The sequence below is a fragment of the Carassius auratus genome, unplaced genomic scaffold (assembly GCF_003368295.1).
Source record: "Carassius auratus strain Wakin unplaced genomic scaffold, ASM336829v1 scaf_tig00001155, whole genome shotgun sequence".
NCBI lineage: Eukaryota > Metazoa > Chordata > Actinopteri > Cypriniformes > Cyprinidae > Carassius > Carassius auratus.
Window position 1 is genome coordinate 350,603 of NW_020523344.1, and position 144,179 is coordinate 494,781.

The following is a 144,179-nucleotide window of genomic DNA, read 5'->3' on the forward strand; positions in this document are numbered from 1 at the left end:
AGTAAGTGAACTTAAAAGTAAACATCTGAGATCGCACAATAAGGTAGAAATTGAGTGTGTTCCTCATTTTTGTAATGCCTTGTTTATAGCTGATTTAATTTCACTGCGTGTTCCAGTGTCTCAAAAGCTATCTCAGTCACTGTTTGCTGAACGGAGCTAAACTGTTAGTGTTCTAAAGGGATATAAATCGGTGAATAAAGAATCGTTTTGAGCGTGTTCCTCAATCTATTTATCAGAGCCTCCGTATTCATATTTCATATAGTTTGATTGCCAGTGCGTGTTCCACTGCCGAATCAAATTTGATATTTGACTCCCCTAAGTTAACGTTAAACATTAGAGAACAATGTTTGCCCGTTTGTATCCGTTCACAAAGTGAATGCAATCTCGCGTAACACTGCGTGTGCCCGAGAGTTATTTGAATGGGAGTGTTTTAAAAGCTTGATCAAGTAAATTTTAACTGTGTACCAACAGCGAAGGAAAACTTTTGTGTTTGTGTCCAGTGAAACTGGCACCGAGATTCAGATCGCCATCACTGTGTTGTTCCCTTAACTACAGCGGGAAGCTGCTATTTGAATTAAGATAAATTTAACTCTATACGAACTGACCCTTACGAAAATTAACCATGGTTTTACTACAAATAAAACCAAAAAACCATGGTTACTGTAGTTAAACCATGGTAACTACAAATTAACCATGGTTTTGCTATATTAACCATAGTTTAACCATGGTATTTGTAGTAAATCTGTGGTTTTACAAATGGCAGTCAATACGCCAAAAAACCATGGGTTACTACAGTTTTACTATAATAAAACCATGGTTATTTTTCGTAAGGGGAGAGTTTAAGTGCCACATCGCAAAACCAACTGAAGGCAGTGTTGTTATTTGTACAGTGTTGAAAGGAGTTACATGACATGAATTTCATGTAACATGCTTAACTGTATTTGCAACAATGCAACGATTCATGTGCTAACGCTAATCCTCTAGAATGTGTTTTGGTTGCCATAGTGACGACCGTGATCCAGAAGCCTTAACGTACTTCCGGAGCAACTCTGAACTGTGCACGCGCAGCGCACTAGTGTAAACAAACTCCACAGTGTTGCTAAGCTAACAAAACCGTTGCATTTACATTGAAGTCTATGCTAAAAGCCACTAGTCTCAAAGATTAGCCGTTAGCATCACAATCCACTGGATGAATAGTGTGTGTTTGGGCGACGCTGACCAACGCTGACGCTGAGTGTGTGTTTAAATCGACGCTGTGATTTAACCCTTTAAACATCTTTAACACTAGTTAATCTTTTTCTCCTTTATTGCTCTCTTTTCTCACTATACCACTTATTTTCATTTTACTAGAAAGGGAAATACTAACTCACAATTATTAACTGTGACAAAATTGAAATTTAATTGAAACATTAGGAGACATTGTTATCCCTCACTACGAGTTCAAATAAATTAGAAAGACAACTCTCTTTCACTTAAAGTTTATTTTGTTTGATTAGTTGGGCAGCAACTAACACAACACTCTCCTTGTAGTTGAGATAACCGCTACTGAGACTTACCATCTCCGTCCTCACTCTCCTTTACTTTCCTCTTCTGTTTTTACATTTGTAGGACATGTAAGAACCATCAATCAATTCTAAGTGAATTAAATACACAATCGTGCCAAAGACGACGAATCATCCTTATGAATTTTGATTGTAATCAAACCTCTCCCTTGTTCTTCCTAACCTCTCTACATTTGAAACCACAATCCAAGTTTTAGCATCTCATCCAACGTTGAGATCAATTTAATAGAGATACGTGTTGAGCAACTGTCGCCTTCGCAGACTCCCTGGTGAGCGGTCCAACTGTAAGCTGTACGGTGTCAATCCTGTCAGACTAAGAATCGAGATATCAGAATTATTATTGTATTCTTTTGTCCAAAACAAGAGATTTAATAATATTGTTTAACTTCTTGATAACATTTAATTGGGAAAAATTAATTTTCCTCATTTGAAAAACATACATTTTTGCTTGTCATTGAATTTGTTTTTCACCTCTGTCTTTCTTTTCATCTTCCTCATTAGAGTGACAAAGTCTTCGCATCTCTAGTCTACTTAGACACCCTGAGACCAACACAGTCATCACCAGATTTCACTAGTGGTTCACAATCACTGATACAACACTTAGTTGTCCCACAACACATAGGTTTTTACTCCACACAGATCTGTGTCAGTCTCTCTTCTCCCCAGCGTGCCAACATGCCGCAGACTGCAGACCCCATTGCCCATGGGGAAGATGTGAACATTTGGCTGAGAGGCATGACAGACAGCCTCGCTCCAAAGATATTTGAACTGTAATTATTTTTCATAATAATCCTAATCCTGAGAAGATTCCTGACACAAGATTCAAGCCAGAACAACAACCACGAGGAGCTAGTCAAGATCACGAGCTCACTAAGCTATGCCTTCACAACCCAGCTGAAACTGAGCGACAAGCACATCACCCACCTTCAAGAGGAGCTGACGCGTGCTCAACGTCGCATAGACAAGCTGGAAGTGAAAGTTCAAGATCAACTCAAAGCACCCAGCGAGAGGGAGCAGGAAACAACGGAACAAGTTATGAAGCTCCTAGCAGCCCTGGCAGCAGCTCAGCTTGACCAGCAACATACAACGGCTGCTCAGAAAGACCTGGTAAACAGACTCCAGTATGCCGAACAGCTACTAGAGAAAACCAAGATAGACATCAGAAACAAGAATTCTGAAATCCGTGCTTTGAAAGACCACCTTGAAATGTACAGAACTGAAACGGACAATCTGACCCAACAACTAGACGATACCAACAATGAGCTCTACATGGTCAGAAAAGAACTCCAATATGCGTACAAGCACAAACAAGAGCCAAGAAAAGAGAAACATCTCTTAGCCTCATCACTGCTGAGCAGAGCAGAGTCCCACGTCCAAGAACTGGCATATGACGAAAGGAGCGAAGGGCCACAACCCAAAACCTCACCTGCCTTTGCCACACAACCCTTTCCTGCCAACGAAAGAAAACCTCCCGTCCAAGGCCTTGGAGCTGCACACGGGATGACCATCAAAGACCTCAACAAGCTGTCTGAAAACATCAGCAAGTTCAATCCGAACTCCACAGAGGGCCACGACATCCAAGCTTATCTGCGAGATATCGAATTTCATCTGGAAGTGAGACCTCATGTGACTGACAGAGACTGGTTATACCTCCTTAGAGCCACGTCTAGTCCCGAGGTACGAAACTTTCTAGATCGACAGCCCAGTCAAATCAAGTCAAACTACCAGCGACTTCGTGAGGTCCTGATTAAAGAGTTTACAGACCCAGAGTCTGAACATGGACTGTTAACTGCCTTGGAAACCAAACAAGGTCGTCAAGAGGCTCCACAAGCTTACTACAACCGACTCCGACAAGCCTACTTTGGTGCACACAAAAACCCTGACCTTGAAGAGGATGTGAACTTCAAAACCCTCTTCCTAAGAAATCTGCACCCGGGAGTCAGTCACCATCTAGGTGTCATGGCCGGTCCGAACTCCATGACCATCCAATAGTTGAGTGACCTTACACAAAAGGCCTATAACAAACAGAAGATGGCCTCAAAGAAAGGTAACAGAACCTCCACACTTTTGAACTCTGTCAACAAAGTCTCAAGCCTTGCACTGGACGACACCCAGTGGCATCACAACACTAGAGTCTTCCATCAAGAGCACGGAGAACGTGACGCCCATATCCACGACCGCTTTCAGCCCAACTGCTGGAAAAATCCATGGGACCAGCCACGCTTCTCAAGAAACCAAAAGGATAAGAACATCTGGAAACCTAACCAGACATCCAAAGGTAATCACCTGACTCATCCAAGAGCAACTCGTGTGGGTAAGCGACAACAAAACCCACCTCAGCACCATTCAGACACGCACAGTGCTGAGCATGCACAAGAACATTACAGCTTACCATCAGAAGACATGGAACAAGTCATGAAACGACTCAGAGAGTTCTTTCAAGACAATTTACATGCATATGACCACAAAGCTGAGTCATGCTCGCTGTGACCAGCGACAGAACGGAAGGCCGGTGATCACCCGGTGCACCACATCAGAGATCACAAGCACCTGTTCAACAACAACCCAGAACGAACAAGTCTTTCATGGCCAACTGTTGATGTAAAAGGACATCACCTCAGTCACTAACAAACTGTCAAATTAACTCCAACTCCAAGAACCACATTCCCTGTCTGTGCAACAGCAACCACCAGAGCACAGAAGGTCAGAAAGTCTGCTACAGCCAGAAGGCACAAGAAGAAGAATGACACATAGGAGACAAAGTTTTGCAACCCAGCTTCACACAGCCATGCCAAACTGCCTCCGACTGTGTGCTAAAGAACTTCCTGCCTTGCTGGACTGACCCCCATTAGACCATGGACATCTACTGATAACACATTCAACAAACATATTCTTCCCACAGGTAAAATATCCAACTTTTAGTGTAACAAAGTTACAAATACCCACCATGAAGAGATGTGCAGCCATCCTCACAATAGGTAGAACACCTGACACTAAGTTAAGGTTCACGACACACTAGCTGTACCTGACATCCTAGCTCAATAGTAGTTGTAACCCATGCTAGGAAAACCAACAGCAGCTTTGTTTTGTTTTGTTCTTCTTTTACCTATCCTTCTCCTTCCCCTGTTTCATGATTAGATGAAACGCCTAGACACGCTGCAAGGGTCGAAGGTCTGATATTAGGATTGACTCGCAACACCTAATATCTGCCAGCCACTCTAAAACTGAATGGAAGCCAGAGAGCTCCATGCATGATAGGTCAATTCATTTAATTGAAAATTAAATTACTAGAAAACTAACGGTAAACGTGTAAAGTAAGACAACCTAGAAGAACCAAACAAAGTTAACCACAAATTTGATTGATGAATCAAAATTAAAAAAAAACAATTTCCAAGATGATCTAAACTATCCTCAATGTGCTAAACTACATTGACTAATTGAACTTAACCACGTGTACCTAAATAACCTGATGCCTGCACCAGTACAGTAACTGTCATGAAGGTGTTGTCTTGCTGTTTGCTGTGTTTGTCTGCTTCTTCTGCCTTTGTTTCTCCAGCGATCGACGATGTCTTCACCTAAACACCTCGCCAATCGAAAGGGGGATATGTAAAAGAAATGAGTTGAACCAGACAAATTAAAGAGTCTATCAAAGCTGAGTGTTGAAACACGAGCCAAATTCCTCAGGAAGTCATAAAACATTCTGTGCCACAAGTCCCAAGCAAGATGAGCAACCAACTTGTTAACACAACAGCTTTCAACATTAACACCACTAGAACAATTATTGACAATTTTAATTCGCAGAAGAGATTGTCAAATGTGTTGTTCGTAATTGAATTGCAACGCTGGACATCACATGGAAACCCATGGGTTAAACACTTCCATTGACTTCCCCCCCACCTAGCAGAACCAGACTGAAATTCCTAAGGTGGAAGGGCTTTGTTCTCCACAGAAGTCTTTGCCATGAGAATGGCAAAGAAACTGTTTTTGTACATATATATTGACCAGAATGAACTCAAAAAGACTTATAAATTAATCAGTCCATCGCATCACTCCATATTCATTTCTGTGTAACCCACACATTTGACTATCATGTTATAATCACTTATTGTGTATGTTTTTTTTTTTAAGAACTATGGCATAGCTTAACGATTCATAATTGTGTTTGGTATGTGTGTGATCGAATCTCCTTGCTTGAAATAGCCCTGACAATCATTTATTTGTCACATGTATCATATTTGTGTTAAAGGAATCATGTCCAAAATTATACCCTGCAAGAGCAGGAAAATTCGGACCACATGCTTGGTAAGATAAACAAATGATTTATGATACCCCGAGCCAAGACAATATCTGATTGGTCAAGACAACATTTGAGGTGTGGCCAACAGCCCAATTTAAATACTTAGGACACCATAAAATCTTTGCTTTTAGTCTCTAGCTATGCTGCTGCTATTAGCCATGTCTGCTTTTACTTCTAGCCTTGCTTGTGCTATCAGTCATCCCTGCTCTTAGCTTTTAGTCTCTAGCTATGCTGCTGCTATTAGCCATGTCTGCTTTTAGCTCTAGCCTTGCTTGTGCTATCAGCCATGTCTGCTTTTAGCTCTAGCCTTGCTTGTGCTATCAGTCATGCCTGCTCTTAGCTTTTAGCTTGTAGCTTTGCTACCTAGCTTTAGCTTCTCTAGCCATGCTGTTTAGTCATCACTGTTTGAGCGCGGTTCCAGCGTGCTTCGGCCTGCAAGCCTGCTGCTAGTTAGCCACGATGAGAAGGAACACAACCTTGTCTCGTCAAACTTGAACTTCCAGCCAATCAACGACCTCGGGATAGCCCTTTCACCAAGACTCCTTTTTCACAGGAGACGCAAGTAACTTTACCTCCAGACTCTGACCTTTACTGGTGTATCTAATATAATTTTAACCTCACTGAGGAACGTAATGCGAAGGCTAATTACGTGATTGATGTTTGTTCATGTCTATGCAATTTAACGTATTGCTGTAAACTTGGGATTCCATATTTCCATTCTCTTAAACTCATCTTTCCTTAACTTTCGATCTTCCTGCAACTTGTATGAATGTGTGAGTGCATGCATTTATGTGTTAGATTAGTTTATATGTTTTAGATTTATCTAATAAAGCCTTATTCATATTGAAAAGAGAAGTATCTTGTGTTTTGTGCTTACAAGTTAATGTTTTAAACTGCCGATCTTGTTACCGTGCTAATTGATAGTGTTTCACTATAGTTTGGATATTAGTATCCAGCGCAGATTTGATGTTAAACGGCTCGTTCACTGAATCGCAGGGCGTCTCAGTGACCAGCCGTGAAACAGTGATTCTGTTCAAATTCCCTTTAAAATCTTAAATGATTCCCTTTGAGCTAAATTGACCTGTTTCCGTTACAGCCGTAATTTAGATATATTTTTGAGATGGAAAAATGCAGTTTTACAAATGCTAGAAACGTGGCTTTCTAAGGAAAGATTGCGATCAAATAGCACACCTAGGTTCCTAACGGATGACGAAGAATTGACAGAGCAACTATCAAGTCTTAGACAGTGTTCTAGGTTATTACAAGCATAGTTCTTAGGTCATATAATTAACACCTATGTTTTTTCAGAATTTAGCAGTAAGAAATTACTCGTCATCCAGTTTTTTATATCGACTATGCATTCCATTAGTTTTTCAAATTGATGTGTTTCACCTGGGCCGTGAAGAAATATAGAGTGGCGTATCATCAGCATGTTATTGTGTTATTCTGTGGGCACCATTAGACATCCAGCCATTGAGTGATGACAATCTGCTATGCATCTCATCACCACGGTAAGCATGGAGGGGACCAGAGCATATTACAGTATCTGATACCTCTATCTCTAATAGTATCGATTTTAGAAGTAAAGTAGTTCATAAAGTCATTACTGCTGTGGTGTTGGGAAATATCAACACTTGTTGAGGCTTTATCTTTCGTTAATTTAGCCACTGAATTGAATAATACCTGGGGTTATGTTTGTTTTCTTCTAAAAGAGAAGAAAAGTAATCGAATCTAGCAGTTTTTAATGCTTTTCTGTAGGATATGTTACTTTCCCGCCAAGCAATACGAAATACCTCTAGTTTTGTTTTCCTCCAGCTGCGCTCCATTTTTCGGACCATTTTTAACCTTCCTTAAGCATGAAGGAGCAACTGTATTTAAAATGCTAGAAAAGAGAGAGTCCATAGTTTCTTTTACTTTATCAAGTTGTTCTGAGGTTTTGGATATGCTAAGGAATTTGGATACATCAGGAAGATAACTTAAAAAGCAGTCTTTTGTGGTAGAAGTGATGGTTCTTCCATACTTGTAACAAGAAGTACAATTTCCAATATTGGCTATATGAAGTTTGCACAAAACTAAAAAATGATCTGAGATATCATCACTTGGCTGCGTAATTTCAACACTATCAACATCAATTCCATGTAACAGTATTAAATCTAGAGTATGATTTCGACAATGAGTAGGTCCTGAAACGTGTTGTCTAACCCCAATAGAGTTCAGAATGTCTATAAATGCTGATCCCAATGCATCTTTTTCATTATCAACATGGATATTAAAATCACCAACTATTAAAACTTTATCTACAGCTAGAACTAACTCGGATGTAAAATCACCAAACTCTTTAATAAAGTCTGCATGGTGCCCTGGTGGCCTGTATACAGTAGCCAGTACAAACATAACAGGAGATTTATCATTAACATTTGTTTCTCTGGATAATTTTATATAAAGCACCATTACTTCAAACGAGTTATACTTGAAGCCTGCCCTCTGAGAAATCCTGAAAACATTGTTATAAATTGAAGCAACACCTCCCCCTTTGCCTTTTAGACGCAGCTCATGTTTAGAACAGTAATCTTAGGGGGTGGACTCATTTTAAATAATGTAATCATCAGGTTTTAGCCAGGTTTCTGTCAAACAGAGCACATCTATATTATGATCAGTGATCATATTATTTACAAAAAGTGTTTTTGTAGAAAGGGATCTGATATTCAATAAGCCAAGCTTTATCATTTGTTTATCCATATTGCATCTGTTTTTTATTTGTTGAACCTCAATTAAATTGCTCATCTTAAGTTGGTTTGGATGTTTTTTGTATTTTCTAGTTCAGGGAACAGACACGGTCTCTGAAAGAGACTCTATGTCCTGAGAATTAACTGACCTCTGTGACGGGAGGCAGCTAGCAGACGGTCGGTTTAGCCAGTCTGTCTGCTTCCTGACCTGGGCCCCAGTTAGTCAAGTATAAACACTAAGACTATTTGCCATATTTCTAGAGAGAAGAGTGGCGCCACCCCAGGAGGGATGAAGACCATCTCTTTTCAACAGGTCAAGTCTGCCCCAAAAGCTCGTCCAATTCTCTATAAAACCTATGTTATTCTGTGGGTACCACTTAGACATCCAGCCATTGAGTGATGACAATCTGCTATGCATCTCATCACCACGGTAAGCAGGGAGGGGACCAGAGCATATTACAGTGTCTGACATCGTGCTTGCAAGTTCACACACCTCTTTAATGTTATTTTTAGTGATCTCCGACTGGCGAAGTCGAACATCATTTGCGCCGGCATGAATAACAATCTTACTGTATTTACGTCTAGCATTAGCCAGCACTTTTAAATTTGCCAAGATGTCAGGTGCTCTGGCTCCCGGTAAACATTTGACTATGGTGGCTGGTGTCTCTATATTCATGTTCCGTACAATAGAATCACCAATAACTAGAGCACTTTCATCAGGTTTCTCAGTGGGTACATCACTGAGTGGGGAGAATCTGTTTAATGTTTTAATTGGTATAGAAGAGCGGATTTTTGACCCACGACTACGCTGCCTCACTGTCACCCAGTTGCCCTGTTGCAGGGGCTCTGTTGCTGGAACCAAACAATGTACAGGAATCCCTGAGCTAGACGCATCCAAAGCTGTATCTAGAGCCCTAACATTCTTACTGTCCTCAATTAAATGTAGCACCCTGCAAAATTTACATATTGTTTATTGTGTTCTGTTAACAGAACTGGGCCAGTTCAATTGTTCTTGGTGTGTAATATTTTTTTATTTGTTTGTTTGTTACAAGTATTTGATATTAATTCATATTTGTTATTGAGTTATACAATTGTAAGGGGTTGAAATATCCTCTGTTGTGATTAACCTTTGAACCCTCTGTCATTTTATTTTGCATTGGGTGGCTAGGTGTCAGTTTGTTTATTATCCAATCAGTGCCATCCAGAGAGCAGTTTGGCAACCTACCGGATTTTGGAGGGGGCGGGACTAAGGAATCCGGGAGAGACGGAAAGAGCTATGAGCTAATTGCAAGTTCTGCACGATTGATTACTGTTAATCAAAGTTAAGAGCCAAGGGATTTATTTATTTATTTATTGTCATTGTGTTACCCTGTTAAAACGGGAGAGTGAGCTTTGTTTTGGAGCTGGTAAAATCGGCCACAGAGACTCTACTGAAGAGCTAACGCCATAGCCATGTGCGAACTGTTACTGCAAAGCCATGTGCGTCGGATGCGGCCATACATGCTGCTGTAAGAGATGTGCTCATGATTCGCGCTGATTCCGGAGGTGTCTTGTGTTTGCACACGGACGAGACGGAGGTTCAGGACAGCTTCATTGCGTATCTTACCACGGGACAGAACGGTTTGGTAATCTTGCTGTTTTACCAAGGAACTGTGAGTAAAGACTATATCCTTTGGAAATATTTCACCCGAGCTCCAACAAGCGCGCCATCGTTGTGGTACCACAAAACTGAGCCTTATAAGTAGAGAAAAAAAACCCCGGGGTAATGTTCAGTTATTTTATTTGATAATAAGGACCTGTTGAAAGGGATATTCACATGTTTCTGAAAATTTATATAAATACATTTTGAGTTGAACATTCAATCTTTGTGGTCTGATATTTAATTGTGTTCGATTGGTGTGATTATTTTATTTTTTTTATTTATTTGGCAAATAAGGGTTATAGTGTTTAAGTGCATGTGCATGGGAGTTTTATGCTCACAAGAAAAAAAACAAAAGCAAATGCAGTATAGCTATATTTAAGCTAACCAGGCCTCTCTACACTCTAGCCAGAGTCAAATACCCAAAGGTTTTATTTTCTGTGTATACATTCTGATTTTATATTCTAGTAATCCCTCATCAATTCATTTCCCCATGCACATGATAAATCCTTAAAAAGTGAAATTAAGGAGGAGGGATACACGTGGGGGCTCGTCCGGGATGTTGTTTACTGTTGTTTTGTTTTTGTGAGCATGTTCTAAGAGAAAAAGGAAAGTCTGTGTTAAATGAGGTAGCTTAAAAGCCCTATAGCCACTTGTGTTAAAGAGATTTTTTTTCTAAGAGTTTTTATTTTTTATTTTATGATGTGTATGTAAAGCTAATATAACATGGAGTCAGAACAGATTATCAAATGGTGTGAAGACAAAGGTATTGATGCAAGGAAAGCATTTGTGCTTAGTAAGGTTTCTCTTGGTGTTACTGATGAGACTGTGTATAAGGTACTGGATGAGGCCAAAGTTTTTGGTCCCTGTAAAATAAGAGGACGGTGTATAGAACACGTCAGTAAAAGCCAGTTAGTTTTAGTCGAAACTATGAACGATATGACTAAGACTGACATACCTGAACAGTTACTAGCTGGAGATGAGTTTGGACCTTGGATAGTGAATGTTACAGAAACCCAGAGTGTTCATGTAACTAGTGAAAGAGACTTCCAGTCCAAATTGCTGTCATTTTTAGCAAATGAAGGGAAGACACTAGCTGATGTCTCATGCTTACTAACCTCTGCTTCTGCTCCACCCACCGCTCCAGACCTGAACCCAAAGCTGGTGAATGCAATCTCCTCACTAGTTGAAAAATGTCAAGCCACGCCTGTGGATGGACCGGGCTATCGCAAGCTACGCATGTTCTCAGGTATGAAACCCACTCCGCATGGAGAAGAGGAGTATGATGCTTGGGCGGAACAGACCACCCACATGTTAGATGAGTGGCAGTGTTCTGATGTTGTTAAGAGACAGAGAGTAGCTGAGAGTCTTAAAGGGCCAGCAGCCGATATTGTCAGAGGTTTGAGAGTCACTAATCCTCAGGCCACTGCCAATGACTACCTTAAAGCTCTTGAAACAGCTTTTGGAACCACAGACAGTGCAGCTGATCTCATGGTGAGGTTTCGTAATACATTCCAGCAAGATGGTGAGAAATTATCAGCCTACTTACTCAGATTAGACAAGCTATTGCATGAAGTCCATCGTAAAGGCGGAATTGAAGTGATTGACCTGAACCGAGCACGCATTGATCAAGTTGCTAGAGGCTCTCTGCCTCATGACCTCGTAGCCCTTCGCATAAGACTGACTTACAAACTCAAGCCTCCTCCCAGCTTTACTGAATTGCTTCGGGATGTAAGAGAAGAAGAGGAGATGATCCTTGAAAGACCGAATGTACAGAAAGTTACATCTTTAGCTATTAGTAAGCGCGCAGAGTGTGCTTCAGCCTCAGTTGTACCTGTTTTGCCAGAGCCTGCGCCAGTCCTGCAAGATACTGCAATAGAGAGTCTAAGGAAAGAATTTCAAGGTCTCAAGACTGATGTTGCACGCCTCCTTTCTGCCTCTGTGACTGCATCGGCAAGTGTGGCACAGCAGGTAGACCAGAACCCTAGCCAAAAAGCTACTGGAAACTCATATGCACGTGTGAAGGAGAGAGCTCCCAAACCTCAGTTTCGTGCTGATGTCTTCTGCTACAGATGTGGTGAAGATGGTCATTTCCAGCGGGAGTGTCCAAACCCAGAAAATCTCAGAAAAGTGAACAAGCGTCTCTTGAAATTAAAACAGCCGATGGGAAACTTTCCAGGGGCTCAGTAGAGGAACGGCCTGACGCTCCGGAGAAGATAAGTTCCACAAAGTGTCACACGCTACCAGAAAAGCAGGCTAACCTGCCAGAGGGTTTAGTTGGACCTAGCTCTATTGTCTCAGTACAAATTGAGGGCATTTACGCCAAAGCTTTACTTGATAGCGGGTCCCAAGTTACCTTACTGTATCGCTCCTTTTATGACAAGTATCTGAAGCACCTGCCTTTGACCCCTATTGAGTGCCTGGAGATTTGGGGCCTCAGTGCAAAGGAGTATCCATATAATGGTTACATGTGCTTGAAGCTTGAGTTTACTGGAGATGTAGTTGGAGTAGCTGAGACCATAGAAACACTTGTGCTTGTGTGTCCAGATCCGGTCATGACAGGGGATGTTTCCATTGTGGTTGGCACAAACACCTCTATAGTTCGAAGACTGTTCCATGCATGCAAAACACATGGAGGAGACAATTTTCTTAACACCCTGTCTGTTCATCCAGTAATAAAAGAAGCTTATGAGAAGTTTCGGGAAACTCCTGACGACACATCTGAGACAAAAAGAGGAACAATCTGGTTCACACGAGACAAGCCTTTCACTCTGCCACCTGGCTGTGTTGCCAAGGTCGTTGGTATTCCAAAGTTTCCTGGAGGTCTCTCTAGCCAAGCTGTTCTTATAGACCATCCAGAGGAGGATTGTTTTCCTGAAGAGCTTCTAGTCATGCCTGTTGTTGAAAAGTCCACTGCTGTCCAATGTCGTCGCATCACAGTCACCATGAGAAATGTGTCCAGTCATACTGTGACATCGAAACGGGGAATTCCTATTGCTCATCTATTTCCTGTAGATGTAATAAATACAGTCCTTGAAAAGGAGGGCTCTAAGCTGCCAATACCTCAATTGTCCCCATCCTCTTTCAACTTTTGTGACTCCCTTGTGCCTCCTGAGTGGAAGGAGCGACTGTGTCAAAAGATGATGGAGAGAAAAGAGGTTTTCTCCTGCAGTGAGTTTGATGTGGGTTGTGCAAAGAGTACACAACACAGCATTCGTGTGACAGATGATAGACCTTTCAGAGAACGTTCTAGACGGTTACCACCAGGTGATTTGGAGGATGTGAGGAAGCATCTAAATGATCTCAAAGAGGCAGGAATCATTTCTGACTCTAGAAGCCCCTATGCTTCTCCAATAGTTGTGGTCCGCAAGAAAAATGGCACCATTCGTATGTGTGTGGACTATAGGACGTTAAACAGGAGAACGATTACGGACCAGTATACAGTCCCTCGTGTGGAAGATGCTTTGTCCTGCCTAGGTGGTAGCCAGTGGTTTAGTGTGCTTGACCTCAGAAGTGGCTATTATCAGATCCCTTTAGCTGCTGCTGATAAAGAAAAGACAGCCTTCATTTGCCCAGCAGGGTTTTATCAGTTTGAGCGAATGCCACAGGGGATTTGTGGGGCCCCGGCCACATTTCAACGAATTATGGAAAGGACTGTAGGTGATATGAACCTACTGGAAGTGCTGGTTTATCTGGATGACGTGATCGTTTTTGGGAGAACGTTAGAGGAACATGAGCAGCGCCTTCTTAAAGTCCTTGACAGATTGAAGGAAGAAGGATTAAAGATATCATTGGATAAATGTCAGTTCTGCTGCTCTTCTGTTATCTACCTTGGCCACATTGTGTCTAGAAATGGCATTGCTACAGACCCGGCAAAGATTGAGGCTGTGAAATCATGGCCACGCCCAGAAAATATCACTGCTCTTCGTTCCTTCCTTGGTTTCTGTGGGTATTACAGACGTTTTGTAAAAGATTTCTCCCGAGTCTGTTATCCGCTCAACCAGTTGCTTCAGGGTTGTATTGTGGCTGGAAAGAGAGGGAAAGGGGCAGATAAAAATAAAGACATCAAAGAGCATAGGAAAGCACAAGTAGTCACAGCCACAAAAGATTGGTACCATCCTTCTGAGACTTTTGGGGCTAGGTGGGACAAGGACTGTGAGAAGGCTTTTGAGGCTTTGAAGAGAAGTCTTACAGAGGCACCTGTGCTGGCAATCGCCAACCCAAAACTGCCATATGTACTGCATGTTGATGCAAGCAGAGAAGGATTGGGAGGTGTCCTCTATCAGGATCAGGGAGAAGGTTTGCGCCCAGTTGCTTTTGTCAGCAGAAGCCTCTGTCCACTAGAAAAGAACTATCCCACGCATAAGCTTGAGTTCCTGGCTTTGAAATGGGCTGTTGTCAACAAGTTGCATGATTATCTCTATGGAGTCAAATTTGAGGTTCATACTGATAACAATCCATTAACGTATGTCTTAACTACAGCTAAATTGGACGCTACAGGGCATCGATGGTTGGCAGAATTGTCAACATATGATTTTAGTCTGAAGTATCGGCCTGGAAAACAGAACGTGGATGCGGATGCATTGTCACGCCGTCCTCATGCAATTCTCAATGCTTCTCATGAGGAGAAGGAGACACTGCTTGCCACCACAGTCAAAGCTGTCTGTCACATGTCCAAAGTCAGAGTACCTCACTGTCGCCAGTGCAGAGCTGTAGATATCATTGGCTTATCAAAAGATGCAGTGCCCAGAGCTTATTGCAACTTGTCATTTCTGAATACTCAGCAGTTGCCCAAATTGAGCGCAGCAGAAATCTCAAATTCACAGCAGAAAGACCCGTGCATTGGAGAAGTGTGGCGTGCTATAATTCAGAGAAGTGCCAATCATGCCAACAAAGAGAAACATCCTGATGTGTCTCTGTTGTTAAAAGAGTGGGAGAAGCTAATTGTCAGAGACTCTGTGTTGTATAGAACGAGCCATCCACCAAACAAACCAGCTCGACGGCAGCTGTTGCTCCCACAAGAGTTCAGAACAACTGTGCTTCAGTCGTTGCATGACAAATCAGGCCATTTGGGGTTTGACAAGACATACGGCTTGATACGAGAGAGGTTTTACTGGCCCCGCATGAAAGTTCAGATTGAAAGCTACTGTAAGAGCTGTCCAAGGTGTATTCAGAGAAAGACGCTGCCTAAGAGAGTTGCTGAGTTGTCACATCTTAACAGTGATGGACCGATGGATCTTGTCTGTATGGATTTTCTGACGATTGAGCCTGACTCCAGAAATATCTGTAATGTGCTCGTAGTTACAGATCATCACACGAGATATGCTCAAGCTTTTGCAACTAGGGATCAAAAGGCATCGACTGTCGCTAAGGTTCTATGGGAACAGTACTTTGTCCACTATGGTTTGCCAAGAAGGGTGCACTCAGATCAAGGCAGGGATTTCGAAAGTCGCCTTATCCATGAACTGTTGAGCATGCTTGGCATAAAAAAATCCAGAACCACTCCCTACCACCCTCAGGGTGATCCACAGCCTGAGCGTTTTAACAGAACTCTTCTTGACATGCTTGGAACTTTGGAAACACAAGACAAATGTAAATGGAGTAAACACCTCAGCCATCTTGTACATGCGTACAATTGTACAGTGAATGAGTCAACCGGCTATTCTCCATATTTTCTAATGTTTGGACGGGAAGCCAGGCTGCCAGTAGACGTGACATTCGGCGTCTCAAGTGATGGCACCTCCACAAAATCCTACTTGAGGTATGTCAAAAACATGAAACGTGAGCTCCAGGCTGCCTATCAGTTGGCTGGGAGTATGGCAGAGAAGAAAAATGAAGGAAACAAGAAACGCTATGATCAGAGAGTTCGTTTCTGTACATTAGATTCCGGGGACAGGGTCTTGATCCGAAACCTTGGTTTACAAGGAAAGCACAAGCTTGCTGATCGGTGGAAAGATACTCCTTACATTGTGGAGAGTCAACTGTCTGGCTTACCCGTGTTCAAACTGAAGCCAGAAAGTGGACATGGCGCTGAAAAGATACTGCACCGCAATCACATTCTGCCGATAGGAAAGGAAGTGCAGCTGCAGCCTGAGATCAACAAGGAGCCCTCAAAACGAAGGAGAGCAAGCAGACGGCTCAAAGAAAAGAGAAAAGAGAACTACGATTCTCCTTGCTTACCAGCACCTGAACAGGATGATAAGATGGAGGCAACATCTGACTCTGAAGATGATGAGATGGGTGTATGGCATGGTTATGTACCACGAGAGTTGCCAGGATCAGAATCTCAAAACATTGATCATGGTGAGCCTTTCGATCTGGATTTGGATCTGGCTGTTTTGACAAGTAACCCAGAAATAGATGAGACAGCTGAAGAACCTGCTGCAGTGGAGGAGGATGACCATTTGGTACAAAATGTGACTGAAGAAATAGTGAATCGAGAAAGAGACACTGAAATACAGACATCAGACGAAATAGCTGAGAGACTAGACAGTGTAACAGAAAGCTCTGACAAGACAACTCGACCTCAAAGACTAAAGAAAGCTCCAATCAGACTAACTTATGACTTGCTAGGGAACCCAACATCAGTGGCAGTTGGTACACATAGTGCTACCGTAGTTGAGATTAATGACAAGAAAGAGGTCCCATCTCCTATTAAGAGATACAAAAGTTTTCTTTACAAGTGGATAGGTTAAAGGGACTGTTAATAATATGCCTGACACAATCTAGAGAGAGAAAAAAAAAAAAAAAAAAATTGTTTTTTTTGTACCAGATATAGGGTGTTAGACATGTCATGAGGGCATGAACATTTTTTTTGTGGGGGGAGAATGTAGCACCCTGCAAAATTTACATATTGTTTATTGTGTTCTGTTAACAGAACTGGGCCAGTTCAATTGTTCTTGGTGTGTAATATTTTTTTATTTGTTTGTTTGTTACAAGTATTTGATATTAATTCATATTTGTTATTGAGTTATACAATTGTAAGGGGTTGAAATATCCTCTGTTGTGATTAACCTTTGAACCCTCTGTCATCTTATTTTGCATTGGGTGGCTAGGTGTCAGTTTGTTTATTATCCAATCAGTGCCATCCAGAGAGCAGTTTGGCAACCTACCGGATTTTGGAGGGGGCGGGACTAAGGAATCCGGGAGAGACGGAAAGAGCTATGAGCTAATTGCAAGTTCTGCACGATTGATTACTGTTAATCAAAGTTAAGAGCCAAGGGATTTATTTATTTATTTATTGTCATTGTGTTACCCTGTTAAAACGGGAGAGTGAGCTTTGTTTTGGAGCTGGTAAAATCGGCCACAGAGACTCTACTGAAGAGCTAACGCCATAGCCATGTGCGAACTGTTACTGCAAAGCCATGTGCGTCGGATGCGGCCATACATGCTGCTGTAAGAGATGTGCTCATGATTCGCGCTGATTCCGGAGGTGTCTTGTGTTTGCACACGGACGAGACGGAGGTTCAGGACAGCTTCATTGCGTATCTTACCACGGGACAGAACGGTTTGGTAATCTTGCTGTTTTACCAAGGAACTGTGAGTAAAGACTATATCCTTTGGAAATATTTCACCCGAGCTCCAACAAGCGCGCCATCGTTGTGGTACCACAAAACTGAGCCTTATAAGAAGAGAAAAAAAACCCCGGGGTAATGTTCAGTTATTTTATTTGATAATAAGGACCTGTTGAAAGGGAAATTCACATGTTTCTGAAAATTTATATAAATACATTTTGAGTTGAACATTCAATCTTTGTGGTCTGATATTTAATTGTGTTCGATTGGTGTGATTATTTTATTTTTATTTATTTATTTGGCAAATAAGGGTTATAGTGTTTAAGTGCATGTGCATGGGAGTTTTATGCTCACAAGAAAAAAAACAAAAGCAAATGCAGTATAGCTATATTTAAGCTAACCAGGCCTCTCTACACTCTAGCCAGAGTCAAATACCCAAAGGTTTTATTTTCTGTGTATACATTCTGATTTTATATTCTAGTAATCCCTCATCAATTCATTTCCCCATGCACATGATAAATCCTTAAAAAGTGAAATTAAGGAGGAGGGTTACATAAAGTTTGGATGCGTGTCTCTAATTCTGATATCTTCTCTGTCAGCCTAACTATTTCCATGCATTTATCACATGTGAATCCCTCATCTGCGACAGAGATAGATAAACTGTACATGTGGCAAGAGGTGCAAATAACAAAAGCAAGAAAAGCCATTACTCACCGTGCTTGATGAAATATTCTTACTGCGGTTGTTTGATGAAAAACTGGAGCGAGAGAGAGGAGAGGAGAAAAGAAAAGAAATGAAAACGCTAATGACAAGCTAACGAGTGCTAACACTTTGCAGGTGTACTGCACTCACGGATATAAAATAAAAGTGAACGATCAAAATTAATCTGATAAGATTGATCGATAATTTCAGAAATATGGTGTGAATTAAGTTATATTTTATCACTCTAAAAACAGATATTTGAAAACAGAGAGTGATAGTAAGATAAAGATTCTAGAGAAAAAAAGTTAATAAAAACAGCTACACGGAGCCCTAAGCACGGGATTATGGGAAATGCAGTTGGAAATGGAAATACAATATGAGCCCGCCAGGGCGGAGCCAGGGGAGCTGGAGCCCACCAGGACAGAGCAGAGGACCACCACAGCCAAGCAGACGAGACAGAAGCCCACCAGGGCAGAGCAGAGGATCACCACAGCCGAGCAGACGAGACAGAAGCCCACCAGGGTGGAGCAGAGGACCACCACAGTGGAGTCGATTGCAGAGGAGAGCAAGTTTGGTTAGGTGGTACTGGAACAGATAACATAAACAGATTAATGTTGGCCTCTGTGGCCTTGATAAGGCAGGTAGAAAGTTCACACATGGCGTCCATAGCCTTGACTGGAATAAGCGAGAATTCATAGATGGCCTACATAGCCATGACAGGACAGAACGAGAGTTCATAGACGGCCTCCATGGCCGTGATGGGACAGGCGTGGAGTTCATGGATAGTTCATGGATGGCCTCCGTAGCGTGACAAGACAGACATTAAGTTGTTGGGTGGCCTCCGTGGCCATGACAGGACAGGCAATGAGTGGGTGGACGGACTCCATGGCCATGACAGGACAGGACAAGAGTTCATGGATGGATACTACTGACAACTCTGAAGGTTCTGCAGCAGTTGCCGCCTCTTTTGGAGGTTCCACAGTGGTAACAGTCTCCTTCCCAGCAACACAACAGGCTGAGAGAACATTGCTGGGTGCAACAGACAGGATGTGACGAGGCTCTGGAAATACAGCTGAGACTTGACAAGGCTCTGGAAGTTCATCTGAGACGTGATGAGGCTCTGGATGATTTGTTGTGGTATGATGAAGCTCTGGTAGATCTGTTGAGACGGAATGAAGTTCTGGAAGATCGATAGTGATTTGACTGGGCTCATGAAGATTGACAGTGACTTGACCTTGTTCACAAAGATCAGCGGTGACTTGATATGACTCATGAAGTTTAAAGGGGGGGTGAAATGCTATTTCATGCATACTGAGTTTTTTACACTGTTAAAGAGTTGGATTCCCATGCTAAACATGGACAAAGTTTCAAAAATTAAGTTGTACGTTTGAAGGAAAGAGTTATAAACTCCTTCTGGTTTGTCACAAGTTTCGGAAAGTTTTTTTCGAGTATGGGTCTGTGTGACGTTAGATGGAGTGGAATTTCCTTATATGGGTCCTAAGGGCACTTCTCCCGGAAGAGCATGCGCGCGGCCGTAGATTAGAACAGAGACATTCACTGATCAGAGCAAGAGAGCGAAATGTCACAAAAGAAGTGTGTTTTTGGTTGCCAGGGCAAAACAACCCTGCACAGATTACCAAAAAAAAACTGCATTAAGGGACCAGTGGATGGAGTTTATTTTTACAGAGCATCAACGGAGTTGTGCAAGTGTTTTTGTTTGTTCCCTGCATTTCGAAGATGCTTGTTTTACAAACAAGGCCCAGTTTGACGCCAGATTTGCATATCGATTATTTCTTAAGGATGATGTAGTCCCGACGAAAAAAAAGTGGACATAAAGTGCACTTAGTCATTTTCCAAAACCGCTAAGCAAATATATACAGTTTCAATACATACTACATAGAGACGTCCTGCTGTAGTCGTTGCTGCTGCTGCTCTTGTTCAATTTCAGCCTCGGGATCTGATTCTGGATCATAAATATACGGCTGAATCTGACTGTTAGCCATGGTTTGTTTAGGATGATGTTTTTTTCCTCACGGTAATGTCACAATTTCAACGCAAAAGCTTACTCGCACACGTGATTCTTTAGGTCTGCCCATACGTCACATCTCCAGCCGCTCGTGTTTTTCTGGGAAAAAACGGTACAGACTATCTTTATCTTATAAATATAATAAAACTAAAGACTTTTTGGAGTTATGAAGGATGCAGTACTACTCTATAGGTACTCAAGATTAACAGGATATTGAGTGAAAACTAGCATTTCACCCCCCCGTTTAACTTGACTCATGGGGGTTAATGGTGACTTGACCTGACTCTGGACAGTCAGTGGTCACTTCACTGGATCTTGAATCTGGAAGATCAATTGGGACCTGACTTGACTCTAAAAGATCAACGGGGACCTGACTTGACTCTGGAAGATCAATGGGGACCTGACTTGAACCTTGGAAGATCAACGGGGGACTAACTTGATTCTGGAAGATCAACTGTGGCTGTCATCTTGTGCAGTGGGGCTGGGTTGATGTCCATCTTGTGCAGTGACGCTGGGCTGGCGGCCATCTTGTGCAGTGGCCCTGGGCTGGCGGACATCTTGTGCAGTGGTGCTGGGCTGGCGGCCAACTTGTAAAGTGGCGCTGGGCTGGTACACATTTTGTGAAGATACTTTGGGGCTTTAGATTCCTCTGCCTCTCCCACAGTGAAGGGAACCACATAACAAGAGAGCATAGTCCATTATGTCTCTTAAACTACAGATTTCTACAAATTTCCCCTCAGGCACCCATGATTTTGTTGGTTCATTAAGTCCAAAACGGAACAAGTCCTAAAGCAAAACTTCATCATGAAATGGTACTTGATAAGACACGTCACAGAACCGATGAACATATTCCTCAACAGATATGCCTCCTTGACGAAGATGTTATAGCTGGTCTACTGGGTCCATGGTTTTGGTGGGTAGCTGAAACACTGACATAGGGGTGGGAACAGATATCTCGGTAGCGCGAGGATACCGGACTGCTGGATCCTGATATGGCAAAGAGTTCTGTTACATGGAGTCGGAGACGGTCGGATCCATATGCAGTAGTTTATTAAAGAGAATGGCAGGCAGAATTCAGGTAACAGTGTCAGGTGTGTCCAAGATCAGACACGGAACAAAAACAGGGAAAACGCTCGGAAATGCCAGACACAACTAAACAAGACTTTGCACTTATCAAGAGTCCAAATACAGTTTATATAGGGGAGTGGTAATCCCCTAAGCACAGAATTATGGGAAATGGAGTTAGAAATGGAAATACAATATGCCAGATTCCTGAGTGGAGTGCCCTCTATTGGAGTTCATGGGCATTCCAGCTGATGATCGTGACAAAATGACACTCGCTTGCATTGATTGATATATTTTTTAGTGAGCTAATGTTTAAAAATGCTAATTTGATGGCAGTCTATTTGTGTCTTTACATCAATCTTAGTTTGATGCATAATAGGCCGCATTAGATGAGTTTGCCCTTCGTCTTGAAAAGGCTTTAGACTTTCTATCACGTGATAAAACTGAAATAGAGATAGCTACAGGCACACTGGGTTTCCTGCTTGTTCTGTAAACATTTGTGAATGTTCCTGATGTTATAGCGGGGCCTGACACATATCACTAAGAGCTGCTATCAGTTGTCTTTGGTTAACCTACCTCACAGGAGAAGGGCCCACAGGCTTTGGTGGTTGGGGGGCCTGCCATTTTTCTAAAAATATATATCTGCGGGCTTGCAGCAAATGAGTGGTAGAGTTTAGTCCCAGCATGCACCAATTCCTCCATTTTTCTATGAGAAGCACAGAAGTGGAGATGCTGGAGAGAGGGATAATGTGTCCGGTGAGTGGAGCTGTGTCTCTGGTGTTTCCGGTGACTGTCATATGTTGTCCTGGCTTCCCCTGCTGTTTTCCAGAAAGTCGTCCTTGGGTGCTGAGTCTTGTAGCTGTTTTCATACATCACAGTCTGTCTGTGAGGAGCTCTGTGGGCAGGGCTCAGCTGGGATAGTGTCCATCAGCAGTGCTTGTTGTGGCTGCATGGTGTTATCAGTGTAGCATATCAGACCCAAACCTGACAAATTAAACAGTCGATCAGGACTGTGGTTGAAACATGAGCTGAATTCCTCAGAAAGGCAACACGAGGTTGTAAATCATTCTTAGTGCCACAAGTCCGAACCAAGACAACCAACCAACCAACCAACTCTTTCACAGAACAGCTTTCAACATTAACACCACTAGAAAAATTATTGACAATTTCAATTTGGAGAAGAGATTGTCAAATTTTGGGCAAGTAATCACGATGCAACGCCTGCCAGCCCATGTAAACCCATGAGAGTAATAAACAAGATCCTTGGATTGACTCCCCCCCCCCCCCACCTAGCAGAATCAGACTGAAATTCATAAGGGAGTCTCTTAACCTCTGGTCCCCACAGAACATCTTTCGTCAGAAAATGGCTCAGGAACTTTCTTTTCTAGATATAGAAATAGATTTAGTATGTATGTGTTTGAATCTGTTTGCTTGAAATGTTTCTGACCATCAGTTATTTGTCAAATGTATCATTTTCTTGTTATAGGAATCATGTCTAAAATTATACCCTGCAAGAGCTGGAAAATTCGGACCACGTGCTTGATAAGATAACATATGATTTATGATACCCCAAGCAAAGACGATATCTAATTGGTCAAGACAACATTTGAGGTGTGGCCAAAAGGCCAGTTTAAATACTCAGGACACCATCAAACCCTGCTTTTAGCTTTTAGCTTTGCTTCTTAGCTTTTGCTATTAGTCATGCCTGCTTTTAGCTTGTAGATTTGCTTTTAGTCATGCTTTATTCATCACTGTTAGCTTTCTTTGAGCGCGGTTCCAGCATGCTTCGGCCTGCACGCCTGCTGCTACTTAGCCACGATGAGAAGAAACACCACCTAGTCTCGTCAAACTTTACTTCTGTTCTTTTACTTTAGTTTATTTTCTTTTTGTTTGAGAGTTTCGTGTTCAGAGTTAAGTTTTGTAATGGCGTATCTCCTAGTCTGACCTCAAGTGCCCATTTAACCACACAACTCCGCATCGTAAGCCAACGCCCAACCAGGGGCTTCCCAAGATGTCACTTCAGCTACTATAGAACTTCCAGCCAATCAGCAACATTGGGAAACCCTCTTTCAATGACAACAAAGGGAACCCCCTTTACACGCAAGTAACTCCTCCAGACATTTGTACTGGTGTATCTAATATAATTTTGATGTCATTGTGTCATGCACAGCCATGATTGATGGCTGTGCATGTAATTAAACATGTTACGTTCCTATTCTGGACTCATACGCTTGTCTATAAATAGTATGCTTTATTAATAATGTGTTCACTAAGTTTGATCTTTTAAAAACATTGGTTTAATGCTTTACGCCACATTAAGCATTTTTCACGTCAAGCATTTTAGAATGTCCCTAATTTCGGCATTTAATCAAGTAATAATTTAAGTATATCATAATTTTTATTTTTTTTGGCTTGCCGAAAAATGGCACTCCATATTTTATTGTGGCAGCCCAAAGAGGCACAAAATCACTTTCACTTTTTTTTTTTTTTATGTTTTCTTATGTTCTCTTATCAAGGCTTATGCAATTAGTCGACAGAAGAGATGGATGGCTGTGCATGAGTGTTTAGTGTAATACTTGATTATATTGAATTATTACTTGCTGGTAGGAAGGAATTTTTTGTTTTCTGCCTATTTTTATATTGTATATTCGTTGGAGTTTGTATTTTTGATTGCACTTACTGGCAATTATAATAATTGCCCTCAGCTATGAAGGAGCCTGTGTTATTTGCATTGTACCCTTCTTGCATTTAAGTATAAACTGTAGTTTCGTTTTGAGCAATTGTCCTGCTATAGGCTATTGGCTGTGATAATTAGAAGGTGGCTACAGCTGTTTTCACTTTAGTGTCTTAGACTGCAAATTTATCTGATGTCTGTGCACTGACGTGGAAGCATCAATGGAAGCGTTCAGCTCTCCTTGTGTGAAGACCAATGAGTGTAAAGACCTGCAACTTTACCAAACAACGAACTTAAGTACTATTTTTATCTTCCCTTTACACACTCTCATTTTCTGTCCTCTCTTCTCCACTTCTATGATGTGTTTCTTGCCGCTGTTGCCTCTCGCTTGCTTAGTTGGGAACAGTTCATATCCAGCGATATTGTTGACTTGATTGCACAGACATAATGTAAACTGAACTGAGCTGGATGACATCACTGATTCAATGATGAATTGCTTTAACTGAAAATGTTATATTATTGACACACTATAAAATTTAAAATGTAAAGTGCTTTGACGCAATCTGTATTGTTAAAAAAAAACTATATAAATAAAGGTGACTTGACTTAACTTTCCTAAACATTTCAGTTGTCTTTCGACAACGCAGTCTTGCTAATCTGCATCCTTTCTCTACATCCTGTTATACACCTCTTTATTTCTCTGTGTGACTCTGGAATTGTCAGTCAGCTGTAAACAAAGCAGACTTTTTTTTTTGCTTTTTCTTTACAATCCACACTCAGCATCTTGACTGAAACCTTGATTCGTCCACAAGACTCAGCAACCCCAGCTTCTCTGTCTTAATTTCTCTTTCTCTCACACATGTGGTTTTATTAACAAAGTTCGGGAGAAGCACGATAAGATAATCATCCAATTTGGCACAGATGCATCTCGTTTAGCTAATCATCTTAAATAGCACACAAGCTTATATATATCCAGTCTTCCTACCTCCTGTCCTTTTTCGGCATCCCTCCTCCACCCCAACTCCTCACTTCTAATCTATTTATCCCAAATTGGGGATAGGGGGAGTTATTTGGGTTCGGGCTATGCTCCGGGCCTGGACCCCTCCCCCAGGACAGCACGCCAAAATATGCCTACTATTCGTCTTCAGATTAGATGTAAGGGTGAACTCGTAAACCCCCATCATGTTGGCCGGGGTGGGGGTACTGGTCTGCTCATTTCTTACAATTGGAAACACTCAATCCATTCTCACCTATGCAATTACAACTCATTTAAATCTCATGCAATCACTGTAACAGCTCCTATAACACTCCAGGTTGTTATAATTTACCGCCCTCCTGGGCAGATTTTATCTACCTTCTTAGTGGAGCTGGATGGGCTGCTGTCCTCATTCCCAAAGGTTGGCAGTCAAATTTTAGTCTTTGGCGACTTCAGCATTCATATGGACAAGTCTTACGCTAAAGACTTCTGTTTTCCTCTTCTTGGTTTGTTTTATCTCAAGCAACTTCCCACTACAAGCACGCACAAATCAGGCAACCAATTTTATTTATACTTGCAATTGTATTGCTGACAAAAATTTTATAAAACCCCTACATATCTCCTTCCATTTCTCCATTACATTTAAATTCCATTTTGCTACCTGTGTGCCACCAACCCCTATACTGATTACTTTTAGAGTAAACCTATGCTCCCTTTCCCCCTCCAGCCTTTCCTCCTTAGTAGCCTACTCTCTTCCCTCACCTACCCATTTGTCATCTCTGGATGTGAATGCAGCAATTGACACTTTATGCTCTACTTTAACCTTATCTGCACAAGCTGCCCCCTCTAACTCCTGGTTATCTGATGTTCTTCGTGAGAATCAGACCAAATTCAGGGCAGCAGAGAGAAAATGGTGCAAATCAAAAGATCCATCAGACCTGAGTATGTATCAGTCTTTGCTTCCGTCTTTCTCTGCTGAAGTCCATACCGCAAAATCTTCATACTTTCGCAACAAGCTCAACAGTGCTTAAGACATAGGTAATCATGGGCAATTATGGGCAATCATGACCTAATGGATACAGAGTCTGACTTGTAACCTGAAGGTCAAGGGTTTGAGTCTCCAGTGAGGGGAGTGAATAACCAGCACTCTCTTCACCATCAATACCATGACTGAGGTAAGACCCTTGAGCAACGCACCGAACACACAACTTCTCTCAGGGAGCCACAGCATTGGCTGCCCACTGCTCCTGGTGTGTTTTCACGATGTGTGTGTTTATGTTTGTTCACTACTCACTGCTGTGTGTGTGTGTGTACTTGGATGGGTAAAATGCAGAGCTCAAATTCCAAGTATGGGACCCCATACTTGGCCACACATCACGCCCCTCATCTCTTCAAAACATTCAATTCTCTCCTCTGTCCCCCACCACCACTTCTATAATAGCTATGGATTTCACCACTTCACAGAAAAAAAACAGAACAATCAGTAGTCAATTCTCAGCCCCACACACAAAGGACTTCAAAACATCCACACCAACTGCTAAAACTCTCCTTCACTGAGACATAAGTATCAAAACTTCTCCTTTCCAGCCATCCTACAACATGCCCTCTAGACCCAATCCCTCACACCGTTTTTCCTACAATTTTACCAGCACTCACACACATGATCAACACATCTCACCTCACAAGCTCCTTCCCCATTGCATTTAAGCTGGCTCAGGTAACCCTACTGCAAAAAAAACCCACATTAAACACTTCACTTACAGATAGCTACAAATCTGTCTCTCTCCTTCCATTCATAGCAAAAACCATCGTAAGAGTTGTTTTCAACCAGGTATTATTGTTTCTTTCACAGAACAACAAACTGGACGGTAACCAGTAAGGTTTCAAGAGTGGCCATTCAACTGAGACTGTCAGTCACGGAAGCCCTGCAGATTGCAAAAGCTGATTCCAAATCATCAGTTCTTATTCTGCTGGATTTATCTGCTGCTTTTGACACTGTCGATCATCAGATCCTCCTGTCTGCCCTCTCATCACAGGACATCACAGGGGTTCCACTTCACTGGTTTTAATTCTATCCCACTGGTAGGTCTTTCAGGGTGGCCTGGGGAGGGGAGGTGTCCAAAGCACATCAACTGGTCACTGGGGTTCCTCAGGGATCAGTTCTTGGAACCCTCTTCTTCTCCATAAACACAACATGACTGGGTCCCATCCTACAGGCACATGACTTCTCTTTCCATTGCTATGATGATGACAAACAGCTTTATCTTTCATTTCAACCAGATTATCAAATTGTAGCTACACGGACCTCAGGCTGCCTGGCCAACATCTCGGCATGGATGAAAAAATATAACCTACAGCTCAACCTGGCAAAGACTGCGCTTCTTGTCTTCCCTGCCATTCCAAGTCAGCATAATTTCACCCTCCAGCTAGGTTTTTATACAATTACCCCATCAACTTGGTGTAACCTTTGATGACCAGCTAACCTTCAAAGACCACACTGAAAAGACTACTCGATCTTACAGGTTTGCATTGCACAACTTCAGAAAGATCAGGCTTTTTCCACCAAGCACTATCAAACCTAATGATACAGTGGTACAGCTGGTCTTCAACGAACCCAAAAAAGCAAATGTTACATCTCTCTTTATCTCCTTGCACTGGCTACTAGTAGTGGCTTGCATCAAGTTTAAGACACTGATGCTTGCATATAGAACAGCACCCGCCTACTTCCACTCACTACTACGAGTCTATATCCCATCCAGAAGTCTGAGATCCCCTAGTGAGCAACACCTCATGGCACCATCACAGAGAGGCTCAAAATCACTTTCCAGAACATTCTTGTTCACCATTCCTGGCTGGTGGAATGATACTTCCCTTGTACTTTCCTTGTACATACATAATAAATATATTGTACAGGCAAATGAGTGGAAACACAAGGTACTTACCTGAAGTCTATGTACATGGTAACAATAGTACCATCAATTATTCAATAAGTAGCGGTTGGTTAGTCCAGATTAAGGAATGGCTGGCTTCACCCTTTGAGTTGTTGCCGGAGACACCGGAATGTCACCGATATTTTCAATGCCTTGTCACTCGTCGCAGCCTTGTTCTAAATAGCAGCTGGTTGATACCCATTGTAGGATTGTACGAGGAGTGACATGGTCTGCGCATCTGCGCGCCTCGTTCCCGAAGTCCTGGCGGAAGTAACTACAGCAACCTTTGGCCGCTCATGCGGCTGACATCTTGACTCTACCAACCAAATGTGCATTGATAAATGCAAGGTCGTTAATGAACAAAACTTTCATCCCTAAGGACTTCTTCATCACACAAGCTGTAGATGTACTATTTTAACAGAAAAATGGATTGCTGTGGGTGAGTCAGATGCTTTTACAGACCTCTTACCTCCTGACTGTACTTTTTTAAATTACCCAAGGACCACTGGACGTGGAGGAGGAATAGCGACTGTCTTAAAGAGCAGCTTACATTGTAAGCTTTTGGCACCATCTCTTTTCTCATCATTTGAATTGAGCTTGTTTGTTTTAGGCCGTTTGGATCCCGTACTGTGTGCGGTGATATATCGCCCGCCGAAATATAACAAACATTTTATAAAAAGTTCTCTGACTTCTTGGTCAGTATTATGACAGACTATTACAGAGTTTAAATTTTTGGTGATTTTAATGTACATTTTTGTTGTCCCTCCAAACCACTTACAAAGGAGTTTTTTTAGATATGATTGATACTTTTAACTTTTTTCAACATGTCGGTGGACCCACTCAGGAACAGGGACACACGTTAGATCTTGTTATCCTATGGTCTGCCCATTTTGAATATTCAGACACAGGATGCTATATTTTAAAATCGGTTTTATTTGATTTTAACTTGTCATGTCTTAAATCTAAATCAAAAACCCCTGCACGCCGACTTTTCTTGTCTTTTTCAAAAATCGTCTCAGCTAGATACTGGTCTCGTAGAAGACACAGAGAAATTAACTTCTTCCTTTCTCTCCACATGTGCTAGCATTCTTGACATTGTTTCTCCTTTGGATGGTTCAATGACCCTACTCGTGAAGCAAGGAGAGATTGCAGGAGAGCAGAGCGTCGGTGGAAGAAAGACAAGCTTCATGTCGTTTATGAAATTTTAAAGGAAAGCTGGAGAAGGTATCAAAAAATAGTAAAAGCAGAAAAAAATAGAAATCTAAAAGAAAAAAATGATCCAAAATTTAAATAAACCACGTGTCCTCTTTAAAAGTATTGATTCAATTTTAAATTCACCCCAATCCTCTTGTTTAGATTCTTCTGAAGTCTGTGAGAATTTTTTTACACTATTTTTAAGACAAGATTGCCTCCAGTAGAGCTCATATTTCCCCACCTGTATCTGACCCATCTGAAATGCTGACCTGTTTAACAGTGTTTGAGCCTGCGTCACTCTCTTGCCTCAGTCAATTACTTCTGCAGCTTAATCCTTCAGTATGTCCTACGGACTTTTGATAGTGATAAATAATGTAGCAATAGATGGAAAACAATCTGACAAGCCGATGTCAAAATAGAACTTATTCTTATATTAACACAACTACAGCAGCGACAAGTGTTGGGCTGAATATATTTAGCAGCTCCTACCAGTTAAAGATAAAGTACTTAATGTATTATTATTTTTATACCATTATTAATTAACTTACTTTAATACATATATATATATATATATATATATATATATATATATATATATATATATATATATATATATATATAATGTATCTCACTCCAGCCAGGCAACCAATATTGGCAACCCTGATATAACATTTTACTCAGCTAATTTTAAAGTTTTTGTCTTCTGTGTAAAAATAACTTTCCTGAGTGTTTATTTTGTAATAAAACATTTCTGTTTCATAAAATTGGTACCGGCAACAGTTTAACATTATTAACTTGAGCCAATCTTTGCTATTATATTCTAATATCATAATGCCTCTGTTAACTAGTTATAGATTAAGAGTTGTTGTTAGATGGCTTGCTGCGGTGTATAATAATTTGTGTTGTTAAAATAACGTTCTGTAAATGCATTGTCTGCTGGTTTATTTAGCTACTTTTCAGTACACCACATTAGTGGAAGTCGTTGTTTAGAGAGTTTGACTCCTAACCCTAGGGTTGTGGGTTCGAATCTTGCACCAGCAATACCACAACTTAGATGCCCTGGAGCAAAGCACCAAACCCCCAACTGCGCCACGGGCACTGCAGCATAAATGGCTGCCCACTGCTCTGGGTGTGTGTGCACTTTGGATGGGTTAAATGCAGAGCATGAATTCTGAGTATGGGTCACCATACTCGGCTGAATGTCTGGTCACTTTCACTTTTTAAATATGCCACTCGGTACTGGCTTTGAATGTTAAAGTGCAAATTAACACCTGACCACTCTTGTGGGTTTACTACTGTTGCAATTAAAAATCGTAGAAGGATAAATCATTAGTATGATGTAAGCAACATAGCTACAAAAAAAAAAAAAAAAATTGACAATTTCTGTGTTAGATTTATAGTGTGTGAATAATCAAGCAATGACAATAATCAGTAATTGCCAAGGGGCCCCACACAAGCTCGGGCTGGTCCTGTCTCCTGGTGAAATGACCTGACCAAGTCAATCCAAGCAGCTGGATCCTAAACCATATTCAAGAATAGTCTAAAAACATCTCTTCCATTTTTATTTGACCCTCTAACTGTAGCACTCTTCGTTCTAATGTTATTAAACAAAATTTAAATATTTGTTTCAGAAAACAAATATACTAAGATATTCATTTTGTGCAAATTCAATGCCATGAATTTCTGCTCTGATTTAAAACCTTAAGGCATTAATTTGTGGAAGTGAAGACTTTTAAAGACCTTTTAACACCCACATATACCCTTTTCAATTCTCAGTCACTTATAAACCACTATGAACATTTGGATTAAAATAAATACATATAAAAAAAGCTTCAAAAGTCTTTTTTTCAAGGCTTTTAGCATCCTGTAATCATCATTAGCCCCCTTTAATAAAAGCTGAATGCTAATCCATAATTTTAACATTTCAGGAAGTCACTCCGCAAAAATAAGCATTTGATCTCTTTATACGTTATGCTTGTTAGGAGAGTAAAACATGTCACCTGTTCAATCTAGAACACTGCATATTTGTATGCAGCTCATACATAGCCAAATCTACAAATAATAATGGGTTGCACTTTATTTTAGACTCTATGCACTCACAGAGCACTTATCCAACAAAGAAATTAGTAATATAAGGGAACTGCATGGGTTAAAGTTAGATTGAGGGGCATGTTCAGGTCTTGTAACTAGTTATTATTACCTAGGTATGGCAATTACCTCATGCAGAACATTACATATATATACAGTATTGTTCAAAATAATAGCAGTACAATGTGACTAACCAGAATAATCAAGGTTTTTAGTATATTTTTTATTGCTACGTGGCAAACAAGTTACCAGTAGGTTCAGTAGATTGTCAGAAAACAAACAAGACCCAGCATTCATGATATGCACGCTCTTAAGGCTGTGCAATTGGGCAATTAGTTGAAAGGGGTGTGTTCAAAAAAATAGCAGTGTCTACCTTTGACTGTACAAACTCAAAACTATTTTGTACAAAAAAAAAAAATTTTCTGGGATTTAGCAATCCTGTGAATCACTAAACTAATATTTAGTTGTATGACCACAGTTTTTTAAAACTGCTTGACATCTGTGTGGCATGGAGTCAACCAACTTGTGGCACCTCTCAGCTGTTATTCCACTCCATGATTCTTTAACAACATTCCACAATTCATTCACATTTCTTGGTTTTGCTTCAGAAACAGCATTTTTGATATCACCCCACAAGTTCTCAATTGGATTAAGGTCTGGAGATTGGGCTGGCCACTTCATAACATTAATTTTGTTGGTTTGGAACCAAGACTTTGCCTGTTTACTAGTGTGTTTTGGGTCATTGTCTTGTTGAAACAACCATTTCAAGGGCATGTCCTCTTCAGCATAGGGCAACATGACCTCTTCAAGTATTTTAACATATGCAAACTGATCCATGATCCCTGGTATGCGATAAATAGGCCCAACACCATAGTAGGAGAAACATGCCCATATCATGATGCTTGCACCTCCATGCTTCACTGTGTACTGTGGCTTGAATTCAGAGTTTGGGGGTCGTCTCACAAACTGCCTGTGGCCCTTGGACCCAAAAAGAACAATTTTACTCTCATCAGTCCACAAAATGTTCCTCCATTTCTCTTTAGGCCAGTTGATGTGTTCTTTGGCAAATTGTAACCTCTTCTGCACATGCCTTTTTTTTTAACAGAGGGACTTTGCGGGGGATTCTTGAAAATAGATTAGCTTCACACAGACGTCTTCTAACTGTCACAGTACTTACAGGTAACTCCAGACTGTCTTTGATCATCCTGGAGGTGATCATTGGCTGAGCCTTTGCCATTCTGGTTATTCTTCTATCCATTTTGATGGTTGTCTTCAGTTTTCTTCCACATCTCTCTGGTTTTGCTCTCCATTTTAAGGCATTGGAGATCATTTTAGCTGAACAGCCTATCATTTTTTGCACCTCTTTATAGGTTTTCCCCTCTCTAATCAACTTTTTAATCAAAGTACGCTGTTCTTCTGAACAATGTCTTGAACGACCCATTTTCCTCAGCTTTCAAATGCATGTTCAACAAGTGTTGGCTTCATCCTTAAATAGGGGCCACCTGATTCACACCTGTTTCTTCACAAAATTGATGACCTCAGTGATTGAATGCCACACTGCTATTTTTTTGAACACACCCCTTTCAACTAATTCAACTAATTGCCCAATTGCACAGCCTTAAGAGCGTGCATATCATGAATGCTGGGTCTCATTTGTTTTCTGAGAATCTACTGAACCTACTGGTAACTTGTTTGCCACGTAGCAATAAAAAAATATACGAAAAACCTTGATTATTCTGGTTAGTCACATTGTACTGCTATTATTTTGAACAATACTGTATGTATACAACTTAAATATTTGGGCAAGACTGGCTATGGAAAAAAAAAGAATAACCTCACTCATATGGTAGCTGTCAAATGCTTCAGAGTAAGTTATGCAAGTGATTAATGATTTTGAGCTTTGCATCCAAATGTTCATGCAACTATAATCAAAATATATTTTATTGCTCACATTTCTCAAGACAACTCAGCTGATATGTTGACATATCATACATAGACCCTTTTTCACTTGATCGGTTGATTAATTTTCTATAGTCTGGCTGTTACATGTGCTTTTAATCCCAGCTGAATCACAAAATATAAATAGGTGTAAAATCACTGCTTTGGTAAATAAAGCATTTGATACTATACTTAAAAAACTGCACTATTAAAAAAAACATTGAAAAGTTACAAAATTTCTAATGCTGTCCAGCAGATATTGTTTGGTTTTTGACTCGGCGCTCTCACAACCTGTGGTGGAAAAAGAAAAGATTTGTGCATAAGGTTTAAACAAGGTTAACAATACAAAATTATATGACTGTACAACTTCATTTAAAACAGACACTTACGATTCATTTAAATCATCTTACCAATTCAAATATTCTGGCCATGTGTCAATGTGGATAAAACAGCAAAATAATCCAGTGTTAAAATGTTTGAACAGTTGCTGTTTTTGGGGTAGGCCTCAGTCTTTAGCTACCCTAAACATAAAAAGAAAATAACAATTGGGGAACTTGCAAAAGGATACAGTATTTAAAAATATAAATTATTCTAATGACATGCACTCACCTTCGAGATCACCAGCCTTCATGAACTAGCGCTAACCATGTCTCAGGTATACAATCCATAAGTTTATATCCCTGGAAAAAGAATGAATGACTTAAAACCAAAAATAAGGAGAGAAACAAAGACATGTAGCCAAGCAAAAAGTGTATAGTCATAAGTGTCTCATGCACCACTGACACACAAGACTACTGTTACAACATAAAATTATATACCGAACCTTACTTAAAACACAGTTGAAAACTTGCTCACTGTGATAGTTCGGCACTCATGTTTTCACCACAAACACGAAAACAACCAAGCAACAAAATCTTTACACGGTTACCTAATTTTGAAGAGCACAAATAATTCACATGTAAAAAAAATTTAAAAACACTAAAATTCTCCTCTTACCTACCAGTCTGGTATGTTAAATACCTTACTTTGGTAGCTGTTTCTCGCTAGTCTTACAACAGCAATCATCTGTTCTCAATAAGACTGCTGGCGATTCCAATAAGCTAGCCTCTCAGCTGGCTCATCCCAATGGCTAGCCTCTCTTCGATGGACTGCTTCTGAAAAGTCTCTTCTCTTTGGCTAGCCTTTAAGCTGGCTCCTCCCGACGGCTAGAATCTTTGCTGGCACTTCATCAGATAGTCTGACCGCTTATTTCGCAAGATTGCCTTCAGGCGGCATTTTCAGAGTTGCTAAATATCCTCTTATGGATTTAATTCCCCAGTGGAACTCAAACAAAGAAATATTGTTTGTCCAAAACAAACCAGGATGTGTACTAGGCCCAATTATAATTATGAATGAACAAGCTAATTAAAGTTTGCTGAAGTTCAGTTTGTAGATCTCAGACTTCTTTACAGGTATTTCACATGAAAGTTGCAAGAAACCAGCGTTACTTTAATTATCCAGTAATTCAGGCTTACGAATGCTTTAACCAAAGGTCAAAATGACTTTAGGGTAAAGCTTTAAATCTACATCACAAAAGACTAATAACCTAACAGCATCAGAGCATGCTGCAGGTCTGTGGCGTAAAATACAATCAATCATTCATGCATCCGGGCAATTATTCACAATTTCCAAAACAAAACACTGACGAATACAATTAAATAAAAAAAAACTGTAGCGGTTTATTTAATCTTGATTGGTGACTGTTCACATTAAAAAAAGGAAAATAAATGTAAAAGAAAAAACACAGACACCCTACTGGTTCAAGAGAAAAGCCAACACAACAATTAAACCCTGCATAAAATCTCATTGGAATGCTTTGCACTTCACAGACAAAAAAGGGAAAACTACAAACTAGTAAATATCTTCCAGGACAAGAGTACTTTTGAAACGTTCCTTTTTTTTTTTCACTTTCAACCCTCCCCCACCCCCACATGATTTTCCTCCCCTATTGAACACGTTCTCTTCGTATGGCAGACGTTAATATCGCCACCACACTGCTTGGCTGGGCAGATCTAGGTGTAAACCTGCTTGCTTCTCTCCTTTCCCTGTCATCTCTCTCTGGCTCTCCTCTAAGTACTGTGGCCTGTTGGACAATACGGAACATAAATTCAGTTACACTTTGCAACCTTGCTTGGTCTTTATCAAGAGCTGAACTGGAGGGGAATGAGTAGTAGTAGCACAGAAGCAAACCTTCAGGTCAGCTAAGACTGCATGGTTAGGACAATGGGGATGAGTTTGCATGTGCTGCAGCCAGAAGGTTTGGAGAGCAACTCAAAATCAACATTCGTCTTGTGATACTGGATCTTAGCTTTAATAGATTTGAAGGTTTGCTGCTGGATCCCCTGCACTGAAAACTCAATAGTTTTACTCATTTACCGACCAAATGAAGCGTGATTACGGGCTAACATTTACATAGGTAACGCATCTTATGAGATGTTTGGACATGGATGAACTATAAACAAACTAATGGCTAACTTTAGAGGCCTCTTCCATACGTGGGGCAATTCTTACCCTGGAGTCTAAAACCTTCTCCCACCAGAGCCTCCTCCATAACCACCACCAGAGCCTCCTCCATAACCACCTACAAAAGAACCGTGATTGAGACATCTGACATCTCAAAACACTTCAGCATGGAATGGAAATGCTTTGAATTTAAATGTACTTATTCAATAACACTGCAATGTTCACTCACCGCCATATGGGCCGCCACCGCCACCACTCCTTCCACCACCTCCGTAGTTTCCTCCCTTCATCGGGCCATAGTTAGAGGAAGATTGATTGTTGTAGTTGCCAAAGTCATTGTAGCCTCCGCCACCTCCAAAGTTGCCTGCAAAAATACAGCAACTCTTTCAAAACGATTCAAGGCAGCATGGCAGAAGAATTTTTTAAAAGGCAAACCTAGGAGAACAAAAAAATAAGAACATGACGAAATGGTTCACAAGGTAACTGACCTCCTCCGAAGTTGCCTCCACCACCATTGTTGTAGTTATCATAGCCACCGCCGCCGCCACCGTAGCCTCCACCCTGGTTTCCATAGCCGCCGCCACCTCCGCTGCCTCCACCATAACCACGGTTACCACCATAATTAGGTCCACCTCCACCATAGCCACCTGATAAAGAGATGGGACATAAACATAATCATGGAAACACTGTTGAACGGTAAATGTGAATTAGGGCTGTAGCTATCAAATATTTTAGTAATCGAGTATTCTACCAAAAAATTCCATCGATTAATCGAGTAATCAGAAAAAATGTGTTTTTGCTTAAAGTGCAATATTAATTATGCAAGAGAAAATAAGACTCCTGGATCTCTTAAAATGAACAACTAGGTTTCCATTTTTAGAAAAAAAAATATTTGTATTTTTTAAATGCATAGAATGCAATGCATACACCAAAAATAAACATTTGATTATTAACCATTGTTTATCCGTCTGTACTTGTACTGTGAACAATGACAATAAAGTTGACAGATTAATTAAGTGCATTTAAGTGCCATTTGGTTGGGGTTTTAAATAAAGCATTTTCTGAGATGGGCATTAAACATTAAACACATAAAACATTAATTTAATTTATCTTTTAATTATTGAAAATTAAGCAAACTTAACTTTTTGGTAAACAAAGGGGATTTACTATTAAAAATAAAACATGGAAGAAATTTTTAGTAGTAGGCTATGTTCATTCCGCTTGTGTCTCCTTCTGCTTTGTGGGTGACGTAAACACGTTGTGTTACATTAAAACAATCCTTGCGAAAGAACCTGACGTGAGATTTAAAATAAATCAAAAGAGGCTTTGAGGCAGAGGAATGTCGTTTCAGCCATAATGTGAATCATTCTAAAAATCTTTATATACCATTCCCTCCATAGCCATTATATCCATCGCCTCCACCGTAACCACCTCTTCCTCCTCCATATCCACCTACAAAAGGAAAAACATTGCGAAATGAATAACTCACAAGAAACACTGTGAACCAGTAGTTCTCAAAAAGGTGGGTCAGTGTGTTATTCCATCCCAAATAATAATTTAATAATTTCCATTATTCCATGATGCAATATGCATAATACAAAGTGAAATGAAGTTGGACTAATCTAGCCACTTTGGGTTTGATACAATTATGCACATTTGAGGATGTCTGCATAATTTGTAAATTTTATGTTTAGTATGGTACAGACTTCTAGAATATCTGTGATAGACCACTACAAACTATGAAACAGAAATGAGAACGTGCAATTGTACCTCCATATCCTCCACCTCTGCCAAAGTTTCCACCACCACCACCACCTCCACCACCTCCTCCTCCTCGCCCGCCTGTAAGATGAATTTAATGAAAAAGTTATTTTGGTTCAGGTCTTTTGAACATATCAAAGAGCTATTCAACATATCAAGATAGCTAAAATAAAAATGATGCTGTGGCACATTTTATTTTCCCTGATGTCTTTGTTATTGCATTCCTTTTCTAGTAATTCTTACTAGAGCCAGACAGATAAATTGTTTAGCCGATATTATCTATCCATCTATATCCATCTATATAAGGGATGTCAACGATTAATCGATGATCGATTAATTTTCGATAAGAGATGCAATCAATTAAAGCTATCGATGGTCGGTTTAACCTTTTTAATGTTGGGTTGCGTGCAGCTCGTGCGCAAAACACGTGCGAGCGGCTGTGAGTGACGGTGACCGTATATAAATGCATCATAATTCATAATGTACAAATTAAGCTTTTAATGTGATTTAAACTATAAAAGTACATTAAAATAGAAACAACATAAAGTTCTTCAATATGGAAAGCAATAGAAATAAATAACCAAGTCATTTCACCAGATAATTATTTCATATCGTGCGCTTTGCAGGGCTGCGGGACACTAGGCTATTCCTTCAACTTCTTAATTCATTTCTACGACTTATTAATTTGTGGAAATGGTTCATGTTTCATTAATTTTGTTCCTTAACCCATGATTTAACTGAATTGAGGGAACAAAATAAATTTTACGAATTCTTAATTCATGAATATATGGGATGCTTTAAGGATAAGGATTAATAGCGCCTCATGCACAACCCCCCACACGTATTCTAACAATTCAAACTTACATCTCAGTCTGTTAATTATCAGAATAAAATACAGTCAACCAAACATATAAAAGGTTAAACTGGTCAGTTTAAATAGACCTTAGTATGCCAGTCCACTATGCGGTTATGTTAAGGACGTTTTTGCTTATGTGAAGAGGATGATCTTTTCCGTCTACATGCAAATGTGTGTTAAGTACCAGCCTGGTAGTTTACATTATAAATAATAGTTTAACATTAGGGCTGGGTATATATATCTAAAAAAAAAAAAAAAAAAAAAAAAAAAAGATTTTTCAATTAATCAGTTTTTTTAAATGTGGTCGATTCAAAATCTATTCTAAAAGGCCACGAATAAATTTTTTCCCACATACTGATATCTGCAAACATTGAACACAAGATTACCGTTAATCTAATTACTAGTCTTCTCCACTAGATGTCACCCTCTTATTTGCCTTGCACGATGTTACCAAAGCGCGAGAGGCGAACCAGTCATTCATTCATTCAGTGCTTAAAATGGCGGTTTCAGGTTCTTTGTCGATATTGACGCCACCTTCACATAAAAAGTCAGAGGTATGGAAGCATTTTAGATTTCGCAAGCAAGACGACGACAATAGTGTTAAAGACAAGAAGAAAGCTATTTACGTGATTTGTAACGCAGAGATGAAATGCTGTAGTAATACTACAAATCTGAATGTATTCATCATGTATGAATTTATTTCTTCTGTTGAACCGCAAAATAAATAAATAAATATATATATATAAAGTCATTTTGAGACCAAAAACAGTTTGGTTCCCCATATTCTTCAAAACATCTATTTTTTTTTGTTCAGCAGAAGAAAAAACATTACATATTTCAAACTCACGCTGGTTCTGTCCTCGTATGCACACACGCACTGTCACGATCTAATGCACTGTAAATGCCGGATTTTTTTACACAAGTAGGCCTACCGGGATGCAAAAATACCAAATCTGACATTTACCGGAAAAGGATCCAGCAAGATCAAACTAAGTAATGGTAATAATACTCAGATAAAAAAATTTCATGTGATCAACATATTAGCACATGTGCTATAACACTTTTAACAATGCATCTGGTTCGTCCAATGTTATTGCTATGTCCATTAGGGGTGTCACGATTCTCCAAATCCTCGATTCGATTGCATTTTCGATTCGATTTTTACATTGAGACAGTCATGAAGCTCTGTGTTGCTCTGGATGTCCAGCAGTCTGTAGTCAAGGCAACTAAATGTGCGCTGCTCAGACCTTCAATAACTTTCTCTTTTGCATTATTGTACATGGAGGGAATCACCGTATCTACCGCACGCTTAATTGCATTTGCACGAGTTGAGTTGCTTGGAAGTTTAATTCCAAATGAAGATGGAAGAGTAGTTTGTGTAGTTGCTGGTTTAACAGATAAATCTATGTTTTTGTGGTGCCTGCGGAGATGCCCCGCCATGTTAGTTGTGCTGCCAGTGAGAGAATATGGTACACGCACATAGCACAGCTTGCAAACTGTTGTTTTTTTGTCGACAACGCGAACGTTGTCAACATAACTCACTGGAAATCCAAAATACTTCCACACCAGCGACTTCAGTGAAAGAGGAGGGGATTCGAGTTCTGTCGATGGGTCTCCTGCATCTGCAGTTGCCATGCTATCTTTTGAGTGGCTGTTAGAGGAGGTTTGACTCGCAGCACTTCAACAAACGTGTTTTTTTCTGCTTGGCAAGTAACCAGACGCAACATGGGGGCGTGGCAGCATCGACGATTCCATTTTTTAATTCGAAGTTTGAGACTGTGACTTAATTTCGATCGATTTCGATTGACACCCCTAATGTCCATATTAAATAAATAAAAATAATAATAACAGTTTGTTTTGCAGCAGTGCCAGTCGGACAGTGCCTGACTGCGCAGCACAGCCACACGCGCCACAGTTACATTTGAGAATTGTATTTTAAATGCCATAATGTCAGTTGAAAACATTGCAATTCTTACCTCGTTGATTCACTGACACCCTGTTCATTTCCTCTCTGGAGAGAGCTTTCCTGACTTCACAGTTGTGTCCATTTACTGTGTGGTATTTCTGTACTGTGGGTTAAATGGAACAAATAAAGACTGTGTTAAAAGAGACACACACACATACATATACACATATATATATTCACATTTATATTCTAGGGGTGTAACGGTACGTGTATTCGTACCGGACCGTTTCGGTACAGGGCTTTCACGTACGGTGCACGTGTGTACCGAATGACGGAATGCAATATTTTGTGTGCGGAACACAAGTACATTTTTGTGTTTCCAAAAAGACATATTAAGTGGCGGAATTCTCCGCGTTCAGCACAAATCCCACCCTGCAGCTCATTCTAAGGCCGTCGACACACTGGATGCGTGGTGCAAGCATCTCAGCTGCATGGCGTGTCTGTTTTTAATTCGGCTCCCATGTTAACAGGTTAGAGCTTGCAGACTGCCTGCCGCGTGGAAAACGTGTGCATGCTAGAAATAGAACCGACGCCTATTTTTCACGCGACACACAAGCGTGTTGGAAGCGTTTCCAGGCAAAATAGAATAGGAAAATATGTTTATACGTCTATAGGTTGACAAATTCAGATATACTGTATTTTCCGGACTATAAGTTGCACTTTTTTTCATAGTTTGGCTGGTCCTGCGACTTATAGTCAGGTGCGACTTATTTATCAAAATGAATTTGACATGAACCAAGAGAAATTAACTAAGACAAATGAACCAAGAGAAAACATTACCGTCTCCAGCCGCCAGAGGGCGCTCTAATGTTGCTCAGTGCTCTTGTAGTCTACCACAGAAAACAGAACGCCCTCTCGCAGCTGTAGACGGTAATGTTTTTCTTGGTTTTTTTCCTCATGACGTATTTTTGGACTGATGCGACTTATACTCAGGTGTGACTTATAGTCCGAAAAATATGTTAAATGTAATTAAAAAAAATAATAATAATAATTATCGATTTTCAAATATTGCACCTGTCAAACATAGTCTATTTTGCCGTCAATACTGTTGACGGTGTCCTTTATCAGTAGGCTTTAGATTTATACTCAACATGAAATCTAGATATTGTTGTCATGAAGACAAGAGCCTGGTCTGTCGGCGGTCTCCCTCTATGTCACCTACAGCAGCAGCAGCGCGCCAGCGCCACGTCAGGCACGGTTCTGGAGAGGCAGGCCTACAAGCTGTTATTGGTAATGCTGCACAGTAATCATAGTTATTTATTATATTTTTCATTATATTTTATTATATGATATTGGTTTGAGAATGAGAGTATTTTATTTAGTGGAGAACTTTGCAGCAGTATTTTATTTCTTATTCTTTTTATTATTTTATATATATTTTATTAAAAATATATATTTTTTAAGTGTATAGTAATAAACAACCTGCAGTTTAATGTTTGCATTTCTTTCCCTTACTGTACTGAAAATGAACCGAACTGTGACTTTAAAACAGAGGTACGTACCGAACCGTGATTTTTGCGTACCAGTACACCCCTAATATATATATATATATATATATATAAATATATAGACACACACACACACACATATTAGGGATGTGCATCTCCTTAAGCGAAGCCAATGCGATACACATAGCGAAGCATAGCCAACGATATGATACATTAAAAATATATATGAAGCAGCTATGTAGCTATGTGATGTAATTCACCCCATTACAATGCAGTGCGATTCAATTTCAACAAAATGCTATTAATTGCAATACGATGCACTTTTTTTATATGGTAAAGATATTAGCTTTTATTTCTTTGGTTCAGTCGGACAGCAAATCATAAATTAAGTGCCTCCTGACTTCTAACGCCTATGTCTCCATACTATTGTGATACATCATATTGAAGCTGCAGCAGTGATGAAAGAATGCACTTAAGAAATTGTTTCTACATATAAAAATTAGTGCTGTCAAAATTAGCGCGTTAACGCATTCGATTAATTTGAAATATTTAACGCGTTAAAAAAAAATAACGCAATTAACGCGGTTGCAGTTTTTTTTATTTCCAGTTGTGGCCTATGTGTGTTCAACGTGCAAAGAAATATGGATAAGACCAAGGAAGGACTTTTAGACGGAAAGTTTCAGTATAAAACTCTGCCGGATTACTCTTCAGTCTGCCACAAGAAACATTACTCTTCATTTAGTCTGCCACAAGAAACAGCAACATTAAAATCATGAACTCAAATGTCATTGTTTAAAAAAAAAAAACAATGACTGTAACAGTGCGTAAATCAGACCTTTCTGTAACGCTAACGTTAATAAGCTTAAACGAAAATAAAGAAATAATTGTGTAGCGGAGTATTTTTTGTACACAGTGCCGCGAACTGTCAATCACTCCTGTACGCGTGCATCACTGTCCTCCTCAGCTGCAGCAACTTGCGCTCTCTCTCTTCATCAAGCTTTAAAACAAAAAGGGGACAAAAAGATCATATTGTCTTTGTGCATAGGCTATAGATTAATTAGATAAATGAATATCTAAATTTGTGCCTTGCCGTCTACGGTATTTTTTTAGAACTTAGAAAAAAGATGCTGCAGCCAATGAACAGCCAGCGGGGGCTCGACTCAACCTCCGCAGACAGTTTTTAATGTTTATCAGACAAGAAATACTCAAGATTTTGCTTTAGTATAACTCACAACGAGTTTTACACACCTTCTCCGGCCACGTTGAGTTGTTGACACTTAACAGTGGGAAAAGCGACACATGCGCTATTCACTTGTATAACTTAAGGGTGAATGGGTAATGTAGTTTCTGCTCTGGGTGGGATGAATTAGGAAGCTTGCATTGTGAAGGGCGCTCTGAAAATCGGCAAAAAGATTAAAATCTCTATTAAAACAAATGTCCAAATGAGCGTACCGGTTCGCTAAAACCACTTTCTGGGCGCACGGAGAGGTGGCGGTACGCTCAAGAGCTATATTTGGAAGTGGCGGGAGTACTGGTGCGTACCGGCCCACTTAAAGCACTGGCAATGACTATACTTTGGAATTGTTTTGCAGTCCACTTAGAATTCAACATGGAAATCATTTTTGTTTTTTATTGGCATTGATTGTTTTGAAATTCAAATGGTACTTACATGCCTGTGTTTTTATTTCTGTAATAAATATGGCTTTCAAGCCAACAGTTAATTTGGAGGATATTGATGGTTTATTGCAGGTATGTTGTTTACATGAGAAAATCTGTGTTACAAGTTAAACAAAAATTCCAATAAACAATCATATTTTGAATTTAAATAGTTTCTTTGTCTTGAGTTTACATTAATTATTTACATTTTACATTTACATATCCAAAAAGTTTCAGTCTTTTAATTGCGATTAATCGCGATTAATTTTTAAAAATTGTGCGATTAATTAGTTAATTTTTTTTAATCGATTGACAGCACTAATAAAAATCAATCTACATATAAAATATTGGTCACAAATTTCAATTTTGAAATAATACAAGTGTATCACATCTACTAATAATTAAATATAAAATATATTGGGTTTTTTTGCTGATTCAAATGCCAACTTGTAATTGTGGGCTAAAACTGCTTTATATTGTGGACACAAAAGAGTGGCGGACACTTACTGACAATCCTGTCAACAGCATCATGGTCATCAAATGTTATGAAGGCGAAGCCCCTCCTCTTATCACTGTTCTTCTCAGTCATGATGTTCACCTCGTCAATTTTACCAAACTGGCTGAAATACTCGCGCAGATGTTCCTCATCCGTGTCTTCTTTGATTCCACCAACAAACATTTTTTTAACAGTGGAGTGAGCACCTGGTCTGCTCGAGTCCTGAAAACATTGTATGAGCAATTATTGCAATATACAAATATATATACACAAATAAAATAAAAATATATATATGTGTGTGTGTGTAATTCATTCACAAATATCAGTATAACAAATAACAAAAAATCTTATTTAATTTGATTTATACACAGGAACACAGACTGTAAGGTCTCTCAGAATTAACACCTACTTCTCTAGACACTGCCCTCTTGGGTTCAACAGCTCTTCCATCCACTTTGTGCGGACGAGCATCCATCGCCGCATCCACCTCATTCACCGAACTATAGGTCACAAACCCAAAACCCCTCGACCTCTTTGTGTTGGGGTCCCTCATCACCTGTGAGTAGACAGGAGTAAAGAAAAGACATAAGCAGCTGGTCTCAGAGCCTGCTCTCGTTCATTAGCATGTGAATGCACGCAGATGTACTCACCACACAGTCTGTAAGAGTCCCCCATTGCTCGAAGTGGGCCCTTAGACTCTCATCTGTTGTCTCAAAACTGAGACCCCCGATAAAGAGCTTTCGGAGCTGCTCAGGCTCACGGGGGGTCTGTTGCTGTGAGAAAATAATAATAATAATAATTTAATTACATGACAACGTTGCATAAACAGAAACCGACTACCTATTCAAACAGAAAAAGCATTTTTAAAACGAGCTATCTAACGTTAGGCGTTTTCCCTGCAACCGTATTGCAAAAACACAAACCAAAGGAGCACTGAAAAACAAGTTTCTTTAATGCAAAGGATGCAATCTGAACTACCTTTTTAATTTATCAACATCAAAACTGCCAATGCTACCGAGCACTTTTCATATTGTGTGGATAAAATCGCTCGCTGATGCAGGAGCGCATCTGCAGTAGTGCGGCCTACAGCACCGCAACGAATAAAATGTATCTAACGTTATATATTTTTAAAAGCCGATGGAAAAACACATTTACTCCAATAAACACTGATCTCAGGAAAGCACAAGTGATAACATAATGAAGGGTTGAAACAATTCAAAACAAAGGAATTGCGTTTTAACTCATGTATCTACACAAACCTCAGCTGCGAACAAAGACATTAGAGAAAGCCGCAAGGAAATTGGCGCTTTTACCAAGAAATAATTTCTGTAATTAAATTATCTCACTCTTTTACATTTGACTTCATGGCTATCAAAAAATGCATAACTGTTATATCGCAATATATATGATAAAACCACAATATTTTGGGGGGTTTTACCTCTTTGGACATGGCGGTCTCCCGGTGACTGACAGCAGACCTCGCACGAGCTCGCACCGACTGCGCAACCGCTACAGCGCGCGACGCTCTGTTCTCATCGCCGGGTAAACAACAGCATCCAAAGTGTATACCGCCACCTACTGTGTTGGAGTGTGTAAGAGACTTCTTATTTTCTCCTAATAAGGACAGTATAATGCAAATAAATAGTTAGATAAATAAATAAATAAATAAATAAATAACAATTTGATGCCCTAACAACTTCAAAATGAGTATTTATTAGCCAATTCTCTTACTGTTTCGTTAATATATACATGAAAATATTTTCTTCACAAAAATTCCTATTTTTTTTTTTTGTACATGCTTTTCATTTCCTTGCATCACATTAATCTGCATTAACACAATAACCTATTCATTAGAAATGTGTTGTGTTATTGTGTCTTGTGCACCTTAAAAACATAACTTTTTTTTTTTTTTTTTACTTCTAAATACTATAGTCTTAATTGATTTTGTCAGTGAGTATTCTCTCTAATATCCTCTGCCTTTAATTTATGCATCCCAAATCTTTTGTCAATATTTGGAATTGTCACTTTTAATTAATAAATTTAATCATTTCTATCTTAATTTTTTCCAAGGGCAATCTATCTTTTGTCATTATGATTCAACACAGTTTTTTTGCTAATTTGTCAGCTATTGATATACCACTGTGCAAAAGTCTTGAACCATGGTTTTAAGCCAGTCTGTCTTTTGCTGTAGTGTGTCAGTTGGAAATATCAGTTTACATTTCAAAATATTCCTTTTTCCATTAGTTTTATTAGTGAAATTATCGTTTGCACAAGGAGTCTGACAGCAGCCAGTGCTCCACACAGAGATCTGATCTCATCATCATCAGTCTGTCTGGAATAACATGAAGAAACAGTTCAAACTGAGACAGTTTTAAAAGGGTTTTGACCTTTCCCAATGTTTATTTATTTATATATATATATATATATATATAATACTACACAGAGGTAAAAAAACACATTTCTGAACCTTTTTTTTTCTACTTTCTGAATGTTTACCCTAAATCACAAACAGCAATGCAGCAGCCATTTAAGATGCTACGCTTTAGACATATTGCCTTTGCCATGCCATTGGCCAACAGCATGATATGCGTGATCTAATGGTCACCACCTATTGGCTGAGCTCTGACAGGGAAATGTATTGGCACACTATGATTTGCTATTGGGTCTCTTTGAGGTGAATTATGTTCCTGGTCTTGATATGACACCTAAGCGGTACACTGGTTCTGATACAGCCGTAAAACATTGCATAAAGAGAGGAAAACATGGAGTTGTTAATAGAGGTCTAATTTCAGTGTCACATCACAGGGAAGAGAATATGTATAAAATGCAGTGTGCAAAGCATGTAAATTACACAAGCCCCTCCTCTCTGAGGCTGGTCACTTCCCTCATTTTATTCTGACGTATTTTCCAGTGACTTTTTCTATGCCTTTTTCTATTGGCTTCATTGTCAGATATTAGTAAATCTGTAAATACAAAAGCATTTGTACCTAATGAAAGTAGAAAATTTAAAGTTTTTCTTTGAAAATGGTTCTAGAAAAGGTGCTGGAAACCTTGCAAATGTACTGATTTTCTTCTTCTTCTTGTTCCCTAAAAGTGAATGTATATTATACACTGTGAATTGCATAGACCTTACACTGTAAATCATAGAGACACCAAACTTGACAGGATGGTCCTAAGCATACCCAGACACACATCTGTTCAACACTGTTCAACAGAAAGGACCTCTACATCCCTAAAAGACAGTGGAGACCAGGACAACTAGAGCCCCAGATACAGATCCCCTGTAAATACCTTGTCTCAGACGACCACCAGGACAAGACCACAAGAAACAGATGATTCTTCTGCACAATCTGACTTTGCTGCAGCCTGGAATTAAACTGCTGGCTTCGTCTGGTCAGAGGAGAACTGGCCCCCCAACTGAGCCCGGTTTCTTCCAAGGTTTTTTTCTCCATTCTGTCACAGATGGAGTTTCGGTTCCTTGCCGCTGTCGCCTCTGGCTTGCTTAGTTGGGGTCACTTCATCTACAGCGATATCGTTGACTTGCATTTATGACCTCAAGGTAAGATTATTGTAACACTTTATTGTGTGGTTGTTCTGCACGGTTGGTAAACAAACTCCAGGTAGTCCAAAATGCAGCAGCTAGATTTCTTACTAGAACCAGGAAGTATGACCATATTAGCCCTGTTCGTTCCACACTGCACTGGCTCCCTATTAAACATTGTATAGGTTTTTAAATCTTGCTTATTAATTATAAATCCCTGAATGGTTTAGTACCTCAGTACTTGAATGAGCACTTCTTACATTATAATCTCCCACATCTGTTGCGTTCTCAAAACTCTAACCTGGCTTACACATAACACTCTAATATGCTTCTAATATCCAAATCCTTTAAAAGATTTTTAGGCTGTATTAAATAGGTAACCCGGAACTGGGAACACTTCCCATAACACCCGATGCACTTGCTACATCATTAGAAGAATGGCATCTACGCTAATATTAGTCTGTTTCTGTCTTATTCCAAGGTTACTGGAGCCACCAGATTCAGTCTGTATCCAAGTCAGAGGGTCACTGCAGCCACCCGGATCCAGTACGTATCCAGACCAGATGGTGGATTGGCACCTAGAAAGAACCTCTACATCTCTGAAAGACAGCGAAGACCAGGACAACTAGAGCCCCAGATGCAGATCCCCTGTAAAGACCTTGTCTCAGACAACCACCAGGACAAGACCACAAGAAACAGATGATCGACCCCTTTACCTTGGCCAGACTTTTGGAAGGAACTAGAAAGTGTCAAATTATCACTCCTGTTCTGGCTAGTTTGCATCAAGTTCTACGCGACACAGTTTTAAGTTATTACTGTTTGTTTAAAATTTTCTGGATGGTTTAGTTCCAGACCACTTGTTTGATCTTCTTTCTTACCAATACCTTTGAGCCCATTACAATAGTCCACCCTGCTGGTGATAAAGGCATGAACAAGTTTCTCCAAGTCTTGGCTGGAAACAAAACATCTAATTCTTGCAATGTTTTTTAAATGATAGTATGCTGATTTAGTTACTGCTTTGACATGACTACTGAAACTACGGTCTGTCTCCAGAATCACACCAAGATTCCTGACTTGATTTTTTGTTGTTTGACCCCTAGAGTCAAGGTATGCATTCACCTTGAAAACCTCATCTTTGCTTCCAAATGCAATGACTTTGACAGTTTTTTCCTTGTTTAACTGAAGAAAGTTCTGGCACATCCAACTGTTAATTTCATCAATGCATTTGCAGAGGGAGTCAATGGGGCTGTAGTCATTTGGAGATAAGGCTAGGTAAATCTGGGTATCATCAGCATAGTGATTTTAATCACTGCAAATTAAAAACACTACTCCTCAAATTTCACCAGCATGTTTTCTGCCACACCAGAGGAGACAAAACTTTGGATCATGTTTGTACAAACATTAATGGAGCTTACATCGCGAGCACCCTCCCCCACCTCGGACAGTCTAATCACCTATCTTTGTTTCTCACCCCTAAGTATTCACCCCTCATCAACCGTGTGAAGCCATCGGTGAGGACCATCAAAGTGTGGCCAACTGGAGCAGACTCTTTACTTCAAGACACACTGACTGGACTATGTTTGCTTCACAGGCTGCCTGTGGCTCTCACACGGACATTGATATCTAAACCTCCTCTGTACTGGATCACATCAACTCCACCATTGACAGTGTAACAACAGAAAAACAGATAACAACATACCCTAATCAGAAGCCATGGATGAAGGGGGTGTGACTTCTGTTGAAAGCCCGCAACACTGCCTTCAGGTCAGACGACGCTCAGGCCTACAGTAAATCCAGGGCTAACCTGAAAAGGGGCATCAAAAAGGCCAAGAACTGCTACAAGCTGAAGGTAGAGGAACACTTTTCCAACTCTGACCCCCAACGCATGTGGCAGGGCGTTCCAGATCATCAGTGACTACAAGTCAAGCAACTCCACACCAACGGTCATGGACGTCTCCTTCCTTAACGAACTAAATTACTTTTATGCTTGCTTCAACAGTGACAGCAAGGAGACGGCCACCAAAATCTCAGCCTCAGCAGACCACCACCCTCTCAAACTCACCTCCACAGATGTCCACACTGCACTGAACCAGATCAACACACGCAAGGCTGCTGGCCCTGATGGCATTCCTGGACGTGTGCTTATGGCATGTGCAGAGCAGCTTGCAGGGGTCTTCACAGACATTTTCAACCTGTCCCTCACCCAAGCAACTGTGCCAACATGTTTTAAGTCCACATCCATTGTGCCAGTACCGAAACACTCCTCTCCAACGTGCCTCAATGACTATTCGCCCATAGCACTCACACCCATCATTATGAAGTGCTTCCTAGCACACCTCAAAGACTGCCTCCCACCCACACTGGACCCACACAAATTTGCCTACCGCAGAAATAGGAGCACAGAGGATGCAGTATGCACAGTGCTTCACTCTGCACTCACACACCTGGACCATAACAACACGTATGTTAGGATGTTGTTTGTTGACTTCAGTTCAGCATTTAACACCGTCATTCCCTCCAAGCTGACCCTAAACTTTGAGACCTGGACATTAACACCTCCCTCTGCAACTGGATTATGGACTTTCTGACCAACAGGCCTCAGCATTTTCGGTCAGGCCACACCCACTCCACCACAATCACACTTAACACTGGCGTACCACAGGGCTGTGTGCTGAGCCCATTCCTCTACTCCCTCTACACCCACAACTGCAAGCCTGTGAATGGATCCAACTCCATCATTAAGTTTGCAGATGACACCACGGTGATTGGCCTCATCACAGACAACGATGAGACTGCCTACAGGGAAGAGATACAGCACCTGGCCACATGGTGTGCTGACAATAACCTGCTCCTTAACACCAATAAGACCAAGGAGCTCATTGTGGACTTCAGGAAGAAAGCAAGCACTCATGACCCCATCAACATTAATGGGATGGTTGTTGAACGTGTCTCCAGCTTCAAGTTCCTGGGAACCACCATCTCGGAGGAACTGTCCTGGGCCACAAACACCTCCAGCCTGGTCAAGAAGGCTCACCAGCGCCTTTTCTTCCTCAGGACACTGAAGAAGAACCAGCTGTCTTCAACCATCCTGGTGAACTTTTACCGGTGTGCGATCGAGAGCATCCTGACCAGTTGCATCACAGTCTGGTATGGGAACTGTTCAGTGGCTGACCGCAAGGCACTGCAGAGGGTGGTGAAAACTGCCCTACGAATCAAAGGGACACCGCTTCCTGCTCTTGAGGACATCCAGAGGAAACGCTGTCTACGTCGAGCTCGCAGCATTCTCAAGGACTCCTCTCACCCTGGCCACGGACTGTTTAACCTCCTCCCCTCCGGGAGGCGTTTCAGGAGCCTCCGGACAAGGACCACAAGATTCAGGAACAGCTTTTTCCCTAAAGCTGTCTCCTTGCTGAACTCTGCCCTCTGACACCCCTCAACACCCCCCCACACCACACACATAGACTCCTCCCCCTCTTCAACACTCTGACTGATTTATTTATTTATTCACATCAAGCAAAAAACATTAACTTGTTATTACTTGCACTACTGCCTGTTCATCCAGGAACACTGTATAATCCATTTGCACACTTGAATATTTTCTATGCACTTTACTGTCCATTGCAATACTGTAAATTATGTTCATAGTTCTGCCTATAGTGTACATACACTTTTACATAGCCCATCTGTATAGTATGTTCATAGTACACCTATCTGTATATCGTGCTTATAGTATTTAATATCTGTAAATTATGTCCATAATACTTACCTGTATAGTTATTGTACATATTATAGACCTTTATTCTGTACTTACTGCTTATTGCACTTCTGGTTAGATGCTAACTGCATTTCGTTGCCTTGTACCTACATGTGCAGTGGCAATAAAGTTGAATCTAATCTAATCTAATCTAATCTAATCATAGCTGTGATAGGCAATTTGGTTCTTTCTCATTATTTGACTAAGTGGGAGCATATACAGGCTAAACAAGAGCGGTGCAAGAATTGACCCTTGTGGGACTCCACATGTCATGGACGTCCACTTAGACTTATGGTCTCCTAGACTCACATAATATCCCCCTCTCTTCTAAGTATGATCTGAACCATTTGAATACCATCCCAGAAAGTGTCACAGTGTGTCTGGTCTGTGTATCACTGGGTGTCCACTAGAGGTCTCACTTCCCCTTATCGTCACTGTTCATTGTTTTCAGCTGTTTTCATTTACATCGTTTGCACTTGTCTTTAAATACCTGGGTTGTTTCTGTCCTTGTTACGGAGTCCTTGTTTAATGTCTTTGCGTTTTACATGTCCGTCAACTCTTGCCTTTGTCTTGCTTTGCCTTGCCCTGTGTTCGTGTCCCGTTAATGTATTGTTTGGATATTCTGGTTTTGACCTTGCTTGGACTGTTTACCCCTCTGGATTTGCCCTATATTAAACTGCTTACCTGCAATTGGATCTCTCCTTGTTTTCTGTGTCACCTCATGTGACAGAAGGACTCCGTCCACAACGAGATCAGTCGAGTCAGATTCCCGTGGACTCTCCGGAGTCGGGTCAGGTTCCGGTGGACTCTCAGGAGTCGAGTCAGGTTCCGGTGGACTCTCAGGAGTCGAGTCAGGTTCCGGTGGTCTCTCAGGAGTCGAGTCAGGTTCCGGTGGACTCTCAGGAGTCGAGTCAGGTTCCCGTGGACTCTCAGGAGTCGAGTCAGGTTCCGGTGGGCTCTCAGGAGTCGAGTCAGGTTCCGGTGGACTCTCAGGAGTCGAGTCAGGTTCCGGTGGACTCTCAGGAGTCGAGTCAGGTTCCGGTGGACTCTCAGGAGTTGATTCAGGTTCCGATGGACTCTAAGGAGTTGAGTCAGGTTCCGGCGGACCCTCCGGAGTCGAGTTGGGTTCCAGCGGACCCTCCGAAGTCGAGTCGGGTGCCAGTGGACCCTCCAGAGTCGAGTCAGGTGTTTGTGGACCTTCCAGAGCCAGGGCCAGTCACCGATGACCCTCCAGAGCCAGGGCCAGTCACCGATTACCCTCCAGAGCCAAGTCAAGTCACTGGGTGGTCTGCGGCTCCATTCTGGAGTACTCCTGTCTCAACCACGGGGGCGTGTTGGTCATCTGCTCTGCCCTGGGGGACTCCGACGTTGACCACGAGGACGTGGTGGTCATCTGCTCTGCCCTGGGGGACTTTGACGTTGACCACGAGGACGTGGTGGTCGTCCGCTCCGCCCTGGGGGACTCTGGCGGTGACCACGCGGACGTGGTGATCTTCCGCTCTGCCCTGGAGGGCTCTGGCCTTGACCACAAGGCTGTGGTGGTCTTCCGCTCCGCCCTGGAGGGCTCTGGCTTTGACCACAAGGCCGTGGTGGTCTTCCGCTCTGCCCTGGAGGGCTCTGACTTTGACCACAAGGCCGTGGCGGTCTTCCGCTCCTCCCTGGAGTGCTCTGGCCTTGACCACATGGCTGCGGTGTTCCTCTGCTCCACCCTGGTGGGCGCCTCAACATGCCCTTTATGGACTTCTGTTTTGTGTATTTGAGTTCTGTTATGTTTCTGTCTGTTCCCCTTAGTTTGTCTGGCCCTCCATCCCTCCCCCTGAACCTCCTCCGGTCCTCCTCCCTCCTGGTACTTTTTGTTCTGTTTGTTGTGTCTGAGGAGCATCTGGTAGCTGCTCCTTAGAGGGGGGGTTATGTCACAGTGTGTCTGGTCTGTGTATCACTGGGTGTCCACTAGAGGTCTCACTTCCCATTATCGTCACTGTTCATTGTTTTCAGCTGTTTTCATTTACATCATTTGCACTTGTCTTTAAATACCTGGGTTGTTTCTGTCCTTGTTACGGAGTCCTTGTTTAATGTCTTTGCGTTTTACATGTCCGTCAACTCTTGCCCTTGTCTTGCTTTGCCTTGCCCTGTGTTCGAGTCCCGTTAATGTTTTGTTTGGATATTCTGGTTTTGAACCTGCTTGGACTGTTTACCCCTCTGGATTTGCCCTATATTAAACTGCTTAGCTGCAATTGGATCTCTCCTTGTTTTCTGTGTCGCCTCACGTGACAGAAAGCCCGACCCAGTTTTCCAGTCTCTCTAGAAATATGTTATGATTGACTGTGTCAAACACTAAGCACTGAGATCTAGCAATACCAGCACCTATATTTTGCCAGAGTCAGAATTTAAGTGAATATCATTTATTATCTTAATGAGTGCTGTCTCTGTGCTGTGATGCAGTTGAAAACCAGATTGAAAATTTTCCAGGTATCCATTTGAGTTTAATTATTTGTTCAGCTGATTAAAAACGACATTTTCTATAATTTTGCCTATAAAAGGAAGATTAGATGTTGGTCTAAAATTGCTCAAAATGGTGTGTGACGAGTGGGGCGGGGCCGAGAGCCATGGGAACAGGGTGAGGCCGGTGTTGTGATTGAGAAATGAGCGACAACTGCTCGACCCATCGGTCTCGAGTCCCACAGAGGAGATGGAAGGATATAAAACAGGCATGACGACAGTGAAGGATGAGAAAGGACCAGGCCTTGATATTAGTTTGTGTTTTGGTCTTGTCTGTGCACGGCAGTCGGCTGTAAGGGGCTGCCGCACTGTTTTATGTTTATTTTGATTATTAAAGTTTGACTTGATTGTCCGCCAGTTTCCGTTAATGCGTTACAGTGGTGCCGATGCCCGGGAGAAGGAGGGACGCGCTGCTGAAGATCCCTCGCCGCTGTGGTGAATCCGCGGTGCCATCGAGCAGGTGAGCAAGTGTGCCGCCATGGACGCTCGAGGCGGTGGGCTGGAGTGAGTTGCCAGGGACGGGCGAGCTCGCTGCCGGTAGCCCATGATGTGGAGAGGTGGCTGGCATTTGTGAGGGAGCGGAGGACTCAGCTCCGTTCGCCAGGGGGCCAGAGCCTGCTGCCATCCACCAAGAATGGGGAGGAGCAGGGAACAGGGGACTCCTGCCGGCTGCCCAAAACCGGAGGAGCGTCGTGCCATCTGCTGAGGGCCATCCAGTGCCACCGCCAGGCACCGCGGAGGAGAACACCCAGCTGGTGAAGGGCCGAGCAGCAGCGTGTCTGGGAACTGGAATTTCTTTATTTTTTATTTTTTTCTCCCCTCTCTCGTCTCTGTCGCTCTTCATCCTTCCATCTCCTTTTGTCTCGCCTCATCTGTCCTACCCCCAGGTTCCCGCAGGTCACCGTGAGCGGTCCTCCCTGGCCTGCAAGGGGCGATGGGGGTATGTGATGAGTGGGGCAGGGCCGAGATCCGTTGGAACGGGGCGAGGCCGGTGGAGTGATTGAGAAATGGGCGACACCTGCTTGACCCACCGGTCTCGAGTCCCACAGAGGAGATGGAAGGATATAAAACAGGAGCGACGACAGTGAAGGACGAGAGAGGACCAGGCCTGGATTTTTGTTTGTGTTTTGGTTTTGTATGTGCATGGCAGTCGGCCGTGAGGGCCTGCCACGCTGTTTTATATTTATTTTGATTATTAAAGTTTGATTTGATTGTCCGCAGGTTCCCACCTCCTTCTTCCTATAATTAGGAAGGTTAATGTGTTACATGGTGTTATCAAGATGGTGCTCTTTTTCAGGAGGGGCTTAACAACTGCAGTTTTTAAGGAGTTTGGAAATGTCCCAGGAAGAAGTGAGGCGTTCACCACTTCTACAAGATCAGCTTCTAAGCAGTTAAGCACACTTTTGAAAAAAGATCTGGGAGGTGTGTCAAGATAGCAGGTTGACAATTTTAGGTGTTGCACTATGTCTTCCAGAATTTTGCTATCAATTGCTTCAAAAATAGACATAGTATCTTTTTTATATTGTGGCCTTATCTGTCTGACCTCTGCATTACTTGAGGATGTGCTAATCGCCTTCTTGATATTGATGATCTTCTCAGAAAAGAAGGATGCAAACTCATTGCTATTTGATGTCTGAGAGCATTTCACTGGGAATCTGACTTAGGGGTTTTGTCAGTCTCTCAGCAGTGGCAAAAAGAGCACGAGTGTTATTTAAGTTACTGTTTATAAGGTTTGAGACTAAATTTTGTCTAGTTGTGGCTACTTTCACATTAAAAGCATGAAGGCTGTCTTTATAGATGCTATAGTGAATTTCAAGTTTTGTCTTCCGCCACATTCACTCAGCTTTTCTGCATTGTCTTTTCATAGTCTGAACTGCTGTTGATCTTGTCCAAAATGATTTGGAGTCAAATTGTTTTCTTACTGACTATTATTGGAGCAATATCTTCAATAACATTCTTAACTTTGAGTTAAAGGAATCAAGGATAATATCAACAGAGTCTGCAGAAATGTTTGGTGTTAAAGATATAGCCTCCATAAATAGTACACTTGTGTTCTCGTTTATGTATCTCCTTCTGAAGCCCCTTTCACACTGCACGTCGGACCCGCAATATTCCCGTAACATTGCCTGGTCGCCTTCTGTGTGAAAGCAACCACGTCCCAGAATTGATTACCGAATTAAACCCTGGTCGGGGACCTAGTAACATTGCGGTAATTGATCCGGAACGAGCGCTGTGTGAACAAAGGCCAGATCTAATTCCGTATCGAAGTGATGACGCGCGTTATCGCACGACTCTTTTACCGGCTGTTTTGAAGGAAGATCAGCATTCGCGACGAAAACATATGTGCAAACTGTAATGAAGCAGAGATCAGTTAGTTCCTCACTTTCCGCGCTGACACCGAGATCGTTTGCTTGCTTCAGTTAAAGTATAACGTGCCAAGCGTTGTCGACTCATGTCGACACTTACATTACACGTCACGCGCTGATGTCACGTGTCGTTATGGGATCTTCAAGGGTTGTGTGTGAAAGCACGCACATATACCGGGTCATCACTGGCAGTGTGAAAGTGCCAAATCTAGCGACCAGGGAACAATTACAGGAACACTTTACCCCTGTATTTGCCGGAATGGCAGTGTGAAAGGGGCTTGACAGAGACAGATCTAGATTCAGTTGTAGCAGAGATCAAAATATCTAAGAAAATACAGAAGTGATCAGATAGTGCTACATCCTTAATAACAATGGATGAAATGTTTAGACCCCTACTGATGATTAAGTCTAGAGTGTGTCCACCTTTGTGTGTGGGTCCATGCACATGCTGAGTCAAGTTAAAAGTGTTTGGAACCGTTATCATTTCTTTTGTAGTTTTGTTTTCTGCATTATCCATGTGAATATTAAAATCCCCTGCAATAGCAAAACGGTAAAACTCTGAGGAAATCATTGATAACATTTCTGTGAACTCTTCAACAAAGGCTGGAGAGTATTTTGGAGGCCTGTAAATAATAATAAACAGAATGAGTGGAGCACCTCCTTTGAGCACAATCCCTTGATATTCAAAAGACAAGTACTGACCAAATGGCACTTGCTTGAATTGATAGACATCTTTAAATAGAGCAGCTACACCACCTCTCCTAACCGTCCTGCTGACACTCATGAAATTTAGGGTGTACTCACACTAGCCAGTTTGAACCGTGCCCGAGTGCGTTTGACCACCAAAGCGCGGTTCGTTTGACTAGTGTGAGTGCTCCGAATCGTGCCCGGGCGTGGCTCGATTAGCTGGCCCTGGCCCACTTGGAAGAGGTGGGCCAGGGCACGGTTCAGTTGGACTCGGGCGCGGTTCGCATGCAGTGTGAGCGCTAACCGTGCCGGAGCACGGAAAAGGACGAGTTGCGTCACAGTTTTGCGACGCTCCAAAACCAACATGGCAGGGAAAGGGTCGCTTTGGTCTACGGCAGAGGTGCAAAACGTATAAAAACTAAAAACTGCAAAGTCCTTGCTGCACTTCAGCTGGTACCTTGCAAACATCCTCATACGAGCAGCACGACTACGTGAAAATCTTCGCGCCACTAAGGCGACACATCTGTTTAACAACAGGCTGTGAGAGGGCTGTGGACCAAACGACACAAAATTATCCACAAAGAAAACAGAGCGATGCACTCCATTGTGTTCAGAGAGCGCCGCTCTTCCTGTTTATCCCGAAACCGTCGCACCATAATGACGTAAGCGTGCTCCGGCACGGATGCTGAAACCCTATATGTGAGTGCAGGCCAGAGGGGGAGTGTGGAGGGGGGACAATCGTACTTGGGTCCGGTTCATGGCAACCGTGTCTAGTGTGAGTACACCCTAAAGTTAGGAGGGGTTGCTTCATTGAGGACTGTTGCACTGCAGCTGTCTTCTAGCCATGTTTCGTTTAGAAACATAAAATCCAGATTGTTTGTGGTTATAAAGTTGATTAGAAATTATTCTAAGAGGGTTTGGGCCCTGGCGTTGTGGCAGCGGTCTGAGAGCTCTCACAGGAACAGGGCCCACAGGCTTTGGTGGTTGGGGGGCCCGCCATTTTTTTGTTGATTTCTGTGGGCTTGCAGCAAATGAGTGAAAGAGTTTAGTCCCAGCATACACCAATTCTTCCATTTTCTGTGAGAAGCACAGAAGTGGAGATGCTGGAGATAGGGATAATGTGTCTGGTGAGACTGTCTGTGTCTTTGGTGTCTCCGGTGACTGTGATATGTTGTCCTGGCTTCCATGGCTGTTTTCCAGAAAGTCATCCTTGGGTGGTGAATCTTGTAGCTGTTATGATTCATCACAATCTGTCTGTGAGGAGCTCTGTGGGCAGTGCTCAGCCGGGATAGTGTCCATCAGCAGTGTTTGTTTTGGCTGCATAGAGTTATCGGTGTCCTTGTGAGATATGTCAACCACATGACGACTCGGACCCGGTGTGTGTGTGCTGAATGGATTGACACACTCTGCTGAAGGATGACGGAGGGAAAAGTAGATATTGTCCTTAAACTCTCTAGCACCAAGTTTGTTTGGGTGGAGGCCATCCTGTTTAAACAATTGTCTATGGCCCCAGAACAGATTGAAGTTGTCGATGAAATTCACTCCTTTTATATTACAAGATCTTTGTAGCCATGTGTTCAGCCCAAGCAACCGTGATAACATATTTGTTCCCCTCGCTGGGAGTGGTCCACTGATGAACGACTGAACTTTGAGTCTTTGAAGTGTTTCAAAGAGTTCACTGAAGTCCTTGTTAAGGAGTTCTGACTGCTCTTTCCGAATATCATTCTTCCCCACATGGATGATTATTCGATTTGCAGTCTTGTGCTTCATCAGAATGTTCTGAAGTTCCTTGTTCACATCAGAGACCGTTGCTTGAGGAAGGCAGCATGTTGTTGTAGTCTTGCTACGGATGTTTCTGATAATAGAGTCACCCACTATCAGAGACCTTGGCTCAGCTGGGCTCTGAGCTGAATGCCGTTGTCTGCTCGACCTTGAGCACCTATTAGTAGTGATGTTAGCTGCTGGCTGATCCGATCCATCTTTAATCACATTTGGGGATTCCTCACCCATATTCATTAACGCTTCAAATCTGTTCTCAAAATGTATAGGGGGTGGTAGAATACCGGTATTTACAAGCCTTGCATAGTCGTATCTGGGGTAGAGGTAGCTACGGCAACAATACGAGAAACTCCTGACAATCTGATATCTTGTGTTCCTTTGGGTCTCGCTCCCTGTTTGTGCCATTAATTAGTGTGGCGATCAGTTTCGGCTTGTTCCTCTACACTTGGTATAAACTGTTGAGATTCAGAAGATTCATGGAACTCACCTGCTGTATTCTGAGGAGGTCCATGACAACGGTCTGCTAAATGTTGCCCATGTTTTGGAAGTCCAGCAAGTAACTTTGTTTCAAGAATCCTTTGTAGAAGTTTGCAGAAATTCATGCATCAAGTGGATCCAACAGGAGGCATTTTCTCTCTCTTCTGCTTGAATGTAGGCAGTTGTTTTCCCGTCTCCAGAATGTAAGCTGCTGGCAGTGGGAGGCAAAGTTTTCTTTTTTAGTATTATTCCAGTTCCAAATAGTTTTTAGTTTTAGCGTTTGTGTCTGTTGTTTGAGCACTGTGCTGATCTGCTGAAGTAAAAATCTTAGAAAAATCTGAGAAAAGTATAGAAAAAAGAAGCAAAGCGCAGAGTAGTAAGCTAGAACGTCCGAATGGTAGCAAAGCCAGAAGCCCTATCCGTATATATCTGAAAAGACATGATCTACCATAATCTGGGCTGTCTCTCTGGCAGAAGGAAGTTTAGTGAGTGGGATGAAACGAGCAGATTTAGAGAAGCGATTGACAACCATAAGCATTACCATATTGCCACCCAACGAAGGGAGCCTTGTAATAAAATCAAGAGCAATATGAGACCAGGGCCGTCGGAGGAGAGTTGCCGGTCTTAGTTTGAGTGCAGGTTACACAGGAGGCAGTCCCCACAACGCGACCGGGAGGAATAATAACTTCTGGGGTCTCGGCTGCAGAGGGGGGTTCATAGACGCGAGAAAGGGCATCAGCCTTGACATTCTTAGAACCCGGACGATTGGAAATGGAGAAGTCAAAACGCATAAAAAATAGAGCCCAGCGGGCTTGGCGAGCGTTGAGTCTCTTAGCTGAACGTATGTATTTGAGATTACGATTGTCGGTCCATATGACGAAAGAAGCAGAGGAGCCCTCCAACCCTCCAACGACATCAAAGGCAAGGGATAACGATTCTTGACAGTGATCTCGTCCAGCCCACTTAATCGATACCGGGATGCAACGAACCGTCCTTCTTTTTGACAAAAAAACCCCTGCTCCGGCGGGTGACGAGGAGGGCGCAATCATACTCGCATTGAGGGAATCGGAGAGGTAATTTGCCAGTGCTTACCGTTCGGGAGCCGGTTAGGGAATATAACCTGCCGCGCAGGGGCGTGGTCCCTGGGAGAAGGTCGATACTGCAATTGTACGGACGATGGGGGGGGGGAGAGGTGTCCCGGGCTCGACTAAAGACCTCCTGCAGATCGTGATAGACCTCCGGGACTCAAGACAAATCACTGGGTTCCTCTTGAAAAACAGAAACAGCAGAGACAGGTGGAACAGCAGAAGTTAAACACTCAACATGACAGGACAATCTCCACGATAAAATGGTACCATCTGACCAGTTAATCTGGGGGTTGTGTTGTACTAGCCAAGGGTGACCAAGAACCACAGGGGGAATGAAAAAAAAAATAATAAATTGTCTCTTTATGATTTCCCGAGACGGTAAGCGTCAGGGGCACAGTCCTTTGCTTAATCCTAGCAAAGGAGCTACCGTCTAGGGCAAAGAGAGGGGTGGAGTCTTTTAAGTCTAAGAGGGGAATACCTTGCTTCTGAGCCCACAACTCATCGATGAAATTACCCTCTGCCCCCGAGTCAACCAAAGCCATGCACGAGACTGACGAGACGGGCCACCGAAGAAGTACAGGACTTGGATGGAGAGGCCCTAGACACCATGCTTGCCAGTAACCCTCCACCTACTGACGAGCTCTGGCTTTTACCGGGCAGTTGGAGATGAAATGGTTTGCTGAAGCACAGTACATGCACAGGCGATTGAACAAGCGTCGCTCGCTCTCCTTGACAGAAATTGGGAGCCCACCAAGCTGCATGGGTTCAGGGTCTGTGTCGGAGGCTTGAAGGACTGTACCAGTAGACAAAGTCGAGGAGAGGGCGGCTTCGGTACATGGCGCAGATTGAATATCTCTTTGGATTTGAGACTTCAGTCTTTGCAACTTTACAGATCTTCTACACCAAGAGCTTGTAACACTCCAACGAGAAAGGAACATTTTAAAAAGCATCATATGACCCCTTTAACAAAAAAGCAAAACAGCAAGATTTATTTGACATCATCACTCTTGCGATGCTTTGATGTCATACACAGAATGGTCTGGGCAGTGCGGCTTCAAGTCAAACACCTATTGTGCTTTGTTTGGAAATGCACAACAGTTGTTCTGTGGCTTTAAAGGCAATATTTTCATTAACAAAATTTAGCATAATTAGACAATATTGTTTCTAATACATACTACAATATTAACTTTTTATGTCTATGAAAGTGAAAGTGAAAAATGAAGTGAAATGTGGAAAAGTATTGTGACCCATACCCAGAATTTGTGTTCTCGAATTTAACCCATCCAAGTGCACATACACAGTAGTGAACACTACTAGCCATCTGCCAGATATTTTCGATCCATGCATCAATAATCAGCCTGTATATGCTGTTGAACCTAATAATTGTCACTCTTTCATTAAACAGTATGAGGTGTTGTTCCCACCCACACAAGAGTGGCTTATGTCATCTCACTCTGAACTGGACAGTCTCGCGACTTGAGTGCCATAAGCGCCATGCTGTGAGGATTTACATGAGCACAAGCCTAAGATGATCAATGTCTTTGGTTAGTCAGTCTTAAGTAAGTAGACTTCATGACAACTGGCATCGCTTCATCAAGGCAGAAGGTTGGGGACAGATCATGCCATTGGTTGCAGATGACGAGTGAATGGATTTCAGCGGCACTGGCAGCTTGGTTCATCGAGATCATGTATGTATGCCCCAGACCCCCTGGACAACATCAAGCTTGCTATTCACACCCTTCCCCTGTCGCTTCCCAAGTGCCTGATCCACCTGGTGAGCCAGAACCCATGCAGGTGGGGAGGATGCACTTCTCAGCTGAAGAAAAGCAAAGTTGAGTAACAAAGGGTCTCTTACTTTACAGAAGCAGTCAAGGTCACATCCCTTCTATATGCTCAGTCAAAGTCATCGTCTGTCAGTAATGTAGGGAATGCTGGTGGGAAGCACCTCAATCCCCCCCTTGGTGGGTTCTTGTTACTTGTTTTGCATCTGCACTGTCTCCAGTGAAGGAGTGGATGCTGAGTTGCCATATCCTTCATATTTATATTAATTATATTATTTCATTATTTCTTGTTTGAGTTTATTTCTGGCAAGAGTGAAATGTGTAACCTTATGTGCGCTTATGAGATAATAAAGAATCCTGCTTTATGCTATACTCTCTAGGATGATGACTTCATAGTGTGTGTGTAATGAACCATTCTAGGGCTAGGTGGCCTTGAAGTTCTGATAAGTTTTCTGTGTATGTGTGTTAGTATCTGTATGAACAGGGAGAAGCTCAGACAGTCCCAGAACAAATGTTCAACTGCCAATGTTCAGCATATCAGATATACATCTTTTATCTAGGTTTTGGAACCAATCAGAATTTTGTTGACTTATGCATTGACGCAATTAGTATCCACTGTCAGCGAATAATTGTTGTTGATTTTAAATAGAGTGGCCTATGATCTACATCGAGATTACTGAAGATGACTTCTGCTGATGAAACCGCAAACTATTTCTTTAAGTAAAAGGATTATTAATTGAACACATCTCTGACTCCTGGTCTTCAGTCATCTGGTTATCTGGTCCTTGGATTTTAACTGTAATTTAAAGTTTGAGTCTCTCATCTCAAATTTTGTTGTTTACAACTCTACTCTTTTGTTTACGCTGACAGTTTGATTTTGATCATAAATTACCATTTGTTGCAGGAAAGGACACATCACGAATGGGTGTCAGAGTGGTTCTTTCCTGGGAATACCCTTATGATTATAAGGGTAGCACTTTATTTTACAGTCCTGTTCCTCATGTACATACTATGTACATATTATAGTAATTACAATAACTATGTAATAACTAGGTACTAACCCTAAACCTACCCCTTAACCTAACCCTACCCCATGTAGTTACCTTGTATTACCAGAACTTTCTTAGATAAATGCACTGTAAGTACACTATAAGTACATGTTAGTACACATACTGTAAAATAAAGTGCAACCATTAAAAGTTACATCAGTGGCTTTTGGAGAGTGGTGTCCAATCACAGAAATCATAAATATATTTAGTCTACCAAATGGCTGAATTCCAGGTAGGCTTGTTGGGCTTTGTTCTTTTAGGTGTTCCTCCAGATGCCATTTTGCCCTCAGGGCATGTGATTGGGGCTGTCACCTGACCCTAGCCAGGTTCCTGGGGAATTCCTGGTGGCTCTGCTATTCATACATGCTGTTGTCCACACTGCCATTCTTTAGTGGGGTCATGCCTCCAAACTAATGTATTGTCCTGGGGTAAGGAGGTTGCTGGCTTATGATGCTTTTGGTGTCAGGCCATGGCATCTGTTAGTTTGTTGGGGTGTGCAATGTGTGCATTCAAAAGGAGTCGTCTAATCAACCACCCGTTGATCGGTTACATCCCCTTCTGTGGTCACTTATTGCCCTGGATTTTGTTAATGGTCTACCTTCATCCACTGACAATGCTGTAACCCTCGCCATGGTGGCTCAGTTTTCTATGGTGCACCACTTCATTCCCATATCTAATCTTGGCTAGGGAGATGACCCAGGTGGTCAATGACCATGTCTTCCAGATTCACGGTCTTACGAAGGATGTGGTCTCTGACAGATGACCCAGAGAGGTGAAACGCTCCACAGTTGACACCAAGTGCTTGGCCATTAATTGGGCCCTGGACACGTTCAGGTACTATCTTCTTGACATATAGTACAGTTACGCTTTGGGCATCACAAATTCGAGTCCAGCACAGAAATCTTCATTATTTCAACATAAAAATGTGATTGGCTATAAAGTATCAGACTATTATAGTGCCTGTAACACAACTGAATACAATTAATTTTTACTAAATTGTCATTTAAATATTTGTGAATTAGATCAAGTAATGCTGTGATGTGTGAATCAAAACAAATGAGTGAAAATAACAATTTGTGTATTATTCCCCACTGCCAGGTATTTTAATAAAGGGGCTCACTATAGCTTTATTGCTCAGTCAGCTTGTTTCTGGTTCTCAAAACCCCCAAAAGCTTGTTCTACAACATTGCATACTCATTGATGAGACATTCAGAACTTTATAATATATACATATAAACAAAAAAATGTACACCTTATATTTTTTTTATCAAAGTATGCGTTTGAAAGGTTTCCCAATGGAAAGTGGCCAAGTGGAGTGGAATGACCAAGCTTAGGTCACCACACCCTGGCTCCGCTCCTGGTCCCAGCTTGCAGACCTTTGTCTATTATATTTTCCTGTTCAATTTACTGTAAATAGATTGTAAAAGAGGGTAGAAATGTATTTTTAGTTAGGATCAAAGGTTCTCTAAGACTTTGTTTGTTGGAAAATGTTAAATGTTGTGAATTTGTCCCTCCCCTTAGGGTAATAGTGCTAGCCGCCAGTATAAATGTGCATAGAATAAAAGATTAGATTTTCTGTCATTGTTTAGGAACAACAACATTGTATTTGTTTAATGGAGTCAGTGTGTGTTTTATTACTGCAGTGAGGTGGAGTGAGGAGGAATTTTGTTAAATTTTGAAATCGCCGTCATTTGAAATTGACAGACATGTATGGAAATGTATGTTAGATTATTATTATTATTTTTTTTAGTCAAACAGTAAGTGGGAGTGACTCCCTTTGGAAGTCAGTGGCCACTTTTGACATGAGTATGTTGCTGTAACAACTTTCTCATCAGCCTGAACAATAATTGAAAAGCCAAGATGGACATTGTTGGAAAAACACATTATAATTGAAAAGATACATTTCAGTTGAATCAACTGATCATCCATCCACTTAAACCATTGGTGTTTGGAACCCAATAATTGTCAATTATTTATTATATTTTTTTCCGATTTTAAATTAATTCCAGTGCTACTTCTACAAAAAAAAAAAATATATATATATATATATATATAATAATAATAATAATAAAAATCCAGATTTAAAATTGAATACTCATGTGAAAATCACACATTTTATTTAGTTTTTTTATATATATGCATAAAGTAAGCAACTCTTGTCTCCTCACAAAAACAATTAAAAGTTACTGATGTACCTGAAAAAAAAAAAAAAAGTTGTTAAATCAAATGTCTGTAATATCACACGAGAAGAAGACAAAAAAGTGATGCTTTGTTTACTTCTGATGATCTCTTTCCAGTCCAAAAAATGCCTAAAATAATTTAAAGTTATAACTTCCATTGCTTTCTTTTTATCCGAGTATGCAAACTGTTATATTGTTCCCAACAATTTGGAGATGCTTTGACTAGTAACTACAGACTAATTATGTGTGTGTATATGCAATATTCAACTATATATGTATATAGATGATCATTTCACAAATTCCTCTCCAGTGTTTTAAAATTATATTAGCATAAAAATACATAGTTTGTTACTATAGAACTAAAAGTTTTAACCAATCAGTTACAGAATATGACAAAGTAACATTACAAAGAAAAAAATTCAGTCATTACATGGAAATGCATCAATCTTTTGTCAATAAACAGCAGACATCCCTCTAAAGATATACTCTCTTTGTATTTGCCAGATACTATCACCAGAAAGCATTCAGATGCAAGGAAATGCCCAATTCGATCCCTAGTTGTCCAACAGCTCTTAAAAAATACAGACGAAACTCTCCTCAAACAGTAGATATCATGTTAACAATAGAATGAGAAGTTAATAAACTGACAGATACAATATAATTTGGTGCAACAATAACATCAGATCTCTGCCCTTGTCATCTGTTAGTGGCCCATGTGAAGGCATTGTATATGCAGATTCACATTAGAGTAAACCAATGCATAAGACAACACTGCTATATCACACTCGAAACCTTGATTTTAAAACTTCCATTTCCGATATTACAACAAAACAACAAATCTATATCAATAGATATTTCAACACAGCTATGTTTGAACACAAGGCAATATAATGTCAAAAATTACTTTGAAAAGAAAACAACAGGCAGACTATCTGTCCTCATGTCAACATTTGAGTAAAATAATATGTAAATAATTGTGTGTAAAAAAAAAAAAAAAAAAAAAAAAAACCGGACAAAAATAAAAAATAAAAATACACAAACCCATCCGAAGGCCACAAGATCTTATTATACGTTGCACATATAAATCTGTACATGAAATCGTGGGGCTTTTGAATGTTTTCACTGTGTCATTTACCATGTATATGTTTTAATGGTGTAGTCAATACTCTATTATGAATCTCACAAGAACATATCTCAGACATATATCACTAAAAAATCAGGAAGGAGGTGGGACATATAGAAAATGAAGCCTATTTTTTAGGCACTGATATTTCGTAAGATTGTGCTCCTTCAATTCTCAATACGTAATGTAACCAACCATTCGACTTTTGAGTTGTTCTGTAGTTCTCAATAATGATAGCTCCTATTACTCAAATAAAGCCACTAGGACAAAATTAAATACATCGTTTTAATGTATATTCAAAAACACTATTTTTTCATTATGGTATTAAGAATATCAGTGAAATGTGCTAAATGTTCATAAAAAATACTGTAACAATGAAAAATGTAAAACAGACCCCATTTTCTTGATGCAAAATGTCTGTTCTGGTGAGATTTGCCAGTCATTAAGTGAGTTAAGTCAGAAAAGGGACACTTCTGAGCAGAACTCAACTGGTGGTGACATTTCCACCAGCTCATGGCAATGACAGAAAACAAACCAACTGTTACACATAGTAATATACACATCTTTTAAAGTCATACATAGTAACAATATCAGATCAAACATTTATCATTGAGAAAAAGCCTGTGAACGCTTAATGAATTAATACATGGAAGCACGCTGTGCATTTCCATATGGTTACACATGGGTACAGTGTTACAAACAGATCTCGCGATGGTAGTAGGACATTACTAACCCTTAGCACGTTACAGCAGGCTTATACATCACACATGATGCTGATCTGAATGAAGTGTGTCTCAAAAGACGTCAGTCTATAGATGATGGGTTGTACCTTTTGTTTTTTGGTTAGTAACATGAAATTCCCATGTTAGGTGTTTTTTGTTCTTCACCTCTTAAAAGTACCATAAAACCCCTTCTAGCCCCATAATATATTACCAAAAAGTATAAAACAACCCTCAATGATCAAAAGAGAACCTTGTTTGTTTCTATATAAAGAAACAAGAGAGGAGAATTTCCCCTCACCCTGTCTGTAGCGCATCTCTTTGTCAGCAGGTGGAGTCACGGTGCCAGTGGCTCTGAGAGAGGTCTGTGTGTGCTGTCGTCTCAAGAGAACGGTGTCAGACAGCGAGTCGGCCCGAGGCGGGATGTAGAGGACTCCACGTGGACGGAGGGGCTGCGGGAGGCTCTTGGGTGAAAGAACAAGGCTGGGCCTCCACTTTTGCTACGCCACGACCCTGACACAATCGCCGGTGTCTCAACAGTCTGTCAGTCCGTGAGAAGTTCTTGAGGTGAAAAACAGAGTTAAGTTAATGGAAGATTTTTCTTCACCTCATTTTTTCTTCACCTCAATAATTCTTCTTCCTTGTGTTCATTTTATTGCATAAATTTCAAATTAGAAATTAATCTCATTTCTAAGTGTATTCTTTTTATACTTAGCTACAGCTTAGCTACAGTGGCTCCTTGTTTTATTTTTTATTTAGTGGCAGAAACCACTTCTGTTAATATCATTGAAAATTTAACATTCTATTAAGATATAATTTTACAAAGTCACAAATTGGTTTCTTGAATGTCTAATTTGACATCTTGTATATACAACCTGGTCATATCGATTTCAAAACAGTTATTATTTCATTACCTGTTGGATTCACCTCACATAGTTTGCATTCATTTAATTACATTTCCCTCATGTCGTTTTAAGATTGGGTTACTTGGACTTTAAATGGAGGGACAGAAACCGCTCAGGTTTAAATAAAAATATCCTAATTTTGGTTTAAATTATTAACCAAAGTCTTATGGGTTTGGAAAAATATGTGGGTGAGTAAATGGTGACAGAATGGTGAACTTGTATGGTTCATAAGTGTTATAAGGGCAAACCAACTGAACTACTCACTCACCTACCTAGCAACAGTTGCATCATCATTCATCATTTGACAATAAGCCTACATATTAGGGCTGCATGATTGGATGTGACTGTCATGCGCATTTTGTTAGTAAAGCCGGCTCTGTAATCCCCAGTAAATCATCACATGCTTTCAGATGGAGCCGCATTTACTACACAGAGCCGTAGTTCACTAACAAGTTACGCAAAAAAATCGCAAGCGATATTATTGCGTGTCTAAGAAATCAAATAAATAGTTTGCGATAATGAAAGCTGTTTGTGTAGCTTTGCAGTGAACTACGGCTCGGTGTAGTAAATGCTGCTCCACCTAAAAGCATGTGAAAATACCACATTTAATAACGTTTTTACTACAAACTCATTTGATAATGTCAGTCGAGTGTTTGAAATAAATCCTCCTGTGAGATGATGTGGCTTTCTTATACAGAATAAGGCACGCAAAATATTTCATAGTACAAACCCAATTCCAAAAAAGTTGGGACAATGTACAAATTGTGAATAAAAACAGAATGGAATGATGTGGAAGTTTCAAATTTCAATATTTTATTCAGAATACAACACAGATGACATTTTTTAGGGAAAAATATTTTGAGGGAAAAATAAGTTGATTATAAATTTCATGGCATCAACACATCTCAAAAAAGTTGGGACAAGGCCATGTTTATCACTGTGTGGCATCCCCTCTTCTTTTTATAACAGTCTGCAAACATCTGGGGACTGAGGAGACAAGTTGCTCAAGTTGCTCGCTCGCTGATAACAACTTGGGTTGTCCTTGTCCTCTTTAGTCCGGATGACATGACGTACCATTTTTCAAAAAGAAGTTCAAATTGTGATTCGACTGACCACAGAACAGTTTTCCACTTTGCTACATTCCATTTTAAATGAGCATCGGCCCAGAGAAAATGTTAAAATATGGCTTCTTTTTTGACCTATAGAGTTTTAGCCGGCAACGGCGAATGGCACGGTGGATTGTGTTCACTGACAATGTTTTCTGGAAGTATTTCTGAGCCCATGTTGCGATTTCCATTACAGTAGCATTCCTGTATGTGATGCAGTGCTGTCTAAGGGCCCGAAGATCACGGGAATCCAGTGTGAAACTCATTTCTGATATTGCTCCACTATTTTTTGCCACAGCATTGGGGGAATTGGTGATCCTCTGCCCATCTTGACTTCTGAGAGACACTGCCACTCTAAGAGGCTCTTTTTATACCCAGTCATGTTGCCAATTGACCTAATAAGTTGCAAATTGGTCCTCCAGCTGTTGCTTATATGTACATTTAAGTTTCCCGGCCTCTTATTGCTACCTGTCCCAACTTTTTTGGAATGTGTAGCTCTCATGAAATCCAAAATGAGCCAATATTTGGCATGACATTTCAAAATGTCTCAGTTTCAACATTTAATATGTTATCTATTTTATATTGTGAATAAATTATAAGTTTATGAAATTTGTAAATTATTCCATTCCTTTTTTACTCAAAATTTGTACACAACATTTTTGGAATCGGGTATGTATTATAAGCTGTGATAAAGGCATTGCATTATAAATATACTTTATTTTAATGAAAATTATAATGTGTGTTCATCAGTCACGTTGAATCAATAAAAGCAGGTAATTATTCTGTTTATCCAGCTACCCAATAGGGATTTCCTGGGTTTCTTCTGCAAGGTGTATTTGGGGTTTCAGCGCAAGAGCACCCTCTGGCTTTTGGATGGAGATTTACAGTTGATCACAGAACCGTGCTTCACTGAAATTTGCCCATGACAATCACAGCACAATTTCGATTCCATTTGGATTTATCATGCAGCCCTACTACATATTTCAATTTAATGCAGTATTTCCTTAACTGCTCATAGGGCCGTTACATAGTCAACGCGAGAAGCGCGAGCAAGTAACGCGAGAGACGTGCTCCCTTTCATAGTCTAAACCGTGGACGCAAGCAATGCGTGTATGCAATACACCGCTCACGCAACAGGGGGTAGTAGAGTCGGGTGATATTAGTAGAGTCGTGTCGTGTGATCTTCAGATCACAATGGCAACTGAAGAGGAGTGTATTCTGTTGCTGATTTTACATCGGCGGCAACAAAGGCAACGCAGAGATAGATATTTTTCCTCTTCGCCCGCCATTGTATTCAAACCTTCTTCTTCTGTAAACACAATATACTTGAATTAATGTACAATACTTGCAATGTCGCCCCCACCGAGAACACATAGTATTGCGTGCATCGGCACGTCGCGTATCAAAAACTAGGACGACACATTTGGCTACGCACCAACGCATAATGGCGGCCTAGGCGTAACGATGCGTAGCCTCGGGGACGCGTATGCGTACAGATGCGTTGACTATGAAATGGCCCATATTGTTACTTTTGGTCCAAATGGTAATAAAACAAATTCCATACAGCTGTAAGGACTAAAGCCATGTTCACACCGCTAACAATTCCTTTGCTTCATATCACCAGTCTCTACAAACTCAGTTGCTCATAGGCGTTCACACTGATGGTTCCATAGTGACATTCATGAACCACATTTACAGATGTCATTGCATGCTGTTAACTTCAAATCAGTTTTCTTGCTACTAAATTTACATTCTAGAGGGAAAATTGTATGCCAGCTGAACCCTATAAAATCTCTGTCATTGCAGCTATGTGTAAAAAAAAAAGTGGGTCTGCAGCTTGTATATGTCCGCTTCTAGCAGTACATTAGACATGAGAGCGCTCCTTTTTTATTTCGATTATACAAGACAAACTGTAACTGTAAATGTTTTTTTGTTCCTGATGAACAATTGGCAATATGTTTGCAGTTAGTTGATATAATATAAAAACTTATAACAACTTATAAGTTACATCAACAACAAAAACTACAAACTCCATTCAATAGAATTAACTTCATCTTTCAAACATTTCACTACAGCTTCTGACAGGACAAAGATCATGTGTGCTTCACTGACTTCAATGCATAACTATATTAAGTTAAATATTGTTCAACCTTCTGAAATGGCACATTGTGACACAGATAGTTTCGGTCGCTGGAAGTCGGCAGCTCTCTCTTTGTTGCTGCAAGTTTATCGCGGTGTGAATGAGGCTAATGAATGATCATGAAAGTTGTCTTATATCGTAAAACCCCTGAGTCATAAAGCATGTTATTACCTGCTGGCAGCGCTCACACTGGTAAGGCTTTTCACCACTGTGAACACGCTTGTGTCTCTCCAGATGGTACCTCTGAATGAACCGCATGTCACACATGTCACAAGCAAACGGCTTCTCTCCTAACAGAGAAAAAGAGTCTTTATTGAGTCTTTACCCCACATCTGTATTCTCACAGCATGCCACAACACACAACATCGACAAAGATTCTGAAACACTGTTTCTGATGGTAAAAGGATTGAGACTGACTGTCATATGGATTCCCATGTGAAAGAGTATATTCATGCTTAGAACTATTTAAAGTATATGACTCCATACAAACTCGAGTTTGTAGAGTTAAATATGGAATAAAAAAATGCTTCATTGTAAAGTGGCACACTGGGGTTTTGGTTTTAATCAGAAACCTATTTTGAGACTTGAGATTATGTTCTACCTACTTGGAGAATAAATAAACCGATCATTGAAACTGTTAAAACTGATAAAATCTGTCATGCTTTAACACTTAAAATAATGTAAATAAACTTAAACACAAAAGCACATCCAAAGAAACACCTACACAGATATTGTGAAACCTGATACTACACGCAAACGTAAAGTGAATATTGCGAAACGCACCCAAGAGCAGTAAATTAAACAGGTGAACACATTTTTTAATGTTTTGACTTTGATGCAAATATTATATGATGAAGGATACAGCTAATAAATATTTCAAAAGTAACAGAGCTCATAAAAAAAAATAAAAAATAAAAATAAAAAATAAACATCATTATACATTTTGGCCATTAATTTGAATGTCAATTATCTCAGTTTTTTTTTTTTTTTTTTTTTTAAACACCTCAACCATAAAAATATACAAAACTTTAGTTCCAATCAAGAAAACTGGGTACAAATCAGGGTTACAGTGAGCAGACACATACCAGTATGAGTGAGGCTGTGTCTTTCCAAGTGGTAACGTTGGAAAAACCGCATGTCGCACATCGAGCAAGCATACGGCTTCACCCCTAAATGCAGAGTCAATTTTAGTGATTGAATGTCTTTACACAACATTCAAAGCAAAAAAATATATATTTTTAACGGTGTTTACAATTTTTTTTAGAGCATCCTTGTTTTTTTGTTTTTTTTTCTGCATGCTGAGATTTAAATAAATTTTACATTACACCACTTACAATATTATAAAATTGTTTGTCTAATGCAGTTTGTGTGTTTGGGTGGTTAATGGAAATAATTTTTCCAAACAACAAATTAAAAGAGGCTAAAAGTAAAATGTTTATTTATTTATTAGTAGAAGAGAGAGGAGTCAAAATTATTTTTAGTTGTAATAAAATTCTGCCACAAATACTCACAATAGACCTGTATATTGAACACTCTCCATTCCTTTAAATTATGTGGCAGAACGCAATATCAAAACTAAGGCACTTAAGGTAAATTTATGTTAATCTTGTCTCTTAGTCTATTTATTTGAACAGTACCTAAGGAGTGGTTTAGAGAACGATTCATTTAAAAGTGGAAATATCTATAAATTATCAGCAATTCAATATTAATAAATAAGAATAAGAATAAATAAGCAGTTTCTAGGAAAGGTGGATATGGAGCAACATGAAAGGCTGGTCAGGAATCAGTGACATCTATCAGATACAAAGTAAGACCTACATGGAGCGCTATCATTAATTTAATAAATGTTGTTGACTTTGAATTTAAACTGTGAATTAGAAACATTTAGTAATGTGCATTTTATGCGTTAATTTGTCAAGAAAGCATAAAATGTTTTTATTAAGTCATTTAGCATGCAGAAAACTAACATTAACAACAAAAAGGCAGGGGTTTGAGATGACACATACCCGTATGAGTGAGGCTGTGTCTCTGAAGATGGTAACGCTGAAAAAACCTCATGTCACACATCGAACAAGCATACGGCTTCACCCCTGAATGCACAGAGCACCAACAGTTCATGTATGCTTTTCTATTAATACAATATTTTGAGGAAAAAAATGAATAAAAAATCCTGCTCATACCGAGTGCATCCGCAGTAACCAAAAAAAAAAAAAAAACTTAAGTACATGTGGCATGTGGATTACATTACCAAGCTTCAAGAAATTAGATGACATATTATGTGTGCATTATAATCATTTTATATTTAACATGAAATGTTGTGTGCCACAAAGATTTAGTTGTCAAACATGCCTTTTCATAATCCCCTCCTCTGTAATCAAATGAGCAATTCAATTCAAAACAAATAATCGTGCTGTAGAAATACAGGAGGTGGCATTTATTTATTTTTATGCTTGATGATTAGGATAAATACAAACTCGAGTTTGTTGTAGTTTAAACAAATTGTGTCTCAATCCATACATACTGAGAGCTTTCACAGGGCTCGCAAAATCTCAAACTCCCGGTAGCCATTCAGTCAGGCATTCTTCAGATTTTGGTAGCCCAACATCAGATGAAAAAAAAACCCACAATGGCTGAACTTTACTGTGAAATATCAGCATAATTAAAAACATCCATGATTGTAATTTCCTTCAAATAAGTAGGGGTGCAATGTCAAAACTCAATGTTCAGATCATATTACAGATTTTAATTCACAGATTGAATACTTTTTTTAGGATGATAAAAAAAAGAAGGTTCTTTATAATTCAAACAACACTTATTATTATTTAAAGAACACTTCTTTGATATCAGGAAAAAAATACTAGAACCATAAAAAATAAAAAAAAAGATAAAAAAAGACTTTTAAAGACAAGTGAACGTTTATGATAAATAGAAAAAAATGAATAATAATAATTACCAGCGTAGACAAATAAAATGGAACAATTTTTTTTTTTCAGGTACAGAATTGTAATTAAGTGTAAAGTAATACTGCATAATGTTCACCGTATGAATTACATATAATATATTTGATAAAGTTGTGTTTTGTTGTTTGATTAACATTACTTACAGACAGCAGCAGGTATTTACAGTCTGAATGCACGTATCCAATATGGACGATACACATGCGATTTCTTTCTCCACTGTTCACTTTAAAACAAAACCGACTGTGTTTACAACAATACTTGAGCTAGGTATGTTGAGATAATTTTGAAGTGTATGTGTCTGTTTATTCAACAAATAAGTAAAGAGGAATCAATTCTGTGTTTGCCTGCTGTCTGAAACACCACTCTCTTTTGCTTCAAGTGTGTGTGCAAAGAAAACAGCACCCCAAAAAGTACTCTCTTTTGCTTCTTCATGTGCTTGAATAGTTTAAATGCTTGAATGTTTAAAAATTTGCCATGCATGCAAATAACCAGCGATGATCCGTGAACAACGTGAATCACTATTCAAGATAGCCCATCAGCAGGGCTGCGACACATCTGGCAGCCGACTAGAACACACAATAGCCCCGGGTTGTTGGGCTAGCGATTTTGCGAGCCCTGCTTTGAGAGGCAATTCATAATGATATATACATAGAGATTTCACCTACCCGTATGGGTGAGGCTGTGTCTCTGTAGATGATAACGTTGGAAGAAACGCATGTCGCACATGGTGCAAGCATAAGGCTTCACCCCTAAATGCACAAAGTAGCAATGCATTAGCCTTACTGTCACCTGTCAACTTAAACCAAGCACTCATGGGAGCTGCTCAACTCACAAAACAACATACACTCTACAGTCTTTAAGCCAAGTAGGGTGAGTTATGCATATAATGCTAAGAGCAGGTCACAAACTGAACATCTACTAGACATGACGTGCACTGCAGTTCTGCCATCTTAGAATTAAGCTAAAAAAAAATGGGTTAAAAGTGTAACTACGAGCTTATAGTTTTAGCCATTTTACCTTTTAGGAAGTGCTTTCTCTTTTTTCTTGATAATGTGCAAATTTAGACTCAAAAATATCAAGCTTATATTTGTTCTGATTTTGTGCATTGACTGTAAAACAGTGTATAAAAGTGGACAGCATTTTCCTTTTGGATGCCATGTTAATGTATAATACATCAATGTGAACTCCATTTATTATGTCTGAAAGTAATTTATTAAACTAATTAATATTAAAATGGCATACTTCCAACTTCCTGTTAGACAATGGCAGCTGTTCTAAGGGGGTAAAACAGAAAGACACATACCAGTATGAGTGAGGCTGTGTCTCTGCAGATGGTAACGGTGGAAAAAACGCATGTCACACATGGAACAAGCATACGGCTTCACCCCTAAATGACCAGAGCACAATATTAACCATACGCATCATCTCAATAATACAACCTTAATTCCAATTGAGAATCAAAGATAGTAGACTCTATTTACATTCTGATAAAGCTGTCATGTTAATATGACTATATCGTGGTTTAATTCTCTAACAAAGAGCTGATGTTGGAAAAGCATATTTTCACAATTATTGTAGAATACAGAAATCTCCAACATCATTAACTGACTGCTGTTGTACTAGACAGTGCAGAAGACTCCTCAATCTATAAATCAACTGAAATATGCTTTTTTTTCTCTCTCTCTCTCTCCATTCTGTCAGCGACGGAGTTTCGGTTCCTTGAGGCTGTCGCCTCTGGCTTGCTTAGTTGTGGTCACTTCATCTACAGCGATATCACTGACTTGATTGCAAATAAAAACAGACACTATTTAAACTGAATAGAGATGACATCACTAAATTCAATGATGAACTGCCTTAACTATCATTTTGCATTATTGACACACTGTTGGGACGCGATGGGCATATTCGCTTCAAGTTAGATGTGAACACACCATGAGTCAAACATGAAACACTAAAAAAAAAATTTAATTCTGTGAAACTGGAAATTTGCCATTCTATCTTCAGGTGAAAATCACGACTAACTGGTGTATGTGTACTTAAGGCAAACTTAACTGATTCTCTTCCGAAAACCTTTTTAATAAATCTCAACAAGATAAAATATTTAATTGTAAAAGTTTATAATTTTGAACATTATGTTCATTTATTTTACATGCTAAAGAAAACCAGCCAACCCTCTACACTGTGAGTAAATCACATGCATATGAGGCTAAATCTTCACTCTGGGTGATTAAATAATGTCTAAAATTAGCCAATGGCTAATAAATTCGTAGATTTTGCTCGCCAGTGTATGAATTGGAGGTATATTGGAAGTATAAGTTTAACACCGATATATTTTCACTTGCCGAACACTCTCTTGAGTAAGCGCTTCAGAGTTTCACTCTCCTTCAAGCGATCTGTGCTATTTATCAGTTCATTCTTCATCTGTTAAGAACCTCTGCTTTCTCCGGTAGTGGGTGGAACTAATGTGCAAACAACACTCATTGGCTGGTGCTGAATTATTATCTAGCTTTGATTTCAGCAAATCAGTTAGAGCGAACGCGCACAACCTGATTAATATTCATAAATCCAGCAGCCCCTTAAGCCTTATTGCGTTTTATATTATTCTTATTAGTAAGATTCGTATCATTATCTTATCAGTTTTTGTACGTTTTTTCAGATACACTGAATGACCAAAAAAGCACCACAACCAGTCCAAAGTTCAGTTAAAATGACTTATGCATTCATACATGGTTATCAAGTTTTAATTCTAATTACTAAAGTTCTATCATTAAATGATACTTGATTATCATATTATAATGCTTGACTGATTGATGTTAAGATTGTACTTTCAGATATTTTAAAAACTACTATTTTAAAAACATTTATCATATTGTCTGGTGAGTAAACTAAAAAATGTACTAGCCAACGGCGAATCAATTGCCAATGTGTCCGTAGTGGGTTGCCAGCAGTGTGAGAGGGGTACAAAGAGACAACACATACCCGTATGGGTGATGGTGTGTCTCTGGAGATGGTAGCGTTGGAAAAACCTCATATCACACATTGTGCAAGCAAATGGCTTCACACCTAAATGCAGAGTACTAGTGTTAGGATGGACTTTCGGATATCAGCTTCAATGTAGCAACTTCATGAGTAAAGATAACAGAACATTCACAAGGGAAACGGCTATAAAAATAAAAAAATTAAAAAAATAATAATAAACCGTAATATAAATACTGTTCACAACAGTAGGCTCATTCTCAGGAAATGGTGCCATTTGTGTCCCAAAAATAAAATTCAAAAACACAGATATTGTAAAAACTAATATACAATGGTTTAACAGATTACCCATTTAGATTTAATATGAAATTGCTACTAAGCGATTGTAGTAGTTTAGAAATGTGTAGTTTTAAGGCTGCTGCATGACTTCTATAATTGCGCTGATCATTTCCTGCTTTTATAAAGCCCCTCCCTCAAAAATACGTAATGGACTCTGATTGGTTAGCTATTCCAGTGTTTTGTGATTGGCTAAACCGCCTCTAAACATCCCCTCCCTCACCTCATGTTCTTAGGTCGTATTGTAAATAATGGAGTCTTCTATATTGCTTATTCATTTGAGCCTGACCGAGGAACAGGATTGAGAACCGCTGTTTTAGAAGATTGATTTTGAAACTTGTGAATCCATTAGAGTCATTAGTAGACAGAATCACGATCCATATATGAATAGATTTTTACATGCACCCCTAGATTTCTTCCTCTTCTCTAAAGCAGTGTAGCACGGCCTTGCCCCCTTTGTCGCATGTTCCCAGGGGCGGGGTTTATCTGGGTATGTGATGTCACGAACCCAGGAAGTAACTTGCTGTAGTTCTATGAACAGTATTAGAAGGCATTAAACACCCAGAATTTTAGAAGGCAATATATTTGTTTCAAACAGCAACATTACACACGAACATTAAAAAAGTGAAATAGCAATCAACCACCCCTTTAAAATGTAGCATTCTGTGTAGATATCTAATGGGTCATGTGTATTTTGTTGTCTTTGCTGTCTCTAAAGTGGAGGCATAGAGTGGTAGTTTGTGTGACACTGATGGAAAAATCACAGATTTCATCCTCCCCAATTGAAATCATACTGCCTGAACTATTCACAATCCCCTATGTGCCAACTCTTTTACAGAAAGTATGTTTATTTTACATATTTATTTTTTATCCATTGTCAAATTATTTCAAAATTCTTAAATATTAATACAAATATATATAAAAAATAATAATAATAGTTATATCAGCTTTATATCTTCTATAGGCACCTCTGCTTTCTAAGGTATTGGCATCGGCTGTCAAAAAACAATATTGGTCGACCACTAGCCCGGCGTTCTCTTTTTTCTGCATTTCCCACCATTTCATGCACAGCTGTGTCCGCGCAGCTTTCAAAGTACACTCAACTGCAGATGAGCATGGATGGAAGACTCAACACATGCAATTGCACCTAGTGGCCACTTTCTGCTTCAACATTCACCTCATGTCAACTGTAAACTGCTGAAAGCACCTAAAATGTTACAGAATAATGCACCCTGCCACACTGCAAAAAATTTATTGGAATGATTTGAGGAACATGATAAAGGTTGGCCTCCCAATTTTCCAGATCTCCATCCATTTAAGCATTTACGGGATGTGCTGGATGAAAAATCCGATTAATGGAGGACTTGCAGAATCCATCCAATCTAATCCATCCTTGCAACTTGCAGTATTTAAAGGATCTGCTGCTAATGTCTTGGTGCCAGAGGCCACAGGTCATGTTCAGAGGTCTTATAAAGTCCTTGTCTTGATGCTCCAGAGCTGTTCTGGCAGAATTAGGGGCTTGTAGCTGATCAGTGTCTTTAAAATTGGGTTTGTGGTTACAGTTTAAGAATTAGCCACAAAAAAACAAACAAAAAAAAGGTCAGTATCTTTAATTATTATACACTTACACTGCTGACCAGTGGTTGAATTAAGATTCTCATTGCATGTCATTTTGTTGGATATGGTCATAAAAAAATTCATTATAATCTATATTATTACCTCATCATTTTATCATCTTTTATTGAAAAAAAAATATGTAATACATTTTATTTTGTCCACATAAAAATTTTGAATAATGAATTTACTATTATGCATTTGTTTATTTATGAAGAGAACAAATTCACAGAGACTGTGCATCACTTTTCATGTTCAACACCACAAAGCAGATAAATGTTCAATTGCTTGCTTGTTATTCACAGTAAAACACAATGCTTGTGTCGGAAATATGGGCGTTCTGCTGCAGTCTCTGTTGGAGACTGGAATTACCCAATTTTGCTACAAAAAAATTATAATAATATCTTTCAAAGAAAAATATTTGATTAATGCAACCACTGCTGCTGACAGCACCTGAACCCCTTTACCCACACTTAAAAGTGCAGAAAGTTATTTCTGAAGAACAGACAAACAGATCTATGAATGTTTTCTAGCTGCCTTTACTGTGTGTTCAAACTTTTTGTTTGTGTAGGGAAAGGAGGTGACCCGTATCTTTTTGTTAGCAGTAGTTTTGTTTGGGTGTTGACTTTAAAGTGGTCATCAGATGTCCATTTTCCACAAGTTCATAAGATTCTTTAGGATCTTAATGAAAAGTCTATAACACACTTTGGTTAAAATTTCTCAATAGTAGTATAAAAATCAGCTCCGCAGACATCAACCCGGTCTTTTGCTATAAATACTAATGAGCTCTGCTCACCTGGCCCTCTCTTCTGTGGGGTGACCAGCCATGCTCGGAGAGACCGTTTACTTTAGCTGCTAAACTAGATAACTAGCATGCTATTAGGAAAAGCGATTGCAAAGATTCATAAAACAACAACAAAACCCTTATATTCACTTCTGCAATTCAATGAACCAATCAACAAATGTGGGAGGGGCCTTCATCAGTGTGACGTCACACAGACAACAATTTGAGAATGGCCTGATTTGAAAAACGGGATATTATTATTAGGGATTAAATAAAAACCAATGGGTGGACTTTTTATAATTATAGCGTATATGTGTACACACACTGCCAACACATAATTATGTTTAAACGTGTTAAAGTGAATTTAACATCTGATAACCCCTTTAAATATCATTCAGAGCTTCTCAGAAATCACTTTCTGCACCTTTAAAACTAACCATATCACCTTAACGTAAGCACATAGTAGTTAAAGGGTTAGTTCGCCCAAAAATGAAAATTATGTCATTAATAACTCACCCTTATGCTGTTCCAAACATGTAAGGCCTCCTTTTATCTTCTGAACACAGTTTAAGCTATTTTAGATTTAGTCCGAGAGCTCTCAGTCCCTCCATTGAAGCTGTGTGTACGGTATACTGTCCATGTCCAGAAAGGTCAGAAAAACATCATCAAAGTAGTCCATGTGACATCAGAGGGTCCGTTGGAATTTTTTGAAGCATCAAAAATACATTTTGGTCCAAAAATAGCAAAACTTTATTCAGCATTGTCTTCTCTTCCGGGTCTGTTGTGAGAGAGAGTTCAAATCAAAGCAGCTGGATTTCCGGTTCGCGAATGAATCATTCAGTTCACCAAATCGAACGGAATCGTTTTAAATGGTTCGCGTCTCCAATACGCATTAATCCACAATGACTTAAGCTGTTCACTTTTTTAATGTGGCTGACACTCCCTCTGAGTTCAAACAAACCAATATCCCGGAGTAATTCATGTACTCAAACAGTACACTGACTGAACTGCTGTGAAGAGAGAACTGAAGATGAACACCGAGCCGAGCCAGATAACAAACAATAGACTGACTCGTTCACGAGTGAAGAACCGGTTGCATCAGTGTTCGGATCACTAGTAGTTCTTTCGGACAGTTCGATTCAATAAACCGGTTGAAGAAAACGGTTCACCGGTTTTTTTTGCGCTCGACGTAATGGCGTCATTTGCGATGATTGCCCTTGATTCAAGCCTTTGGTTTCCCCGCGCTCATAACATTAGCACAGAATCAGTTCAGAATCAATCACCAAAAGAATCAGTTCAGACGCTCTGTGTGTCGGTCTGCTTCACGCTGAATCACACATGCGCAGTATCATCAGATCCTCGGTTCACGAATTGGACACGTCTGACAGAAACGGTTCTTCACTCGTGAACGAGTCAGCCTATTGTTCGTTATCTGGCTCGGCTCAGTGTTCATCACAGCAGTTCAGTCAGTGTACTGTTTGAGTACATGAATTACTCCGGGATATTGGTTTGTTTGAACTCAGAGGGAGTGTCAGCCACATTAAAAAAGTGAACAGCTTAAGTCATTTGTGGATTAATGCGTATTAGAGATGCGAACCGTTTAGAACGATTCAGTTCGATTTTGTGAACTGAATGATTCATTCGCGAACCGGATATCACTAACTGCTTTGATTTGAACTCTCTCTCACACAGACACGGAAGAAAAAGAAAATGCTGAATAAAGTCGCCGTTTTTGCTATTTTTGGACCAAAATTTATTTTCGATGCTTCAAAAAATTCCAACGGACCCTCTGATGTCACATGGACTACTTTGATGATGTTTTTCTGACCTTTCTGGACATGGACAGTATACCGTACACACAGCTTCAATGGAGGGACTGAGAGCTCTCGGACTAAATCTAAAATATCTTAAACTGTGTTCAGAAGATAAAAGGAGGCCTTACATGTTTGGAACAGCATAAGGGTGAGTTATTAATGACATAATTTTCATTTTTGGGCGAACTAACCCTTTAACAACTAACAAAGTGTGTGCTTAAAAAAAAAAAAAAAAAACATTAGTAGTAAACTAAATATTGTGTGGGGATGTGCCCTCCAAGGTGTCCCTCAACGTCTATGAGTGTTACGGCCCTGCACTTTTGGGCTAAGTTGGGAAAATATTTCTTGGATGCAGTGACTTTCAGCAGTAACCTCTTCAAACAAGCAAACAACCAAAGAGAATTTCTGTCATGGGATATGGCACAGTTCACTGAGAATGGGCCAGCCATTACACACACCCCATGGCTGAGACTTAGGGGTGTAACGATACGCGTATTCGTATTGAACCGTTCGGTACGAGGCTTTCGGTTCGGTACGCGGTACGCATTATGTACCGAACGGTTCGTTGGACTAATTAATTAAATTTGGAAAATAAAAAAGGTGTGTGAAATATAATGTTATGCGTTCAACAAGGTAGCCCAATAACCCAAACGACGTAACAGGCAATGCCCCTGACACCCCCGAAGAAAAAAAAACACCAACTTATATGTTTATGTTAGGCTACTCAGCAGGCGCTCGCTCACTCAGTACGCGCTGAAACCTTTTACTGTCTATGGCTGAAACATGCATCTAACTCCGGCAGGTGGGGTGAGGTGGGTGGAGCTTAGTATAATAAAATCACAAAAATAAGTCTTCATGTTAAGAAAGAATTGTACACAAGCATTTCCAAAACTGTCCAAAGGTTATTTAAAAATAAAGCAATTCACAAATTATTTTATGACAAATATTTTTACTGTCTTGTACTCATTTATTTAGCCTACAAATTAAAATTATAAAAAATAACTTTATTTTTATTTGTATCATTATTATATATTATTAAACAGGTTATGCATAAGAATCTTTTATCCAAAATAACTTACAAAAGAGGAAAAAATTACTCCAGAGTCAGTCACAATGCCAGGTTTATTGCACAATAATAATCAAGTGCTATTATAGATTATCAGCAATTGAACAAGATTTTAATGCGCATCTTTCTTATTAAATCTTTGTATTCCACCTCGTACTACACTTGATAGAGAATCACTTAAGACACTTTGCTGTAAACCTATTCCACATAATAATATTCAATAAAACTGTATGTTAACACGTAGGAGTTTGCAGCATGAATCCGTGAGTACGGTTTACAAATCCGAGGGAACGGATTGCGAAAGCGTGCGCACGGATTATGAATTCGTGGGTACGGATTCAAAAACCGAGGGTACGGTTTACAAAATCTAAGTGCACGGATTGGAAATTCGTGGGCACGGTTTGTTAATCCGTGGGCACGATTTGTTAAATCGAGTGAACAGTTTATGAATTCGTGAGTACGGTTTATAAACTGAGGGGACGGATTGCAAAACCGTCGCCACGGATTGCTTTTTTTTCTCCTACAGGTGACGTCCCGGGCTCCGTATACGGACATCACCGCAGCGAATGGTGCATTTACGTTATAGCCGCGGATATGAGACCTTACTCTGTAGTGGAAAACGCAGGTTTTAAGAACATGCTTAATGTAATTGAGCCCCATTACAATATTCCTTCACGAGCCCATTTCAGACAGACCGTAATTCCTGCTTTGTTCCAAAAAACATAAGCCCAAATAGAGAACCAATTGAGTAAAAACACACTAAATATAAAGCGTTATAGAGTTCCATATAAAAAGAGTTACATCTTTGTATTTGTTCATAACCACTACAACAATATTACATTTAATTTAAAAAAAAAAAATTATAAGGAGCTATTTTTGTTTTATACAGTATGCTGCTAAGAAAACACCATAGAAGATGGGTAAAGAATAGCTCCATCATTGTTCAATGTAAAAAAAACACATACTTTGTTAGTTTTAATAAATAAAACATTTTTAAAAAAATCAAGGAAATTTATCTGCCAATTTTTTCTTTTTGCTGTATCTAAAACGTACCGAACCGTACCGAACCGAACCGTGACATCAGTGTATTGAACCGAACCGAACCGTGAATTTTGTGAACCGTTACACCCCTACTGAGACTGTGTCACTAGAGATGACGACATCGACAAATAAAATATAAGTGCAACTAAGAGGGCACTGAAAAAAAAAAAAATAATAAAAGTTCACACCCACCCCAAATAAAGCTAAAATGCATATTGAGAACCATTGAAAATGTTATCGCCATGTGGTAAAGATGCAAACTAAAGTGTTTGATAAGCTTAAATGTGCATTGCCTCCTTTGACTCATACCCGTATGGGTTAGGTTGTGTCTCTGCAGATGGTAACGCTGAAAAAACCTCATGTCACACATGGAACAAGCATACGGCTTCACTCCTAAACACAGAGGACCGGAATGTTACGTTTTGATGAATAAAAACTTTCAGTATGTCCAACACCCCATTGCATTGTCTGTAACTATGCCCAAACTCGAGTTTGTTGCAGTCAAACTATGTTTGCAAACTGTTATGCCATTAACTATAAAAAGCAACGTGTACAAGGTATTAAAGCATTGCTGCCAACTGTTAATAATATTGAGCCAGAAACATTTGAAGGTTTACCCATGTTCACAATCAGTTCCCTGTGTTATAATCTTGTTAGTGTAGAAACAAAGTTTCAAACAGGTTTTATAACAATTTAATCATTGCCAAAACAAACAAAAAAACAAGTGACAAACACCTGACAAGTTGGCAACAGTGCTAAGCTGTTCATTGGTGTAGTCAAGTCAAGTACAATGCAAAGGCTAAGGAGAGACGGCTCATACCCGTATGTGTGAGGCTGTGTCTCTGGAGATGGTAACGTTGGAAAAAACGCCTGTCACACATGGAGCAAGCATACGGCTTCACCCCTAGATGACCAGAGCAAATTATGCATAAGATTTAAAGCATGCATATGCAACACATTTATGTGAATATAGGATCTGATTATTGACAGATATTGTTGAAATTGCATGCTTCACAAGAACAGAGTGCAAAAATGTTTGTAAGCACATAAAAGCAAGTGAAATATGGTTGCACAGCTTAATAGGGCACTGACTCACAACACAAGTGCCAATAACGGCTACGAACACTCATTTTGAAGGTTAACATGAAAGAATGTCTCAAGCCATTTTACTTCCATAATCTGACATATTTTTAAAGGAAACCGACTAATCATTAAGTAAAAAAAGTAATTTTATATACTGCAAACAATATATCTAATATAATAAATTAAGGATAATGATGACAAACTGCTTTAAAGAAATAATTTAGCACAAACTACTCCTTTAAAAAACTAATTTTCAGTTATACTTGCAAAGATGGGCATTTTAACATATGAGTGAATTCTGGATAATTAATCAAAATGTTTAATTTACTATTGAATTAATGATTCAATGACAAATAAATTTAACATTCACTTGTAGTCACCTAGTGGCACGACAATTTCATTGACAAACATTATTAAAAAAAAATAATGAAAATTATATAAAAAAAAAAATGTCTGTTCCATACCTAAACATGATAAATGCTCTCTCTGTCAGCAGCTTTGAATGTTGTCTAGTCTAGTCTTACAAGTTCATTTATTTTTCAGTTACATAAAAGCAAAGATTAGACTAGGTTATATAAAAGTGATTAAATGTGGGTAACTGGTAGTTGATGACACTCATACTTAAGACCCTGTCTTAACAGAGGCTAAGTAACTGCAACTGGCCCCACTGATATGACTTTATCAAAGGTGAATTTTAAAAACAGGAGATTTGATGTCATTTAGAAATAAGATTGTGTGGATGTTTCAATTGAGATCATGATCTTGTAATGATTAATCATGCAGCTCTATTATACACAAATAAAAAAATGTTGCAATTGACATTTTATATTGGTGCAAAGATAAATATTGTGCCATATCACAAACCCTAATTTGCCAAGTCAATATAGTGGGGTCCAGAAAATATTATGACAACTGGTAAATAAACTATTAGCACCATTTCAAACCTAAAACTATGAAATCTGTAAATGAGCTTATGAGATATCTGCATGAACTATGATTGCCAGGTTGGACACTGAGATTTTGAATGCATGGTTAAAATAAAGGCACAGACCTCTCAAAATCAATGAAATTTTGGGAGGAAAACTAAGAAAGTTGTATTCAATAAGTTGAAGGGTGCCATACTTTGCATGCACCTTCAGAACTTAAGATCTTCTGCAGTACTGCACAAAAGCCAACCAAAATGACATGCATTTGTTCATGGAAATTTGCTGTTAGAACAAAGATCAGCAGGGCTCCTTTCAAAGATAGAGGTGAAAGAGAAAAGCTTTTTGTGAAGATTAAATATATTAAGCTTCAACAGGGACTTGTGATTGCCTCACAGAGAAAGCAAAAGTCATGCAGACGATATCTAGCATGCTAAAAAAGGCAACAGAGACAACAAAGATCATGTGCATGACAATGTGAAGGAATGCTCTGCAAAGCAGAAAGGAACTGCAGAGTGAGCGTAGCACGGCATGGTTCGAAAATGTCAGTCAAATGAACAAAAGCAATGCAGAAAGTTGCAGCAGCGCACTGGGTGAGAGATGACTTGTACCCGTATGAATGAGGCTGTGTCGCTGAAGGTGGTATCTTTGGAAAAATCTCATGTCACACATGGTGCAAGCATATGGTTTGATCCCTAAACGCAGAACAAAATATAAAAAAACGGTCTTCAAATTGTATTTCTGCACAACATAATATGACAATTTACTCAAAAGTACAGCAATTCTGCTAACTAGTACTTCTAACTAGTACTGCTAACAGAAGCCTGTTTAAATGGATTTATATTTATTTATCTAAAAGTTATTCTGACAATTCCAGTCTTAAAGCCTAGTAGTAGTACTGTACTTTTAGCATCATTTCAAATGAACTTTGAGCGGGTCAACTTTCTAATTGCTCAAATGGTTATAGAGAGAGAGAGAGAGAGAGGGAGAAAGAGAGAGGGAGAAAGAGAGAGTTAAAACATGGTGTGAATAGCTTTGGTGCAAAAAATATATTTGCAGGTATTTTAGACTTGTTTATTGTGTCATTCTACTTGGTGAGAAAAGACCTTTAAAAAATATATATAAATAACAATAACAATAATAATAATAATAATAATAAAGGTTTTTGTTCTGTGTAGACGCACTATAATCTGTAACTCTGTTTATAAGTATCCATTTTTAGGTTTATATAAATTAAAAGAATAACGAGAGCACCTTACAGTTTTTTTTTTTTTTTGTACCATACATCAAAGACAACATCTAATAAAAACAATGGTAAAAAAAAAATCCAAAAATGTAACAATTGTGACTTTGATATTAGATTTAAATGTAAATAACATTTAGCGATTACATTTCTAAAGTGTGCTTATGTGTAAAAAGTAAATACTGAAGATTTGTTTTAGAAATGTCCAATGTAATGACACATACCAGTATGAGTGAGGCTGTGCCTCTCCAAGTGGTAACGTTGGAAAAACCGCATATCACACATGGGACAAGCATACGGCTTCACCCCTAAATGCACAGAGTGGCAAATTCAATCATCGTCTACACAGAATCTAAACCTTGCTCAAATGTCCTCATAACAAATAAAAGCTTCACACACCCAAAAAAGGATTAGCTGATTCAGGATACAGTACAGTACATGATTTTTGCTTCAGTGCCTACTTCAGAGTAACATGCAAACAATTAGTTTGGATTCATGCAGTGTTCATGAAACTGTGTTTGATTAAATGTGTCTGATCACCACTGGAGAACAAGTCTGGAGGCATTAAATAGTCATTTAACTAAGCTGCTAACATTAAAAGTACAGGGAGAAGACTTGACGTAAAAACTGCACTACAGAACTTTGGCCTTTCTATTGCTATCTATGGCTGCAACATAAAATGACACGTTACTTGTGGAGCAGTAATTTTCCATTATGATCGTAATATCAGAGCGGCTCTAAAGCTTCACCTGACTCAACAGCTCAGTTTGAACTAATTTTAAATGATTATGATTATAAAATGCAGAGATACAAGTCGTACCAGTGTGAGTGAGGCTGTGTCGCTCCAAGTGGTAGCGCTGAATAAATCTCATGTCACACACAGCACAAGCAAACGGCTTTTCTCCTGTGATAAAGGCAGACATTTGAGTGAAAACCAGTGAAACACACCAACAAATCATCACAATCTAACATGATAAATATATGTGTGAATAAAAAAAGTGGATAATTCTTGTAACTAAATGTATCTTGAACTGCATAGAATTTTAGCACATATTAAAGGGTTAGTTCACCTGAGAAGGAAAATTTGTCCATCTTCTACTCACCCTTGAAGCATCCTAGGTGCATTTGACTTTCTTCTTTCAGAATAATCCAATCAGAGTTATATTAAAAATTGTCCTCGCTCTTCCAAGCCTTTCAATGGGGGAAAGCAGGTGTTTGTTGTCAACAGTTCAGAAGAAGTGAAATAAAGTGCGCCCATCTATAATAAAACGTCCCTCACACGGCTCCAGGGGTGAATAAAGGCCCACTGTAACAAATCCATGCATTTTTGTAAGATAACAATCAAGATTTCAAACTTAATAAACACTTTTTTTTCCTCACTTCTGCTGACTGAGGGGAACCGGAAGACATGCAAGCGGATGTCATAGTTTATCAGCACTGCTTGGTTAGTGACCAGCGCAGAGAGAGAACAAAACAAAATGCTGGTCATGAATTAGAAGCACAAAACAAGGATTTGTAAAGAAAAACGTCGCTCGACTCATACATCTTCCACCTGCATGTCTTCCGCGTCCCACAGTCAGCAGATGTTAGAAAAAAAAGTGTTTATTAAGTTTGAAATCTAGATATTTATCTTACAAAATCCATGGATTCACTACAGGGGGACTTTATTCACCTCCCGGATCCATGTGAGGGACGTTTTATTACAGATGTGTACACTTTATTTCACATCTTCTGAACTGTTGATAACAAACATAGCGGGTCCCCATTGAAGTATCCCATTTAAAGGCTTGGAAGAGCAAGGACAAATTTTTAAAATAACTCTGATTGGATTATTCTGAAAGAAGAGAGTCACATACACCTAGGATGCTTCGAGGGATAGTAGGAGGACATTTTCATTCTTAGGTGAACTTACCCTTTAATGCACTGTATAGTACATAAGTATAGAATATACAGTATGAACACCTCTTTACAATACCGCTCTAATATTCTTACCAGTATGAATGAGAATGTGTCTCTTCAGGTGGTACCCACTCCTGAAAGCCCCGTAGCAGTGATCACAGATAAAGTTCTTCTGGACTTTTGAAAGGGGACAATTTCCATTTTCATCCACCACCGCCTAACAGGAAAATGAATAAAAGACATTTTAATTGCAGTCACACCACAGCTATAATGATAAAGGCACAGAAAATCTATTTAGTTGGAATCACTTTCAGAGCATTTTTTTTCCCCCAGCTGATGAACAATACAAATATTGACACCCAATCAGAATCCATCCTACAATAACGAGCTTGAGAATTTAAAGCGGCAGATGCATGTGAGCTTAGAATAAAGTTAAATATACAATATTGTCCACTGGTACGGATGCTAATATCTTTAACTTCATATTTATCTTTCTTGGTGTGTACTGGGGTTTAAAACAGTATGTTTCACAAAATTAATAAATGCACACAGGTTCTGAATAACATGAAAGTGAAAAGTACAATTTCTGGGTGAACTATTATGTTAAATGCACAAAAATACATGCATAGGCTGTGACGGTGTCTGATTCTTATCACCGTGGTAAAAATTGACCAACAACCGCCGGTGGCGCGGTGTTGAAAAATAAATAAATAAATAATAATAATAATAATAATAATATTATATATATATATATATATATATATATATATATATATATATATATATATATATATATATATATATATATATATATATAAGTGTCAAAATTTGCTCGTTAACGAAGGCGATTATTTTTTCAGTTTAACGTATTAAAAATATTTCACGTAAGGGCGGGGATGGCCACCCACTCACAACTGCTGCTTCTGTCACTTTTTCTCATGACAAGAAGTGAATTTATTGAGTCGCAGAATGACTGAACAGGAGATGTTTCAGACACATGCTCCACTTCACTTAGTGCGCGCTTCCTTTTTGCGTATACTTCGTGTCAAACTGACTTAAACTGTGCATGCATGTAATATATTTTATATATATTATATACAGGCATGGGCGTGGTAGTGGGGTGAAAGTGGACCTTACTACCCAGGGCCCTTTGAAATCCCATCAATTTTCTTTTTGTATTATTTTTTTTTTGTAGCCTAATTAATTAATTGGGCCCTCCAATTGATGTCATTATTCATTTCAAAATATATTGATAACAGTAACACCAACTGAGAGAATGAACTCAGTGCCAGTAACAACCAGTGGTGAGCTCCCCCCTTGCTTCCTAATTGTGAGTTGTTTACCTTAAATAAAGCCCTATTCGGACGGGACTAGTTTTCTAAACTACGTTTGAGTTTCGATTCTTACCACCTGACGTCTGCGATTTTCATGTACCAATTCGGACGGGACTAACATCTCCGTGTTTTTTACAGAGGTGGGAGGGTCTGTTTTGTGCATCTGGGCGTCACAGAGATCACGAGCTCTGTATGCGTGCATTAAATTCTTTCGGAATGATTGCCATTAGTATTATAACACAATAAATACTAAATGTTAATGTGTGGTTCCTTTAGTTTAACTTGTTTTCAGTCTTTGTGTGTGTGTAGTAGGCTAAACCTACCGTATGTTTAATTTCATAAAGGTACATATGCAATTAAAACATTATGTAACGGAGTACATAAATGAACGTGAGTAATCTTACCTGATGCTGATATTAAACGGTATTAACAGTTTACGTGATCTTGCTCTTGATTTTATTATTTATTATTTATTTGCCGCTAAGCAAATATATAAAACATCCGCGAGATAAGAGCATCTACGGTAATTCACGTTGGCCAAAACGCACAAGGAAACGCGTTGTGAAATAAAATATCACCGACAATCACAGACTTTCACATTCGGACGGGATTAGTTTTCTCAGAGGATCACTGAGTTTGCTGAAAAACGGTAGGTAATTTGCTCTGGAATTATCACAGAGGTTGTGTGAGAAAAACACAGACGTGGCAGATTCGGACGGGATTAAAATCACTAAGTACGTCTGTGAAACGCAGATTTCTCTAACGACCCCCTGTAAAACTAGTCCCGTCCGAATAGGGCTTAAGTAAGCCTTTTGATTCAATATGTGTGCTATTGGAGGGGTGGAAAGAGTGGCAGCACAGTGTAAAGTTACTAGCCCTACTATTGCTTATAATGTGTGATATATTCTCAAACTCCTTAATAAATTATCTGCCTATATTTCTGCACATGTAGTTGTGCCTTCCAATATCACTGTGTTCTCAAGTGCACACAGGTAATATTGATTTGAGCAATAAAGCAAATTATCATTTTTGTTTTGTGCTTAAAAGCTATAGTCAATGCTCAATAAATTCATGATGTTATCAAAGCCAATGAATAGGGTTGCACAATTCCATGGGAGTTAACAGGAATATAAGGGAATTCATGGGAATTTACAAAACTGAAAGGTTATTCTTTTAACAGGGAACTTAAATATTGGTTTCTGAGGGTACAGTTGTCTCCTGTTCTCCTGTTCAAAAATAAATGTTTTTAATTTAAAACTTGCATCAGTATCATGGATCAAAATGTTAGTACACAAACCTGATGTAGCCTAAGGTTTAAAGGTATTTGAGCACAAGTAGGCAAAATAGATTTAAACACTATTTATACTTGTTTATATTCAAATAAGAATAAAAAAAATCATTAAAAATTGAATTTACATTTTACTAAACCGCATCGTACAATGGCATGTGTAGGGGGCCCACTGACATATAGAGTATACAGGGCCCTGAATTTGGTGCTACGCCCCTGTATACAGGATATATTTATATGTATGCACATGTCTAAAAAATCAGCCCAGCACTGTCTCACTCATCTAACACATCCTAATTAACTCGTCAGTATGTGTTTATTTGAGCACTGTCAGTGAACGCCGCCTGCAAACACTAAAATAAATATCAACGAAATAATGCAGTTAAACAAGAAAGTAGCCTAGATAAGAAAGTTGTCTAGCTGTCTAACGGACGTGAGCGACGCAGCGCGACAAAATACTCATTATAATCAGTGATGCTACACTGGATGCAGCACAACATTACATGATAAATCCCCGTCCTGTCTCGGAGGTAGACTACTGAGGTACACAGAGTTCAAATGTCCTGTATAGACACTAGACAGTCTAAACCTGTCGCAATGTGGTTGTATTGCATCCGGTTTACTTTTCAGCCACCAAGCAAGCTCAGTAACTCCTCATCCTCATGCTCTCTTTGAAATAGGAATCGTTGCCATATTTCTTGTTACCATCTTTTTATTTATCGCTGTCTCGTTTGTATTTGGCCAGTTTGGAAGCCTCACCAAACCTGACCAGCCAGCGTTTGCGATCACGAGAACTTGTGCAAACACTGACGGGTGACATGAATGCAGATGACTCCAGATCAGTGATGTGGTATTTGCTTTCCCAACAAGATCCATCGCCCAACACTAAATTAATTTGCTGAATGCATAAACTGTATTTTCCTGCGCTCAAATCTTCCAATCTAAAGGAAACGCTGTGTTTGAGGTAATTTGTTCATTGCCATAGACTTAGAATTTGAAACTATTACAGTTATTACACTTATATACACAACTTTGTATTATGCTTGCTATAGAGTTTGTGACGTCACGTGCACTACAGCCGGTGGCAGTAGATAACTGTGGTAGCAACCGACCACCGCGGTGACGCAGTTGTCACGGAAACCATCACAGCCCTAGATACACACATGAAAAACCTAACAATAAATACCACACATAAAAGAACCAAAACTTAAACTAACTAGCCAAGAACCAAACTACACAAGAAGCACAAACCCCTATGAATCACAGTAGATACTGGTGTTGCGAAAACACAATAACAGTTATTGTGCTACAGCGTTCCCCTCCCTTAACAGAACACCCCACCCCCCGACCAAAACCAGTAATCTCCTCCCCCACGACAGGACAAACACACAATTACCAAACAGGAACAACCCGTTTAAATGCTCTCAATGGCACATAGGATGAAACGATGTCTTTTTTTCTTTTTTTCACAATACTCTCTGTAACCCTCTTATACAACCAGGTAAAACTGGAAATCTCAAATGTCTCACTGAGAGCAGTGTATTCAAACAAACTATGTGTGATAAGTGGCCGGCTGGCAGCCCATTCACAGGACTGTGACACACTACACCCCCACACACTGACCTTCCCTGCTTGCCCGTCCTGCTCTCTCACTTTAGAGGGTGTTCCCGACTTCCTGTTCTTTTTCTTCAGCTGCATGTCTTCATTGGGTCTCATTTCCTTCTCATCCAGCAGTCGGGGAGCTGTAAAATCAATCTCCTTCCGCAGAAGCTAGACACACAAACACATAAATCACAAATGTTTGTAAACCTACAACACCACCTCTGCATTTAAAATACAACTTAAAATAAACACGTTTGAAATAATATTTTACCAACAAAGTTTTTATCTTGTGCGAATAATTACAGGCTTATATGTAGATGTAAAGTTTTTTTTATTATTATTTATTTATTTTTAATAACAGAAGGCAATACTAATAACTGGGTAGTTGATACAACATTTTAGGTTTTGAACCTATATCCTATCTGGGTGCTGTAACTGATCAGCATTTCTTTCTTTTCAGATTTTTGCCTTTACCAGTTCATTTTAAATAGTCCTGTGTGAGAAGAGTAAAAACAATATCCATTGTAGTATTCTTAACAATGTGAGATTATTAAAGACTCATGTGTATTTATTGAAAAAATAAAGATAAAATTAATAAAATGCTAGTTTCAGATTAAATATACACTCACCAGACACTTTATTAGGTACACCTGTTTCAATTGCTAATCAGCCAATCACACGGCAGCAACTCAATGCATTTAGGCATCTAGATGTGGTAAAGATGATTTGCTGAAGTTCAAACGAGCATCAGAATGGGGAAGAAAGGGGGTTTATGTGATTTTGTACATGGAATGGTTGTTGGTGCCAAAAGGGGTGGTCTGAGTATTTAAAAAACTGCTGATCTACTGGGATTTTGATGCACAACCATCTCTAGGGTTTACAGAGAATGGTCCAAAAAAGAGAAAATATCCAGTGAGCAGCAGTTGTGTGGATGAAAATGCCTTGTTGATGTCAGAGGATAATGGGCAGACTGGTTAGAGAAGACAGAAAGGCAAAAGTAAATCAAATAACCACTCGTTACAACCAAGGTGTGCAGAACACCATCTCTTAACGCACAACACGTCGAACCCTGAAGCAGAAGACCTCACCAGGGGCCACTCCTGTCGGCTAAGAACAGGAATCGGCTACAATTTTGCACAGGCTCACCAAATTTGCACAATAGAAGAATGGAAAAACGTTGCCTGGTCTGAGGAGTCTGGATTTCTGCTGCGACATTCAGATGGTAGGGTCAGAATTTGGCAAAAAGAACATGAAAGCATGGATCCATCCTGTCTTGTCTCAATGGTTCACACTTTGGGTCCCTTAGTACCAGTTGAGCATCATTTAAACACCACAGCCTACATGAGTATTGTTGCTAACCATGTCCATCCCTTTATGACTACATCCATCTTCTGATGGCTACTTCCAGCAAGTCACAAAGCTCAAATAATCTCAGGCTTGTTTCTTTAACATGACAATGAGTTCACTTTACTCAGATGGCCTCCACAGTCACCAGATCTCAATCCAGTAGAGCAGTTTTGGGATGTGGTGGAACCATACATGCCAACCCTCCCGATTTTTCCGGGAGACCCCCGTATTTCAAAGCCCCCCCCCCCCCGAAAATCTCCCGGGCCGACCTTTCTCCCAAATGTCTCCTGATTTCCACCCGGACAACAAAATTGCTACAACATCCATCATCACTGGGCGCCGTGACAGCAAACTTCCGGTCCCTGTAGCCGTTCCATTCGCAGCTGTTGCTTAAAGTCCCTATTAATAAAGGTTACACCTCGAAGTCAAGCGCGGCAAATTCAGAACAGAAAAAGAAGAAGAACAAGGGGAAGAGGAAGAAAGAAGAGACATGGCGAATAAAAAGAAAAAAATATGCCTGAAAATTCCTAACTAAATGGACTGGGTTGGGTTGGATGTGCATAAATGGGGTTGGGTTGTGATGGGTTGTTGTTATTGTACATAATATGTATACACTATGTACAGATAAATTAATTATATTCTTCTTTATGTTTGTTTGTGTGTGTGATTATATATGACACAACCCCAATATTGAATATCTCCCTAATTCTAAGGGCTCAAGGTTGGCAAGTATGGGTGGAACGGGAGATTTGCATCATAGATGTGCAGCTGACAAATCTGCAGCAACTGGGTAATGCTATCATGGCAATATGGATCAAAATCACTGAGGAATGTTTCCAACACCTTGTTGAATCTATGCCATGAAGAATTAAGGCAGTTTTGAAGGCAAAAGGGGTCCAACCCAGTACTAGCAAGGTGTACCTAATAAAGTGACCAGTGAGTGGAGAGTGTCGCATTGTAGGACGTGTCCAAAATTACACAATTTAAATCTATACTTATTTTACACACTTTTTAAACAAAATCACAGTTTAAAAACAGAAAATCATGCATTAAACACTGCCAGAATTACTACACTATATTCACATTTATTAATTTAGCAGAAGCTTTTATCCAAAGAAACCTAGAAATTATAACAATTAAAGAGAACAACAAAAGCTGTGTGTGTGTGTGTGTGTGTGTGTGTGTGTGTGTGTGTATACATATATACACACACACACACACAAGATGTGTCTTTGGTGGTTCTCTTCTTTTTTTTTTTTTTCAGATGGCACAGGATAACCAATTTAACCAAAATAACTTATTTGCAACTCTAACCACAAATCTATCAGAGAAACACTGATTGCAGTTTTCTTGGCTCATCAATTTTCTTTACGATTGTTTTGTAAGTGTGACTTGCCAATACCAATTTTCTTTACTAGAATTGACAGCATATACAAAAATCCATTCTTTTTTTTTATGCAAAAAATATTTACATAATAAAATTATTAAACATTACAATTCCCCCAGTCAAAAAAGTTACAAATTTTCTCTCAATTAAAGAACTCTTTAAATTAAGTACTTTGTGACTAAAAAGAGGTAGAAATAACAATTAACTTTAAATTAGCTGCTGTATATAACGAAACGGATGTCATTTCCCACTATTTGATATGTCGATACGGTATTATCATGGTACTTGTGTTACAATACAATATTATTGCGATTTTAAATATATTGCGATATTCTGTGACATATTGAACTTGTACAAAAAAAGGTCTTAAGACCTTTCAGCAATTTGGACATCTGAAAGTAAATTACTGTTAAATTTAAATGAAATTAAATAAAGCATGTAGTTTCGGTGTACGGATGCGCTGAAATTAAAATTCTGGGCTGAAAAGGAAACCGCAAATTTTGGATGCACTTGGCTGAAAACCAAAAATGCTTTGTAATGATTATTTATTATTTTTATTAAATAATATTAAGTTATTTAACTCAACTTTAACGATACTAAAAAAAAATAAATAAATAAATAAAATAAAAAAACAAGCCAATAAAATAATCAAATTTTCCTGAAACTAAGAATTAAACTGGTCAGACTTTATATAAATAGTGGTAACACTTTACAATAAGGTTCATTAGTTAACAAACTAAGAATTTATTAAGAAGTTCTTGTTAATTTCAACATTTACTAATTAATTATTAATTTCAGAAGTTGTGCAGTGGAAAATATTGCGATATTATACGGTATTGATTTTTCCCCCAACTCTAACATATAAATATAATGTTTTCCCCCTAACTTTATTAAATGTGTTTTCTTTCACTTCAAATTCGTACATAGTTTCAAATAATTCAGTTCAGCATTTGAAGAAGAATTTGATATATTTACACAGACTGTTTGGTGAAGCTGAGGTGCCATAAAAGCATTCAGACAGAAAAATGTCAAATGCATAAATTATTTTATAAGATAAATGTTTTAAAATTAATGTGTTTTGAATGTACAAATAAGAAACATTGCGAAAAATTAAATTTGTCAGCGAAATTGAGCAAAAACATCAATATTGTGTCTAATATGCAAGTCATGAAAAGTTATTGGTGGCCAAGTTTCAGTGCTTCCCTGGTTATTTGTTATTTTTATTCCCTGGTTATTTGTTATTTATTAGTTTTAATCAGACTAATTGTTTGGTCAGGCAAAAAAAAAAAAAATCGACTTGTCCCAGCCTAGCGTTAATCGAGTACTTTGGTTCCCCCACAGTTTACTGTGGCCCTATATGTATTACAGTTTGCGAAGTTTGTGTCCCCTTTATTCAAAGTGAAGAAATTTCATGCCAATTAACATGTGGATGTGAGTATAACCGGACGGTCATGCGGAAAATTGGCCAGTCCCTGGTCAATCAGTGCATCTCTAAACTCTATCACTTGAAGGTGTCTCCTAACCAGTGGAGGGCAGGTCATGCTCGTTGGTAAGACCATGTGTCCTTGCATCCCACGGTCCTGTGCATCCCTCTGGGCTGAACCGTGGCCTGAAGCTGGACCCAAGGGTGACATCATTTTCTTAGGAGCTGCGATGGAACTGGCCTGCATTAGAGCCATGCTGGACAGCACCGCTTCACAACCCAACAGCCCTGCCTTAAAAAATAAATACAAATCAAGACAAAGAATGAGCTGTTGCTGCTGGAAGTGTAAACTTTATGTGGTAATCAGTTAGCACTAATGGATTTGGGGCTAGAATTAAAGCAAAAACCCGAAATCTAATAACCCAATATAGGAAAATAAAAAACATGTCCTGAAGTGTGAAACATGTAGAGAACTAACCCATTTCATGTGGTCCCGGACCGAGCTGCCGGGTATGTGTGACATGGTGGTGGACAGCGGTTGAGAGACAGGCGAGATGTGTAGATGAGACGTCAGTTTGGACCAAGTGTCACGCAAGTCTCACCGAACTCTATCATGGGGCAGCAATATCTTTTCTTTGCGGTGACAAAGATGAATAAGAGTAGAAACATGAAACATTCACAAAGCAAATACAGCAAGTGTTGTAAAACTGATCAGGTCGGGTGACAACTATTACAGGCATCCATCCACTGGAGGCAGCACTTAAACCCAGAAATTGCAAAGAATTTGCGAAGCCTAAAACTCAAACTGTGTGTGACGTAAATTTTAGATGATGTTAATTACATACAAAATGTCAGTTTGTGTTCAGTGTGTCTCACTGTTTACATTCATCCCAATTTGATAGCAGCTATTGCTCCTGGGCATAATGAAAATGAGACTGTATCCCAAAGATCTCGAGCCTGATCATCAAAAGTGTGGGAGTTCTTTAAACGGAGATGTAATAAAATGGTGCTCTGCATGCTTGGTAAAAGTCAACGGCCTCCTCCAGAAAAAACTGCTAATACAGGAGTATACAAAACTAAAAACTCTTGGGCTCTAACTTCGTAATTACAAAACAGACTTTTATTTGGACTATTTGGTCAGACATATGGTTGGTAGCCAGTGCCTGGGATTCTTCAGTGCCTCCTTATCTGTCATGTTTCACACAAAGACTCAACCAAGACTCCCCAGAGCAGATGCTAATGGCTAGTATGGCGACGCCGTTTTCCTGCCATTTGCAATTTGTTACCTATACGCTGATAGGCCTAAACAATATAGATTTACACTAACCTTATGCTCAAAGCTGGTATTGAAAAAATTGAGCAAATAATGCGAATGCATTTCCAATTTCGATCAGCACTAGACATTACAGTAAGTCATACTTAAAGTTCACAGTAACACGCCCATCTTAATACAGTCCCCTATATAACCAAACTGAACTTTATAGAAAACCTGAGATGCTGTAATTATTCATTGGTAAGTTTATCCCAAAGATTAATTGAATAAAATAATCAATAGACTTGCTGAGGAAAAAGACTGTAAGATTAACCAATGCATCAGAAAAATAACCAAAGGCCATTGTTTGGTCTAAGATGAGACTGAACACTGACAACAACAAAATACTGAATAGCAACCACAAGGCATTCACATTTTGAGCGAGAAGTTGAAAGATCTCAACAACTCTGACTAGTGTCTGTTTTTCTTTGTTGTGCGTTAAAGACAACACTTTAAGTTTGTGTACTTTGACCATATAATTTTGCACATGTGATCAAATGAACAACTTTGAAAGGCTATGCATCTTACCGTACACATACTCTAAATATTTAGATCACTACCAATGCGCATTTGGCTTAAATGAACATTAACGTATGGATATTTCTGACTTGATATTTTAATTGGATGAAGCACTTTTGAAGCTCCTGTAAAATCCCAATAAACACACACCTGGACTGCAAATTCAATTTGTGTCTGAAACTACTATGTATCTGTAACTAACTAGCAGCAGAATAACTCAATGTGTATAGAATATATATTAAAAAAATAAAATGTCACTGTTTATTGACAAATAGTGTCTTATACTGTTATTGTCACCATTTTATAAATGCAACAATCCATGCAGCGCTGTTACAATGATTTTCCAAAATTCATGCTCAGTGCTGTCCTGGATCATTGCTTTAGCCTCAGTCTTCAGAAATGTTAATATTGGTTTCTGGCAGTTGCTATACAAAGTTAACTCCCATACAAATTAATTTAATTAATTCTAATCAAATTAAAGGCATAAGTCAGAGCCTGTTTGACCCATACACCAATGAACTCAAAATATGTGTGGGCACACAAATCATTATAAGCAGTGTCAGTCCCTTCAAATAGTAAAGCATGTGAGGTTTTAGATTTTTTTCTCTCAACCTTGCTCATTTATGAGACACATCCAAAGCATTGCATGGAGTATGGAGTTGACTGAGGGTGTTAGCTAATGGGAGACATCCACAAAGTGTGGTCCTGTTGGACGCCAGGCTGAAAAGCGAGTACTGCCAGAGACAGAGGATTTAAATTATGCGTTTAACAGCAAACACCGAATACATCCATGCATGCTGGAATAAATGGAGACAGATGAAAGGTAACTCAAACACACATCACGCATGAGAAAAGCATGCCAGCGCGCGGCTCTTCGCACCAACTCCCTCACGAAACAACAATCCTCAGCTAACACACCTAATGCTTTCATTCAGTCGAGCTTCATTCATTTAAAAACCTCTAAACATGTCACCACATGTCTCGCATCAGTCAGGAATGATTTAATCTGAGCTGGATTTTATTTTAAACTCGATCATGCGTGTTTCGTGCACATATAGCTTTCTATAATCAAATATCTAACTGTTGGGGCCTCTAAAAGCGCAAAATACCACATCACTCCAAAACTGAAAAGAGCAGTAAAAATAATGCATATTGAAGCTCTATGTGTACTGCTCATATATCTTACCTTAGTACTGCTTAATTTCGCTCTTTTATTGCAGCTCAGGTCAGTTTACAAACACAGGAAACGCCACCGGAAAAGCTCCACGAGAACGCGCACTGGCTGCAACGTCACTAGTGTTCATGAGCCGTAACAGCGCAGCAGGAAAAAAAGAATTATATATATATATATATATATATATATATATATATATATATATATATATATATAAAAAATTATTTATTTTTTTTTCTGCTGCCATATGGCATGTCCACCATATTCTAGGGTAAACATGCAGAGTAACTCCTTTAGAGTTGTGTTCCATTTCCCCACTTTTTCTACAATAGTTTTGCTGTTGTCTTGTTTATTTTATATATATATAAAGATGATTTCTTAAATGTAAACCAACAACAGTTGCATCAGTGGTCAAAAATATCAAGAGATTTATTATTTTAAAAAGTGGACAGTTTATTTATTTATTTATTTAATCATTGTAGTTTCCGTGTGCTACTGTAGTTAGTTATTTATCTTTCCCGATAACTGGTATTAATCTCAGGTTTGTTAAACAGTTTGTCAGTCCTTTTCAGGTAAATTGAAAACCTGCTTAACGAGGTTGTTCGACATTATAAAGCAAGTTACAGAAATAGTGAAACGTCTAATAAAAGGCATGAAAACAACTGGTATCGTTTAGTGATCATCAAGCTGTCAAAAGATGTGTGAATAAATCAGAGCACAGAAGAAGGCTTATATAAGAAAGGTTCGGTTAGACAAAATAGTATTAAAAGGTCAGTTGTGCAGAACCTGATTTTAACAAGTGGGACATGTTCCGATCAACATCTTTGTTGACCCTGGAACAACATTGTGATTAACTAATCAGATTTGAAGAATCAGTTTATAGTTTTTGTCAAGTTTACACTTACAGTCAGTGTTTGGTGCTTGTACATCAGTGTCATTCATCTATAATTTCCTCTGATTTAAGAGATTAATCATGGTTAATTAATAAAGTTTAGGTGCAGGGATATGGTCAAGTCTACATGTTGTTAAAATGTTGTTCCAGGGTCAACAAAATATGTTGACTAAGGAACACATCTAACTTAGCAAAATCAGGACCTGTCCACACGTCCCGATTTTGCTAAGTTAGATGTGTTCCTAAGTCAACATATTTTGGCTGTGCTGGGGTTTCTGGTGTCTCAAGAACCTGTTGCGAATCAGCTCAAAGGGGAAATATGAATAATCAATCATAACTAGTTATGAGAAATTATAAATATTTAGATCCGCTGAAGTATTTACTTGACCTCTCAGTGTCAAGTATATGTCAGTTCTAAGAACGCTAATTTCCTGGTTGAGGAAAATAACTTTCTTACTATACTACTCAGAGCATTTAGCTAAAATCTGCATGATTAGGGACTTCAGTTATGAGTAAACGAGGAACAACCTCAAGTGTGATACAAGTAAGACTTTATTAACTACATAAACACTTAAACTAGTCTAACACACACACACACACACACACACACACATGCACAAACACATGTTTGTTTTTGTAAAAAGTTGGGACATCCCATAGGAGTAATAGCTTTAATACTGTACAAACTGTATATTTTATGGCCCTACACCAACCCTACACTTCACCTTAACCAGGAAACAGGAAACTTTGTGAATTTTTACTTTCTCAAAAAAAAAAAAAAAAAAAAATTCATTCTGTATGGTTTATAAGCGTAAAAGGTGCATACGATACTTAATGTAACAATTAATAAGACTAAGTTTGATACTTGAAAGTCTCGCCTTTTTGATAAAGAGTCCTGATGCACTTTTGGGCTCCAGTTGGTCTCTGCTGAAGTGAATTGATGAGACCAGTTCGAATCAGAGGATCTTGATGAATGAATAGTCAAGACAGAAGCCTGGCAGAAGCTTAGCGTGGTTTTTAAGGCTCTTAGTTCAGCATCTTCTCCTGGAATTCCTGAATCTAGAAGAACCGCCCTGATCTGGTGATCAGTGATCTATATAGGATCATGATGTCACACCCTCAGTATTTCAGTATTTGAGTGAGCCAATGAGGAATGGTACCTTTTGAAGGGAAGTTTTACAACTCTTTGTTCCTAGTATGGTGTCTTGCATACGAAATTAGATCGAGGGTGTATAATATACACTCCATTTAGATCATGAAAATACTAGTTATATTAACTAGTGATCCATCATAAGCATGTATAAAGCATATAAAATAATATACAAGAACAGTAACAGCATACACAATGCCCTAAAGTATATGTGAATTAATTCAAGGTTCTTCTATGAATTAATTAGAGAAGAGTCCCTTTTTATGTGCATTGTGTGTCTCTTTTTGAGAGACTTGAGTTAAGAGTGGCTTAGCAACATTCCTTGGCATTGTAAACCTAGTGTTATCAGATAGTGTGCCTATAGATGCAAGGGAACCAGAGGCCTGTTCTGTCCTTTTTGAGGTAGTGATAGTTTCCTTTTGGGGGAAGGTTCCATAGACCCTTTGGATAGATGATGAGGAATTAGATATTATTTGTTAAATGTAAAAAATAGTTTTGTGTCTGTTTGGTCCAAATGAAACAAACCCCTCGATTCTCCAGAGGGTGGCAATCATGCATTAAGCCATCTCTAACCAAAGCTCACAAAGAGAAAGATTTGCAGTGGACACAGAAAGTCATGAAGACTTATTTTCAAACAGTTCCTTTCACTGACAAATGCTGTCTACACTTGATGCGTTATATTTATGACGCATTGACACACATTTCAAATGATTTTCAACAGTCGCTTTGTTGTGTACAGTTTAGACATGGTGTAAGGAGTCCAGTCCCAAAATCTTTGTTTTTCCTGTAATGACAAAGGAGGTTGTTTCTGAACTCTCTGACAGTCCTGAATAGCACACCAAGACTGGAGTGTTTACCATATAGAGAATGGATTAAAGATTAAAGAGATGGATCTTATATCTAGATTTAAACTGACAGAGTGTGTCTGCCTCCCAAATATTGTTAGTGAAGTTAGGGGCTTTATAAGTAATAAGCAAGATTTTAAAATTTACAATTTTTATATGGAGCCAGTGTAGTGTTGACAGAACCGGGCTAATATGGTCATTCTTCCTGGTTCTAGTAAGAACTCTAAATGCAGCATTTTGGACCAGCTAGGGTTTGTTTATTAAGCATGCAGAACAACCAACAATAAAGCATTAATCTTTAATCATTATTACAATAATTCAACCTTGAGGTCATAAACACACAGTGGTGGACGAAGTACACAAATCAAGTACTTGAGTAAAAGTACAGATACATATGGTAAAATATTACTCCAGTAAAAGTAAAAGTACTCCTTTTTCAATTTTACTCAAGTGAAAGTACAAAAGTACTAAATTTTTTATGTACTTAAGTAAAAAAGTACTGCAAGATAGATGTTTACAATTTTATATAGGCTACTTAATTTAATTTTATATTAGCACATTTTTTTTAATAATCCTACTGCTCAAAATACCTTGGATTTTTTCCAAAATAACCACTATATGGAGTCAAGATATTTTTGTTGTTGATATGGACTACGCTGACGCGAGTAATGTTCACTGTGAAGCTTACACTGTGATGTACCTGAGAGAAAACAGAGATGACCATCTGATTTTCACCAGTAAGAAAAAAGTATTTTAAAGTTAGTTGTTTTACAGAACATCAAAGTTACAGTACAGACCAAAAGTTTGGACACACCTTCTCATTCAAAGAGTTTCCTTTATTTTCATGACTATGAAAATTGTAGATTCACAATGAAGGCATCAAGGGCTATTTGAGCAAGGAGAGTGATGGGGTGCTGTGCCAGATGACCTGGCCTCCACAGTCACCTGAACTGAACCCAATCGAGATGGTTTAGGGGTGAGCTGGACCGCAGACAGAAGGCAAAAGGGCCAACAAGTGCTAAGCATCTTTCAGGGAACACCTTCAAGACTGTTGGAAGACCATTTCAGGTGACTACCTCTTGAAGCTCATCAAGAGAAAGCCAAGAGTGTGCAAAGCAGTAATCAAAGCAAAAGGTGGCTACTTTGAAGAACCTGTAATATGACATATTTTCAGCTTCACACTTTTTTGTTATGTATATAATTCCATATATAATTCCACATGTGTTAATTCATAGTTTTGATGCCTTCAGTGTGAATCTACTATTTTCATAGTCATGAAAATAAAGAAAACTCTTTGAATGAGAAGGTGTGTCCAAACTTTTGGTCTGTACTGTATATATGACATGATAATAAGGCCTGAAGTTAGGAAGAACATTTTAAGGAAAAAAATAATAAAACAAATTTCATAATGATTTTTTCCTTCTCAAATCTTGTCTGTGGTTTAAAAACACCCCTAGCCAAACGGGGTGCATCTCTTCCCACTGATAATTACTGTAGTTACCATGTTCTGAACATCACATCATTTCTTTTCTAACCAGATGTAATCTATATATATACAGGGCTCTCAAGTCTCACGCATTGGGCGTGAGACTCACGCATTTCAACCCGTTCACACGCTCACACGCCACACCTTGTATTTCTCACGCAGAGACATTACGAGGACAACGCCCACCAAGTTGCGGCGCTATTTTTTTAAACAGTGAAACAGGTAACGTAGAGGAATCAAGTGAGTTCCCCGAAGGCCCTGACACCATAGACAGTAAAAGAAATGGACACAGCGACCCCATTGGAACTCAATTGAGACAAATGAAGCCCAGTTTTAGCGTTTTTTAGCACTTCCGTTTCTGACGCGCAGACTCAAACTAAGCTTGACGACGTCAGCAACCTGTCTGCCAGATGTAAATCTTCTAAGTGGCTGTGCGTGCAAACTGCCATCGTTAATCTTGCAGAGACGGCGAGCTTGAGCGGGGAGTTCTTTGGCGTGAGTGAGCAGGAGTAATTATTCTGATTAATTATTTTGTATAGTATTTTAAAATGTAACGACAGTACGCCATATTAAGTTAATTGCCTGCGAGCTTCTCCTCCTGTCTTTACGGTAATGCGACAGAGAGCCGAGTGGTTATGACGCAATCGTTAGCCTATTTTTACAAAAACTGTTTCTACGGGGCCATAATGTAACATAGAAGGTAATGGAGCCCTTTATACATTGTCGTGTATCTTTAGAAATAAATAATGGACAAACCGAGTCTTTAAACGCCTCAGATGTAAAGTTATTCGCTGTCAAAGTGACGCCAAAATGAATGGGAGTCAATGGGAATGCTAACGCAAGTGAAGTTCTGCTAAAAGATGGCAGCCCCCACCCGACCTCAACTTCCGGTCGAGTTCCTTGCCCCTTGCCTGACACGCACCTGCTAATCGAATAAAAAAAATATAGCTACCGATCAGCCAATCAGAAAATAGCATTGCTGTATCCGGGTAAGATTTTTACAGGCTCGTGTGCAACACAGATCCAGACGCTCGCTGAAGTAGGTAACGTTACGGTTACAGACTTGTCAAGACAATGACACAGATTTTCACTATATGTTTTTTTTTTATCAATATATTAATTTAACATTTTTTAAAAACAGTCTAAGATATGTTTTGGTCTGATGGTTATTATGACCCCGACACGCACGCAATTTTGGCCATTATACGTGGTCGGCCGTAGCTTTTGTGCCTATTATTAGCCCACTATTATTTTTTTATTGCCAAAGTTACACGTTGAAGAGGATGCGGGGCTACTCTGACAGTTTTATATAAGAGACTTCTATAATAGGCCTATCCATAATACTTGTATGGCAGTATCCATAATAGTTTAAAAAAAAAAAAAATTCTTTCCTTTTATTTTTACTGCACCTCATCCTGGTCCCCATTTTCAAAACGTTTTGCCTAGGCTATTTCATTATATTTTATCCAATGTATAATATTGATTATTGCATTCGTCTATTTCAAAGATGTCAGGGAAGAGGCAAAGGAGCAATCTTTCATGCTTTGTTCTAAAAGATCTGGGCCCGTATTCATAAAGAATCTTAATGCAAAAAGTAGTTCCTAGTGACAAAATTCTAAGAAAATTCTTAGAAATGTGGGCGTTTACTTTTAAAATTAAAGAAAAAAATCCTAGTAAAGAAAAAAGTAATTCAGAAAGCATCTTATCCCTTAAAAGAGGTCTTAAGGTAAAATTTGTTATGAGCACAGACGAGGACTTTTAAGAGGCTTAAGAGTTTCTTTAGCAGGGGAGAAAATGGCAGAAAGATGAAGAGGCAGAAGAAATGTGTTGCAGACAATGGATGACAATGAGTTAATAAGACGGTATAGATTATATAATAATTTAATATAATATAATTTAATATATAAATTAAAGTAATCACTACATTACAATATTTGGCAACTGGGAACATGCAACAATGCAATAGTGATGATTTGGGTCTGTCACAATCTTCTGTAAGCAGTGATCACACAAACAATTACAGCACTTTCAGAACATCTTATTGTGTCGCAGTTCATTTCGTTTCCACTGGACATTCCCACCTTGCAAGCTCAAAAAACTGCATTTATGAATATAGCAGGCTTAGGTGCGCACAAGCAGGGGGAATGAACCGTTAATAGTTTGTCCCATGTCTGCTTCTTGTCCCTTGCTGTGTCTGAATTTTCCTTTAAGAATGGCCTTGTGTTCATCCATTAACTGGGCTAACAGTAAACACTGTTCCTCTGTCCAGTTTGGCTTTCTCGCTCTTCTTGGCTTTGATTCCATGTTTGATACATTAAAACCAACACTCAAACCGCCACTTAAATAGGACAGCAATCACTGTAACTGGAAAGAGTGGAACAATTTTTATCATTCTAAGCCAATCAAATACCTTATAGGAAATTAAAAGCATGGTAAATAAAAAAATAGAATTCATATACACACATATAATGTGTGTGTGTGTGTGTGTGTGTGTGTGTGTGTGTGTGAGAGAGAGAGAGAGAGAGAGAACGGTCAAATAGGAAAAATTACGCATGTAAATTTAAAGTGAGGATTAGAATAGACCCTATACTTAAAATCACTCTTTTTTTTCCTTCTTGGACAACCAGCCAATCAGAGTCTTCAAAAGATTGTGTCATACATAGTTCAACCCCGCCTCCTCACTAAGATAAACGTTTTTGTCTTTTCCTTACTCAGAGTTGCTCTCAGATCGGTCCCGAATCGCTTTTAAGCTAAGACTCCTACGTAAAAGTTTTTAAGCTAAATTAAGAGTTTTCTGAGAGGATTCTTAGAATCTTTATGAATGCGGGCCCAGCTCCCTAAAAAGGTGGCTAGGTCAGAGGAGGAGGCTGTGGAGAATACAGTAGGGGAGGGAGTTAGGGTGCCAGAAGAGGATGGGTGCATGGAAGAGACTGTGGAGGACCATAGAGGAAACAGTGGAGAACCCACTGGAAACAGGGAAAAAGAGAGGGTTATGTAGAGCAGCCACCTGTAGGTGTTCCTTTAAGAAGGAGTGGTCAACCCGATCACCATTCATCACAATGGGAACCACCAGCTCTTTTTACTGGTGCTTAGTCTGCAAGATAACTCCTGTGTCCATCAAGGTGTGAGGGACATAAGCAGGGAGGCTTTCTAAAATAGCTGCATTAGTGTTAGTGCTTGCTCATTCAAATACCTATGCTGAGAGGGTTTTCTCCATGGTGGGATTAAACAAGACCTAAACCAGGAACAGTTTAGCACTTGATGGAACTGTGAAAAATGGCTGGCCTGGAACCACAGTGATTCAAATGGGAGCCACCAACCCCTGGCCTCAAAACCAGCTACCAACACCTACTATAAACAGCACTGACCATTTTTTCTCTCTCTCTCTCTCACACACACACACAAATAAATGCTGAATTAAATAAATATTATTTTATTTGTAAGAATATGTGTCATTTATGAGATCAGACACCCGTCCCCATCAAACCCCTGCCGCCATCGCGACCGCGGGCAAAATCTCACTCTGAACTCAGTTCAAAACTTGAGAGCCCTGTATATATATATATATATATATATATATATATATATGTGTGTGTGTGTGTGTGTGTGTGTGTGTGTGTGTGTGTGTGTCTGGCTGAATAAAAATATTTGGACATTATAAAAATTACATCAACTTAGTACTAACAAGCTTGTTAGCTAGACAGTTAGCATCAGCTAACAATATTTACTTATTTTCAGTACGATGAACATTCATGTCTGTCTACTCGTCTAGTTAATCCAAACAATATACATAACGTTACTGTCGATAAACAATATAAAAACAGACGTAACATAGGACATTTTAATAAAACTGTTAACATTATGGCAGCGGTGAATTTGAACGTGCATGAGTTATTGTATTTAATCTGTGTTATTTTATGGGGTTTTTTTTTTGTTGTTGTTTTTTTTTTACCTAAAATTGATGTGTCTGCATCGTCTGCACTCGAGCATTTCAGTGGGATTAAATAGATCACTCTTTACAACGGATTTAGTTCCCAAACAACTGACAGTTTTGACCTAAATATGATTTTCAGTTACCATAATTAATCCAAAATTTCGACATAACTTTTAGCAACATCAGACGCACGCGCGCTCACAAGATCTCCCGGTTCTTACTGACTCTAAACGGTTCATTTGAATCAGTGAGTGGTCGACTCCAGAACAGCTGCAATCGGATCATTCTAATTCGTAAACGAATCGTTTGGTGCGATTCGCGATCCGATTAAAAAGTTTTTTTTTTTTGAAAAGACTCAGTTCGTTCATGATGAATCAGACACCGCTTCTGAGTGTCGGAGCACGTGATATATTATAGGGAGTAACGATGTGTTTTATGAAATGTAGTGAAGTAAAAAGTACGATTTTATTCTTTGGAATGTAGTGAAGTAAAAGTTGCTCAAAATAAAACTACTCCAGTAAAGTACAGATACGTGAAAAATGTATTTAAGTACAGTAACGAAGTAAAGCTACTCCGTTACTGTCCACCACTGTAAACACATGGATTAACATTTCTGCATTTGACATTGAGAGCATAGGCTGAAATTTAGATATATTTTTTAGATGGAAAAATGCAGTTTTACAAATGCTAGAAATGTGTCTTTCTAAGGAAAGATTGCTATCAAATAGCACGCATAGGTTCCTAACTGATGACGAAGAACTGACAGAGCAGCCGTTGAGTTTTAGACAGTGTTCTAGGTTATTACATGCAGAGTTTTTAGGTCCTATTATTAAGACCTCTGTTTCTTCAGAATTTATCAGTAAGAAATTATTCATCATCCAGTTTTTTATATCAACTATGCATATTCCATTAGTCTTTCAAATTGGTGTGTTTCACCGGGCTGCAAAGAAATATAGAGAAGTATCACCAGCATAACAGTGAAAGCTAACACCATGTTCAATTCAATTCAATTCAAGTTTATTTGTATAGCGCTTTTTACAAAACAAATCGTTACAAAGCAACTTTACAGAAAATTATGTTTCTTATAAAAAACTGGATGATGAGTAATTTCTTACTGATAAATTCTGAAGAAACAGAGGTCTTAATAATAGGACCTAAAAACTCTGCATGTTTCCTGATGATATCTCCCAAGGGAAACATGTAAAGCATGAAGAGTAGCGGCCCTAGTACTGAGCCTTGAGGTACTCCATACTGCACTTGTGATCGATATGATACCACTTCACTCACTGCTACGAGTTGATGGCGGTCATATTAAGTATGATTTAAACCATGCTAATGCACTTCCATTAATGCTAACAAAGTGTTCTAGTCTATGCAAAAGAATGCTGTGGTCAATAGTGTCGAACGCAGCACTAAGATCCAATAGCACTAATAGAGACATACAACCACGATCAGATGATAAGAGCAGGTCATTTGTAACTCTAAGGAGAGCAGCCTCAGTACTATGATATGGTCTAAATCCTGACTGGAAATCCTCACAGATACCATTTTTCTCTAAGAAGGAATATAATTGTGAAGATACTACCTTTTCTAGTATCTTGGACAGAAAAGGGAGATTCGAAATTGTTATATAATTAATTTGTTCTTTGGGGTCAAGTTGTGTTTTTTTTTTTTTTTTGTTTGTTGAGAGGCTTAAAGGTTTAGTTCACCCAATAATCCGAATTATGTAATTAATAACTCACCCTCATGTCGTTCCAAACCAGTGAGACCTCCGATTATCTTCAGAACACAGTTTAAGATATTTTAGACTTAGTTAACAGCTTAAGTCCTCTGTGGACGAATGCGTATTGGAGAGGCGAACCGTTTAAAATTATTGAGTTCGATTTGGTGAACTGGTTCAAAAAGATCCGGTTACATTGAGTGATTCATTCGCGAACCAGATATCACAAACTGCTTTGTTTTGAACTCTCTCACAACAGACACGGAAGAGAAGACAATGCTGAATAAAGTTGTAGTTTTTGAAATTATTGGCCCAAAATGTATTTTCGACACTTCAAAAAATTCTAACTGACCCTCTGATGTCACATGGACTACTTTAATGATGTTTTTCTTACCTTTCTGGACATGGACAGTAGACCATACACACAGTTTCAATTGAGGGACTGAGAGCTCTCAGACTAAATCTAAAATATCTTAAACTGTGTTCCAAAGATAAACTGAGGTCTCACTGGTTTGGAACGACATGAGGGTGAGTTATTAATTACATAATTTTGATTATTGGGTGAACTAACCCTTTAATAACAGCCAGTTTGAGGGTTTTGGGGACATATCCTTATGACAATGAGGAATTAATAATAGTCAGAAGAGGATCTATGAATTCTGGAAGCACCTCTTTTAGGATGGAATAGGGTCTAATATACATGTTGTTGGTTTAGATGATTTAACAAGTTTATACAATTCTTCCTCCCCTATAGTAGAGAATGAGTGGAACTGTTCCTCAGGGGATCTATAGTGCACTGTCTGGTGCGATACTATAGCTCTGTGGAACACAGAGGAATTCCAAACAAATGCAAGAAGTATTCAAATATCCAGCCTAGGGAAGAGACGTGTCAATGTGGTTGCTGTTATCAAACAAGGGAACCGGAGACATCAGTACGTGAAGCTTTCACTGCAGACTGCAGTTTTAAAGGATCCATTTTTAAAAGCTGTCTGAGTTCAGGTAAATTAACAACATTAACAATAACAATTAAATGTGTCAGTTCAGAAGTGGTCAGCAGAAGAGATTCTGCAAAGGTAATATGTGATTCCAGTAACATGTTGATGACGTAGAGCAACAGATCGTAATCCTAGTCATCACGACCCCCTGCTCTGCATATTTTATATGTTTCTCTTAACACTTGTTCCATTCAAATGTGAGTGCCATGCAAAGTGTAAATCACAGGATATACTGACATAATTCCAGTTCGAAAGGAGTGTACAATGGGGGAAATATTTATTTGATCGCTTTTTTAATTGCTGATTTTGTAAGTTTTCCCACTTACAAAAAAAAAATGAAAGTTCTATAATTTTTATGGTAGGTTCATTTTAATGGATAGAGACATAATATCAACCAAAAAAAAAATCATTATATAAATTTAAGAAACTGATTTGCATTTCAGTGAGTGAAATAATCATTTGAGCCCCTGGCTCCTACAGACTGGTTATGTGCCCATGTAAAACACAGATTGATCCTGTCACTTTAAGAAGTTACTACTAATGTCAGCCTATTTGTCCACACAATCGGTATCTCCCATTCCAACCTCCATGGGCAAAACCGAAGTGCAGTCAAGATTGTAGATCTGCACAAGGCAGAATGGGCTAAATGTTATGCTCGGGAACACAGGAGACGAGAGATCCAAACACAATGTGAGCTTAATGGGTAATCCAAATTCAGAATCCAACAAGCAGTGGGTCAAAACCAAAAATCTATCCAAAACAAACAAACAAACAGGGAAAGGAACAGGAACAGGAATAGGAACTAGAAACTAGGAACGCGCGGAAACTGGGTGAAGGAAAGTAAAGACTCTATGAAAACAAACAGAAACAGAAAAGTTAATAAAAGCAGGGTAATGACTATCAAGTGAAGACACCCGAGTGCAATTAAGAGGAGTGCAATTACTGTGATGAAGGGACAAGGCTTTGTGGGAATTGTAGTGCCTGCGGTGAGGTGCCTATGGGGAAGTGAGACCCAGAAAACAGAGACCAGAAACCGTGACATTACTGTCACGGTTCGTGAATGCACCGTCTCCAGCTGTATTCATGTTACGTCATGTTGATTGTTTCATGTGGGTGTTGCCGCTGATCGTCTGATCAGCGGCAGGTGCTACTCATTCCAACAGCCTATTTAACACCCTGTCTTTCGTCTCCTGTTTGTCAGATCGTTGTTCGTAGATCCGTGGCTGATGTCTTGTTCGTGTGTTCCTGCCTTGATTTGTTTCCTGTCTGGTTTCTGTTGGACCTTTGCCTTCACCCACGGATTATATTCACCGCACTTGGATTTACCACCACTGTCATCGTCATCAGCGCACTCAACCCATCTACTCACCAGTCTGTGCTGCCATCGATGTTCCTGCGTCACTCTACAACCTTCCATCATCACATCTTGTACAATAAACTCTGTTTACTCACTTTTGCCTCCTGTCTCATTTACCGAGCATCAAAGAACGATCTGACCATTACGGAGGCAGCGAGTAGTCAACATTCCACCCTCGAAGAAATTCTCAGCGCCAGTGTTCGGAGGATGGACTCCCAGGAGAGGAGTCTTAACGACACTGGTCGCGCGGTTCAAGCCCTGGTGACGCAGGTGTCCGAGCTCACCCAGCAATTCCATCTTCTTCGAGCTCCCACTGCGCCACCCACACCGCCCGTTCTCCCGATACCACCAGTGACCGCCTCCCGATCCCGGAAGCATACTCGGGTGAGCCTAGCTTCTGTAGAGCATTTCTAACCCGTTGTGATATGCATTTTTCCCTTCAGCCCAGAACATTCTCAAATGAAAGAGCGAAGGTGGCCTTCATTCTTACGTTGCTCTCTGGGAGAGCGGCACTATGGGGGACGGCGGTGTGGGAGAACCAGGACCCATGCTGCGACTCGGTTCAGGCGCTCTCCGCCGAGATGAGGCGGGTCTTTGATCGGGCTGCCGCAGGACGGGAGGCGGCCAGGAGGCTGGCGGAGTTACGCCAGCATGAGAGATCCCTCTCAGACTTTTCGATCGAGTTCCGGACCCTGGCGGCAGAGTGCCACTGGAACGAGGAGGTGCAGTGGGACATGTTCCTGCATGGGCTGGCTGACCACGTCCAGAGAGAGATCTACGCCCTGGATCTACCCCCCTCTCTCAATGGACTTATCAAGCTAGCGTTACGGGTCGATGCACGTCTCACACGGATGGAGAGGAGGGGTCTACTCAGCACCCTATCCAGGGGACCGGCAGACGTGCGATTCAGCGGCGGGGACGCGATCACGAACCCATGCAGGTAGGGCGAGCTCGGCTTTCCCGGGAGGAGAAGGAGAGGCGGAGGTCCCTTGGCCTGTGCCTCTACTGCGGGGGAGCCGGACATCAAGCTCACACCTGCCCGATAAAAGGGCCAGGCCCGGTAGTACGTATGGGGCTACTATCGGGTGGGATCTCCGCCGAGAAGACCTCATCATCATCATCCTCTACGCTCCTCCCTGTAAGACTGAGGTGGGCAGCACAGACCCACCACTGTCAAGCCCTACTGGACTCAGGGGCAGAGGGTAATTTCATGGACAGTACATTGGCACACAAGCTCCACATTCCCCTCAGACCTCTTCCGCACCACATCACGGTTCACGCCCTCTCTGGACAGCAACTCCCTACCATCTCATACATCACTGCAGACATTACACTCATCACATCTGGCAATCACTCCGAGACCATCTCCTTTCACATCCTTGACTCTCCCCTGGCATCCATTGTCCTCGGACACCCTTGGCTCCTCCTCCATAACCCCAAAATAGACTGGTCCTCTAATTCCATTCTGTCCTGGTGTAAAAAGTGTCATGAGTCTTGTTTGGTGTCTGCCTGTCCGTCTGTGCCTGTGTCTGTGTTACAGGAGGAGGCGGTGGATTTGTCTAACGTGCCCGCTGAGTACCTCCATCTGAAGGAAGTGTTCAGTAAGTCTCGTGCTGCTTTCTTCCTCCGCATCGTCCCTATGACTGTGCCATAGAATTACTGTCAGGTAAGTCTCCGCCTAAGGGCAAACTTTATTCACTTTCTGTTCCAGAGAGGGAGGCTATGGAGAAATATATTTCTGATTCTCTAGCTTCTAAATTCATCCGCCCTTCCTCCTCTCCTGCGGGGGCGGGGTTCTTTTTTGTGGGAAAGAAGGACGGCTCACTGCGACCTTGCATTGATTACCGGGGACTGAACAACATCACGGTTAAGAATACTTATCCTTTGCCGTTGATGTCTTCAGCCTTTGAGAGGTTGCAGGGAGCGTCAATGTTCACAAAACTGGACTTACGCAATGCGTATCATTTGGTTCGGATCAGGGAGGGGGATGAATGGAAGACCGCTTTTAACACCCCCAGAGGGCACTTTGAATATTTGGTTATGCCCTTCGGGCTATCCAACTCCCCAGCGGTCTTCCAGGCACTCATCAACGACGTGCTGCGAGATATGATTGATCAGTTCATTTATGTCTACCTGGACGACATATTGATATTTTCTTCCTCTCTCCAGGAACATGTGCAGCACGTCCGACGAGTGCTTCAGAGGTTGCTAGAGAATGGGCTTTTTGTCAAGGCAGAGAAATGCGAGTTTCATGCACAGTCAATTCCATTTTTGGGGTATATCGTGTCGACTGAGGGAATACGCATGGATCCCGAGAAAGTTAAGGCTGTGGTAGAATGGCCAAGCCCAGATTTTCCAGACAGTCTGCCTTAAACTCCCTACTACGTACAGGAGAATTCATCCCACCTTTCATGTATCCAAAATCAAGCCCGTATTTCATTCTCCCATTAATCCACCTACCCCGGTCCCTCCCCCACCGCGTCTCGTAGATGGGGAAACCACCTATTTGGTTAATCGCATTCTGGACTCTAGAAGGAGGGGACGCAGATTTCAGTACTTGGTGGACTGGGAGGGTTACGGTCCGGAGGAGAGAAGTTGGGTACCTGCTAGGGACATCCTGGATCATTCCCTTATCGATGATTACAATCGACAGGTATGAGATTCTGGGGACGCCAGGAGGCGTCCTTAGGAGGAGGGGTACTGTCACGGTTCGTGAATGCACCGTCTCCAGCTGTATTCATGTTACGTCATGTTGATTGTTTCATGTGGGTGTTGCCGCTGATCGTCTTATCAGTGGCAGGTGCTACTCATTCCAACAGCCTATTTAACACCCTGTCTTTCGTCTCCTATTTGTCAGATCGTTGTTTGTAGATCTGTGGCTGATGTCTTGTTCGTGTGTTCCTGCCTTGATTTGTTTCCTGTCTGGTTTCTGTTGGACCTTTGCCTTCACCCACGGATTATATTCACCGCACTTGGATTTACCACCACTGTCATCGTCATCAGCGCACTCAACCCATCTACTCACCAGTCTGTGCTGCCATCGACGTTCCTGCGTCACTCTCCAACCTTCCATCATCACATCTTGTACAATAAACTCTGTTTACTCGCTTTTGCCTCCTGTCTCATTTACCGAGCGTCACAATTACCCCCTCCTCCACGAAGCAGCAACCAGATGCTCCTCCCGAACACAAGAACAGACCAAGGAACACAGAGACCAGGAGGGAGGTGGAGCGGCGGAGGACCAGTGTGAGGGACGGAGGGCCAGGTAATATAGGGAAACAGAGAGAAAACAAAAAATATATAAAACAAAACAACAACAAGGCACAAGTCCCGGAGAGAACACAAAGTTCAGTGGCCCAGGGCCGAACCGACAGGGCAGAACTCCAGGGTGGAGCAAGGTGGAATTGGAGCCATGCGATCGAGACAGAAGCCCACCAGGGTGGCGCAGAAGACCACCACATCCATGCGGTCAAGACAGATGTCCACCAGGGCGGCGTAGAAGACCACCACAACCATGCGGTCGAGACAGAAGCCAACCAGGGCAGCACCGAAGACCATCACGGCCGTGCGGTCAAGACAGAAGCGACCAGGGTGGCGCAGAAGACTACCACAGCCGTGCGGTCGAGACAAAAGCCCACCAGGGCGGCACAGAAGACCACCACAGCCGTGCGGTCGAGACAGGATCCCACCAGGGTGGCACCGAAGACCACCACAGTGGGATAGATGACACAGGAGAGCAAGTCTGGTTAGGCAATTCTGAAACAGAGAACATGAACAAGTTAAGGGTGGCCTCTGTGGCCAAGACAGGATCAGTCAAGCACTCAGAGAGTTTGGCTGAGACGTGACGAGGCTCTGGAAGATCCACAGAGATGTGGAGAGGCTCTGGTAGTTCAGCAGAGACATGGAGAGACTCTGGTAGTTCAGCAGAGGTGTGGAGAGGCTCTGGTAGTTCAGCAGAGGTGTGGAGAGGCTCTGGTAGTTCAGCAGAGATGTGGAGAGGCTCTGGTAGTTCAGCAGAGACGTGGAGAGGCTCTGGTAGTTCAGCAGAGGCGTGGAGAGGCTCTGGTAGTTCAGCAGAGACGTGGAGAGGCTCTGGTAGTTCAGCAGAGACGTGGAGAGACTCTGGTAGTTCCGCAGAGACTTTTAGAGACTCTGGTATTTCTGTGGTGTTTAGACTGGATTCAGGAAGATCAATGGTGACTTGAACCTGCTCATGAAGATCATTGGTGACCTGACTCTGCTCATGAAGATCAATGGTGACTTGCCTTTGCCCATGAAGATAGTCAGTGACTTGACTTTGCCCATGAAGAACACTGGTGTCTTGACTTTGCCTATGAAGATCATTGTTGACTTGCCCTTGCCCATGAAGATCAATGGTGACTTGCCTTAAGGTTCTATAATTTTGGAGTTTTGGTTACTTGCCGCTGTCGCCTCAGGCTTGCTTAGTTGGGGTCACTTCATCTACAGCGATATCGTTGACTTGATTGCAAATATATGCACAGACACCATTTTAACTGTACAGAGATGACATCACTGAATTCAATGATGAACTGCCTTTAACTGCCATTTTGCATTATTGACACACTGTTTTGCTAATGAACGTTGTTCAGCTGCTTTGACGCAATGTATTTTGTTTAAAGACCCAAAGTCTGTACTCTCTATATTGAACCCCCTCTTTTTTGTCCTTATCCTGTTTCTTGGGATGATATTAAACCCATTCCTTACAATCCCTCAAAAGCCCTATTTGGACTGGACTAGTTTTCTAAAGTACATTTGAGTTTCGATTCTTACCACCTGACGTCTGCGATTTTCATGTACCAATTCAGATGGGACAAACATCTCCATGTTTAGTACAGAGGTGGGAGGGTCTGATTTGTGCATCTGGGCATCACAGAGATCATGCGCTCCGTATGCGTGCATTGCATTCATTCAGAATGATTGCCATTAGTATTATTACACAATAAATACTAAATGGCTAGTATAGCAAAACCATGTTAATGTGTGGTTCCTTTAGTTCAACTTGTTTTCCTTTTTTTTTGTGTGTGTATTGTAGGCTAAACCTACCGTATGTTTAATTTTCATGAAGGTACATATGTAATTAAAACATTGTAACTGTGTGCATAAATGAACGTGAGAAATCTTACCTAATGCTGATATTACAATAGCCGGTATTAACAGTTTATGTGATTTTGCTCTTGATTTTATTATTATTATTATTATTATTTTTTATTAATATTTCTTTGCCGGTAAGCAAATATATCAAACATGCGCACGGTAAGAGCATCTACGGTAATTTACGTTGGCCAAAACACACAAGGAAACGCGTTGTGAAATAAAATATCACGGGCAATCACAGACATTCTTATTCGGACGAGATTCATTTTCTCACAGGATCACTGAGTTTACTGATAGACAGTAGGTAATTTGCTCTGGAATAATCACAGAGGTTGTCGTGTGAGAAAAACACAAAAAAACAGATGTGGAAGATTCGGATGGGATTAAAAGTCTGTGAAACACATATTTCTCTAACGACCCCCTGTAAAACTAGTCCCGTCCGAATAGGGCTAAAGACCTTTTTGTCCTCATGAAATTATACAGCAAGAATTCATGTTAAACATATTTAGCTATGGCTTGATCAGGTTATAATGACTGCAAGAGTCGAGCGGGATGTTAAAGGCTAAGGAGTTTGTCCGTTTCTTTTGATGATTATTTTCGGGTTAAAGGATTTTGAAAAAATACCCTTAGAAAGAGCTACTGCATTCAAACTGACTCAAATGATTCGCGAACCCGCTACGAACTCCCGAACTGATTCAAATGATTCACGATCCCCAAACTGACTCAAATGATTCGCGAACCCGCTACGAACTCTCGAATTGATTCAAATGATCCGTGAAGTGAAGGGCGTTCTGTAAAGCGGCAGCGCAGGCAAAGGATTAAAACCTCTATTAAAGCAGATGTCCAAATGAGCGTACCGGTATGTTCGCTAAAAGCACGTTCTGGGCGACTGGAGAGGTGGTGGTACGCTCAAGAGCTATATTTGGAAGTGCTGGTACTGAGTACCAGTGCGGACCGGCCCACATAAAGCACTGGGTTAAATCATGATGTAAACAGATACAGCACATTCACACGCAATCGCTTTAGCAATATTGAATTCAAACAAATGTAATCTTACAGTGCTACTACATTATCAGTATGCTATTTGATTTTGAAATCTTGAAAAAATTAATTGATCTGTTTAGATAAAATAACTGACAACTCTCGCATCAGGTGTAGACACATAGCCTACAGTGTCTGCTCTATTTACAAATAAGTTATATAAGAAAAAAAAAAAAAAAACTAAACCAGCGGCATAATGAGATGGAAATATAGACTAGAAAATATATTTCCACTTGCTCTGTCCTCCGTCCATGACCCTGACTCACTGCGGAGCTGCAGTTTGAATCTGAACAGCTCTTAACGCTGAGTGGATGGTTAGATGCATGATCGGCTAGTATAAACAAAGAAAAAAATAATAATAATAAAATAAAGGTCTTTCCAGCATTAAGGTAATAACATTACTGTTTTTTATCATCTTGTCTCAGTTATAAATTTATAAATATATTAAAACTTGTTTTGAAAAATTTCTTTGTCATTTGAATAGTGATTTTAAAATCGATTTAAATCATAAATCAGATTTTATTTTTTTTAGGCCATATGCTTTCGCTCCCCGGCACTAAAAGTAAGTAAAGAAGGTTCCCTTTTAAATCACTTAAGTTGTCAGTTAATAAAGCTCTTTTTTACATTGTGTGCATTTGGTTGATTATAATGAGATAACTTTAGTTTAACCTTGAGGATGGTTTATTAATCCGTCCATTCTTTAGAGTTTCAAAGATTTAGCCAAATCATGCAGGTTTAATTTATTTGTTTCTTGTTTTAGATTAGTTAGGCATAAATAATGAGAACGAAATTGTACAGTGCTTAACGTTTAAGCTTGCAACAATTTCTTAATCAGTTTACAGACAAATGTCTTTTTCCCAAGAAGTTATCTGTCAAAATAAAAGACATGTAACGAATAACAAAAATGCATGTTGTTTTATTAAAGGAATTTTAAAATATAAATTAAAATATAGGCATTGTCACGTACGGTGATAGAAGAAGCATGGGAGAGATCCAAATGCAGGTAAGATGTTTATTGAGGGGCAATCCAAAGAGTAAACAGTCCAGGCAGGGTCAAAACCAGAAAATCCAAAAACATTAAAAAAAAAAAAAAAAAAAAAAAAAAAAAACACACGGTAAGAGCAGACTCTGGAAAGTATCATACATACAAGGACTCCATGACAAAGACTCAGACAGACCGGGTATTTATACACAGAAGGATAATGGGGAAACAGGAGACAGGTGGGAGAACAATCAGTTAACTAAAACAAGGAGGAAGGTGACCAAATAAGGGAACAGGAAGTTATAAGATGACAGACACCGTGGGAACGGAGGACACCTAGTGGACACCTAGGGAACACAACCCAGATACTGTGACAGGCATAATATATGAAAATAATGATATTGCATATTCATCCATGTAGCCTACCACCCTGAAATAGGCTACCGCTTTTAATGCTCCGATGCAAAGTAAACCACAATTTCTTTTGAATAATATAACACATAATTCATATAATATAAATAATACTGCACACCTTTTAAATATATCAAATCTAAAATATGGTTTTATACCATGTAGCTTAGAGAAAATATAGGCACAGGCTCAGGCACAGGCTTGACATTTATCCTGCCTGAATTCGTTCTAAGAAATGCACATAACTTCATAAGTACCAAACTTTCATCTGTGAATATTACATATTAAATATATTAAATATGTTAAATATTTTAACTATAGTGTTTTTCTTTCATTTTCCGTGAGTGTAGCCGTCAAATGTAACACATCAGCAAGGCAAAACTGACACCTATTTGCGAAAATGTGATTTGATGCGCTTGTTTGATAACTTGTGATTAAAGCGCCACTCAGCAGTCAAAAGCTGCAAATGCACTTTACAAACGCTGCGGCGGCGGTACGTGCGGTGGTAAAAGAGGTGTTTTCGTTGTCTACCTACTGTACATCCTATTTTTTTTCATTCATTGTTGACTCTGTTGTTCCAGGTTTGGTGTTTTTTTTAAATAAGTGCCTTTTAACTGGCTCTGTTCCTGCTTCTCTTCAAAGTCAAAGTCTGCTTTTTTGTCAATTCTGCCACATGTACAGCACATATATACAGAGAATTGAAATTGCATTACTCTCAGACTGTTGGTGGTGTTGGAAACTCAGAAACAAAGACCAGGAGACTCTTGGGTAATCTTTAGAATAATTCTAATAACAGTCATCAAAAGTCTAACTAGTCATTAATACATTGTAGTTTATATACATTTAAAGAAGGTGGGATACACAGAACCTAAACAAAGCATGCAAATGCAATACAGGGATAGGCCCAACATTGGAAAACTCCCAGCTTTGATCTCATCAGCATAACAGTGTCATTCAAATAGAGAAGCCCCTTTCACACTGCACGTCGGACCCGGCAAATTGCCGAAACATTGCCGGGTCGCCTTCTGTGTGAAAGCAAACACGTCCCAGGATTGATTCTGGCATTGAACCCGGGTCGGGGACCTAGTAACATTGCCGGGTTCAATCCTGGGACGAGCGCTGTGTGAACAAAGCCAGATATAATGCCGTGTCGTAGTGAAGGAAGGAAGGAAGATCAACATTCGCGCCAAAAAAATATGTGCAAATTATAATAAAGCAGTTAGTTATTCACTTTCAGCGCTATTGCCGAGATCAATCGCCAGCTTCAGTGAAAGTAGAACGTGCCTAACGTTTTCGACTCGTACATTAGACATCACGCCCTGATGTCACGTGTCATTACGGGACCTTTACGGGTTGTGTGTGAAAGCATGCACATATCCCGGGTAATCACTTGCAGTGTGAAAGTGCAAAATCTAGTGACCCGGAAACAATTGCTGGAACACTTTACCCGTGTATTTGCCAGAATCGCAGTGTGAAAGGGGCTATAGAGACAAAAGGCCTTGAGCTTAAAAATCCAAATGGCAAGGAATAGCACAAAGACAAAAGGTCCTTATTTGACATGCCTACATAACATGTCCAGTCTGGATCACGACCCACCTTTTTTTCGTATTTCAAGAGTATTAATTATGTGTAAGTGATTAAACGTGTGGATTTCCTACTTTAATAAAAGCATGTTAAACCTGTAAATCATTTGTTTAGGTTTTGATATGTCATTTTGGAAATGGTCTGAAACAATTAAAAAGTTTCCTGCATGACATTTTTGCCATGACATCCAGTTAGCGTATGACATTTGACTTAATCAGGCTAGGAAATCAGGTGGCACTTAAGCTTGACCACAGTAAGCGTTTGGTTGCATGAGCATGTCAGTTTAAAAAAAAGGAAAGTTGATGAAGAAAATTGTTTTCATAGATGATTGGACTGAGAGGTATACATTAATTTTGCCCAAGCCATTATTTTTGATTTGTTACAAATAGAGTTGGAGTCGAAATGTCAAACACCACTATGAAACAAGACACAGAAATTTTGAATGGCAGCATCCAAAAAATACAGAGGTAAGGACAGAAAAACTACTCAAATATGGTTAAAAAAGGCTTCATGAGTAAATTTTTTTCCACATTGGAAAGTACCATGTATGGTTTACTTGTTTCAAAAGTTGAACATGATCTGTTTCAGCAAGGTCATAAAAGTGTGTTACTGTTCAAGTATCAGTGTGTAGATCAGTGTGGTTAATACGGTGTCTTTTTCCTTCACTGTCTATATATATATATATATATATATATATATATATTAATAAACTTTATTTCCAGACCCAGAGGGATCCATAGTACAATACAAAAACACATACATAGAGAGAAAAAAAAAAAAAAAAAAACACAATTAATAAATATACAAGAAGTAAAAAATTAACCCTCCACAGTGTTCAGTGTCTAGCATACAGACATGTACACCATTGGTTCCACAGTCTGGACGAAAATCTTACAGAACTTCGTCTAGGGTTAGCCAACACAGCAATTAGATCATTTTTTGACTCAGACACCCTACCCATAAATCTAAACATTAAGTTACGCAAGACTGCAGCACAGGTAGGTACCCCAGCACTAACAAACATATGGCTTGCACTGGAGTCTCTTGGGACTCTTAGCAGCAGCCTCATGCTGTCATTATAAGCCACTGTAAGCTTTCTAATGCTATCTTGCTTATAACGGCACCAAAGATAGGCAGTATACAACGGTGTACAGTATGTTCTAAAGAGTGAAATCTTCACAGGGACAGAGCACATACTAAACTTACGACACAACATGTTCGCTTGCACATACAGCTTACGACGCTGCCTATAAATATCCTTGTCATCAGACAGGTCATTTGCAATAATATGGCCAAGATATGTAATATCTGTGCATACATCAAGTACAGTACCAGATAGATAAAAATCAGGAAAATGAGAATGTTTATCATCTCTACTTCTTATAGTCATAATTTTACTCTTTTTTGGATTATACTTTATATCAAAATCTAACCCATACTGTGTGCATAGTCTCAAAAGCTGTTGTATACCAGCACTATATGGGCTAAAAATGACCAAGTCATCAGCGTACATAAGGTGATTAATTAGTGAGTCACCAACCCTACAACCTGTACCACAAGCATTCAAAATCATAGACAAATCATTCATATACACATTAAAAAGAAAAGGAGACAGAATTCCACCCTGTCGAACCCCATTGGTCACTTTAAAGGGAGCCGTTGTTACACTGCCCCATTTAACTCTCATTGTCTGATGAGAATACCAATAGACCAAGATTCTAATCAAAAAACCAGGGACCCCACTTTTAATCAATTTTAAAAACAATTTTTGATGATTAACACGGTCAAATGCTTTAGAGGCATCAATGAAGCACAAGAACATTGTGGAATTTTGTTTATTATATCTATCTAAAATTTCCTTTAGTGCAAAAATACATAAATCAGTACCATGCTTACGTTTAAAACCAAATTGATTATCCGTAGACAGGACGTACCTCTCAAGTCTAAACAGAACAACTGTCTCCAATACTTTTGACATAACACTGGCCAAAGCTATTGGCCTATAGTTATCTGAGCTATTCAGCTTCCCCACTTTATCCTTGATAACAGGTACCAGCTCAACAGCCAGCATAGAATCAGGTAACTCCCCATGTACAAAAAACCCTGTGTAGCACATAGCCACCAGAGGACACAGTTTCTTACTTGCAAATTTAAGATGTTCAGCTGTAATATGATCCGGACCACATGCCTTATTATCCCTTAGCTTCAATATTGCTTCATGGATTTCAGAAGAAGTAATAACAACATCATCATTATACTCCACATTATCCACCACAAACAGATTACTTTTTACACAGTTTAGTAGTTCACAATAATGTTTCCGCCATAACTTTGAAATTTCATCAGGACCACTCACACCATCTATATTAGACGGAAGAGATATTTTGGAATTATTAATAGTTTTAATTTCTTTCCAGAAATCATTAACATTATTATTTTGCAGCTTCCATGCCAGTGAATCAGACCTCATAATGTTTTCATTTCTTTTAATATAGCGAAGTGCACATTTAAATCTGGCATTAGTGCTTTTTTTTGTTTCAAACAAAGGGCCATGCCTACTTTTGCCTGACTCAGCCCATTTTTTAAAAGCATTACGGGCCTCTACATGAAGCTCTTCTACGTATTCCTTCCACCCTGGCTTAACAATACACAAGTTTTTCCTAGGTTTATATAGAGGCCTACTCGAAATACTGAGAGACTCCACAATAGCTTCATACAGAGAACATAAAGCCTTACAGTGTTGGACATTCTTACAATTCATATCCCGACACAATAAGGCATCATTTGGGACCTCAATATTGGCCAACAAAGCATCTGAATGATCCACATATCTATTAAGATCCCGCTTAGAGATTTTTGACCAATTTATTTTCTCTACATCAATGCCATTGTCCACAGGCAACAACACCGGTATAGTGCCCGTGTTCAGCACCACGAAAAAAGGTATATGGTCCGTAGTAGCCAGATCATACTCAATCTTCATTATGTCAATGGAGTCATGGGCATCCACTGTACAAAGGCAGTGATCTAGCCAGGAAGTAGAGTGCCAGGCCTCACTGATATAAGTATAACTATCATTTGGCAATAGTACCTTACTAGATAAAATTAATCCACTGTCTGTACAAAACTGCAATAAATGTTTACCAAATGAAGAGTTTGCATCAGTAATGTCAGCATTCATGTCACCTAAAACATATATACAGGTGGATGAATTATCCTGAATAAAAGACATAATGAATGCCAATCTACTGAGGTACTCATCCTCATTAAATATGCACTCATATGGCATATAAACATTCAAAATTATTATCTTCCTGTCATTACAACACAGCTCAATACCAATGGCCCAATCAACTCCCAATCTTATAACACTGACCAACTGATCATATTTTTTATTCCACAACGTAGCAACCCCCCCAGGAATTCTCCCCCGGACAACTTTAGCACTTAAGTCTGTTGTTGATTCACCCGCTCCATGAAAGTTACTATGCAGGGAATTTAATCCATCCAGTTCTTGTTTAGCAAGGAACGTCTCCTGGACACACAAAATGTCACATCTCTCCATCAATTTGTCCACAACGACACGGCGTGATTTATCAGTATCACTGTGGCCAACACGCAGTCCGCGCGCATTATAAGACGCAACACTAATGTTCATATTGATTAATTAATTACATAGCAGCAACTGCAGACTTACTCCCGTGTGGAGCTACAAGTGTACCACCCCGCTCATTGCCCAAGACTTTGGAGCCACGGGCCTCATAATAGCGGCGAACATAAGTCCCGTCGGGCCAGAGTTTTGGATTGTATATATCAGCAACATTGTTACATTCAGCAGTAATGTGAAACGAGCCATACCTGCTATGGGCCATCTCAATCTTCCGACACGTCACTATTCCATTCTCCAGTTTCTCAGATAGATATCCACGTAGCGTGCCAGCATCCAGCGTGGGAGAAAACCTAGTGGCAAACACATTCACCAACTTTGTTTTCACCACTCCAATGTTGCTCTCAGTACCGGTACCAATTATTCCCACATTCCTCTGCCCACGTTTAAGGTGATTTTGCTTGTTGTGGGATTTCCGTGGCACACTTATAAGGGACCCTGATTTTTTGCGACCTTCTTTCACAACAACACTCCACTGTGAGGACTGTATTTGTGATCGTGGCGATGTTACTGCTACATCCAGGAGCTCCTGCTGTTGAGCGGAACCCTCCAGTCCCTTCACCCCCCCACATGAGCTGCTGGCGATCTCAGTATCCAGACCCAGGTGACAAGGCTTCCCAGCAAGAGACGTTGTTAACTCCTCCTGTCGATCAGGGCCTGCACGCTCCGACATCCCTTCACATGCGGTGCCATCAGCCCCTATATCATAACCCGATGTGCAGTGCGTTTCCACCGCAGTCACTCGGCGATCCATGGTCGCAACAATTGTCCCCAAGTTTTCACCCACTTCTGTCTGTATTTGCAATGCCCTCCTCAGGCCAGAAACTTCTTGGTTCAGCTGCTCCATTCGGCTAAGCAACGCCGAGGCATCCATATGGCCAAATCCCACAGGTGGCAGTTCATCCAAATAATGTGAAACAAACCGCGGAATATTCTCACCACACTCATTTAAAACCTTCAAACAGGCCTTGATATTATTCACGTCCTTCTGTGGACCTTTGTGTCCAATACAGCGTAGCGTGGTATCCGGGCATACATCAAACAAAAGCCGCTTGGACTCCTCTATCCACTCAGATGAAAAGTTATTAGTTGCTAGCAAAACAATCTCATCATGGCTTAACGTCTTCATTTTAACCACGATGAAATTTAACAGTTCATCTTCCACTATCACCTTCCCATTGTCCGTTTTATAAATTGCCGGTTTTGTACGGGGGCAAGCCGAGCCTCCACCAGCGGCTCTCATCAACACTGCCGCCATCATAAAATGTCTTATATATATATATATATATATATATATATATATATATATATATATATATATATGAAGAGTTCAGATGCAAATGCCTCTAAGTACCATCAGAAATTGTCATCTAAAATTTGGATTTTTATCAAGCTTCTTAGGTTGAGTCATTTTACTTTAATTGCAATGTGCAAGTCCTTTTCCAGTCTATTAAAGTGAAATAACTGAACATACCTGATAAAAATACTAATTTTAGATGAAAATTACAATATGCCTTACAAAAGTTAAATCAATATATTGTTTTCTGTGAATGAGTGAACAGGATGATTTTCACATCATTTTGTAGTCTACCACATCCTGTTATCAAAAGTCTCATGAAAACATTTTCTGTATATGTTTTATGGCCTTATTTCATTCACTTTCAGTGAAGAAGAAAAAAAAGAACATTCATGCAGCGTACATATTATTGTAGCCCAGTTCGTGCTGATTATAGTATAATCTGACTTTATACATTAATATGTTTTTAAGATAATTAAAAAGCACAACTGTTTGGGCATGTCAAAACTTTTCCAGCCCCACCCCCCCACCAGAAAAAAAACCCTCAGACACTATAGGGTTAAAAATGTTCTGCCTCTTCCAAGCTTTATATTGGTAGTGAATAGTGCTTGACATTTTTAAGAAAAATAAATTGTATAAATGCATCATAAAAAGTACTCCACACTGCTCCATGAAATGAATAAAGGCCTTCAAAAGTGAATCGGTGCATTTGTGTAAGAATAATATCTATATTTAACACTATTTAAAACTTTTAACAATCACACGTGAATACAAAAAAGTGGGCATAGGCGTATCATTTTTGTTGTTTCGTTATTTTGGCCTTGTTTGCTCCCAAAGCCAAAACTAATATGTTCATTATAACATTGATCATTTGCCTTTTTAAAAGAACTCTACCATGACGTACTCTCTTCCATGAAAAGCCTTTACTCAAGAAGTGGGGTGTAACAATATTAGTTTTGTCTTCAGCAAGTGAAATGTACACTTTAAAACATGCACTGTAGAATTTACAGGATTTTACTGGCAAAAAAGTTGCCAATAAAATCCCGTAAAAATGATGTTAAATGCTGTAAAATGGATTACAGGACATTACTGCAAAGCAAATTACAGTTAATTGCTGTATGTGAAATACAGTAGTTTGTAGTATTTTTTACAGTAACATTGAATTTTACTTGTATTTTAATTTACAGCAATATATTGTAAATTCACTAAAATACAGTATTTACCTGGCAAAAAAAAGATGCCAATAAAGTCCTGTAAATATATTTTACAGCATTTTTTTGTAATTTCATTAAATTACAGTATTTATCTGGCAACAAAAGTTGCCAATAAAATCATGTAAATACCCCTAAATACAATATGATGTTGTAAAAATTTAACAATGAAACTGCTTTAAAGAATAATTTTACCAGTAAACTATAAAATACTGATATCAATGCATTATCATGAGCTCTATCTTAATACATTTACAAATAAATAAAAACCAAGTCAATGATGTTGCAAATAAGTATTTATTAAAACTGGTAGAAAGACATTGCAAGGCTTTTACTGGTAAAAATACAATTTTCAGTCTTTCAACAGTTAAACCTTATCATAAAAATAGCATAGCTAAGCATAGCATCACAAATAACTGTTTAAAAAAAAGGCATATTCTGAGTAGAACATTAATTTTCTATAAAAAATGAAGGTCAATCAACTGAATTTGTATAATTTTGGTAAAACAAATATGTTTTAAAGAAAAGGATTAAAATAAAATGCTGGAATCAACATTAAATCACAAATTCTGTTGTTTGACCTTATGTTCTATAAAATTAAGAATATTCCTGCAAAAGACAATTTAATACATACTGAAAGTCCATCAACTTTCTGAGATGAGCACACACATGAGGTTTGTCCCTCTTCTCTGAGACTTTTCCACTTGTTTTGCCTCCATGTGTCCCTCTTGTATCCAGTGAGTGTTGTGATTCCAAGAAAACATCTGCACATAAAAACAAGCAAAAGCATCAGGATAAAGTTAAGTATTGAATGAAACTAGGTCAATAAAATAAATGTCAAATGCCACTTATACAATACAATCAGCATTTACCAGTACTTAAAAGGTTACTCCACCCCAAAATGAAAATCTTACCCTCATGTCGATCCAAACCCGTAAAAGCTTCGTTCGTCTTCATAACACAATTTAAGATATTTTGGATGCAAACGGGAAGATTGTGACCGTCCCATAGACTCTCCAGTAAATACCACTGTCAAGGCCCAGAAAAGTATGAAAGACATCATCAGAATAGTCCATCTGTGGTTCAACAGTAACGTTATGAAGCGACGATAATACTTTTTGTATGCAAAGAAAACAAAAATAAGGATTTATTCAACAATTAGTCTCCTCTGAGACAGTGAAGTGCCATTTTTGGAGAATATCTGTTGGCCACACACTACATACGCTGTTCTGTGTCAGCTGGGTCACATGGACACGCTTTCTTTGTTTATTTACGCTTTGATTTGAACAAAAACAGTGTATCCGTGTTGTGCGGCTGACATAAAAAATAAATAAATAATGACTTTATTAAATAAAGTTGTTCTTTTTGTTTTCTTTGCATACAAAAAGTATTCCTGTAGCTTCGTAAAATTATACTTTAAATTGTGTTCAGAAGACGAACAAATATTTTACGGGTTTGGAACGACATTAAGAACAGTTAACAGTGATGAATGACTACATTTTCATTATGGGGTGGAGTAACCCTTTAAATAAGTAACCTTTTTCGCAAATGAAATTACTTAAGTAAAACTTGTTACCTTTGAAAAAATGTATGTGTACAAAAGATGCCTGCTCCCGGGACGCACAATGTTGTGGTATGAATTCACAACCATCTGACCCTCAAATAGTCAAAAGCCACTGGGTGGACCTGAAACGAATAAATATAAGCAATAATGTAACCTACTATGCAGTATTTCAATATAAAATGTAATCTAAATTACAAGTTTATCAAATTATTTAAATAATTAATACATTACCTAATAAAATCAGCTTCAGAGTCTTGAAGCATCGAACATTTCTCCACATCAGCTGCTATTCTTTGCACCTACAAGACATAAAGAAAATAATCTTGTGATTTCTTTAAAGCATTATGTACTGTAAATGAGACCAAAATTAACACTGAGAAAGGCATATATTTTATAATAAATAAACTATTACAAATTATATAATTTATAATTATAAATTGTAATATTAAATTGTAGAACTGTACCACCAATCAAATTAAATAATTAACAGTGCAAAATTACAACTGTGTAATGACATGAAATTTGAAAATACAATTAATAAATTTTGGAAAAATGCAATCCTACTTATTAAACCTGAAACTAATCCGGCATAGATACAGACGGTTGGTCTGGGAACGCCCCCGGGAACGGCCCGTCACGTGATGTGAATTTAGCCCGTGGGGGAAAACATTGCCTTGGCGACAATTGAAATAAACAGGACAATCACGCCGAAGAGTTGCTGTGTCGTTTTCTGTACCTCCAATAAACTAACAAATTATGAATTGAAGTTCTACATCCTTCCTAATAAACATACAGAGCCGGAAAGAATTACAAAATGGCTACAAGCAATAATTTGTGAGGATGATCAAGGGAAGTTATGGAATCCCAAGACTGAGCATGTGTGTGTGCAGTCGGCATTTCATCACAGGCAGGATATATTAACATCGTGTTCATTATTAACGTTATCAAAACTGTGTAATGTTGTTTCAGAAAGTGGAATGCATATATAATTAGCCTTATCATTCTACCTGAAGCAAAAATTTAACGTTAGCCTAGTGTCGAACATAAACCCAAGCATGTGGACACGTAACAACTTAGTTTTGTGTCAGAACTTTTACACTTTCATTCATAAATTCACCCCGTCTGTGTTTGCGAAGCGATTGAATCGCGGAATCCAGTCAAAAAGAGAGTTTGCTGTATAAAGCAGAACGTCACAGGATTTGGCTATTTTTGAATGAATAGATCTATATTAGGGCTGTAAAATGACTAGATGCCGACTGTATCTATTAGGTGGCAGTAAATAACTTAATGAGGGAATAAACTGAGTCATTCACCGATGACCGATCACCGGTGAACCGATCCGTTAAAAAAGATGAATCATTCAGCAAAAACACAGCTTAGTTTTGTCATGGTTCATGAATGCCCCGTCTCCAGCTGTATTCATGTTACGTCATGTTGATTGTTGCATCTCATTCCAACTGCCTATTTAACACACTGTCTTTCGTCTCTTGTTTGTCAGATCGTTGTCTGAGGTCCTCCGTGTTAGATGTCTGTCCTGATTCTCATGTTCCTGCTCTTGCTTGTCTCTTGTACGGTCGTCTCTGGATTATTCCTCTCTCACACGGATTATCTTCACCTCTCACGGATTTACCACCACCGTCATCTCTACCAGCGCACTCAACCCACCTACTCACCAGTCTGTGTTGTCATCGAGATCCCTGCGTCACTCTCCAACCTTCATCCACCTCATCTCATTACAATAAACCTTGTCAACTTGCATTTGCCTCCTGTCTTCCATACCAAACCATTACAGAATGATCTGACCATTATGGAGCGAGTAGTCACCATTCCACCCCCGAGGAGTTTCTCAGCGCCAGTGCTCGGAGGATGGATTCCCAGGAGAGGAGTCTCTTAACGACACTGGTCGCGCGGTTCAAGCACTGGTGACGCAGGTGTCCGAGCTCACCCAACAATTCCATCTTCTTCGAGCTCCCACTGCGCCACCCACACCGCCTGTTCTCCCAATACCACCAGTGGCCGCCTCCCAGCCAGAACCACGCCTTCCTATCCCGGAGACGTATTCGGGTGAGCCTAACTTCTGTAGTGCATTTACTAAACCATTGTGACATGCACTTTTCCCTTCAGCCCAGAACATTTTCCAATGAAAGAACCAAGGTGGCCTTCGTACTGACGCTGCTCTCTGGGAGGGCGGTACAATGGGGTACAGCGGTGTGGGAGAACCAGGACCCATGCTGCGCCTCGTTTCAGGCACTTTCCGCCGAGATGAGGCGGGTCATTGATTGGGCCGTCGCAGGACGGGAGGCGGCCAGGATGCTGGCGGAGTTACGCCAGCACGAGAGATCCGTCTCTGACTTCTCTATCGAGTTCCGGACCCTGGCGGCGTAGTGCCATTGGAACGAGGAGGCCCAGTGGGACATGTTCCTGCATGGGCTGGCTGAGGGATGGAGAGGAGGGGTCTACTCAGCATCCCATCCAGGGGACCGGCAGACGTGCGATTCAGCGGCGGGGACACGGCCAGCCCCGTCTACGATCACGAGCCCATGCAGGTAGGGCGAGCTCGGCTTTCCCGGGAGGAGAAGGAGAGTTGGAGTTCCCTTGGCCTGTGCCTCTACTGCAGGGGAGCCGGACATCAAGCTCACTCCTGTCCGGTAAAAGGGCCAGGCCCTGTAGTACGTATGGGGCTACTATCAGGTGGGATCTCCGCCGAGAAGACCTCATCACCATCATCATCATCCTCTACGCTCCTCCCGGTAAGACTGAGGTGGTCAGCACAGACCCACCACTGTCAAGCACTACTGGACTCAGGGGCAGAGGGTAATTTCATGGACAGCACATTGGCACATAAGCTCCACATTCCCCTCAGACCCCTTCCGCACCACATCACGGTTCACGCCCTCTCTGGACAGCAACTCCCTACCATCTCATACACCACTGAAGACATCACACTCATCACATCTGGCAATCACTCCGAGACCATCTCCTTTCACATCCTTGACTCTCCCCTGGCACCCATTGTCCTCGGGCACCCTTGGCTCCTCCTCCATAACCGCAAAATAGACTGGTCCTCTAATTCCATTCTGTCCTGGTGTAAATAGTGTCATGAGTCTTGTTTAGTGTCTGCCTGTCCGTCTGTGTCTGTATCTGTGTTACAGGAGGAGGCGGTGGATTTGTCTAACGTGCGCGCTGAGTACCTCCATCTGAAGGAAGTGTTCAGTAAGTCTCCTGCTGCTTCTCTTCTTCCACATCGTCCCTACGACTGTGCCATAGATTTTCTGTCAGGTAAGTCTCCGCCTAAGGGCAAACTTTATTCACTTTCTGTTCCGGAGAGGGAGGCTATGGAGAAATATATTTCTGATGCTCTAGCTTCCAAATTCATCCGCCCTTCCTCTTCTCCTGCGGGGGCGGGGTTCTCTGCGACCTTGCATTGAATACCGGGGACTGAACAACATCACGGTTAAGAGTACTTATCCTTTGCCTTTGATGTCTTCAGCCTTCGAGAGGTTGCAGGGAGCGTCAATTTTCACAAAACTGGACTTACGCAATGCATATCATTTGGTTCGGATCAGGGAGGGGGATGAATGGAAGACCGCTTTTAACACCCCCAGAGGGCACTTTTTTCAATATTTGGTTATGCCCTTCGGGCTTTCCAACTCCCCAGCGGTCTTCCAGGCACTCGTCAACGACGTGCTGCGAGATATGATTGATCAGTTAATTTATGTCTACCTGGACGACATATTGATTTTTTCTTCCTCTCTCCAGGAACATGTGCAGCACGTCCGGCGAGTGCTTCAGAGGTTGCTAGAGAATGGGCTTTTTGTCAAGGCGGAGAAATGCTAGTTTCATGCACAGTCAATTCCATTTTTGGGGTATATCGTGTCGACTGAGGGAATACTCATGGATCCCAAGAAAGTTAAGGCTGTGGTAGAGTGGCCAAGCCCAGATTCCCGCAAGGCCCTACAGAGGTTTCTGGGGTTCGCTAACTTCTACCGGCGTTTCATTCGCAAGTTCAGCCACCTCTGACCGCCTTGACCTCCGCCAAGACTGCGTTCAGGTGGTCAGACACAGCTGAGGCTGTGTTTGCCAAACTGAAGAGCCGATTCATTTCAGCCCCTATTCTGATTACCCCTGACCCTACACGTCAGTTTGTGGTGGAGGTCGATGCGTCAGAGGTGGGGGTAGGAGCGGTGTTATCACAACGTTCTCCCTTAGACGACAAGGTCCATCCTTGCGCATATTTTTCATATCATTTATCTCCTGCAGAACAAAATTACGATATTGGTAACCGAGAATTGTTGGCAGTTAAGATGGCATTGGAGGAATGGCGACACTGGTTAGAAGGATCGGGGGTTCCTTTTATAGTATGGACTGACCACAAGAATTTAGAGTACATGAGCACCGCCAAAAGGTTGAACTCCAGGCAGGCTCAATGGGCTTTTTTTTTCAGACGTTTTGACTTTACTATCTCGTACCGCCCGGGTTCCAAAAATATCAAACCCGATTCTTTGTCACAAATTTTTGACCATTCCGAACGCCCCTCCACTCCGGAGTGTATTTTTCCTGAGACATTAGTGGTCTGCACTCTCACATGGGAGATCGAATCGAAGTTCAGAACGGCTATAGAAGGGGTAACGCCTCCGCCCGGGTGCCCACCGAACCGCTTATTTGTGCCAGAGGGATTAAGGTCCAACGTTATCCAGTGGGGACATTGCTCTAATGTAGCTTGCCATCCAGGGGTTAACCGTACTAGATTTTTAGTCAAGCAACGATTCTGGTGGCCACTTATGGCTTGCGACATTCACAGTTTTGTTTTGGCTTGCTCGGTTTGTGCCACTGGTAAGACTTCCAATGGGCCCCCTGATGGGTTAATCCAACCGCTGCCGGTCCCTTCGAGACCCTGGTCCCACATCGCACTAGATTTTATTACCGCCCTCCCGCCCTCCCAGGACAACATGGTAGTTTTAACCGTGGTGGACCGGTTGTCGAAGGCAGCCCACTTTATTCCCTTGCCCAAATTACCCTCAGACAAGGAGACAGCGTTGACCGTCGTAGACCACGTCTTTCGTTTACATGGCCTCCAGATAGACGTGGTTTCCAACAGGGGACCCCAATTTGTGTCTAAATTTTGGTGAGAATTGTGTAAATTAGAGAATTCTGGGAGCTACTGTAAGTCTGTCCTCAGGGCTTCACCCCCAGAGCAATGGTCAAACCAAGAGAGCCAACCAAGATTTGGAAAGGGTGTTGCGATATTTGGTCTCCAAGAATCCTTCCTCCTGGAGCCAACAATTGTCTATGGTGGAGTACGCCCACAATACCTTACCAGTATCAGCTATGGGCCTATCTCCTTTTGAGTGTAGTGTAGGTTACCAGCCACCTATTTTTCCCAGTATGGAATCCGAAGTTGCGGTCCCCTCCGTTCACGCCTTCGTCCAGAGGTGTCACCGCACTTGAACCAGAGCCCGCGAGACTCTAATCCAAGTGGGGCCGTGCACCAAGGCCAAAGCCGATCGCCACCGGTCTAGGCCTCCCATATACGTCGTGGGTCAAAAAGTGTGGCTTTTTACCAAGAATATTCCTCTCCGTTCCGTATCTAATAAATTGGCTCCCAAATTTATTGGCTCGTTTACTGTCACCAAGATTTTTAGTCCGGTGGCAGTCCGCCTTAAACTCCCTCCTGCGTACAGGAGAATTCATCCCGCCTTTCACGTATCCAAGATCAAGCCCGTTTTTCATTCTCCCATTAATCCGCCTACCCCGGTTCCTCCCCCGCCGCGACTCGTAGATGGGGAGACCACCTATTCGGTCAATCGCATTCTGGACTCTAGATGGAGGGGACGCGGATTTCAGTACTTGGTGGACTGGGAGGGTTACGGTCCGGAGGAGAGAAGTTGGGTACCTGCTAGGGACATACTGGATCACTCCCTTATCAATGATTACAATCGACAGGTAAGAGATTCTGGGGACGCCAGGAGGCGTCCTTAGGAGGAGGGGTACTGTCACGGTTCATGAATGCACCGTCTCCAGTTGTATTCATGTTACTTCATGTTGATTGTTTCATGTGGGTGTTGCCACTGATCACCTGATTTAACACCCTGTCTTTCGTCTCTTGTTTGTCAGATCGTTGTCTGAGGTCCTCCGTGTTAGATCAGTGGCGCCCCCAGAAAATTTTAACAGGGGTGGCCAAATGAGGCCACAGTAAATTTTTATTTAAAAAATGAAAAGGTTCCATAAAATGTGAAATTAAAACCGCCAATAGGTGGCAGCAAGTCACTGTTAATAAGTGAGTCATTGTGATTGAACCGAATCATTTAAATGGTTGATTCATTCAGGAACGAAGCACTTTAATGTTGCTCAGAGACTCAAAACTGTGGCTGCAGCAGGTGCTGCATTTTTTTTTTCACTCCTTAAACTATTGTGAATTTACATTCTGCATTTAAATTAATAGTACCCACTGCAAATCATCCTAGGGGTGGCCACAGGGGTGGCCAGAGTTTATACAGGGGTGACCGTGGCCAGTCTGTGTTGTCATCGAGGTTCCCCTGCGTCACTCTCCAACCTTCATCCACCTCATCTCATTACAATAAACCTTGTCAACTTGCATTTGCCTCCTGTCTTCCATACCAAACCGTTACAAGTTTTGATTTGAGGATGAGCAAAATAGTTTTGCTTTGGTCTTTGTTTGGAACTATATTCGTTGGTGAAATACAACAACAGTTATTATTGTGTCTAAAAAAGTAAGTAACTTGTTAACTAATTGTTTATTGAACTATGTATTTGCAATCGTGATACTCAGCAAGACAGCTCACTTGTGATGCTTCTTATATCATATTATAAATAAACTCAACAGTTGAAAATTTACCTCATGTATTTTCTGTGAGTTTATGTGTGCAGTTAAGCTTGTTTTGATGTTGAATGAAACGTTAATATAATCAGAATCAGTCTCGCGTTTTGATGCTTCCTCAGTCTTTTTTTCTTTTAATCAGGCTAACTTGTCCAGTCAGGCATATAAAGATGTCGAGTCGATATGGGACATTTGAACACATATAAATGAATGAAATTTCACATTTTGCTGGTCGTCAGTTATTTCGATAGATAGTAGTTACCATGACAATCATTCGCATTGGGCTTTATTTTAAGTCAGGTAAACACTACTTTTAAATGCTCTCAATAAGAACATTTTACTTCTAAAAATCAAACATTTGGCGTAACTATTCTATGATAGCAATTCCCAGTTTACTGCACAGAAGTTACCAAGGCCACTTAATGTCAGGATAGGAGGCTATTGTGACATGAAATTGCTTATAAAATTAACTCAAATAAATATAAAAGGATATATTTCTCAAGTATAATTAAGTGAACTTACCAGGAATTATGAATAAAGCCTCTAATCTTCAGTCGTTCTCGAGCTGCTCCATTTGGCTGGGTTTCAGATTTGAATGATGTGCGCGCAATCCCATAATGCCACACTACAGTAAATTAGTGTAAAAAGCAGGAACTACAGTGACAACACCTGCTTCTTGTAAATGAATTACAGTTGACGTGGAAATATACTGTTAACAAATGTAAAACCTTATTTGACCCATAATGCATTGTGAATTACAGCTGCATCTTGTAAAATGTTTATACAGTAAAATTCTGTAAAAAAAATTCCACTTTTTACTAGTTGCTTTTGCTGTATGTTTTGGCCATTGTCCATTTGTACTATGAAGCGCAATCCAATCAGCTGTGCTACATTTGGCTGAATCTGTGCAGAGAGTATATCCCTATACACTTCAGAATTCATCTGGCTGCTTCTGTCTTCTGTCTTGTCCTCACTAAACACTAGTAACCCAGTACCACTGGAAGCCATGCATGCTCATGCCATCACACGGCTCCACAATGTTTCAGAGATGATGCTGAATGTTCTGCCCTCTTATCAAATGCCCTGCTTGATTTGGCAGACAGATAAAGCCTTCAAATAACAACAGAAGAAAGGAATCTTTTAAAACTGTAAAACTGTAAACATACAAAAATTAAATGTCCTTGTAGAGCAGCACATTGTATGCTTTGGAAAATGAGCCCTTCCAAGCCTTCTCCCTACTTTTTTTCTTCCTATCATTTTGGTACAGGTTGATCTTAATTTCAGCCATCCAAAAAATGCTTTTCCAGAAGTGGTCAGGCATTTTTTATTTTTTTTTTTGCTTTTTTGGCAAAGTCTATCCTGGCCTTGCTTTCACCTTGGGGTGAACCCTCTGTATTTGCTCTTGTGATGTCTTCTTATGATTGTAGACTTTGACAGTGACACGCCTACCTCCTGGACAGTGTTCTTGACTTGGCTGGATGTTGTGAAACGTTTTTTTCTTTAACTTAGAGATGATACTCTGATCATCCACCACTGTTGTCCCCAACGGACGTCCATGCCTTTTTATGTTGCTGAGCTCACCAGTGTCCTATTACTTGTGGTCCCTTAAAGACGTGCACATTAAACCCCTGTACTTCGTAAACCTTGCCTTCAATTGTGATGAGAATATCCTTGAATTAAAGCTTAGAGTATGCACTTTAAGCCCATATTCATAACACTTAAAGTTTGCACTTCAATCTTGATTGTTTTCAAATCCATTGTAGTGGTGTATAAAGGCTAAAGCACAAAAACTCAGTCAGTGTCCAAATACTTACGGACCTAACTGTAACTGTAGCTTGATATTTTTTGGTCAACACCTAACTGTGTGTGTGTGTGTGTTTGTGTGTATATATATATATATATATATATATATATATATATATATATATATATATATATATATATACATATTGTGGCGAGGTGGGCGTGGGAAGCCGAAAATACTGCAGCGGGAGAAAGAATGTGGGGACGAGCGGTAATAAGGAGGTCAAATGATTAATGATTAACACCTGTTTGTAATTCCAGTGATTGGGGAGAGAGGATCTATGAGATAGCAGAGCTGAGCAGTGTGTGTGTGCACGGAAATATATGTTTAAAGGCAGAGAGCCGAGCCGCAGTTTACTTTTGTTTATCCTGTTTTATTTTGATTTAATAAAGAGCATTTTTCGCCACCCCTGTCTTCCTTGTCCATTATCTAACGGACTGTTTTACACTGGTGCCGAAACCCGGGACAAGGAAGCCGGCACGCCGCCATGCAGCCAGTGACAGCAACGCCACTTGCGGAGCTGGTGAAGTCACTCGCCAGTCTTCACCAAACCCAACATCAGGCGCTGATGGACCTCAAGTTGGAACAGGAGGATCGCTTCCGGCTGTTGGTCCAAGCCCAGGATGAAGACCGGCGAGTCCTTCGGAGCTTCCTGGGCCGGGAGGGTGCCCCAGCAGCAGTCTCCTCCTTAGCGCACATCCCGCTGATGAAGATGGGTCCACAAGACGATCCGGAGGCGTTTGTGGATCTCTTTGAGAGAACAGCGGAGGCGTGTGGCTGGGAGCGCACCCAATGGCCGGTGCGCCTCATCCCGCTGCTGACTGGGGAGGCACAGGTGGCGGCCCAACAGTTGCCTGTAGCGAACCTCCTGGCCTATGCCGACCTGAAGCGGGCCGTCCTTCAGCGAGTCGGCCGTACCCCCGAACAACATCGGCAACGCTTCCGGTCAAGGGCCTTTCGTGATTGCCCAACAGCTCCGGGATGCTTGCCGCAGGTGGTTGCTGGCAGACGATCGCGATGTCGAGGGAGTGGTCGACCTGGTGGTACTGGAACAGTTCATCGCTCGGCTTCCTCGGGGGACGAACGAGTGGGTCCGGTGCCACCGCCCGTCATCGCTGACGCAGGCTATCCAGCTGGCTGAAGACCATCTGGTGGTGTGCCCGGGGGGTGGTGAGCCCCTTTTTAACCTCTCTCTCTCTCCCATCCCTCTCCCTCTCGCCCTATTCCTGTTCCCAGGTCGTGGAGTAACGTGCCCCCTCGTGTCCCACAGCGGAGTGGGGCCTTCCAGGGGAACAGACCAGGGGCACGGGAGGGCGCAGGGGCTACTGGTCCCTCTGCCCCTTTCTCCTCTCTCCACCAATGTTTTGGCCATCCTTCTGCCGCTGGGGCGGCGGGAAGGCCTGGGCCGGCCTGCTGGAGATGCAGGGACCCGGGGCATTTTCTGGACCGGTGTCCAATGATAGAAGTGGGAGCATTGATCCGGGTTCCCGACTCCCCAGCGGCTGCCCCCGATCAAGCTGGACTGTACCAAATACCTGTGAGTATTGAGGGGGGTACATATCAGGCTTTGGTGGATTCGGGCTGTAACCAAACCTCCATTCATCAAAGCCTGATGCAACAGAGGGCATTGGATACAAACCGCAAGGTTAAAGTGAGGTGTGTGCACGGGGATGTGGTGGACTACCCTCTAGTGCCGATTAGTATTCAGTTTCGGGGGAAAACGCATAGAATGAAGGTGGCGGTTAATTCCCACCTTAGGCATCCGCTGATTTTGGGGACAGATTGGCCAGCTTTTACACAATTATTGGGGGTTTTGTGTGCGGATGCTTCTTGGGGGACAGGGCAGGGAAACGGAGAAGCAGTGGCGCAGGCTGGCGATGCAGTTGCGGGACCTTCACAGGCTGACTCAGAGGAAACGAGAGAGAGGGCGGACTTCATGTCCCCTGAGCTAGATGACTTTCCACTGGAGCAGTCTCGTGATGAGACGCTTAAAAACGCGTATGACCGGGTCCGCACCATCGACGGACGGCTTCTCCAGCCTGATAAGCCGCTTTCTTTTCCTTATTTTTCCATAATAAAAGATAGGTTGTATCGGGTGACCCAAGATACCCAGTCAAAAAGGAATATAACCCAATTATTAGTCCCAAAAAGCCGTCGGGAAATGCTTTTCCAGGCGGCTCACTGTAGTCCCATGGCCGGCCACTTGGGGGAAGCAAAGATACGTGAGCGGCTCATGGCCCGTTTTTTTTGGCCGGGCATTCACGAGCACATCCGCTGGTGGTGTGCGGGGTGTCGGGAATGTCAGCTGGTAAATCCGCCGGCCACTTCTAAAGCGCCATTGCGTCCCTTACCACTGATGGAGGTCCCCTTCGAGAGAATTGGTATGGACCTCATCGGGCCATTAGAACGCTCAGCACGCGGGCATCGTTTTGCATTAGTTCTCGTGGACTATGCAACACGATACCCAAAAGCAGTGCTGCTACGCACAATCTCCGCAAAGAGTGTGGCGGACGCACTGTTTCGGGTGATCTCCCGAGTGGGGATCCCCAAAGAGATCCTCACAGACCAGGGCACGGCGTTTATGTCATGTACGGTAAGCGAGCTATACGAACTACTGGGCATTAAATCGTTTCGCACCAGCGTCTATCACCCACAAACAGATGGCTTGGTGGAACGATTTAATCGCACATTGAAATCCATGGTTCGTAAGTTCGTTAAGGAGGACGCCACAAATTGGGATAAATGGCTCGAGCCCCTGTTGTTCGCAGTGCGGGAGGTTCCACAAGCCTCCACAGGGTTTTCCCCATTCAAGCTTCTCTATGGCCGTCAGCCCCGCGGGGTGCTTGACGTCATTAGGGAGGCTTGGGAGGAGGGGCCGTCAAACAGCCGTAGTGAAATTCAGTATGTCATGGACCTTCGAGCAAAACTTCACACTCTGGGGCGGCTGTCTATGGAGAATTTGCTCCAGGCTCAAGACAAACAGAGTCGGCTGTACAACAGGGGTACGCGAGCGCGTCAATTTACACCGGGAGAGAAAGTGCTTGTGTTACTTCCAACATCCAGTTCTAAATTACTCGCGAAGTGGCAATGACCGTTTGTGGTTACACGGCGAGTGGGGGATCTCGATTATGAGGTGGTGCGTTCGGATAGAGGGAATTCACGTCAAATTTATCATCTCAACCTCCTAAAACGGTGGAATGAGGTGACCTCGGTTGAGTTAGCCGGGACAATTTCAGCAGAGGATGATCTCGGACCAGAAGCAGCTGTCAAAACCAACCCGCTCGCTCTGGTCCCGGGGGGAGATCACCTCTCGCCACGGCAGCTTGCCGAGGTAGCCAAGTTGTAAGCAGATTTTGCGGACGCGTTTTCACCCCTGCCGGGTCGCACAAATCTCATACAGCACCATATCGAAACGGTCCCCGGGGAAGTGGCGCGCAGCCGTCCCTATCGTTTACCGGAACACAAAAAAAAGGTGGTTCAAGATGAATTAACGGCCATGCTAGAGTTGGGAGTAATAGAAGAATCGCATAGCGACTGGGCGTTATTTTTTGTCCCTAAAACAGACGGCTCGGTCCGTTTCTGTGTTGATTACCGAAAGGTGAATGCAGTGTCGAAATTCGACGCTTATCCAATGCCCCGAGTTGACGAGCTGCTTGATCGGTTAGGTTCGGCTCGATTTTATTCGACACTGGATTTAACAAAAGGGTATTGGCAGATCCCCTTGTCGCCATTATCCAAAGAAAGGTACGGTATCTGGGCTTCCACTTGGGTCATGGGCAGGTGCGTCCCCAAATTGACAAGACCGCAGCAATTGCAGCTTGCCCAAGCCCCAAGACCAAAAAGGAGGTGAGACAGTTCCTGGGGCTGGCGGGATATTATAGAAGGTTTATTCCTAATTATTCGGACCTCACCAGCCCGCTGACTGATCTCACCAAAAAGGAAGCACCAGATCCGGTCCAGTGGACGGAGCCGTGCCAACAGGCCCTAACCAAGGTAAAAGCTTCCCTGTGCGGCGGGCCGCTCTTGCACTCTCCTAACTTTAATCTCCCGTTTTTGTTGCAGACGGACGCGTCGGACAGGGGGTTGGGTGCGGTCCTGTCTCAGGTGGTCGCAGGAGAGGAGCGGCCGGTGCTGTATCTAAGTCGAAAGCTCTCAAAGAGAGAGACTAGATACAGCACCATTGAAAAAGAATGTTTAGCCATTCGATGGGCTGTCCTCACTCTGCGCTATTACCTCCTGGGACGGGAATTCACTCTCTGTTCGGACCACACGCCCCTCCAGTGGCTCCACCGCATGAAGGATACCAACGCGCGGATCACCCGTTGGTATCTCGCTTTACAGCCTTTTAAATTCAAGGTGATCCACTGGCCGGGGGCCCAGATGGCGGTGGCCGACTTCCTCTCCAGGTGTGGGGGAGGGTGGGGTTGGGGGGGCTGCAGGCCGGAGTGCTTCCCGTCCTGAGTCGGGCGGTGGGGGTATGTGGCGAGGTGGGCGTGGGAAGCCGAAAATACTGCAGCGGGAGAAAGAATGTGGGGACGAGCGGTAATAAGGAGGTCAAATGATTAATGATTAACACCTGTTTGTAATTCCAGTGATTGGGGAGAGAGGATTTATAAGCGCCGAGCAGACCGGCGAGGGGAGGCTGGATCTATGAGAGAGCAGAGCTGAGCAGTGTGTGTGTACGTGGAAATATATGTTTAAAGGCAGAGAGCCGAGCCGCAGTTTACTTTTGTTTATCCTGTTTTATTTTGATTTAATAAAGAGCATTTTTCGCCACCCCTGTCTTCCTTGTCCATTATCTAACGAGCTGTTTTACATATATATATATATATATATATATATATATATATATTATTATTATTATTATTATTGTTAGTAGTATGGTTGAATTTAATCATTTAATTTCAGAAAAATATACATTGGTTAATAAAATGAGATGAGTAAATACATGTTGACATTTAGAGCCCTATTTTAATGATTCTAAGCGCATGGTCTAAAGCGCAAGGCGAAGGTGAACTTAGGGTGTGTCCGAATCTACTTTTGCTAGTTTAACAACAGGAAAAATGGAGCTGCTTATTCTGATACATGCGATAACTATCCATTATGACATGTAGGGATTTTTATAGTTATATACAGTAGCCTAGACAATAATAATATTTTACCTTGTAATCCTTTAATTTTTAACATTTGGCATGTTTGTGTGCTGCTGTGCAACCCTGTGTATGTAATAAGAGTGTAATCGCATTGTGGAACTGCCAATATTACTGATGCACTCTTTAAATAGCTGTGCCATTGACTTCAGACCAGGTTTTAGTTGGTCAATGACACAGTCTATTTCAGCTGCCTCAAAAAATGCACCTGAATACACCTCGTTTTCACACCAGCATGCCCATGGGTGCACAGACAAGCGCAAATGCATTTGATAGTTAAAAAATTTACCACCGGACGTGAAAATGAGAACTGCATCAGGCTGAAATTATCAAAAAAACTTGCAGCTCACCTGCCGCCGCATAGCGTAAGCATCATGTTCACACAGAACACACAACGCCTCTGCACTTACTCTCGATTTCTTTTCTTTTCTTGATTTTTTCCCTTCTTACATTAACATTTACTCAAAAAAGTGATCTGATTTCCAATCTGACCCCAAACATTGAAATTGAACTACTGAAGGGCCACCCCTTGGACTCCAACATGGTGTTCAAGATGAGACAGAAGCACAATGTTTTCTTTTCATTGTGAGTTTACACAAATAATAGCAAATAATTTCTCCTTTTTTTCCAAACCGCAATAAATGCCAGTCTTCCTTCTTTGCAGAATGCAATATATCCACTCACTAATCAGAGTGCACCATTCCACGCACTCTAGACAGTAATGGCAGCACTTTGAATTAAAGCTGCAGTAGGTAACTTTTGTAAAAATATGTTTTTTACATATTTGTTAAACCTGTCATT

General features: G+C 40.4%; 2 protein-coding genes across 17 annotated transcripts; both read right to left on the reverse strand.

Annotated features, from left to right (window-relative positions):
• Positions 1-33,316: 33,316 nt before the first annotated feature.
• Positions 33,317-45,596, reverse strand: hnrnpa1a (heterogeneous nuclear ribonucleoprotein A1a). 2 transcript variants are annotated; one of them, XR_003279688.1, is made up of 13 exons: positions 45,455-45,596; positions 44,667-44,789; positions 44,426-44,572; positions 44,028-44,238; positions 40,427-40,519; positions 37,604-37,675; positions 37,220-37,285; positions 36,322-36,480; positions 36,063-36,197; positions 35,882-35,951; positions 33,941-34,011; positions 33,742-33,852; positions 33,317-33,622 (listed from the first exon to the last, which is right to left on the reverse strand). XR_003279688.1 is itself a non-coding variant. In XM_026242234.1 (11 exons), the coding sequence occupies exons 1-10, from the start codon at positions 45,464-45,466 to the stop codon at positions 35,890-35,892; spliced, it is 1,080 nt and encodes a 359-aa protein (XP_026098019.1). In that variant the 5' UTR covers positions 45,467-45,596; the 3' UTR covers positions 35,025-35,453; positions 35,882-35,889. The 2 variants fall into 2 exon arrangements, 1 of the variants encoding a protein (XP_026098019.1); XM_026242234.1 differs by lacking the exons at positions 33,317-33,622; positions 33,742-33,852; positions 33,941-34,011 and adding an exon at positions 35,025-35,453.
• Positions 45,597-65,124: 19,528 nt separating this feature from the next.
• Positions 65,125-100,457, reverse strand: znf740a (zinc finger protein 740a). 15 transcript variants are annotated; one of them, XM_026242235.1, is made up of 17 exons: positions 100,348-100,457; positions 97,809-97,963; positions 97,431-97,622; positions 93,195-93,341; positions 89,043-89,166; positions 87,871-87,954; positions 87,275-87,358; positions 86,419-86,502; positions 84,622-84,705; positions 84,111-84,194; positions 77,150-77,233; positions 75,474-75,557; positions 74,836-74,919; positions 73,217-73,300; positions 72,296-72,379; positions 71,382-71,500; positions 65,125-67,620 (listed from the first exon to the last, which is right to left on the reverse strand). In XM_026242235.1, exons 2-17 carry the CDS (start codon positions 97,851-97,853, stop codon positions 67,456-67,458), a joined length of 1,632 nt encoding a protein of 543 aa, XP_026098020.1. In that variant the 5' UTR covers positions 97,854-97,963; positions 100,348-100,457; the 3' UTR covers positions 65,125-67,455. The 15 variants fall into 15 exon arrangements, with proteins under 15 accessions (XP_026098020.1, XP_026098023.1, XP_026098025.1 ...); XM_026242238.1 differs by lacking the exon at positions 87,275-87,358; XM_026242240.1 differs by lacking the exon at positions 86,419-86,502.
• Between the last annotated feature and the right edge of the window lie 43,722 nt (positions 100,458-144,179).

Bases quoted from the DNA above. Each gene is read 5' to 3' on its own strand.
- hnrnpa1a (XM_026242234.1), bottom strand. The intron at 44,573-44,666 runs GTGAGTACATCT...GTCTACTCACAG, and splicing joins GGACTCTTACAGACTGTGTG to GTGATGAGGGACCCCAACAC. The intron at 44,239-44,425 runs GTAGGTGTTAAT...CAATGTTTTCAG, and splicing joins AGAGGGCAGTGTCTAGAGAA to GACTCGAGCAGACCAGGTGC.
- znf740a (XM_026242235.1), bottom strand. From the start codon at position 97,853: ATGTCACACATACCCGGCAGCTCGGTCCGGGACCACATGAAATGG. The intron at 93,342-97,430 runs GTTAGGAGACAC...TTGTGTGTCTAG, and splicing joins GCATGACCTGCCCTCCACTG to CTTCTGCGGAAGGAGATTGA. The intron at 75,558-77,149 runs GTATGTGTTGTC...CTGGTCATTTAG, and splicing joins ACACACCATCACCCATACGG to GGGTGAAGCCGTATGCTTGT.